This window comes from Scyliorhinus torazame, chromosome 2, assembly GCF_047496885.1.
Source record: "Scyliorhinus torazame isolate Kashiwa2021f chromosome 2, sScyTor2.1, whole genome shotgun sequence".
In the NCBI taxonomy this organism is placed as follows: Eukaryota; Metazoa; Chordata; class Chondrichthyes; order Carcharhiniformes; family Scyliorhinidae; genus Scyliorhinus; species Scyliorhinus torazame.
In genome coordinates, this window is record NC_092708.1 from 304,504,622 (window position 1) to 304,648,800 (window position 144,179).

The 144,179-nt window shown below is 48.5% G+C and overlaps 1 long non-coding RNA gene across 2 annotated transcripts; it reads right to left on the reverse strand.

Moving 5' to 3' along the window:
- Window positions 1–53,339: 53,339 nt before the first annotated feature.
- Window positions 53,340–116,870, reverse strand: LOC140407887 (uncharacterized). Of its 2 annotated transcripts, none has more exons than XR_011939861.1 (3): window positions 116,800–116,870; window positions 116,448–116,502; window positions 53,340–53,725 (listed from the first exon to the last, which is right to left on the reverse strand). It is a non-coding gene; the product is annotated as an uncharacterized lncRNA (long non-coding RNA). The 2 variants fall into 2 exon arrangements; XR_011939860.1 differs by lacking the exon at window positions 53,340–53,725 and adding an exon at window positions 107,069–109,336.
- Window positions 116,871–144,179: the final 27,309 nt, after the last annotated feature.

Sequence of the window (144,179 nt, forward strand, 5' to 3'; positions counted from 1 at the left end):
CTATTGTGAGGAAGGCTCCTAGGTAGAGACATTTTGCGGAGCAAGCTCTAGCCTATACAGCTGCTGTACAATTCTTATCAATAAATATCTTTTGTATTCATTAATGAAATCGGTGAAAGTGCATCTTTACATCTGGCGATGAGGAAAATAATCCTGACCCTGCCTCTGGCCCGATGTGCGAGTATCCTGTTTTAATTGAAGTCTGAAAAAAGGTACTCACCAGAATGCCTCTCTTTGGGTAAATGGACCCATTTGACTGCTTAACAGAGGACTGGATGCAATATGCCAAGCACCTTGGGTTTTTTTTCCAAACAAATTAAATAGGAGAGAAGGGGAAATGCAATCAATGCTCCTAAATGTTTGTGGAACTCATACCTCTCATCTTATTCACAGTTTTACTGCCCCAAGCACACCTGACTCCAAATCATTTAGTGAGCCTATGGATTTAGTAAATGCTCAATTACAACCTCAACCATCAGTAATACTCCAGAGATTCAGGGGGGCACGGTGGTGCAGTGGTTAGCACTGCTGTCTCATGACACCGAGGATCCGGGTTTGAGCCCGGCCACGAGTCACTGTCCATGTGGAGTTTGCACATTCTTCCCGCCTCTGCATGGGTCTCATTCCGACAATCCAAATATGTGCAGGGTTGGTGTATTGGCTATGCTAAATTGCCCCGTAATTGGAAATTTAAAAAAAACTCCAGAGATTCAAATTTAATTGGAGGGCAAGACCTCGGGAGAATCTGTGTTGCTAAACTGAAGCAATTATCGGAGTGTTGTGATTTTGGAGCAAGCCATGCTAAAGGACATGTTACGGGATAGATTAGTCTGTGGCATGAACAATGATGCTATTCAAACAGATTGCTTGCAGAGGTCGACATAAATAGTAGGCAAGCAATGGAGATAGTGCTGGCTATGGAAAGCACAGCAAAAGGTGCACAAGATCTGCAGAGCACAAAAAATGGAGCCTTTCACTAGTTAGGGCAGGAATCTAGTACCATGGTGACAAAACTAGTGAAGCAGCCGTGGAGTGGGAGGCAATTTCAGCCACCAACAGAACTAAAAAGTACAGAATAGGCAATTAGTCAGTAATACTTAAAGGGGAATGGTACATTAGGGAGGTATCCACACTACTGAATCATGTCAATTTAAGGAGGCTACGTGTTTTTATTCTCACAAAAGAGGGCATTTGATAAAGTAATGCAGAACTAAGTATATAATGTGGAATAGCCTGGCACCACTAATTGTAATATTCACTCTCATGTTCAATCTAAAAGCAGGCAAGAAAGACCTTGGGCTGGATTCTCCGCTGGGGCTATGTCCACACGCTGGCGTGGGAACGGTGTCGTTTTACTCCAGAACAAATGGCATTAAACGGCTACCGATTCCCTGTTTTTCTGGTGGCTAGTAGGAAAGCAGCGTAGAGCACCCATGTCTCGTGCCATCGGGAACGCGGCCGGTCGGGGGCGGAGCATCGGGGGGCGGGCCTCAGTCAATGTCCTCAGGCCGTTGATACGTGGCGCGGCGTACTTGGAGAGCATGCCGCTTTGGAGGGGGCGGAGCATCATGAAAGCGGCGCTACCCTCGATTCGGTTGGGAACCTTGACTCTCCGGTCGCTCGCCGAATGCAATTTCAGCTTCGGTGACCGGAGAATCCAGCTTCCTATTACTGTAACACTTCAATAAAATGGGATGCCTCTTAAAATGGAAGTGAATACAGTGAGTTCAGCCACTGTGATGAGCGAGCATACATTTCAGTCCCTAATAATAATGATAATAATCTTTATTAGTGTCCCAAGTAGGCTTACATTAACACTACAATGAAGTTACTGTGAAAATTCCCGAGTCGCTACACTCCAGCACCTGTTCAGGTACGCTGAGGGAGAGTTCACAACGTCCAATTTACCTAACAAGCATGTCTTCCGGGACATGTGAGAGGAAACCGGAGCACCAGAAGGAAACCCACGTAAACACGGGGAGAACGGGCAGACTCTGCACAGTCAATGACCCAAGCTGGGAATCGAACCTGGGACCCAGGCACCGTGAAGCAACAGTGCTAACCACTGTGCTACTGTGCCGAGTCAAACGTTGAACTTGAAGAGCACTTCTTGCAGGTTGAAGACCCATACGGTGAAAGCAATAGAAATAAAAGGCTCTACAATGATATGTGTAAGCTATGGAAAACAGTCTACCCAGCTCCCAATGATAATATTGATGGTTGTAGGACCAAGCCTTCTTGGCTGCGATTGGCTTAAAGAATTCAAGTTCAATTTGGCTGAGATTTTTCAAGTGTGTTGAAGGGCACTTCCCAAACTGATAAGAAAATACAAGAGCATCTTCTGTGATTGATAAGGCAAAATTAAAAGGCTACAAGTTAAGATTTATGTGACTCCAGAAGCGAATTCCCAACTCTTTAGGGAAAGATCGGTTCCATATGCCTTACGAGAGAAAGTGGATACTTGGTTAAACACATTGGAAGAACTAGGCATTATTCAGCCAGTTCAGCTCTGAGAATGGTCAGCACCTATAGTCCCCATATTGAAATTGGACAAGACCATTCACATTTGCGCTGAATATAAGCTAACAGTTAATATGGCTGCCAAGCTGTCCATCCTTTGAACAGCCGACTCATCCTAGACTTTGTGAGGTGCACCCTGTACATTACCTTCAGCTGTGTCAGCTCCAGTCTCGCGGACAAAGTTGAAGCATTTACCCTCCGCAGAGCCTCACATCACAGGTCCTCCTCCAGCATTATCCCCACCTCTTCCACCCACTTCTCCTTAACCCCCTCCTCCAAGATCCTCCCGTAAATTGACAATACAACATCCTCCCTCCAAACCCCTGCCAACAGCACCGCCTCCAACAGCGAGGAGGCAGGCGCTATCGGGATGGTTGGGGAAACCTTCCTCGTAAAGCCCTACACCTGCACAAAAAGCTTTTGCCCCATGCCACCCTAAGCCTCTCACCCAACTCCCCCAGACTTGCAAATTGCCCTCCCAGAAACAAATCCTCATTTCCTTAATCCCCCTTTCTTCCTATTCAAGAAATCTAGCATCCATCCTCCCCGGCTCAAATCCATGATTCCCCCTAATCGGCATCCCCCCCGACCCTACTGCCAACCTAACGTGCTGTCTAAACTGCCTCCAGGTCTTCAACATGGCCACCACCACCGGGCTCGCAGTATACTTCCTTGGGGTGACTGGGAGTGGTGCCATTACCCGTGCCCGCAACCCTGATCCCCTGCAAGAGCCACCTCCATCCTCACCCACATAGCTCCTATCACCCTGCTCCAACACCAAACCTTCTCTGCATTTGCTGCTCAATAATACAACAAATGTGGGAGGCCTAACTCCCCACCTGGCGTCCCCTCTGAGGTATCACCTTCCTAATCCTGGCCCTGTGGGAGGAAACCGGAGCACCCGGAGGAAACCCACACACACACGGGGAGAACGTGCAGACTCCGCACAGACAGCGACCCAAGCCGGAATCGAACCTGGGAGCTGTGAAGCAATTGTGCTATCCACAATGCTACCGTGCTGTGTTGCTGACAATAGCTCTTTCAGAGGCTCAGGCGTTTTTGGGGGTGGACACGGTAACACGCAATACCTTATGGACAGAGACTAAAGGCAGACTGTTAGATTTGGCAAAAGCATTGCAGTTAACATTACCTGGCAAAATGCGAAAAGTTGAGGTTCTTGCCGCGGTAGCTGAGCATTTAATTTTGCCTGAGATACATTCTGACTCATTAGAAATGGCAAAGCTCCAGTTGCAGATTAATCAATTTGAAAATGAAAAAGAATTAAAGCAGCTTGAGTATGCAGTGAGAGAAAAAGAAAAGGAGAGAGAAGAAAGAATCAAAGAAAGAGATAAGAGATAGAGAGGAAAAAGAAAAGGAGAGAGAAGAAAGAAACAAAGAAAAAGATAGAGAGGAAAGGGAAAAAGAGAGAGAGTTTGAACTTCAGAAAATGGCTATGAAACATGAAAATCAGTTAAAATTCGCAGACGCAAAGGGAAACATACAATTGGATGAGATTGATGAGGATAGTGAGACAAAGCATCATAGTCGAAGAAGTGGTGGGGATCTATTTAAATATGTCCAAGCATTGCCAAGGTTTGACGAGAAGGAGGTAGAAGCCTTTTTCATTTCATTTGTGAAGGTAGCTAAACAAATGAAATGACCACAGGACATGTAGGTATTACTGATTCAAACAAAGCTGGTAGGTAGAGCTAGTGAAGTCTTTGCATCACTACCGGAGGAGGTATCTGGAACGTATGAGAAGGTGAAAAAATCCATCTTAGGTGCATATGAGCTAGTGCCTGAAGCTTACAGACAAAGGTTTAGAAATTTAAGGAAAGTATTTGGTCAAACATACGTGGAGTTTGAAAGACTCAAACAGAGTACTTTTGATAGGTGATAAGGGCTTTGAAAATAGACCAAACGTTATGAAGCTCTCAGAGAAATTATACTTTTGGAGGATATTAAAAATTCAATTCCTGATGTAGTGAGAACTCATGTGGAAGAGCAGAGGGTTAAAACTGCGAGATTAGCAGCAGAAATGGCAGATGATTATGAATTAGTTCATAAATCAAGGCTTGGTTACCGACATCAGTTTCAGCCGGTGAGGGATAGAAACTGGGGACATGAGAAATACTCAAGTGGTAAAGGTAAAGGTGATCTGATGGGAGATAATAAGGAGAGTGTACCTCAGATTTAAAAAGAAATCCAGGAGGGTGGAAGAGAAATGAAAAGTTTCAAATGTTTTCACTGTAATACATTCGGCCATGTAAAGTCACAGTGTTGGTGGTTGAAGAAAAGCACTGGGAAGGCTGATGTGGTAAAATAGGATAAGACAGTGGGGTTTGTTAGAGTGGTAAAGGAAAGCCCAAGGGAAGCGAAGGAGTTGCAAATGATTGTACAGCCTGTTGAAGAAGTAATTGATCAGTAGGTGCCAGATGTCTTAAAAAAATGTACTTGTGTGGGTAAAGTTTACTCATGTGTATCAGGAGGAGGAGGTAAAGAAGTCACAATTTTAAGAGATACAGGAGCTAGTCAATCTTTAATGGTAAGAGATGAGGAATTAGGTAGTTTGGGAAGAATGTTGCCAGAAAAGGTGGTGATATGTGGAATTCAGGTTGAGAGGAGTAGCGTTCCATTAAATAAGGTAAGGTTGGAAAGTCCAGTGAAGAGTGGTGAAGTGGTAGTTGGAGTAACAGAGAAACTATCTTGTCCAGGAATACAGTTTATCTTGGGTAATGATATAGCTGGATCGCAGGTGGGAGTGATGCCTACTGTGGTTGATAAACCAGTGGAAAATCAGACAACTGAAGTGTTGAAGGATGAATATCCTGGGATTTTTCCGGATTGTGTACTAACAAGGTCGCAAAGTCACAGGTTAAGACAAGAGGAGAAATCAAAGAGTGAAGATGAAGTGGAAGTGCAATTATCAGAAACGATTTTTGATCAAATAGTTGAAAAAGAACAAGAACAGGTGGATGATGAGGCGGATAGTTTTAGTTCAGGAAAATTGGCGGAGTTACAACAGAAAGATGTAGAAATAAAACGGATATATCAGAAAGCATATACGGACAAGAAATCTGACAGTATACCAGAGTGTTATTACCGTAAAAGTGATATCTTGATGAGAAAATGGAGATCTGTACATATGCAGGCGGATGAAAAGTGGGCAGAGCTTCATCAAGTAATATTGCCGGTAAGGTATAGAAACGAGGTGTTGCAAGTGACACATGAAGTACCAGTGGGAGGTCATTTGGGGATAAGGAAAACTCAAGCTAAAATCCAGAAACATTTTTATTGGCCTGGACTACATAAAGATGTAGTTAAATTTTGTCAATCATGTCACACATGTCAAGTGATAGGGAAACCTCAAGCAGTGATAAAACCAGCACCCTTAATACCCATTCTAGTATTTGAGGAATCTTTTACAAGGGTCCTAATTGATTGTGTAGGACCGCTTTCTAAAACAAAAAGTTTGAATCAATATCTTTTGACTATAATGGATGTGTCTACTAGGTTTCCAGAGGCCATTCCAGTACATAATATCACAGCTAAAAATATTGTGGAGGAGTTACTTAAATTCTTTACTAGATATGGACTACCCACAGAAATTCAATCGGATCAAGGATCAAATTTTACCTCAACGTTATTCAAAGAAGTCATGGATAGCTTAGGAATAAAACAATGTAAATCAACTGCGTACCATCCAGAATCACAGGGAGCGTTCGAAAGGTGGCATCAGACATTAAAGACAATGTTGAGGGCTTATTGTCAAGATTATCCAGAGGATTGGGATAAAGGAATTCCATTCGTACTGTTTGCAATTAGGGATGCACCTAATGAGACAACCAAATTTAGTCCTTTTGAACTAATTTTTGGTCATGAGGTAAGAGGACCACTTAAATTGATTAAAGAAAAATTGGTGGGCGAGAAATAGGAAATTACACTATTGGATTACGTGTCAAATTTTAGGGAATGACTAAGTAGAGCAGGTGAATTGGCTAGACAACATTTGAAAGTTGCACAAAATGTTGCACAAATTGTGATGAAATGGGTAGCAAGAAATCCAAAGTTCGTAATTTTGCCAGTGGAGATAAAGTTTTAGTAATGTTACCAGTGGTAGGGGAGCCTTTAAAAGCTAGGTTTTGTGGACCGTATCAGATTGAAAGGAAATTAAGTGAGGTGAATTATGTGGAAAATACACCAGATAGAAGGAAGACTCACCGAGTGTGTCATGTGAATATGCTTAAAAGGTACTTTGAAAGGGAAGGGGAGAAAAAGGAGATTTTAGTGATTCTAACTGAAAGTGACGAACCAAATCCAGATGACTGTGAATTTGACATACCTCAAATTAAATTGGAAAATGGGGATGTTCTTAAAAATTGGGATGAATTGTTAAGTTACCTTCCAGAGGAAAAACAAACTGACCTGAAAGAGTTATTGATATCACATGGGCAAGTTTGTAGAGATAATTTGGGAAGGACTAAAATGGCTATACATGATGTAGATGAGGGAAATTCTGTTCCTATCAAACAACATCCATATAGACTTAATCCTTTAAAATTGATCTTCCTTTAAAATTGGCACACGTTAAGAGATTGAGAGTATGCTTAAAAATGGCATAATTGAAATGGGCTGCGGCCAATGGAACTCACCCATAGCGATGGTACCTAAACCAGACGGTACCCAACGGTTGTGTGTGGACTATAGAAAGGTGAATGCAGTAACAAGAATGGACTCTTATCCTATCCCAGTTTGGAGGATTGCATTGAGAACGTGGGACAATCCGCTTTTGTTTCCAAATTGGATTTACTTAAAGGTTACTGGCAGGTGCCTTTATTCGAAAGGGCGAAGGAGATTTCAGCTTTTGTGACTCCAGATGGTATATACCAATTCAAAGTTATTACATTTGGCATGAAAAACGCCCAAGCCACATTTCAACGGTTAACTAATACAGTCGTTTCAGGATTACCCAATCGTGCGGTATACATCGACGATCTGGTAGTTTTCAGCCAGACATGGAAAGAACATTTAAAACATCTTATGGAGTTATTCGATCGACTTCAGGAGGCGGGTTTGGTGATAAACCTAGCCAAAAGTGAATTTGGAAAAGCCCAAGTCACTTTCCTTGGCCATACAATCGGACAGGGTCGATTGATCCCACGGAATGTGAAAACGAAAGTTATTGGGGAGTTTCCGATACCCTTGACACAACGGGAAATAATTTGATTTCTTGGCAAGAGTGGATTTGATCGAACGTTTGTGCAAGAGTTTTGTAGCGTGATTGCTCCACTGATGGACATGCTGAAGAAACGTAAAAAAATTTCAATAGACAGTGGAGTTTCAACGTGCATTTGACTGCCTGAAAGCTGTGGTAACCGATGCTCCTGTATTGGAGAATTGCAAGGGACTCTGTGATCAGATTAAACTAAAGTATCTAACTTTAAAGAAAAATGCCAATGCGTAGAGGAATGGATGGATCGTGCAGAGACTTTCTTGTTCAAAGAGACTGTCAATCGAGAAGGATTTCGGTTGGAGGAAGAAGAACAAAAAAGAAAAATGGACTATATTATTGTGCCTGTTTACTTGTGTTGTTTTTTTTTAACTGGTTAAGTATTTTACTGTATGCATTTCTTAATTGATGGTGCAAAGGTGAAAAATGAAACCATCTTGAAGTTGATGGTTTATTTTTTTTTCTTGGGGGGAGGTGTCATGTGAGAGTACCTTTAAGAAATGAATGTTTAAGCAATGTACCTTTAAGAAATGGTGCTGATCATATTACTGAAGTGATGTCAGAGGGTGGGGGGAGCTGAGCTCTCTTCTGCTTTTTGAGTTTCAGTTTGAGAATGCAGCTGGGAGTGTCTGTGTGTTTTGCTGTGAGCTGCCTGAAGAAACACAGAGCTGGTCTGTTGATTTCTGCAATCCAAAGACTATAAATATATTGAATGTAACCTAATGTGCTCCTATTTTTTAAGGTTTGAAGTCTTTTTGGTTGTTTAAAGGAACAGTTTGAAGGATCATTTAGTGTTGTTGTCTTTTAGGGTTATCTTTGAAGTAATGGGTGTTAAGATTTTCAATGTTTGTTTTTAAAAGGTTAACTTGAGTTCATAGAATAAACATTGTTTTGTTTTAAAAACCACTTGTCCATTTCTGCTGTATCACACCTGGAGAGTACGCCGTGTGCTTCCCACACTACAATCTAGTAAACGTTGTGCGTCGGTTGAACTCCATGAAACACTTTAGGGTTCTGCAAACCGGGACCCATAACACCAGTGCCTCGATACTGGGGATATTGGCCTGGGAAGGGACACTCATGTTGGTACGCCTAACCTGTGGATTTGCAGGATTTTGCGGAGGCAATGTTGGTGATCTCTCTCCAGTGATTTGAGGTATCTGCTGTACATTGTCCATGTTTCTGATGCATACTGGAGGGCGGGGACCACGCCTGCTCTGTAGACCATGAGCTTGGCGCTGGGTTTGAGGTCGCGGTCTTCGAATGCTCTGGCTGGGATTCTTCAAAACGGCAGCTAAGTGTTGATGTCGGCCTAAACATCGGAGTGTTTCACACCAGCGTCAATGGGCCTATTGGCCCGGCGATTCCGTAGCCCACAGGGTGCCGGAGTGCTCCATGCAGCTCCGGCTGCCGATAATTGGCCCTGCACTTCCAGCCGCAGGTTCGCGCATGCGCGCAGCGGCCACTTCCTCGCCAGACCCACGCGACATGGCGGACCCACACAGCAGGCCGGCACGTAAGTAGATAAGCAGGTAGGCACCCCCCAAAGAGTCCACGCGCCTGCCGATCGGTAACCCGATCGTGGGCCTGGCCGTCATGATGCCGCCCCCAGAGACTGATCCCCTGCCCCCCATCAGGATGGCCACCGCAGCCGCGATGCCATGCTCCCACTGGGTGGAACCATACGTGAACCATGCCAGTGGGAATTCAGCCGGTCGACCGCGGAGAATCGGCGCTGGGACCTCTTTCCACGGCCCCCGACCGACTCCGCGTTGACCGCACGTGACTGCCACCGATTCTCCGGTCGCTGGAGGTTTGCGTCCCGTCGTCGGACCCGATTGTGGGTCTGCCACCGATTCTCCGGTCGCTGGAGGTTTGCGTCCCGGCGTCGGACCCGATTGTGGGTCTGACGCTCCATTCTCCGCCCCGCGCCGAGTGCGATTTCGTCGCAAAGGCTCGGAGAATCCCGGCCTCTGTTTCTCAGCCATACGAAGAATGCACTCGCGCATTAAAGTCAATGCTGGATTGCATCATTAATATCTGCTCACACTGATAGGAGCCTCCCCAGGTATTGGGAATTATCCACATTGTCCAAGGGCTCACCGTGGATCTTAATGGTCAGGGGGCAGTTTTGTGTGGCAGGAGCAGGCTGGTAGAGAACCTTTGATTTCCAGATGTTTAGTCTGAGGCCCATTCTCCAATATGCCTCGATTAATGTGCCAATGATGGTTTGTAGCTCGGCCTCTGAATGTGCACACACACAGGTGTCATCTGCATATTGCAGCTCGATGACAGAGATTTGGTTGGTCTTGGTTCTGGCCTGGAGGCGTAAGTGTTGAACAGTTTCCTGCTTGTCCATTAGATTAGCCCCACTCGGGGAGCTTTAAGATGGTGAGGTGGAGTGTTGCAGCCAAATGTGACTCCAGTTTGCACACATATTGGGTCCTTGGTGGTTCCATTGCTGAGGATCATGGCTTGCATGTCATCGTGGAGCAGGCAGAGAATGGTGACAAATTTCTGCGGCAGCCGAATTTGAGGAGGATATTTCACAATCCCACATGGTTGACAGAGTCGAAGGCCTTTGCAAAAGCGAAGAAGGCCATGTATAGAGGTTGATGCTGCTCCCTGCACTTTTCCTGGATTTGTTGCTTGCCGAAAATCATGTCCATTGAGCTCTTGATGGGCGGAAGCCGCACTGAGTATCAGGGATGAGCTCTTCTGCCACTGGGAGGAGGCTGTTGAGGAGGCACAAAAGCCTTGAGGGGTTGAATGGTCTAATCCTGCAACTATATTCCGAGTAGCAACTGGTATTGTGTGAGTCAAAGCAAAATTAAGAGCTGTTAAATGGTTTATTATGATTGGAGGAGAGGCTTGAGAAGCAGGTGAGGGAAGGATTGACAGTGCTGGGACTAAAATAGGATGGCACAAAGCTGGAGAGAGTAGAAGGGAGATGTGTAGGGGAGGCTGATCCTGTTACATTTCTTACCCTTATCGCTGCTCCTTATTTGCCTCATAAGCGACTGCATGGCTGCAGTCGGGGAACCAGACTGCCTGCTACTTCAGCAACTCACTATTTGCAGACCACTTTTGAAAAGAGTACCTCCCTTTTAAGAAGTCTCCGCTGGTTGGACTCATACCTGGCACAAAGGAAAATGGTTATCGTGGTTGATGGTCAATCATCTCAGCTCCAGGACATTACTGCAGGAGTTCCTCAGGGTAGTGTCCTCGGCCCAACAATTTTCAGCTGCTTCACCAATGACCTCCCTTTCATCATCAGCTCAGAAGTGGGGATGTTTGCGGATGACTGCACAATGTTCAGCACCATTCTCGATTCCTGAGATAATGAAGCAGTCCATGTCCAAATGCAGCAAGACCTGGACAACATCCAGGCTTGGGCTGGCAAGTGGCAAGTTACATTCGCGCCACACAAGTGCCAGGCAATGACCATCTCCGACAAGAGAAGATCTAACCATTGCACCTTGACATTCAATGGCATGACCATCGCTGATTCCCCCACAATCAACATCCTGGGGGTTACCATTGATCAGAAACTGAACTGGACTAGCCATGTTAATACTGTGGCTAACAGTGCAGGTCAAAGGCTAGGAATCCTACGGTGAGTAACTCACCTCCTGACCCTCCAAAGTTTGTCCATCATCTACAAGGCACAAGTCAGGAATGTAATGGAATACTCTCCACTTGTCTGGATGAGTGCAGCTCCAACAACACTCAACACCATCCAGGACAAAGCAGCCAGCTTGATAACTAACCCTTCCACAAACATTCAAACCCTCCACCTCCGACAAACAGTGGCTGCCGTGTGCACCATCTACAAGATGCACTGCAGGAACTCGCCAAGGTACCTTAGGCAGCACCTTCCAAACTCACAACCACTACCATCTAGAAGGACAAGAACAGCAGATACCTGGGAATCCCACCACCTGGAGGTTCCCCTCCAAGTCACTCACAACCCTGACTTGGAAATATAACGCCGTTTCTTCACTGTCGCTGTGTCAAAAATCCGGGGACTCCCTCCCTAACAGCACAGTGGGTGTATCTACACTGCAGTGGTTCAAGAAGGCAACTCACCACCACCTTCTGAAGGGCAACAAGGATGAGCAATAAATGCTGGCCTAACCAGCGACGCCCACATCCCGTAAATTAATTAAACCAATTTTTAAAAAAAGAACTGCCATCTGCCTTTTTCGGGGAGGCTGTCTTGCCTGATTTCTTGCCCTCCAAATAGGACAGTTGTTTACAAATAGCACACTTTGTGCTACTTTCCTGCCTGTTGTATTTAAAGCTTATGAAAGCTGACTGAACCTCTTCCAAATGTGTACCATACCAGATGTAGACACTGTACAAAAATCAATCTCACAGCTTCTCTCAGAATGAAGCACCAGTCACAAACACATTGAGGCTTGTTAAAGAGCAGCTGAAATGAATAAATTGCCAGACATTTATCCAGGCTTACACAGTGTGTGGTTTTTGATTGCACATGACACTCATTTAGGTAGTTATGTATTCATGCAACAAGGGGCGTCAATCTCCGACCCCCCAGCGGGTCGGAGAATGGCCGTTGGCCGCCGTGAATCCCGCCCCCGCCGGTTGCCGAAGTCTCCGAAGGGAGAAAAGTCGGCGGGGCGTTAATGGCGCCGCTGCCGCGGAGAATGTCACGGGTCTGCGCAAGGCAGCCGATTTTCGGTCTGCCGATATTCTCCCTTCCGGATGGGCCGAAGTCCCGTCGACGTGATGACCGTTCACGTCGACGTAAATTAAACCTCCTTTTCATCGGCGTGACCCGGGGCTCCAGGCTCACGCTGACCAGCGAGGAGGTGAGTGACGGCCTGGGGGGTTGGCTCTGGGCAGGCAATGGCGTGGCCGCAGTGAGGTTGGGGGGGGGGTCTGTGCTGGGGTGGAGGTTGGGGGGGGGTCCATGCCGGGGTGGAGGTTGGGGGGGGTCCGTGCTGGGGTGGAGGTTGGGGGGGGTTCGTGCCGGGGTGTAGGTTGGGGGGGGGGCCGTGCCGGGGTGGAGGTTGGGGGGGGGGTCCGTGCCGGGGTGGAGGTTGGGGGGGGTCCGTGCCGGGGTGGAGGTTGGGGGGGGTGTCCGTGCTGGGGTGGAGGTTGGGGGGGGGTCCGTGCCGGGGTGGAGGTTGGGGGGGGGTGGTCCGTGCCGGGGTGGAGGTTGGGGGGGGGTCCGTGCTGGGGTGGAGGTTGGGGGGGGTCCGTGCCGTGCCGGGGTGGAGGTTGGGGGGGGTCCGTGCTGGGGTGGAGGTTGGGGGGGGCGGTCCGTGCCGGGGTGAGGTTGGGGGGGGTCCGTGCCGTGCCGGGGTGGAGGTTGGGGGGGGGGGTCCGTGCTGGGGTGGAGATTGGGGGGGGGTCCGTGCTGGGGTGGAGGTTGGGGGTGGGGGGGTCCGTGCCGAGAAGGGGGATGGGAGGGCAAGTGAGTTGGTCCACCTGGCCAGGTGCCAGCCTCCAACAGTTGGACCCATGCGGTCCATGCCACCTGGCTGGGGGGAGGAGGGGATATGGGCAATGATGACATGTCGTCGTTCCCCTCCCCCCCACCAGGCCGTCATGTTTTCAGATCATCCAGCGATGTTGGCCGCCGTGGTGGCAGCCGCTCATGTCTATGTTGCCCTGGATGAGGAGGAGGAGGAGGAGGAGCGTGCCAGAGAGGCGGCGCAGGCTGCCGCAGAGGGGCAGGCGGCAGCCGCCCAGGCTGGAGGGACACCTGACCGACAGGACGAGGAGGGGGAGGAGGACGTCGCGGCCCCACGGCAACGGAGGCACCCGAGGGCGCCCCGTGTGTACCGGCCCCGGCAGTCATACCAGGACCTCACGGACCGGGAATGCAGGAGGAGACTCCGGAGGAGCCGGGAAACCATGGCACACATCTGCCACCTGCTGGGTCACCTGTCACCACGTGGCACTGGCGGGGGACACCCTCTCCCCGTGTCCGTCAAGGTTACAGTGGCCCTGAACTTTTATGCAACGGGGTCATTCCAGGCGACGAGTGGGGACCTGTCCGGCATATCGCAGACATCGGTGCACCGGTGCATCCGGGCAGTGACAGATGCCCTATATGCCATGGCGCACCGCTACATCCGCTTCCCCGTGGACCGGGCCAGCCAAGATGCTTGGGCCGTGGGCTTCTCTGCCGTGGCCGGGTTCCCCATGGTCCAGGGCGCGATCGATGGTATGCACGTCGCCGTGCGGCCACCTGCAGATAACAGGGACGTGTTCACTAATAGGAAGGGGACCTATTCGATGAACGTACAGGTGGTCTGCGACCACCGCATGATGATCCTGCACGTCTGCGCCCATCACCCAGGCAGTGTACACGACTCATTCGTGTTGTCGCGGTCATCCATCCCCGGCATGTACGAGGGACGCCATCCCCAGCTGAGGGGCTGGTTGCTGGGCGACAGGGGCTACCCATTGCGATCGTGGCTGATGACGCCTATACGAAGGCCACGCAATGAGGTGGAGAACCGCTACAATGATGCCCATGTAGCGACAAGGGGAGTGATAGAGAGGTGCTTTGGCGTGCTGAAGATGCGTTTCAGGTGCCTGGACCTCTCTGGGGGGCGCCCTCCAGTATCGGTCAGATAGGGTCGGCCGCATCATTGTGGTGTGCTGCGTCCTGCACAATATAGCCCAGCAGAGGGGCGAAGTGCCGCAGGCAGAGGAGGGCGGAGTGGAGGAGCAGCAGGAAGAGGCGCAGTCCTCCCCAGATGAGGGGGATGGGGGTAATGGTCAGGGCAGACGGGGTAGACACAGGCGGGTGGCTGTCCACCGTTACCGGCTGGCCCAGCGGGCACGGGACAGACTGATAGCCGCCCGCTTCACTGACTAGATGGGCGTGGGAATCGGGTAGTATGGCCACAGACCGCACACCATGGCAACAGCCGACCACCCACACCCCCCACCCATCCACCCACCCAGCACCCTCACCCCCCTCCCCAACCCCACCCACCCCACCCGCATGCACACCACCCCCCCCCCCATTGCCGATCCACCTGCGGCACAACGGGCCGGGCTCACACAGTTGCGGGTGGACGCGTGTCTATCGCAGGCCATGGAGGATGATGACAACCCGCCCTGCGATGAGCTCCTGGCTCTACATCGTTGTACTATGTCTGACCCATGGCCACAGTACCACCATCCACCCGGACCATCCCTGCATGCGGCTGTGACACTGCAGCGCACGGTCCCGTCCTCTGCCCGGGGGATGTTAATGGCGGCCCAGGGGGAAGGGGGCAGACTCACCTGGGGCTGAGGTAAGACCACCCCTCAAACACACACTTGCGTTCAACGTACATGACACCCCCGCACACTTTGGACAGAGCACAAAGGCAGCTTCGGTAGGTGTAACATTGACTTTAATAACCAAAGGAGTTCATTCACGTGCCCTAGCCCCTAAAACTCATCTGTGCCCTGCACCCATGCCAACTTACACAGTGTCTAATTGTTTGGCCTTACGGGCCCTTTGACTACGTCTACGTGGTTCCCCAGACGGTACAGCAGAACTGGAGGTGGACTCCTGTGATTCCTGCCCTCTGACACTGGATCCCTTTGGCGGCCGTTTCCTGGGGCGTCCTGGCCTAGATGGGCCAGGCTGCGGCCCGGGCGACTGGGATGGCGAGCTGCCAGCCTGTCCTGCCCGTTGCCCACCCGATGCACCTGGGACGGAAGGGGGGGAGTCCGAGGTGTCGCGGTGTACCGGGACCTCCCCTACAGAGGGAGCCGGGACGGACCACACCACCTCCTCCTCCCTCGGGGTGCCCGATGGCCCCCAGGCCTCTACATGGGTGGGGGATGCGAACGGACTGGCCATCCGACGCCCCCCCGACATCTTGCGCTGCCAGTCCTGGAGGCCCGTGCTGGTATCGACAGGGGTCTGCAGGTTTGCAGCCATGGAGCCCAGGGGGTTGGCAAACCCTGTCTGTGACAGTGCGACGCCGGCTCGCACATGGCCACTGGCGCCGATGCCCTCAGCGATGGCCTGCAGAGACTGGGCCATGGCCTGCTGAGACTGGGCCATGGCCTGCAGAGACTGGGCTATGGCGTTGAGCGCCTATGCCATCTGGCGCTGGCACTGGCTCATGGCCTCCTGTGAGAGGGCAGCCATTTCCTGGGCCACAGACGCCGCCTGCACGGAAGGCCCCAGGCCTCGCAAACCGTTCCCCATGTCTGACACCGTCGCGCCCATTGCCTCCACCGCGGACGCCACCCGTGCGGTGTCGACCTGGGTGGCACGCATGACCGGCACCACTCCCAGCTCCTGGACGCGGGTGGATTCCTCCACCTGCGACCGCAGCCGCCGCAAGCCGCCCGTCACCCTCTTCGCTCGTCTCAGGGTCGGTGGTTGCATCGGATCTATGTGTGGGTGTGGTAACTGCAGGAACCCGGGACCCATCTGGGCGGCAGATGTTCGCTTGGGCTGGGCTGCCCTCCGACCGCCCGGTCCCTCTGCTGCTCCTACCTCCACCTGCTGTACCGGGACGGCTGTGTTGTGCGCACCAGTGAGTGTACCAGACGCCTCATCACTAAAGTGCCCAACCGTGGTGAGTGTTTCTGCGATGGTGGAGGGTGTTGGTGACAGCAGTGGCGTTGTGTCGTGCTCTTCGTCCCACTCTGAGTCCATGGCACTTTGGGGTGGGGGTTCGTCTCCACCCATCCACTCTGAGTCACTGTCCGGTATTTCGTCTTCCTGGGTAGTGCTGTCCCGGGTAGGGGTGTCCTGGGTATTGGTGTCCTGGGTAGTGGTGTCCTGGGTAGTGGTGTCCTGGGTAGTGGTGTCCTGGGTAGTGGTGTCCTGGCTCGGATGTGACGGGGGCCTGTGGCTGCTCCCCTCGTCGCTGGGTGGTCGCTCCCGCACGTGACGGGGGTGTCGTCTCCCTGTTGCTCCAGGTCTCTCCGTCTCCCGTGGTGTCCGAGGGGCATCCTGCGGACGTCGCATGCTGGAGGGTCCGTGTCTCTCCGTCTCCCGTGGTCTCCGAGGGGCATCCTGCGGGCGTCGCATGCTGGAGGGTCCGGGTCTCTCCGTCTCCCGTGGTCTCCGAGGGGCATCCTGCGGGCGTCGCATGCTGGAGGGTCCAGGTCTCTCCGTCTCCCGTGGTCTCCGAGGGGCATCCTGCGGGCGTCGCATGCTGGAGGGTGCGGGTCTCTCCGTCTCCTGTGGTCTCCGAGGGGCATCCTGCGGGCGTCGCATGCTGGAGGGTGCGGGTCTCTCCGTCTCCTGTGGTCTCCGAGGGGCATCCTGCGGGCGTCGCATGCTGGAGGGTGCGGGTCTCTCCGTCTCCTGTGGTCTCCGAGGGGCATCCTGCGGGCCTTCTGCATCTGCGGGGATGGGTGCCTGGACGTTTGGTCCTGCGATACACAATGAAGCATGTATGGTTAGACATCAGGCAGTGATCAGGTGATACGGGGGAGGGGGATATAGGGGAGGGGGGATATGGGGACGGGCTGTCGGTGACTCACTTGCTAGTATGCTCCCGACCTCTGCATCAGCAACCTCCCGGTCCTCAGGTCCCCCAGCCAGTTCCAGGGCCCTTTCCTCGTGTACGTCAGTGGCCTCTCATCAGCGGGCCCTCCTCCAGTCCTCACATGCTCCCTATTGTTGTGTGCGCGCTTCTCCTGTGGGGGGGGGGGGCAGGGGTAAAAGGCAACAGTGTTAGGCAGGTATATGAATGCACGCCATCGGTTGCGCGTGCATTGCAGAGGTTAAGGTTAGGGCTGGATTCACTTGGGGGTATGGGGGAGGGGGGGATATGGGGGAGGTGGGATATGGGGGAGGGGGGGATATGGGGGAGGGGGGATATGGGGGAGGGGGATATGGAGGATATGGGGGAGGGGGGATATGGGGGATATGGGGGGATATGGGGGATGGGGGGATATGGGAGATATGGGGGAGGGGGGATATGGGGGAGGGGGTGAAATGGGGGATATGGGGGAGGGGGATATGGGGAGGGGGGATATGGGGGAGTGGGGACATGGGGGAGGGGGGATATGGGGAGGGGGGATATGGGGGAGGGGGGATATGGAGGAGGGGGGATATGGGGGATATGGGGAGGGGGATTTGGGGGAGGGGGGATATGGGGGAGGGGGGATATGGGGAGGGGGATATGGGGGATATGGGGGAGGGGGGATATGGGGGATATGGGGAGGGGGGATATGGGGGAGGGGGGATATGGGGAGGGGGGATATGGGGGAGGGGGGATATGGGGGATATGGGGGAGGGGGGATATGGGGGAGGGGGGATATGGGGGAGGGTGGGATATGGGGTAGGGGGGATATGGGGGATATGGGGGACTGGGGATATGGGGGATATGGGGGAGGGGGGGATATGGGGGATATGGGGAGGGGGGATATGGGGGAGGGGAGATATGGGGGAGTGGGGGATATGGGGGATATGGGGAGGGGGGATATGGGGAGGGGGGATATGGGGGAGGGGGGATATGGGGGATATGGGGGAGGGGGGATATGGGGGATATGGGTTAGGGGGATATGGGGGATATGGGGGAGGGGGGATATGGGGGAGGGGGGATATGGGGAGGCTCACCCTGCCTGCTCTGACGAGGTTGTTCACCTTCTTGTGGCACTGGGTGCTTGTCCGTAGTGTCAGGGCCACAGCAGTGACGGCCTCTGCCACTTCCCTCCACAGACGCCGGCTGTGGCGTGGGGCAACTCTGCGGCCGTGCCCGGGATACAGGGCGTCCCTCCTCTGCTCCACCGCGTCCAGGAGCGCCTCCACATCGCGTGACTCGAACCTCGGGGCTGAGCGACGGCCAGCCATCCAGTCGGGTGTTGCGGTCGGGTGTTCCGGTCGGGTGGGGGGGGAGCAGCGCGGCCTTATGAGCCGTCACGCCGTGCAGCGCGTATGACGCTGCACGGCGTGAACCACTGCGCAAGCGCGGATCCCGTTACGTCACTGCTAGCCCATTTCGGGCCGGAGACTATCGACCCATTTTTCCGACGAGACGCAAGTCGGATTTGCGCCGTTTTTTGCGCCGATCGGCGGACTTTCCGCCGATAACGGAGAATTTCGCCCCATATCTGTGTTGGGTAGTTATGTCGTGACTGGTTATGTATTCATCTTGAACCCATTACTGCAAAACGTAAATGACCAGATAGAGCCATTCTTGCTTGAATATTCCAGTTAGGAAAATGTGGGTTTTGTCTGATGACATTTACATTCCCATTTTTCATTTTGAATATTTTGGAGAATTTTGTGTAATCATCGACTGTCCCTCGCTTCAAGGATAATGCTTACTCTTGGTGCCGCGTTTCTGTCATGGGTCTTCATGTGGCTGAACAGGTCAAATCTCGAACCGCATCTTAAGCTCATGATCCATGACATAGTGGGATCCGGATGCAGGATTTCTCTCCTTTTCTTTCCCTGTCTGCTGCTGCTCTGCCTCATCATTGAGATGTTGTGATTCAAAGTGCAATTTGATGGGCATGTTGTGGCTGTTTTGATAAATTGGCAGCAAGCTCCTCCCAGCCATTGATGTCAATGCTACCCACTTCAAGGACAGCTTCAGAGTGCGTTTGACGTGCTTTCTTTGTCTTCCCCTGGAACTTGGCCATTTGAGAGTTGAAAAGAAAAGGACCTGTTAGGGGAGACACTTTTTGGCTATCCGGACACAGTGTCCAGTCCATCGAAGTTGATTTTTGCAGGGGTTTTGCCTGAATACTTGTGGATCTAGCTTCAAGATGGATGCTGGCATTTATTCAATGGTCCTCCCATTGAAACCGAAGGATGCAGCAGAGGCATTGCTGATGGAATTTCTCCAGCACACTTATAGATCGCTGATGTACAGTCCAGGTCTGACTGCAGTACAGAAGTGTGGTGACGGAAACTGCTCTGTAAACTAGGACTTCTGTTGGCTTACAGAGTCCTTTTTGTCAAGCACTTGCTGTCATATTTAATAGAAGCCTGAGCTGGTGTAGCTGATCTTCTGTTGGATCTGTAATGTAAAGGGTTAGCAGATGGGATATGTTATTGTATCACGTAAATGATGATGTTCAACTGACACTAGTCCGTTATGTGTTAGACCCTTAAGAGGGAGGTTAGAATCATGTCTAAGAGCTATCTGCCTATATTGTAACCTATTTAGATGCAGTACAAATAAACAAGTGCTAAGCATACACCAGAATATATTTCCAGTCAATCCAAGAACCAAATCCCAGGTTGAGAGGCTAAGACAGGACACAATCTCAGAACATGGTAGCCCCAATAGAGATTCTGGGTGGGATTTCCACCCACCCCCATGGCGTGTTTCACAGCAGAGGCGGCCCGTCATTGGCCAGTAGCAGGATCTTCTTATCCTGCCGCTGTCAACCGGATTTTCCATTCTATGCACGTCCACCGTCGGGAAACCCCTGAAAAACTCTGGCCATTAATCTAAAAGACATCAGTGTTATCAAAGGAACCACAGAATGAAGAAACCTTTGAAGGCAGCTTGAGAAATTTCAGTGGTAGAATGAGGCCTATTTAAAGAGGTAACAATGTTCATACCTGGTGAGCAGCCCCTGCCCAAGCCCCATCCATTTTGACAGAGAGTCCAGTAATAGGAGTTATGGAAATGCCATGTTCTCTAGTATCAAGCAGTGTCAGGACATCGATGAAAAATAACCAAAGTTAGTTTGCTTTTTTATGAAGTAGATCCAGTAGCAAACATCATTCTCTGAAGGTAGGCTGGGCAAGAGGCCATTGCAGTTTTGTCAAGATCTTTGAATGAAATGAAGATTTAAGAATTTAATAAAATAAAGGTTACAGAAGTTTTGATTAAAATGAAGTAAATAATTGGATAAAAGGGGAATTTATAAGACTTTAGCTGTCCCGAGGGATTTTGATTTGCAAGTTAACGTAGCAGCAGGGAAACAAGTGAATACTTAGTGGTCAGTGACTAGGGGCTGGTTTAGCACAGTGGGCTAAATAGCTGGCTTGTAAAGCAGACCAAGGCCAGCAGTTCAATTCCTGTACCAGCCTCCCTGAACAGGCGCCGGAATGTGGCGACTCGGGGCTTTTCACAGTAACTTCATTTGAAGCCTACTTGTGAAAATAAGCCATTTTCAAGTGACGTGGAGAATAACGGATTATAGAATTTTAGATGTCAATGCTGTAGAATAGATGAGTTCAAAGCGGAGGTATAAGAATACAATTCACACTTGTATGCTAAAAGCCTGGTTCAAGGTGAGTCATTTGAATAGAAGGAGATCAAAAGGGAAATATGATAAATTAGCTGGTTAGTTTTTCAGAGCTCAGGAAAAGATAACAGCTGGTAAGCAGTTACGACTAAAATCACGGCCAGCTGGAAAACAGCGGCTGGATTCTCCGCCCCTCCGCACCATGGGCGAAATTCTCTGGAAACGGCGCAATGTCCGCCGAATGGCGCCCAAAATGGCGCAAATCAGACGGGCATCGCGCCGCCCCAAAGGTACGGAATGCTCCGCATCTTTGGGGGCCGAGCCCCAACCTTGAGGGGCTAGGTCGGTGCCGGACGAATTTCCGCCCCGCCAGCTGGCGGAAAAGGCATTTGGTGCCCTGCCAGCTGGCGTGGAAATGACATCTCCGGGCGGCGCATGCGCGGGAGCGTCAGCGGCCGCTGACGACATTCCCGCGCATGCGCAGTGGAGGGAGTCTCTTCTGCCTCTGCCATGGTGGAGACCGTGGCGGAGGCGGAAGGGAAAGAGTGCCCCCACGGCACAGGCCCGCCCACGGATCAGTGGGCCCCGATCGCGGGCCAGGCCACCGTGGGGGCACCCCCCGGGGCCAGATCGCCCCGCGCCCCCCCCAGGACCCTGGAGCCCGCCCGCGCCGCCTTGTCCCGCCGGTAAGGTAGGTGGTTTAATTTATGTCGGCGGGACAGGCATTTTAGCGGCGGGTCTTCGGCCCATCCGGGCAGGAGAATCGAGCGGGGGGCCCCGCCAACCGGCGCGGCGCGATTCCCGCTCCCGCCAAATCTCCGGTGCCGGAGATTTCGGCAACCGGCGGGGGCGGGATTCACGCCAGCCCCCGGCGATTCTCCGACCTGGCGGGGGGGTCGGAGAATCTCGCCCCATATTTGCATTTCACCCCGCCGGCAGGATGCTCCGTTACGCCAGCAGTTCAATGGAGTTTCCCATTGTGGGGCAGCCCCACGCCATCGGAAAATCCCCGGGCGCCGGCAAAACGGAGCATCCCGCCGGTGGAGAATCCAGCCCCCAGAACTCTCGCAGAGCATGAATTCTAGGCTCCGAATGGCTGTTTGAAAACTGCATAGAAAGACTATATTGAACTGAAGAACTGTTTCCATGGGCGGCATGGTGGCACAGTGGTTAGCACTGCTGTTTCACAGCTCCAGGGTCCCAGGTTCAATTCTGGCCTCGGGTGACTGTGTGGAGTTTGCACTTCCTCCCCGTGTCTGCGAGGGTTTCCTCCGGGTGCTCTGTTTTCCTCCCACAGCCCAAAGATGTGCAGGTTAGGTGGATTGGCCTTGCTAAATTGCCCCTTAGTGTCCAAATAATGTACAGGTTCGTTGGGGTTACAGGGATAGGGTGGGAAAGTGGGTCTAGGTAGGGTGCCCTTTCAAAGGGTCAGTGGAGACTAAATGGGCCAAAAGGCTTCCTTCTGCACTGTAGGAATTCTATGATTCTATTCCTATTCTCAATTTCCTGTCTGTTCCCCATTTTTTAATCCATGCCAATATTTTACCCCCGTCCCATGCACTTGAATTTTGCACACTCTTATGCACATCTGTTTCAAAAGCTTTCTGAAAATCCAAATATACCGTATCCACTGGTTCATTCTTATCTATTCTATTAATTATATCCTCAAAAAACTCCACAGCATTTCTCAAACATGATTTCCCTTTCGTAAATCCATGTTGACTTTGTCTAATCCCGTTAATATTTTTGAAGTATCCTCTTCTCGCATCCTTTATAATAGACTCTCGCATTCCAATAGACTCTACTACCAATGTTAGGCTAACCAGCCACTAATTCCCTGCTTTCTCTCTCCTTTTTTGCCACCGTTCAGTCTGCCAGGACTGATCCAGAATCTACAGAGTGTTGGAAGGTGACAACCAATTCTTCCACAATTTCCATAGCCACCTCCTTTAGTGCCCTGGTATATAGATTATCAGGCTCTGGAGATTTATTGGTTTTTAGTCCCATTAATCTCTCCAGCACTATTTTTCTAGTGATACTAATTTCCTTCAATTCCTCCTTCTCACTAGACCCTTGGTTCCTTAGCATTTCTGGGAAGTTACTTGTGTCTTCCTCTGTGAACTAAAGTAGTTGTTGAATTGCTTTGCCAGTTCTTTGTTCTCTCTTACAAATTCTCCCATTTTGGATTGACATTTGTCTTCACTAATCCTTTTTTGTTTTTGCACTTCGAGCAACTTTTACAGTCCGCTTTTATGTTTTTCCCCTCTTAATCAATCTCTTGGTCCTCCTTTGCTGAATAATGAACTTCTCCCAATCCTCATGTTTCTTCCTTAGTGGTGGTTTCCCACCCACTGTTGCCGGCAGGGCTCTCAACGGTGTCCGATCCATTTCCCGCACCTCAGCCATCACTTCATCCCCTCCCTCCCAGAACCAGGATAGGATCCTCCTTGCCATCACTTTTCACCCCACCAGCCTCTGCAATCAAAGTATCATCCTCTGCCAGTTCTGCCAGCTCCAGCATGATGCCACTCTCCCATCAGCATTCTGCAGGGACCGTTGCCTCCAGGATACCCAACACCTCACCTCTTCCCATGGCACGTTTCCAAGCAATCGCAGAAGGTATAACACCTGCCCCTTTACCTCCTCCCTGCTCACCATCCAAGGGACTAAACACTCTTTTCCGGTGAGGCATGCTTCACCTGTGCCCCCTTCAATCTGATTTATTGCATTTGCTGCTCCCAATGTGGTCTACTCTACATTGGAGAGATTAAACGCAGACTGGGTGACCGCTTTGCAGAACACCTTTGATCCGTCCGCAAGCAGGAACCAGGCCTTCCTGTCACTTGTCATTTCAACTCACCATCCTGCTCTCACATCCACATGTCCGTCCTTGGCCTGCTCAATGTTCCAGTGAAGCCCAATACAAACTGGGGGAACAGCACCTCATCCTCCGATTAGGCACATTACAGCCTTCAAGACTTAACATTGAATTCAACTACTTCTGAGTATGAACTCCCTCCTCCACCTTCACCCCATGTTATTTCTATTAATTCATTTGCATTTCTACCATCGATCTGTTTCCCTCACCATTGGTGCCCCCCACCCACCCAAGCCCACGTGGGCAATCTGTTTCCTGCTCCAGGTTGTCCTTTGATACTGCTTTCTTTTGTTCAGTCATTAACACATTCTGATCTCTTAATGTGCCACCATCAGCACCCTTCTTAGCCTTGGTCACCGCTATTTACATTCCCTTTGTCTTTCTGTCCATGACATATTTGTCAGTCTCCACCTACTGCTGGCCATCCAGCCCCACTGCTCCACGCCACCATCCCCCCCCCCCCCCCCCCCCCCCCGCCCCCGCAGCGCCCCCCCCCCCCCCCCCCAAACATTATAAATCTGATCCTATTTCCAGTTCTCTCTAGCTTTGACTAAGACTCTTCCAGGCTCAGAACGTTAGCTCCTTTCTCACTCCACAGATGCTGTCAGACTTGATGAGTTTGTCCAGTATTTTCTGTTTTCACCTCAAGCTTCCTACTTTTTCCAGCAACTTTATATATGACTCCTCTTTGGATCCATTACTATCCTGCAGAGCTGGAAGTCAGCACAGAAGCTGCAACAGAATCTTTGCCACTTCTGAAGCTACGGAATTCTATTCTGAACTCTTGTCCCTGAGGTTATTGTCCATGAGAAATTTCTCTCCTTACAGAAGATGATGCTGTCTTGTCTCCTCATTCTCAGCAATTGTTCCCATTGATTTTATTGACGCAAGCTCACACAGAGAACCATGGCTCTCTTCCCACTGCCTATAGAAAGTAGACATCCTACCCCTGAAAAACCAATGGGAAATCATCTCTTGTTATTCTGACAGTCTTACAGGAAGTTTTACATTTTATCTTTTGTTGTCTAAGTTCATTGAAATCCCAATCCTTCACTGCCTTTTCAGTCTTCAATGCATCTGTGGATGATATCAGTATACGTCTACAACCTGCCTAGGGGTCAAGTGTCATGCCGAGAGTCTAAGACAGAAGGAGCCAATCTCAGAACAAGATCTCCTCATCAATGGTGGCTGCCAAGTGGTCAATTTATTCCAGAGTCTCTGTGCAATTAAAGTGAAAGAAAACAATATTGGAGAATAGTAAAAATTTTTCCATATCTACACAGTAATGGTATAAATTATGCTATAAGAGTAATAGACCTAAGGCTAAGCATAGTTCAGGGCTCAGTTGATTAACTTTATGTATTAAGGTGCTTTTCATGTTCTCTTAGTACTGATGAGTGGCTTGGCCTTTAAAGCATCTGAATTTTAAGTTGCTCTGAGATGCAAGAGTACATTTTAACGTAAATGTCAGTTATGTTATTGTAATTAATTTTGTATAACAATGTAAACTAAAATATTCTCCCTCCTCCGGGTGAAGAACCCAGCAAGGCCCAGGATGTTGAAGACTTTGTCATTAAGATCAATTAATCATTTGCAGTCTGCTACTTGACAGCTGATCAGATTGAGAGACTGGATAAAAGGCAGCAGTGGGATTTTGTCGCCTCTCAAACTGGTGGGTGCCTGAGATGCACTCCTTGTGGTTTAGATGTCTTATTTAAATGGGATGCCAGAAATCCCAACAGCATCTATAGCACAGCTTCCAGGTTGCACTGAGTCAATAACTGTAGATATTCAGCCTCATAATAACGACCAACGATTCACAATGTCCATACAGTTACGAGCATAATCATAGAACTTAAGGCTGAAAATATCATTGCAATTCATAGAACATTCATAAAAGTGCTACCTGACCTTGATAATATACTTTAAATAGCTACTCTGCACTCCCACACCCAAATGGAGCAATGTGACAGGAGATCCTCTTGTATTGTATAATAATGCATTGTCTGCAACATGATATGGTCTTGTCGTTATAAAATAGTGTTATCAGTCTGACTCTTTAGCTCTCAACTGTAGCTCAGGATATTGATAGTTCAGACCCTATCATGGATTTCAGCATATCATTTATTCCAGTCTAACACAGCAGTACTGAGGGAGGACTGCATTGTTGGAGGTATTTAAGATGAGTTGTATCCCAGCTTACTGTTCCAATAGTAGCAGTAACGTGGGGGCTAATGTGTTGGGTACTCTGGATCTGTGGAGACTGCGTTTACCTTAGCAGTAACATAAACAGGCTACCAACACTTGTAATAGTACAACACTATTTTATTAAGCTAGAAACTGTTGAACATACTTTCACTGTGGGTTAACACGATGTTAGATTAAACTAAAAGACCTATGCCTGTCCTAACCAATCTATGCACTCAACATATGGTGATGATCTGTGTTGTAAGCTGTAGGCTCTGTCCTTCTGAGAGGCTGCATCCCGAATGAACGGGAAAACTGATGCCCTCTGTCTTTATGGTGAGTGTGCTTTAACTGGTGATTGGCTGCGGTGTTGTGTGTGTTGATTGGTCTTGCTGTGTGTCCATCAGTGTGTGTGTCTGCACCATGATATACTGGTGTATATTATGACATCCCCCCTTTTATAAAAAAAAATGTATGTGTGTGGCAATTAATAATTTGTGGTGATAATGTTCCTAACTATGTGTGGTGTGCGAAGTCATATTTAAAGGACTATGTACATGAGAACTAAGCTATTTACATGGGAAGGTGCCTGGTGCAGAGAAGCAGTATGCACCAAGAGTAACGAGATCAACACTATATACAAACCAGGGAAACGATCAAACAAAGCAACAAAACAATTCAGAGAGTCCATAAATTCAAAAAGTTCATAAATTTAGTCTCTGAGGTGGGTGCCGATTTCTGGTTGACCGCCTCAAGGATGGGTCGAGAGCCGCCGGTTCAGGAGCGGGCAGGACTGCATCAAAGTCAGGGGGAGGCAGAGTGACAGGGAGCTCTGCATAGTCCGTGGCAGGGTCAGCAGGAGGGCGAGGCGACACTGGAGGATCACATGGCGAGCGGGCAACAAGACGAAGGGCGCGTCGTTTGCGGCACAGAATAGAGCCATCCGGTAGATGAACCAGGAACGAGCGGGGGGCCGCCTGCCGAAGGACAACAGCGGTTGCAGACCAGCTACCATCCAGAAGATGGACGCGGACGTTGTCATCTGGAGCCAGAGCAGGGAGATCAGCTGCACGGGAGTCATGAGCCGCTTGTGCTGTGCACGAGACATTTGCATCCGGCGAAGGACCGGAACGCGGTCGAGGTCTGGTACATGGATGGACGGCACCGTCGTCCTCAGGGTGCGATTCATGAGTAATTGGTCTGGCGAGAGGCCAGTAGACAGTGGGGCGGAGCGATAGGCCACCAAGGCAATGTAGAAATCACACCCAGCATCGGCCGCCTTGCATAGGAGCCGTTTGACGATATGTACTCCCTTCTCTGCTTTGCCGTTGGATTGGGGGTACAGGGGACTGGATGTCACATGGGCACAATTGTACCGCCTGGCAAAGTTGGACCATTCTTGGCTGGTGAAGCAGGGGCCATTGTCCAACATAACCGTGAGCGGGATGCCGTGTCGAGCAAAGGTTTCTTTACATGCACGAATGACTGCCGATGAGGTGAGGTTGTGCAACCGTATCACCTCCGGGTAATTCGAAAAGTAGGCCACGATCAGGACATAGGGCGCGATTCTCCGACCCCCCACCGGGTCAGAGAATCGCCGGGGGCTGGCGTGAATCCCGCCCCCGCCGGTTGCCGAATTCTCCGGCACCGGATATTCGGCGGGGGCGGGAATCGCGCCGCGCCGGTTGGCGGGCCCCCCCCCCGGCTATTCTCCGGCCCACATGGGCCGAAGTCCCGCTGCTAGAATGCTTGTCCCGCCGGCGTGGATTAAACCACCTCTCTTACTGGCGGGACAAGGCGGCGCGGGCGGGCTCCGGGGTCCTGGGGGGGGGGCGCGGTGCCACAGTGGCCTGGTCCGCGATCGGGGCCCACCGATCCGCGGGCGGGCCTGTGCCGTGGGGGCACTCTTTTCCTTCCGCCTTCGCCACGGTCTCCACCATGGCGGAGGCGGAAGAGACTCCCTCCACAGCGCATGCGCGGGGATGCCGTGTGCGGCCGCTGACGCTCCCGCGCATGTGCCGCCCGGCAATGTCATTTCCGCGCCAGCTGGCGGGGCACCAAAGGCCTTTCCCGCCAGCTGGCGGGGCGGAAATCAGTCCGGCGCGGGCCTAGCCCCTCAAGGTTAGGGCTCGGCTGCTCAAGGGGCGGAGGATTCCGCACGTTTGGGCCGGCTCGATGCCGGTTTGTTTGGCGCCGCTTTGGTCGCCGGTCGGCGGACATCGCGCCGATTGCGGAGAATCCCGCCCATAGTCTCTACCCAGCGCGTGGAACATGTCAATGCTCACCTTGATCCATGGTGACGTGACAAACCCATGGGGCTGCAGGGTCTCACGTGGTTGGGCCGGCTGGAAGCGCTGACAAGTGGGGCAGTTGAGCACTGTGTTGGCGATGTTCTCATTAATGCCGGGCCAGTACACTGTCTCTCGGGCCCGTCGGCGGCACTTTTCCACGCCAAGGTGGCCCTCGTGTAGTTGTTCCAGGACAAGCTGGCGCATGCTATGCGTGATAACAATGCGGTCCAGTTTTAGACGAACACCGTCTACTACCGCCAGATCATCTCTGACATTATAGAATTGAGGGCATTGGCCCTTGAGCCACCCGTCCGTTAGGTGGCGCATGACACGCTGTAGCAAGGGGTCAGCCGCCGGCGAATTTGGACGAGGCGTTCATCCGAGGCAGGTAGATTGGAGGCCGCGAATGCCATATGGGCGTCAACACGGCAGACAAATCCCGCTGGGCCACATGGAGTGTTGACTGCCCTGGAGAGAGCGTCAGCAATGATGAGGTCCTTGCCTGGGGTGTATACCAGCTGGAAGTCTTATCGCCGGAGCTTGAGAAGAATACGCTGGAGGCGAGGTGTCATGTCGTTCAAGTCTTTCTGTATTATATTGACCAGCGGGCGAAGGTCGGTCTCGACGGTGAATTGAGGAAGTCCGTAGACATAATCGTGAAATTTAACAACACCGGTCAGAAGGCCCAGGCACTCCTTTTCTATCTGTCCATAGCGCTGCTCCGTGGGGGTCATCGCACGTGATGCAAATGCAACGGGGGCCCATGATGAGTCCTCATCACGTTGAAGGAGCACTGCCCCAATGCCGGATTGACTGGCATCGGTCGAAATTTTGGTCTTCTTTGCTGGATCAAAGAAGGCTAAGACCGGGGCCGTGGTCAGTTTTGCCTTGAGTTCCCTCCATTCGCGCTCGTGGGCAGGGAGCCATTGGAAGTCTGTCGTCTTCCTGACCAGGTTCCTGAGAGCCGTGGTATGAGAGGCGAGGTTAGGGATGAATTTCCCTAAAAAATTGACCATGCCCAGAAATCGGAGGACCGCCTTCTTGTCCTCTGGTGTTTTCATAGCTGTGATGGCAGCTACCTTGTCCGCGTCCGGCTGCATGCCCAATTGGGAGATGTGGTCCCCGAGGAACTTAATTTCTGTCTGACCAAAAGAGCATATGGCCTGTTGAGGCGGAGGCCATGCTCATATATACGTCTGGAATATGCGTTGGAGGCGACTAACATGCTCCTGATGATTATGTCATCGACAGAGACGCGAACACCTTCAATACCTTCCATCATTTGTTCCATAATCCTATGGAACACTCCTGATGCAGAGATGATGCCAAACGGCATCCTGTTGTAACAATATTTTTCAAAAGGGGTGTTAAATGTGCAGAGTTTCCTGCTGGATTCATCGAGCTGGATTTGCTAGAATTCTTTTGAGGCGTCGAGTTTGGTAAAGAGCTTGGCGCGAGCCATCTCACATGTGAGCTCTTCGCGTTTGGGAATTGGATAGTGCTCTCTCATAATATTGCGATTGCAAAGTCTCAATTCGCCGGAAGGCTTTTTTTACACATACCATGGAACTGACCCAGTCGATCGGTTCCATGACTTTGGAAATCACTCCTTGGTCCTGGAGGTCCTGCAGCTGCTGCTTGAGGCAGTCCTTAAGGGGTGCTGGGACCCTGTGAGGTGCATGCACCACAGGCGTGGCATTCGGTTTTAATAAAATCCTGTAGGTGTATGGGAGCATGCCCATGCCCTCGAAGACGTCACGGTACTGGTTGATAATGGCGTTGAGCTGCGCTCTGAAGTCAGTGTCCTGAAAGGCAGATGCGTCAGCAGCAGAGAGAGAATGAACTCTCTGAACTAGGTTCAACAGCTTGCATGCCTGCGCGCCAAGCAGGGAGGATTTCGAGGAACCCACGATTTCAAAGGGAAGGGTGGCTTTGCGTGACCTGTGCATCACTTCAAGTTGGCATGAGCCGCTGGCAGCAATGGCATTGCCATTATAATCTAATAGCTGGCAGGCTGATGGCCATCAGTGTGGGTTCAATTCCTATACCGTCTGAGGTTATTCATGAAGGCCCCACCTTCTCAACCTTGCCCCTCACCTGAGGTGTGATGATCTTCAGGTTAAACCACCACCATTAATCTCTTCTCCTCAAAGAGGAAAGCAGCCTACAGTCATTTGGGACTATGGCGACTTCCAATAAACTTGAAAATTCCCATGATAGAAGTCCAAGGAAAATAAAGAGTTCTTGGGTGGGATTCTCCATTGGCGGGATCCTCCACTTTGCTGGCAGCGTACTCGCGCCGGCGGATTTCCCGGTGGCATGGGGGTGGCCACAATGGGAAATCCCATTGGCCGGCTGCCGGGAAAAGAGGATCCCGCTGCCGGCGGGGGAGCGCAGCACCAGAAAACGGGTCTGACAGGACGGTGAATACCGCCCCCCGGTATTTGCCTGGCCAAGTTTTATTCTTCAACAATCAAACACATGGAGGGGGGTTTTCTGACTAGTCTTGCCAGTGGCAACTTCCGTTCCCACCGACGACAAACTGGCCTTGAAACCCCATGACAGGGCGGGGCCTGTATCATGGGAAATCCCATTAGCAGCAGGGGACCAGAAACTCCTGTTGCTGGCCAATGGCGGGACAACTCCTGCTGCTGAGAAACACGTCGCGAGGGGTGTGGGAGGACACAGAAAATTCCCGCACCTGGTTATTTGTTCATTTCATCTTTGTGGAACCTGGGTGTGAATGAATTGTCTGCTGCATTTACCTACATAGTGACAATGACTGCAGTTCAAAAAATAAGCCATTGATTTGTTTATCCTGTAATTTACCATAAGCAACACCTCAGGAGGTCTAGTCGTGCTCTTGAAATACTTTTGTAACAAATTAATTTCACAAGCTTTAATCACTTCACAAGTGCTGAAGATAGACTGTCGCTCCTGATATACTGGGTGCATATAGTGGGTGCACATATTTATGTTCATGATATTGGCATGGATTTTGCATCGAAAATATCAGTGAGATTAACAGCACTCACCGTTATTTTGGAGTAAATTGACATCAACTTCTGGAGTCCGTATACATACAATTAAATACAGAATTCCAGATGTTGCAGTCTGAATGATCCTGCTCCTCCACAAAACGTGCTATACAAAGACCTTACCAATAGACTTAGGATTGAAATCAGTATAGGAATAGGAAGTTGCGTTGCTTATCCATTACTAACCCATTGAACATGGCCTAAAAATAGAGTTGATGTATTCAGATGCAAGTAATGTTTTAAAGGAATGCCTTATTTATTGTCAAACGACATCTCGGACACTGAAAATTTAAATTTTCAATTTTGGAGTCTCATTCCTTCAGAATTTAATTTATTTGGAGATATAAAGTGTTTTTTTTAAACTTGTCTCTGTCTCTTTTATCTTGCTCCCTTAATGCCATTGTTTGTTCCAAATCTTTACTTTAGTGTGTACACATCATTTGAATCTAATTTATCTTTCCTGGTTGGAATATCTTGGGTTAAGCTCTGCATGGCTTAGTGAGGATTCTTCAATTGGTTGAAGTGCCTTGCTTGTTGTTTTCCCTGCTCTCACCTGTCACAGATGTCCTGTACAGGGTGCCATGCTGGGTTTCCCTGCAAGACCCTGCAAGTGTTTCCTCGACAGCCCACAATAAGTCTCTGAGCAGCTGTCAGCCCAGTGAATGACATAGCCATTTTCTTTACCACTGTCTGCAAAATTTGGGCATGGCAATTGCATCTTGAAAGTTCTAGCCAGAGCTGCTGAAGCCAAAGTAGTTTCAATCACACCAATTCTTCTGAGGCATGTCCATTTGTGGAGTAATACATCAGCAACTTGATAATAGATAGAGCTAAGACAATGCTGTATATACCAAAACACATCATGAGGTTGTGATGTCGAGGTATGCCAACAAATGTTGCATGATGCTCTAGATTTTGGAGCAAGCCAAAGTTGTCTTCTTTGTGAGAATAGTAGGAAATGTGATCAATATGACCAAGATTTTGTGGTTTAGTTCTACTTCTTGTAATATTTTTAAAGTAACCATAACTATATAGAGCCTATATCCTGGGGTAGACCCTAGAAAACACCCATTCCAAGAGTAGAAAGTCACATCCATTTTACCAGGTCCACTGTTCCCTTATTTTATTGTCCTGGAAATTGAGGGGCTACACCTGTAATAGGAAGGGGGCTTCTATGGAAGCCCCCCCCCACTTACCGCCTAATATCTAAGCCCATTCTTTATGGACTCCCCCCACGCCAATTAAATCCTCCCACATGTTAAAAATTGAGGCTGGGCCTTGTCTGCCGCAACGTAAAATCACTGCAGTCAGGACAGACGGGAATAATAATAATAAGAATAATAATCACTTATTGTCACAAGTAGGTTTCAATGAAGTTACTGTGAAAAGCCCCTGGTTGCCACATTCCGGCGCCTATTCGGGGAGGCTGGTACGGGAATTGAACCCGCTCTGCTGCCTTGTTCTGCATTACAAGCCAGCTGTTTAGCCCACTGTGCTAAACCAGCCCTTATGGAACCTGCAAGGGTTTCCATTCCTTTAATTAGAAGCTCCACCCCCCCCCCCACCCTTCCAAACCCGCCAGTGGGGGAGCGTGATATTCAGGCCCGGGTGTCTCTGTGGTTGATCCCAAACTTTAACATGCAGACCAAATAATCCCATGAAACTTTAGATGAGTTCACTTCCAGCTTCCTACCTCTTCACCTGCCTATCAGATGCTCATTTTGAGAAACACCAAAAAATAAATCAGACATTCAGCTTCGTGCAACAATCCAGAGTAAAGAATCCCAGAGCAAAGGTTGAAGGCCACAGTTAAGAAGGTATTTCTCCTGGAATATAGTTAAGCCTGCAACAATGACCTTGTTTTTGTGCTTGGCTTTCTGGTGCAAGACCCAGGCAGATGGAAGACTTGCACAAGGGAACTCTCTTAATTAATGACCCAGAACAAAAACTGCAGATACTTCTGGGCTTGGATAGATGCCGTGCATTACAGGTGAAATAAGCAGACTATCTCGAGTAACAATTTTTCTCTGCCCCTCTCAAGCCTTCATGTTCTTTTGTTAGTCCCATTCACTTCCTCGTCTAAATGCTGCCCCATTGTGTCATCATCTGCAGACACATGGCACATATCTGTTAATGATATCCAACTCTGCCTCCCTATTATCTCACTGGACTGACTCTGTACTATTGGACTGACCTGATTAACACTACACTCCTGTATGCCTCACCCGATGCCAATATTATGTAGTTACATTGTGTACCTTGTGTTGCCCTATTATGTATTTTCCTTTATTTTATTTTATTTTCATGTACTTAATGATTTGTTGAGCTGTTCACAGAAAAATACTTATCACTCTACCTCGGTACACTTGATAACAAAATCAAATCAAATCAAAAGAATGCTGGTTCAACCACTAATCCTGGGTGGACTACAACTTCTTTCCACAAATGTTGAGAAAACAAAAGCCATTGTTACTGGTTACCATCACAATCTCCTGTCCTCACCACCAATTCTATGCCCCTTTTTGGTTGTAGTCTTAGGCTGATTCAGATTATTTGCACCCTCAGCACCTTGTCCAACCCCAATCTGAGTTTCCAACCCTTAGAGTCTCTCCACACCAACTTCCAACTCTGTAACATTGTCCACCTCCACCCCTGCCTCAATCTGTCTGAGAACCTAACCCATGCGGTTGTCACCTCCTAGCTCGATTCCTTCAATGTTGATCAGCCCGAGTCTCTCACAGTCAAGTGAGTGGCAGACTGTGGCAGGAGAGGCCCAAGCTTTTCTTCCATGGCCAGGAGAATATTCCTGCATCTCCTGGACCATCAGGAAATTAAAAAGATATTTTTAAAAGCATATCCTTAGAGCTCTTCCAACCCTGGATTAATTTTGTGTCAGCTCTCCCCATCATGGCCAGCACTTTGCTTAATTCTGGCAGCCTGACAGGAAATTTACATTGAGGTTCTGTGATGTGTCACCCAAAACCCAGGGATAGAAATGACAACCGTGGAGAGGTGAAAGAAGGACCGTGCCTTGATTCAAACCCCTTGTATATGCCATATATGTCAGGCGAGGGGATTTAAATAGTAGTAAATTGTCACAAGTAGGCTTCAATGACGTTACTGTGAAAAGCCCCTAGTCGCCACATTCTGGCGCCTGTTCGGGGAGGCCGGTACGGGAATTGAACCCTCGCTGCTGGCCTTGTTCTGCATTACAAGCCAGCTGTTTAGCCCACTGTGCTAAACCAGCCCCTCAATTGGAGCTGAAAGCTCAATGCGCTTACTGTTCTTTTGCTAGTGCACCTGGTATTTACGCTGCACAATCTGCAAAATTTTACAAAATGAGAAATAAGTCTATTTGTCACCAAATAACCAGTTATTTAAATCTTTGAACACTGCTCTGCTGAGATTGACAATGCACAATATGTTGAGCACAGATTTGGCAAAGGCATTTTATATTGGTTCTTTGTTAGGATAATTTCTATGCTTTTATTAAAATAAATCCAGTCTGTGTATGTATGAGTGTGTATGAGTCTAATTGCTAAACTGTATTATTTTCCAAAAGAGCTACTTTTCATCTGTCCCTGAGAGAGAAATGATGAATAATGTCTGCACGAGAGGGAATGCAGGAATGCTTCACTTTTTACAGCGCAGTTGTTGCCAGGTATTTCCTTCTGTATATTTGCTGTGCACCTGGTTCAACATAGAAGAGATTCCCCATGTGCTATTTTTAACAAAATGCTTGCTCCTGTAACAAGATGAAAATCCCTTGTTATTGGTGTAAATAACCACTAGGATGTTGAAGGAAAAATTGGTCCCAGAATTCTGACAAGAATATCAATTGGAATCATTTGAAAATCACTTAGTGCCAGCTAACATTTGATATGCTAGTAAATACTTTCGTGATCATTTATCTAATCAAATAAACCATATTTAATACATTTCAAAAGCTTAATGTTTAAAGAAATAAAAGCAACTGGTTTTCAAAAGCAGTTCAAATGCAGCAACAAAATTTGCACTTGTACACATCATGCAGGTGGTAAAAGATGGCTAGCGATTGATACCAAAAGCAACATCAAATAAATAGATTTGAAAGACGGTTTAGAAGGAAGAGCGACACCAAAGATGTGGGACAGTGTTCAAGGATGTGGGACAAAAACAGTAAAAGCCTCTGTGGATGGAAGTTCAGCAGTAAAAGGAGGAATATAATAAAGACCCAAGTCCTGAAGCTGAGCAGGCATAGTTGTACATTTCTCTCTCACAATGGGGGCGGTTTTCAGACCATATTTGCCCGTCAGAATGGCAACATGAGTGCAAAATCTAGAGAGAATTGAGAAACACGATTCTCTCCGGAGAGATGGCGTTTCCTGATTTTTCGCACCCTTTGCCGGTAACGGAACGAGGTTCCCGCCTCCAAAGGGCGAGAACCTCATTGTCGTACATTTGAATACATTTTAATATTATTACCACAGCCCTGGCACATGATCCCACAACCATCACTGAATATTCATACCTTGTTGACGTGGCGTCTCATGGGCGAGGTTTCGCACAACGAGATTCAATCGAGGGAATCCCTCAGGAGGCGCAAAGGTAAGCATAGCCTCCAGGGGAGAGGGACATACCTTGGCAGTGTCCTGGCACTGCCCACTGGCACAGATTGGTATTGTCAGGTTGTCATTGTGCCAACCCAGCACTGTGTCAACCTGGCTCTGTGCTGGGGCACTGCCCGGGTGCAATGCCATGGGTGGGACCTCCAGGGAGCCCCATACAGGGGGAAGGGTTTCTAGTTATGTGTGGTGGTGGGGCGGGGGGGGGGGGGGGGGTGATTGGAGGGGGTTGAGAGCGGGCAGTGAGGGGGGTCCCCCCGATTCTGCTACAGTGGGTGTTGGGGCCATTCAGTTTTGTTTGGGCTGCCTTTTAAAGGTGACAAATGGAACTCTATGGACCAGACTCACAAAACCCATTCACTTTTGTCTTGAAAGCAGCTCAAAATCTGAAGCGATAAATGGTTTGTCCAGCTGGGGGGCTATATGTCATTTTCAATCTGAGTCTTTGACAAAGTATGGCAAGATTCCACTTATAATTTCACTCCATGCTCTATCAATATTTTTAATATAATCAATCAAGAATGAAGGGAACACTGGCTGTACTCCTGCAGCGTCATAACAAACTGTTGGCACCAATTTTGCATGGTTCCCATGCCCTAGTGAACATGCTTATAAAGTGCAATCACCCAAATCCTGCACACTTGTTTGCAGGCGTGACTACATTTTTCGGCCTACATTTTTTCACGTGCAATTTTTCATTTTGAACTTGAAATAAAACTCTGTTAGCTACCTCCGAAAGGAATAAAGGGGCCTTGAGTTGAAACAATAATGTTTAGATAAAATATGCTGAGTCGCTGTTTGCATTATTGCTCACAAACAAATGAAACCAGGTCCAGGTCTCCACTACCTCAGCTTTGTGAACTAATAATGTCATAGTTTGTCACTCGGAGAGCAACTCTGTGAGTACTTTGGTGACTAGGAGGACTGGCAGGTTTCAAAAGCTTTTCTTTCAGGTCTGATCTAGTGAACATCTATTTAGGCGGCATGCAAATGCTATTCATATTCTCATCCACTGAGATAATAGGATAATTAATGTTACAATTACCACCCTGTTGGGAAAGAATGGCAGGATTCATCAGAGGAACAGGCATGTGTGAAAGGCTCCACACTTCTCTGGCTAAATTGCCAGCACTATGCTCAGAGGAATTCTTTGTCCAGAATATATTCTGTAGGACATCTACGCAGTTTGCTTTTGTTTTCAGCTAAGCAGAGGTATAGCAGGAATGTTGTGACTGGCATGCTCAAACATAATCTCCCCCCAGAAATGAGACACCTGGCTGGAAGGCAGCGAGCAGTCCAGTCAAGGGCTATGGAAAGCATTCTAGCTGCACTACTTCCCCAAGGTTAGGAGTGGGAGGAGTGGGGGGTCAGAAATGGCTGTAGGGTGAAATTGGGGCAGGCAGACAAAATGGCACCCGGATCTGTGAGGAGCCTTTCCTGCCGGGCTCGTCAGCAGAGAGAACAATGCCCACAATCTCAATCCTGGCAGCTTCCTCTGCGGTTTGGCATGACAATTACGAGAAATAATGAGATAACACTCAAAGCTCAAATTGAACATGATGGGCTTGATTTTCATCCTCGAGGCAAGTAGCGGGAGTTGGGAAACTGGCAGCTGGGACCCAATTCTCTGGGCACTTCCAAGCTCTGTCACTTCCATGCCCATTCACCATCTCTCGGTTCTGGGTTGCCAGACAAGACTCATTATGAATTCTTAACTAAGAGCCCAGGCATTCATTGGAATATTGAAATACTTCAGCCTCATTGCTTAATTGAAAGCTCTGTATCTTTGATCCCTTCGCTAAATTGTACAATGTTTATTTACGCAAGATACAGAGATTTCAAGTGCTTGCAGTTTCTGCTATTGATATTTCAATGAATCTGGATGATTGACATATTTATTGACCTGTAGTAAAAAGGGGGTTTTATTATAAAAGTGAAAAGCCATCAATAAATGACCAGTTTTATCATAGTGTTTAATATATCCTCTTTTTGCTATAGGGTTCATGGAATCTATATATTATACAGTGGGTGAATCGGCATGGTGTGTCATAGCATGGCATGGGAGGGCTTGAGGGACCATGGGGGTATGTGAGGAGGCATGAGGTGACATGGTTGGGGTATGGGGAGTGTATGGGATGTGAGGGGTGAGAGATAGAGGGGTTTATTTTCTCATTATAACTTGGACAATATTCCTCAGCGTCGAGATGGGCCTTTTAATCAGCTTATTCAGCATCTGACAACCCCAGTGATTGCCTCTGAGCCTTTCCTTCGATGGCGGGTCGAACTGCAGCCCAACTTGCCTCCCCACAATTAAAATCCCTTCTTTCCTGGCACTTTTTTCTGAGGCAGCCGTGCCAAACCAGGAATTTCCCCAACTCCTGTTACCCGTTTCAAAGGCATAAATCCAGCCCATTATGTTCAGTTTGAGTTTGGAGGGTTGTCGCATTATTTCTTGTAATTCTCATGGCTGAAAGGTAACCTGTCAGGATCGACAGGCTGATCATATAGCAAATCTTTATGATGAAGAGCATTCTGTGCTGACATTTATATTGAGGAGGATCTCAGATCCCACCTGGTGTCAACCCGGACCCTTTTTGGCTGGCTCGCCAGCAGCCATTTAATGGTTGTTGAGCGATTAATTCATTTGAGGCAGGCTTTCGACCTACATCAGGGCTGAAGCCACGCCTCCACGAACTGATGACCAGTCAAATGGCCAGCAGCTCTCTGGTTCCAGCGGCACCATCTAGAGTGATGGCAGCAACTCCCAGAGGGAAGTGAGCAGCAATGGTGTTGGACTTGAAGGTGAGTCTGGGATCCTGCTGAGATCCTGTGGGGCCTGAGGTGAGGGGTGTGAGCGGCTGGGGTAGGCAGGGCAGGGGTGGAGGGGAAACACGGGAGAGTTCACAACCTGGGAGAGGGACGTACTCCGATTTCCACCACACTTGCCTGGTTACCAGTATGTAAGCTTTCAACGGGTGATCCAGACACTGATGACAGCCTTCACCAGGAAAAGTCCCACCTGCAACTGGCCTTATAGGTTGATGTGGATGATTGGACACAACCAATATGAAGTGAGTGAGTGCGGTCTGAGGTGTTCCTTGCCTTCCTGAGGCACCTGCTCTCTCCACACTTATGCTCTCCCTATGTCCGTCTATCTCTGTGCTCCTGCTCTCTCAATGTTGCCGCTCTCTCCAGGATTTTTCTATCAGTTTCCTTGGCCTAATGCTCTCTCTAAGAGTTCTTGCGCTCAGTCTCACTGGGCTCCTGCTCTCTCAAGATTCCAGCTCTCTCTGGGCTCTGTTCTCTCCAAACTCATACTCTCTACAAGCTCCTCTGTGTATGAGCTCTTGCCAAGGAAAATCAAATGTTGCAGAGAGAAGCAGGAATACCTATCTCTCTGATATCTATAAGTAAATGTCTGCTTTCTGAAAACAGTCTCAAAAATCTCTTTGAGTGCAGCGCTTCCATATGAATATTATATTATTGGGTGGTAGATGAATATTTTAATTCTAATCCATTTTGCAAAGGGTTTAAAAAGTTTAAGGGCAACTGCCCTAGAAGAATGTAACTTCCTCATGCACTGCTCCTCAGAGAACTGCAAACGTACTTTACTGAGTCTCAAATCTATTAGAAGGTAAAAATTCCTATGAGCACATGCACTCCTCTTATTTGGTCTCCCTCCAGATGCAGATGTGTTTTTCCTTTCTTTTGGGAAAAACCTGAAATCTATTTTTAAGGGAGTCTTAACAAACACTTAAAAAAAAATCATAGAATAATCAGATAGAGTCAACATAGTTTTAAGAAAGGGAAACCATGTTTGGCAGCTTTATTCATTTTTGAGGATGTAACATGGAGGGTAGAAAAAAGGGAACCACTAGATGTAGTATACCTAGATTTCCAAAAGGCTTGTGTAATTGGCAATGATACATTAGCATGGATGGGAAGCAGAGAGTAGGGATAAACAGGGCTTCTCAAATTGGCAGACTGTAACTGGTGATGTATTATAAGGACCAGTTTTGGAACCTCAGTTACTTAAAATATGTATTGATGACTTAGATAAAGAAACGGGGAGTAATGTATCTACGTTTTCTGGTATTACAAAGCTAAGTGAATGGACAACGATGTGGCAGGTGGAGTATGATGTGGGGAACTGTGAGGTTATTCGCTTTGCCAGTAAGAATAGAGAAGCAAAATATTTTTTTAAAGCGCATGGAACTTGCAAATGTAGAGGTTCAGAGGGACTTGGTACAAGGAATACAGAAAGCTGGCATGCAGGTACAGCAAAAAATTAGAAAGGTAAATAGCACATAGCAAGGATGAGGATTGCAGTACAATAACACGGAAGGTTTGCTACAATTGTACAGGGATTTGGCAAGACCACATTTAGAGTAATGTGTACAATTTTGGTCTTCATGTTTATTGAAGGATAGACTTACATTGGAGGTGGTAGAGAAAAGGTTCATTGGATTGGTTCATGGAAAAGCTGTCTTCTGATGATGAGGCTGATTACATTGGACCTGTGCCCTCTGGAGCTTAGAAGAATGAGAGGTAAGATTTTGAAGGTTTTTGACAGGTTTGACACTGAGAGATTGTTCCCTGTGGCTGACGATACTGGGACACCATTTGGAATGATCATTTAAGAATGAGATCCAGATAAATTTTGTCACTCAAAGGGCTGTGAGTCTTCGGAATTCTCAACCCAATGGTGTTGTGAATGCTCCATTGTTGAGTGTATTCTGGACTGAGATGGACAAATGTTTTGCTCTCTTGTGGAATCGAGGGATATGGGGAGTGGGCGGGAAGGTGGTTGTGAGGCCAAAGGTCAACCATGATTACATTGAATCATTCAGTAGGCTGAAGAGGCAGGGTGGCATAATCCTGTTCCTATTCCTTATGATCTTATGACTGCCCCTCTTCCTCTTGCCAGAGGGTGATTCCGAGACTGACCAGCACGATGAAGAATTCAGTACATGATGTAAATTGTCCGGTGGTATCTACAAGAGCTTTACAGTAATTTGAGGTTGTGTTTGAGGCCCTCAGTTTTCATCACACCACCACCCACAAACCCCCATTCTCATCGCCACCCCATCCTCAACTCTCTGGAAATAGTAGGAAAGCGGTAGGGAGAATTTCTAATTTTCCATTGGTAACATGACACAGATGCAGGACAGCCATCACAATGGTTTGGTACAGTGTCAGAGTGGCAGGCAATAGTTCCGCCCTGCCACAAATCTGTAGTCTTGCCTATGATATCTTTGACGAGTAGTGTGGTCACATCTGTCTTGTTAAGTACAGGACACGATATGAGTATCTATAAATTATGCAATTGTTCTGGAAGTCTGCACACAGCTGTCGAACGTAATCATTTTCTGGGATAAATTATTGGTCTTGTTTTCCCACCAGACTGAGTTATCACTCACCTGGGTTGCGAACATCACCTTAACTTGTACAGGATAAGCAGTAGTTACTCAGTCTGCAAATAAAGGAAACCACACTGGGGACCATAATTCAAGATTTTATTTATCCCATCATAAGCCAGAACATAAACTGAACTATTGAAAGAGGCCTCATAAACCAAGCTCTATCGGTAAGCAGCATCATTCAACCAGAAAGCACTGTAATTTCTGCCAATGTATTTGAAATGTTAGTTCCTATTATTATTATTTTTATTTCCATTAAAGTTATTTTTTCAATGCAATCAGTCCCGTCAATAAGAAATTGTACTGTCGTAGTCCAATTACAATGTTAATTTTTTTTTTCCTCTCTCCAACTTTCTATATCGTTGCTCAAAGAATCCAATCCAATCCATCCTTATTGGGGTATTACAAGTCCAATAATGTGCGTTCCATTAAATTGATTTTACCGAATAAGAATTGCTTCTTTTAGTATTACTATTTTGGTTTTGACCTTGTACCCATGTAAAAGGGCAACATTATGCGAGGGCCAACATTTTCCCAAGTAACTCTGGCAATATGGTGTCACTGTGCCTACCCCATGTGGACTGCAGAAGTTCAAGAAAGGAGCTCAAGCAATCTCGTCAAGGACAATTAGGGATGGTCAATAAGCGCTGGCCCTTTCAGCAATACCCACATCCCAAGAACAAATAATTAAACGTGTGCCTGAAATGTTGCACCAGTGTCACAATGTGAGAAAAGTTTGGGCCTAAATCTTCATCTGCTTGTTATGACCAGGTGAAAAAGGGGTGAACTGGCTTATCTATTATGAGGCTATGCCTGTAATATCCCGCTCGGAACCTACAGGGTGGGAATGCTTGTCTTCCCCATGCACTTGCGGAGAACATGCTTCCCCACCAGGGGCAAGGTATCTCAATCAAACAAGGTATAAAAGGACGGCACCTACCAGGGAGGAACCCCAGTAGGGATCTACCGGGGAGTGAATATATCGTTTGTGTAAATAAAACTTTGTTTCTTATTTTACTCAGTGTGGACTTCCCGTGACCTTACTAAGCTGGCGACGAGGAATAAGCTAGTTTGCGGTCGACACTGCGGCTTACTCAGCTCAGCTGAGTATCACCCTGATTTGCTGGGCCCAGGTTTGGATTTCTTTGATTTGCCATGCTCTGTTTGGGCGGTTAGATGCATTTGACTCTGGTGTTGAAGACTGGAACCAAATACACTGAACGAATGCGTTATTTCTTCCCGGCCCTCATTATCACGGAGAATGAGCGACAGACGGTCATACTGTTGATGGCCTGTGGACCGGACACATTCGGGATGATCCGGAGTCTCATGTATCCGGCGATGCCAGGCACGCAATCATTGGATCATCTCGTGACACTTGTGGCACAAAACCTTAACCCAACTTGTCGAAAGTTGTGCAAAGATATTGGTTTACTAAGGCACAGAGGTCCACCGGTGAGTCCGTCACTGAGTTTGTATCTCGGTTACGGAAGATAGCCGAGTTTTGTGAGTATGGAACTGGTTTGTCTGATATGCCCCGTTATGGTTTGGCTGCAGTATTAATAAAATGGAAACTCAGAAAAAGCGTTTGAGTGAAGATTCCCTAACTTTTCAGCAGGCGCTGCAGACCTCCCTGTCCAAAGAAAGTGCAGAACATGGAGATGCAAGAGATGGAGGTGAATGTTTTGGGGCATCGTCCCTTACATGGTATTCCCTCGACCTGGACCTAAATGTCATAACGAATCTGGCCCCTGAATGAAGAACTGGCCGCTGATCGTGCAGCATCCCCGGGCTCAGCTGAAGGCGGTTCCTGCCTGTGTGTGATGGTTGGATGCTGGTCACGGCGTACCTACAGGCAGCAAGTGGGCCAGCACTCCAAGCATTCCAGTCAAGGTAGGTGGCAGCCCCGGGGGGCCCGGCCTTGCATCTGGATGATGCATAGGAGGCAGAGGATGAGGCTGAGATGCAGATTAACTGTTTGCCTCACCCTGAATAGCCCGGGTTCATGTTCTAATATTAGTGAATGGTCATATGTTCCAAATGGAGCTAGATACGGGAGCGGCCATTTCTGTGGTAGCATAGAGCATTTTTGATCTTATCAAACAAAAGTGCATACTTTGTCTTTGGCTGACACGCGGTCCGTTTGGCTACTTATACAGGGGAACAACTAAATATTGTGGGGTCCACCCTCACTCCAGTGGTTTATGGGTGCCTGTCAGTGCATCTTCCCCTCATTGTTGTGCAAGGAAACAGCCCTAACCTTTTGGGCTGCGATTGTCTGCACCAACCACAGTTGGATTGGCAGCATATGCTCCAACTGGGATCTGGCAGTCTGTGTATGGTTCTGAGCAAATTCTGGGAGGTTTCCCAGCCTGGTTTGGGTACCATTAAAGGGGCCGTGGCCAAAATCCAAGTGGACCCGGAACACCAGCCCCGATATTTTTGTGCCCACCTGGTTCCCTGCACTATACTGGAGAAGGTCAAGACCAAAGTTTGGCGTTTAGAATGTTGGGCTTCATTCGGACTGTGCACTTCGCTGATTCAGTGGTGCTGGTGGTCCCTATAACTAACCCGGATAAGACAGTCCGCCTCTGCGGAGACTATAACTTGACTGTGATCACGGCTTCGAGATTGGACCATTACCCTGTATGCAACATTAACCGGTGGCTGTACATTAACAAAATTGGACATGAGCAACGCTGGAGCTTGATAAATGTCACGGACGTAGGTCACGATTAATACACACAAGGGGTTTTATGAGTACATCCGACTTCGAGTATCCTCGGCGTGTACATTTTTCCAGAGCGTCATGGAGAACAGCCTGCGTGGTTTACCATTTGTTATCGTTCACTTAGAGAACGTATTATTCACAGGAACCACAGACCAAGAACATTTTGTGCGGCATGGCGGCACCGTGATTAGCACTGCTGCCTCAAAGCGCTAGGGACCCGGGTTCAATTCCGGCCACTGTCTGTGTGGCATTTGCACGTTCTCCCAGTGTCTGCGTGGGTTTACTCCGGGTGCTCTGGTTTCCTCCCACAGTCCAAAGATGTGCAGGTTAGGTGGATTGGCCATGCTAAATTGCCCCTTGGTGTCCATAGATGTGCAGGTTAGGTTATGGGGTTCCAGGGATAGGGTTGGGTGGACAGGGGAGTGTAAATGGGTAGATCATTTGAAGGGTCGGTGTAGACACGATGGGACGAATGGCCTCCTTCTGCACTGTAGGAACTCCATGATTTTTCAGAACCTCGAGGGGGTGTGAAGTGGTTTTCTGAGTATGTGGTCTGCCTGTGCCGTGCGAAGTGTGTGTTTTACACGACAAAAGTGGTATATTTGGTATTTTGGGAGGATTGAAGTGGCCTACAGCTGGTCGCTCAGAAGGTATGGGCAATCAAAATAGCCCCTGCTCATCGAGACCCCATAGAACTTTGCTCTTTTCTTGGACAAGTTCATTATTATGAGCGGCTTATTCCACATGTGGCTACTCTCCTAGTGCCTTCCACCTGCTCTTGAAGAATCGCCAGCCTTGTGCTTGGGGCCAGACCCAGGATGCGACATTTAAAAGGTGAAGCAACGATTGTCCTCCTGGGGGGTGCTGACGCATTTTGACTCTTCGTAATCATGGTGCGTCACCTGCAATCCTTCACCGTATGGCATTGTGCCAATTCTGTCCCATCGGATGAACAATGGTCATGACCACCCGATTGCTTTTGCCTCCCGGACAGTGGCTGAGGTTGAGGGAAAATATGCCCAGATCGGAAAATAAGGTCTTGCGGTCGTAAAGCAGTTTTATCAATACGTCTATGCCACCATTTTCTATCAGCACTGATCACAAGCCATTACTAGGCCTCTTGCGTGACAACGAGCGATTCCAACAATAAAGTCTGCGTTGATCCAACGTGGGCTTTGTTATTGGCGGCTTATGAATACTCTTTTGAGCACTGCTCAGGGACCCAGATTGCGTATGGTGATGCATTGAGCCATCTTCCCCAGCAGATCAAATCCATGAACAGTGGACAAAGTAATTGCTGTCCTGAATTTCATGGATTCGTTGCCGATCACTGCCTCATGTGTTCGTGACTGGACACAACCGCCCCTGTACTTGCCAAGATACGACAACCGGTGTTATACGGTGGGCAGCAGTGGTAGCTGATGAGCCATCAATTAACAGAAGACGAGTAGTGAACGAAACTGTGGCTTTAATAAGCGAAACAGAAAGGCTCCTGGCCACTGATCCCGAACTGGGGCAGGGCTGGAGGTCAGCCACCTTTATACTGAGCCCAAGGGGAGGCAGAGCCATCAGGCAGTGGTTTACCACAATACATGTAGTACAGTAACAGTTTACCACAATACATATAATACACTAACAGTGGTTTACCACATTCACCCCCTGTTTAAAAAAAAAGAGTCCAGCGGGGGTGCAGTGGACTTAAAGGTCGAGTCTGTCAGGGGCTTTCACCTTCCGCCGTGATCGCCTCAGTCCTGACTGTGGTGTGTGCACTGGTGTCGAGACCTGCGCGTCCGGGAGCATGTTGTCTTCTTCTTCGCCCAGTAGTTGAGTCAGTGGAGGGGGGGGGGCGGTGTAGGGGCGGGAGTGGTGGTGATGGTCGCCGGTGGGCCTGCAGGTGCCAAATCTTGAAGTAGCTGGGTAGTGGTGGAGGGAGACGGTGTAGGGTTGGGGGTGGTGGTGATGGTTGCTGGGGAACCTGCAGGTGCCAAATCCCGGAGGGAGACTGTGTCCTGCTGCCCCTCATGATGTGCCACGTAGGCATATTGTGGGTTGGCATGGAGGAGCAGGACCTTCTCAACGAGGGGATCCGATTTATGACTCCTCGCATGCTTCCGGAGGAGGACGGTCCCCGGGCCTGTCAGCCAGGACGGGAGCAAGACCCCTGAGGTGGACTTCCTAGGGAAGGCAAACATACGTTCGTGAGGGGTATCATTGGTGGCAGTGCACAGGAGCAACTGGATGGAGTGGAGTGCATCGGGAAAGACCTCCTGCCAGCGGGAGACTTCTAGACCATAGGGCCAGAAGGACAGCCTTCCAGACCGTCGCATTCTCCCTCTCCACCTGTCCGTTTCCCGGGGGATTTTAGCTGGTCGTCCTGCTTGAGGCGATGCCCTTGCTAAGCAGGAACTGACGCAACTCGTCGCTCATGAAGGAGGAACCCCGATCGCTATGGATGTGGGTGGGGAAACCGAACAAGGTGAAGAAATTGTGCAGGGCCTTGATGACGGTGGCAGAGGTCATGTCAGGGCATGGGATGGCAAAGGGGAATTGTGAGTACCCGTCAACAACGTTGAAGAAGTACACGTTACGGTCAATGGAGGGGAGGGGCCCTTTGAAGTCGATGCTGAGGCACTCAAAGGGGCAGGAGGCCTTTACCAGGGATGCTCTGTTGGGCCGATAGAAGACCTGGCAGTCCCTGGTCATGGTCCTGACCTCCTCGATGGAGTGAGGCAGGTTGCAAGCCTTGATAAAATGAAAAAAACAGATGACCCCCGGGTGACAGAGGTCATTGTGGAGGGCCCAAAGTCGGTCTACTTGTGCGCTGGCACGGGATAGGGCATCTGGGGACTCATTGAGCTCCCCAGGTCGGTACAAGATATCGTAGTTGTAGGTGGAGAGTTCGATCCTCCATCTCAGAATCTTGTCGTTCTTGATTTTGCCCCACTGTGTATTGTTAAACATGTTGGTCAGTGAGGAGAGTGAATCACCTGCCGGCCAGGTAAGCCTCCAATGTCGCACAGCTTCTACAATGACTTGGGCTTCCTTTTCAACGGAGGACTGTTGAATTTCGGAGGCATGGAGGGTACGGGAGAAGAAAGCCACGGGCCTGCCCGCCTGGTTGAGGGTAGCGGCCAGCGCAAAGTCCGACGCATCGCTTGCCACCTGGAACGGAATGGACTCGTCCACAGCGTGCATTGCGGCTTTGGCAATGTCTGCCTAGGTGCGGTTGAAGGCCAGGCGGGCTTCAGTCGTCAGGGGAAAAATGGTGGATTTAATGAGTGGACGGGCCTTGTCCGCATAATTGGGGGCCCACTGGGCATAATAAGAGAAGAACCCCAGGCATCTCTTCAGGGCCTTGGGGCAGTGGGGGAGGAGAAGTTCCTTGGCTCCGTTTTCCACAACGTAGCCAAGGATGGCTAGGCGGGTTGTGTGGAAAACGCATTTCTCCTTATTGTATGTGAGGTTAAGGAGCTTAGCGGTGTGGAGGAAATGCCGGAGGTTTGCGTCATGGTCCTGCTGGTCATGGCCGCAGATGGTGACAGGGAAGACCGCTGGAAGACCGAGACCCCATTGGTGACGCCGAAGGGAACCCTGAGGAAGTGGTAGAGGCGGCTATCTGCCTTGAAAGCAGTGTATTGGCGGTCCACCGGGCGGATAGGGAGCTGGTGGTACGCGGACATCAAGTCAACTGTGGAGAAGACTCGATGCTGTGCAATCTGATTGACCATGTCAGATATGCGGGGAGGGAGTACGCATCGAGCTGCATGTACCGGTTGATCGTCTGACTGTAGTCGATGGCCATCCAGTGCTTCTCCCCAGTCTTGACGACCACCACTTGGGCTCTCCAGGGGCTGGTACTAGCCTCAATGATCCCCTCTCGTAAGAGTTGCTGGACCTCCGACCGAATAAAGGTCCTGTCCTGGGCACTGTATCATCTGCTCCTAGTGGCGACGGGCTTATACAGTCCGGGGTGAGGTTAGCGAAGAGTGAGGGTGGGGCGATCTTAAGGGTCGCGAGGCTACAGACGGTGAGTGGGGGCAGGGGTCCACCGAACTTTAAGGTAAGGCTTTGGAGGTGGCACTGAAAGTCGTGCCCCAGTAATAGGGCAGCGCAGATATGGGGGAGGACGTAGAGCTTAAAGTTAGTGTACTCTACGCCTTGCACAGAAAAAGTCGCGACACAGTACCCCCGTATTTCGATGGAATGTGATCTGGAAGCCAGGGAGATTTTCTGGGTCGCAGGTAAAATTGGGAGGGAGCAGCGCCTTACCGTATCTGGGTGGATAAAGCTGTCTGTGCTCCCGGAGTCGAAGAGGCAGGCTGTCTCGTGCCCATTGATCCGGACGGTCATCGTAGATTTTGTGAGATAATGAGGTCGAGACTGGTCGAATGTGATGGAGACGAGCTTCGGAAAGTGGTGGGTGGGCCGGTCAGAGGTAGCGGTGGCCCGCGTACGACCAGGTGAGCAGGGGTCCCGGGAAGCGGCGGAGGGGTTCCAAAATGGCGGCCCCCATGGGTCGCATGTGGCAGGTGGCATCGAAGGTGGCATCAAAGATGGTGGCCCCTGTGGCGTGGCGGGTGGAATCAAAGATGGCAGTGAAGATGGCGGCCCCCACAGGTCGCACATGGCGGGTGGCAGCGAATATGGCGCCGCCCACAGGTCGCACATGGCTGGTGGTGCGGCAGATGGGGGCGATTCCGACAGACAACAGGCAGCGCTGCTGGGCCTAGGAACTTTAGGGACAGGCCAGGCCTGGCAGACTTTGGCAAAGTGGCCCTCCCTCCCACACCCGTTGCAAATCGCGTTCCGTGCAGGGCAGCATTGTCTGGAGTGCTTACCCTGGCCGCAAAGGTCGCATTTTGGGCTTCCAGCGTTGGCGGGCTGCTGCGCGGCACAGGCTAGCACTGCACTCAAGTCGGGTGATGGCGGCGCCCATGATGTCCACGAGGGTGCCACGTGGTCGGAGATGTAGACCTCCATGTTCTGGAAAGCCACTTGCAGTGAGTTTAGAGCTGCACTGTCTCTGGGAGGCCGAGTGTACCCCCTTCTAGCAAGCGCTGGCGGATGTAATTGGATTTAATGCCCGCGACATAGGCGTCCCTGATCAGCAGCTCCGTGTGTTGGTCAGCCGATACCACCTGGCAAGCACACTTCCCGCCGAGTGCCCGCAAGGCACGCAGGAATTCGGTTTGTGATTCTCCGGAGCGTTGTCGCCTCGTGGCAAGGAGGTGCCTGGCGTACACCTCGATTACTGCCTTTACGTACTGTCCCTTCAGCAGCATTATCGCCTCCGTACACGAGGGGGCGTCTCTGATGAGAAGGAAAACTTGCGGGCTCACCCGTGCGTAGAGCATTTGAAGCTTTTGGAGGTCGATGACGTCATCGGTGGGGGATCCGAGGTAAGCTTCGAAGCAGCTTAGCCAGTGCTCGAATGTTGCAGTGGCGTCGGCTGCTTGTGGGTCCAGCTCCAGGTGATTAGGCTTGAGTGATGAATTCATCTTAAAAGTTTAGCTTATTAAATTGATATGCCATCAATTAACACAAGACCAGTAGTGAACAAAACTCTGGCTTTAATAAGCTAAACAGAAAGCCTCCTGGCCACTGATCCCGAACTGGGGCAGGCCCGGAGATCAGCCACCTTTATACCGAGCCCGAGGGGAGGCGGAGCCATCAGGCAGTGGTTTACCACAATACATGTAGTACAGTAACAGTTTATTACAATACATATAATACATTAACAGTGGTTTACCACAATAACTACCATGGGAGTTGAAGGCTTCCTCCACAAAATTGTCGGAACTGACTGTGAAAGATGATATCTTCCTGTAGGGCAAGAGGGTTGTTGTCCTGGCAAAGGGACAGGCTATCATGTTGAAAGACCTTCACAACAGATATCTCAAAGTGTGCAAAATGAAGATGCTGGCAAGAAGCTACGTCTGGTGACTGGGGTTGGACAAGGATATTAAGACCTTGGCCCAGCTGTGCTCCATCTGTCAAGGGCACCAGCAGATCCCCATGGCGGCACCCCTAGATCCTTTGGAGTGGACAGGGAGCCCTTATCGACTATAGAATTTACAGTGCAGACGGAGGCCATTCGGCCAATCGTGTCTGCACCTGCCCTTGGAAAGGACACCCTCCTTAAGCCCTTGCCTGCATCCTATCCCCGTAACCCAGTAACCTTGCCTAATCTTTTTGGACACTGAGGGCAATTTAGCATGGTCATTCCACCCAACCTGCACATCTTTGGACTGTGGAAGGAAACCGGAGCACCCGGAGGAAACCCACGCAGATGCGGGGAGAAAGTGCAAACTCCACACAGATAGTGACCCAAGCCAGGAATCGAACATGGGACCCAGGAGTTGTGAAACAACTGTGCTAACCATTATACTACCATGCTGCCCTACGGACTTGGACTCTCATAATCACAAATTTCACTGGTCCCTTCTTGGGTTCTGTTGTAACCTGCCTGACTCCGATTGGCTGGGGACAATTAGTTACCTCATAAAATATTTCAAGTTTATTGACAACTCAAGAATACAAAAGAATCAACAACATGCTAAAAACCATCACGAGAATCAGTAATGTGCCCGAAGCATTTACAAGACACCAAAAAAATACAAAATCACCAGCTATTTCCCTGCCCTAATGGCAGCCCCACATTGGTGGAAAGGCATCTAAAGGGGCAGCGCAGATCACTGGAAAAGGACACACCAATACGGGCCATGGCAGAAGAGAGGAGAGAACTCACCTCACAAACAAAAAGATAAAATACAGAGCAAATACAAGAAACTCAACAGACAATTAAGTACAAGGCCAAGCCGCCAGCACTCAAGCCAGCGCATGCTCCCCTCCCCTACCCTTCCCCGGCTCCAGCAACAGCCCCACATCAGTGAAAAGGACAGGCAGCACGCGGTTGAGGAGAGAGAAAGAGAACGCCTCTCCCCCTCACTATCGCGGGAAGGCCCCCTCAACCCCCGGTGCACAAAAGCAGCAGGGCCACAATTGGCGAGCACCTAGCTGCTTGGTCCAAAATAACAATACACAACAGAAATGCAATAATAACCGTACAATTATCCAACAATCACACAATACCAACATCGGTACAAACAGTCAATTGGGCCACTGCCCTGCTGCTCTCACAGTTCCGGCATCCGGTCTCCAGACACCATGCAGTCCAAAGCTGCAAAGGCGAGTCCATTCCACTCCACTTTCAGTCCAGAAGCAGGCCAACCAAAATTTGCCCCAAACTCCACTCCCAGCCGGTAAGCAGAAAGGCAGCCAGTAACAAGTACGAGTCCCAGCATGGCAACTGTAGTCAGGCAACTCCATCCTCTCGTTCCCCTGCAAGCAACTTCTCCTCCATCCAACTGGTTGCAGCACTGTTCACCTTTGCCGCAGTCCAGGCTTCAAAGTCCAGAAAAGGCAGTCAGCATACAGAATAACACACCAGGTCAGGGAGCAGGGTTACAGCCAGAAGCAGCTAGAGCTCAGAGACAGATTCCCCTCCAACACCTCAGCGTGTGAGCTACTCAGGTGGAGTGTGAACTCTTCCAATGTGCAATCATTAATAGTTGCAGCTGTATAAGTAGAGCTGGTCAGTGTGGTACTGGCTAGAGAAGGAAGCAGTGGTGAACTACTGCTGCTGTGTACATACTGTTGTAAATAAAGTTACTTTCTGTGGATTCTTCATGACCCTCACAAACGGTTTGATGTTACTCATCCTAGTGGACGTCCATTCAAAGTGGCTGGAGGTCCAAAAAATGGTGTTGATCACTTCCCGGGTGACCGTCGGAATCCGTGAGATGCCCGTGACCGATAATGGTGCCTTTTTCACGAGTGAAGAATTTGTTGCTTTCGCAAAAGCAACGGGATTTGCCATGTCCGCACCACTCCATACCATTTGGCACCGGATGGTTTGGCAGAGAGACTATGCAGATGGTCCACATCGAGTAAAATAAAAACAAACTTTTATTTATATAAACGATTAGTGCACTACCCGGCAGACTCCTAAAGGGTTACTCCCTGTTTGGTGCCTTACTGTTATTTAATTGAGATATCTTTGCCGAGCGAGAGAGAGAGGGCAGAACACAGGTTGTTGACTTTCTGGACACTACCTGTGTCACATGCAATCTCTCTCTAGTGGCTGACAGCCTTGACTTGAAATACTTCAACCATTGTGTACTTCCAAGAGCTTTCTTGTGGCAGCCATTGTTTCAATAGCCAATATTTTTAATGTTTGTTCCTCAGACAGTTACGGGTTTCGATGGGTGTGTGGATTATAGGAAGAATCACACTCCCCTGAGGGTAATTTGTTGGATTCTTATCTTCACCATGGAACGTGACCGTGCATTTTTAAACAGAGTTAAAATTGCAAAATCTCAAATCTCTGAGTTCAAATTGCAAATGTTCCAGTCAGTTAAAAGTTGAAAAATCATATTTTCAAAAACAAAGCGCATAGCCTCGTAACAATGCTCAATAAGAATTTATTGGATTGTGGCACTGGTGTATATTCTCTCTTCCTGCTTATGTATGCACAGGGTTGAATTGCTCCTGGAAGGTGTTATGTATGTATTGATGGATGTTCCTGTTCAACAAAAGGCAGCTTAATATGTCAGTGCATGTTGAGTGCCATATCAATGGTTTTATTCTGTCCAGTAGTATACCTGGCAATGCGCTGAATAAAAGAGATTGTTTTCCAGAAACCAAATGATCCCCAGGTTGCAGACTGAAATGAAATGAATCAGAATAATTAATAACACAAGTGGAAGATCAACTCATCCGGTTACAAGGGATACAGTTTTTAAGGACTTTTACCTTCAATTAATTTTGTGTTGTATAGTTAACGTTGATTTTCGACTCGTGCACAGTTAGTCCCAAGCCACAGCAGACATTTGTAATCACTCTGAAGATATAAATAATAGAGCTGATAGCTGAGTCACCGAGAACCATGCTGTTTCCTAGTACAGTAGTCAAACATCACTCTTTGAGATATCATAGGGGCAGTGTAGAATGAATTTTGGCTTGCTGGGCCCAGAAGCAGATGCTAACAGTACACAGGGGCAAGCGGGTGCCTAGATGGGCTGGTTAGAAGGCCCACCTCTGTTCTTTGGAACTTGATTCCTGCTGCTTTAGTAGATTTTAGACCAGTGATGGGCAACCTAGCCCAGTGAGTGAGCCACATGAGTGGTCCTCCTTCATCTCAGTGGGCTGCAAGATTGAAATCAGGCTGTTCACTAACCATGACTCCATAAATAAAATTAAATATATTTAATACACGTCAAATATTTCATAACGAATTATAGAAAACGCTTGATCATTTCTGTATGAATACAACTCTCATTAACTTCAAATAGGGGTGGCATAGTGGCACAGTGGTTAGCACTGCTGCCTCACAGCACCAGGGACCTGGGTTAAATTCTGGCCTTGGATGACTGGGTGATAGTGTGGAATTTGCATATTCTCTTCGTATCTGCGTGGGTTTCCTTTGGGTGCCCCGGTTTCCTCTCACAGTCCAACGATGTGCAGGTTAGGTGGATTGGCCATTTCAAAATTGCCCCTTAGTTTCCAAAGATGTGCACGTTAGCTGATGGAGAGTACTCTTTCAGAAGGCCGGTGAAGACTTGATGGGCCGAATGGCCTCCTTCTGCACTGTAGCCATTCTATGGATTCTATGGTAAAAACAAATATTTACACTTTGGAAACAGAGCTCTCACAGCCAATGTTGTGTGCAATCGACATGCACCTCACTTCACTTGGCCTTGCTTTATGCGCATTTCACCTCAGTCAGACCAGGAAAAAAACTAGAGATGGAAATCAGCAGAATGGGGTGACTCTCCGCATGGGCAACGGTCAGCAAAATGTCTTGTGGGCCTCTCTGAGAGGCTGGATGGGCTGCATAGGGCCCCCAGGCAGCAGGTTGCCAACCACTGTTTTAGACCCTCTAGCCCTCACCCCTCATCCTTACCTCCACCCCCACCAACCCATAATGGCCCCTCATACCTTCTATGTCAATTCAATGCCAACTCACCCAGTATCTACCATATTAGGAGCTATGTAGAGATGAAATAAATAAACTTCTAAACATCTAATACAGCTCTCACTGCAAAAAACCTTCCATTCATTAAAGCATCAAATCTTTAAATATCTTCAAGTAGATAATCTATTATAAAAACAAACATCTGTTCTTACCCCTATTACTTTAATAGCCTTTCATTTATAAAAAAATTATTTTTTTGAAACACCTGTTTACAATTAAGGGGCAATTTAGTGTGGCCAATCCACCTACCCTGCACATCTTTGGGTTGTGGGGGTGAGACCCACGCAGACACGAGGAGAATGTGCAAACTCCACACAGTGATCCGGGGCTGGGGTCGAACCTATTAATAGCCTTTTAAGCTGTCAATCAAACTGTGAAGTCAGAGACCCTGCTGGGATAATTTTAGTTTTAGGAACTCAGTCAAGAATTTGTAATGAATAGGCCGTAGACAAGTGTCAACAAAAATCTCTATTGAAACTGCTGGAACTGATGTTACACCAGTTGGCCTGTTAATCAAATCCGTCCAGTAGAGTTTTTTTAAACAATCAATGACAGCTGTAGCCAGTTTTGCTCATAGCTTAACAGGTGAGGAATTCCAAAAAACTTCTAATTGTGATTGTTCAATAGGCTTTATCTATCCTTCAAGAGTCTTTATGAATAGGCCATCAACTTGAGACTCTCACATTATAAGATGTGGGGCGCGATTCTCCCCTACCCGGCGGGGCGGGGGTTCTGGCGTAATGGAGTGGCGGGAACCACTCTGGCGTCGGGCCGCCCCAAAGGTGCGGAAGTCTCTGCACCTTTAGGGGCCAAGCCCTCACCTTGAGGGGCTAGGCCCGCGTCGGAGTGGTTTCCGCTCCGCCGGCTGGCGAGAAAGGCCTTTGGCGCGACGCTAGCCGGCGCCAGGTCTTCGCCAGGCGACGCATGCGCGGGAGCGTTAGCGGCTGCTGACGTCATCCCCGCGCATGCGCAGGGGAGGGGGTCTCTTCTGCCTCTGCCATAGTGAAGACCATGGCGAAGGCGGAAGAAAAAGAGTGCCCCCACGGCACAGGCCCGCCCGCAGATCGGTGGGCCCCGATCGCGGGCCAGGCCACCGTAGGGGCACCCCCCCGGGGCCAGATCGCCCCGCGCCCCCCCCAGGACCCCGGAGCCTGCCCGTGCCGCCTTGTCCCCCCATTCAAAAGGTGGTTTAATCCACGCTGGCGGGAGAGGGTTGACAGCGGCGGGACTTCGGCCCATCGCGGGCCGGAGAATCGCCGGGGGTGGGCCCACTGACCGGCGCGGCGCATTTCCCGCCCCCGCCGACCAGCACGCCGCGATTCCCCCCCCCCCGCCGAATCTCTAGTGGCGGAGAATTCGGGACACGGCGGGGGCAGGATTCACGCCAGCCCGCGGCGATTCTCCGACCCGGTCGGGGGTCAGAGAATCGCTCCCAAGGTTTTTGTAACTGCCAAAATTGTGTCTGCTTGAACTCAGTACAAAGTTCAAATGGCCCTACTATGTTTGAGTATCCTGCCTGTGAGATTCATGATCCCCTCCCCCCACTCCCATCTCCTAGCTCAACTCTTTCCCTGGCAAAAAAGGGACTTGTTGGAAATGGAGGCAGGACTTACACATCCGGATCCCACCTTCTATTTTTAATGGTTTGGGGTGTCTTCCCAAAGTCGTGAATATCCAACCCTTTGCATCTCTGTGCCCTCATGAAAACATATACCCTTATTATTTCATGCATTTTTCAATCTTTGAACCAGTTACCACTTCCTCCATGTGTGTGGCTGATTGAGATAGAATGTTGCTCAAACAGACCACAGTTAGCAGAACTGCTTTTTGCCTCCAATGGCTAAAACCAGAATGCAGCTGAAAAGATTACTGAAACACAAAACCTTGCAGCCTTTTTTACCTCTGGCAACACTGGTGACCACTCACTCACATCAGCCTTCATTCAGTTCCTTACCCTAAATAGCAAAGAAACACAAATACAGCGAGAGAATGCAAATAGTGCAGATGTAGAATGGACAAGTATAAGTTAAGGAAGTCAATGGCTGCAGATGTGCAAGTATATAGGGCGACAGTTCTAAAGGGCTAATGATCATTTGATTGACAATGTCAAGGATATTCAGATTCAATGAAGTCCGTTCCCCTAATTGATCACTGGCAGTCAGAACCCTGGGCGAAATTCTCCTACCCGCCCCGCCACATTTCTGCCCCGACCCGACGGCGGGAGTCTCCGTAACACCGGCCGGTCAATGGGGTTTCCCATTGTGGGGCAGCCCCACGCCGTCGGGAAACCCCGCAGCGCCGGCAAAACGGAGACTCCCGCCGGCGGAGAATGACGCCCCCTGTTTCCAGTGCCAGTGGAGTGGCTGTTAAGTGTCTGTCTCAGAGGTTGCATCCCTTTATAGAGGCAGCACAGAGAAACATACCATCCTCTCCTCGCAGAAGCTTCATCTTTGCAGGAACAGGCTGCAAAGTCAGACTAACTTGTGTGCATCCAAAGACTATTGGGACTGAATCAATGTTCTCTCTAAACTGTGCGGCTGTGCAGTCACCCAAGAATCCATATGCAGACCGCACTCAAGTTGACCCTTTTACATGTGTGCGCATCACTCGAGAAAACTAAAAATGGATGTATACTTAAATAAATCACTCCACAATAAAATTTGAGGAAACACTGACCCTGAGAGAAGAACCATCGCCATACCAGCTTATTCATAATAAATTGCAATATATTTCTCAGATTATGATGCCCCACAGAGGGAGAAATTCTCCCAACTGACCTGAGGCAGATTTCCTTTTCTAAAGGGCATTAGTGAACCAGATGGGGGTTTTTACAACAATGGTTTTATGGTCTTCATTAATTCCAGATTTAAAAAAAAAATTGGATTGTGATTTTACCATCTGCCATGGTGGTGTTCAAACCCAGGTCCCCAGAGCATTATGCTGGGTCTCTGGATTGCTAGTCTAATGACAATACCACCATGTCACAACTTCCCCACTGGGGCAGAGAGTGGGGGAAGGGCCTCCTCCCCCCAGTGCCACACACAAGTACTTATCTGGACAGAACTGTGCTGCAGGACTCATATAGCCACCACAGCAAAGGTTTGAAGTTCAACCGGGGGCGGCGTGCGAGGTGAGGACAAGGGGTGGGTTGAACAGACAAAGACAAGGGGGGGGAAATTTGGAAGGAGGACTGTGCAAGGAGTGGGGTGGGGGAAGGGCAAGGAGTCACACTCAGTGAGGTACCCTCAATAATGATGCTTAGAGATTAAACTGTAAAGAAGGCTTTATTAGGCTAATAACTATGCTACAGATTGGGACGAGAGCTGACTGCTATACAGACCATGAGGCAGGCCTTTATGTATGGCTCCCAGATGGGCGGAGCCAGAGGCGGAGTCCCCAGGGTTCCAAGCCTGGTCTTAAAGGGGACATCACCTTACATGATGATAAGGCAGTAACCGTTCATCACATTCACCCCCTGTTTAAAAAGGAGGCCGGCGGGGGTGAAGTGCCATCATAGGTCCATCCGTCTCGGCGGCCGGATCGTCCTCCTCGATCTCCTCAGTTCGGGCAGTGGTGCGGCGGGCACGGACGTCCCGGTTGAGGGCACATCCGGGAGCACAGCAGTCGGAGCTTCGGTCCGGGTCGGGGCAGAGGAACTAGGCAGGGCTGGGGGTAGTGGAGCCGGGGCAGAGGAACTAGGCAGGGCCGGGGGTAGCGGAGCCGGCGCCGGCGGGGTGTGTAAAGGGGGGGTGCAAGGGGGGGCGCACGGTAGGAGCTCACCAACGGGTGGTAGGGCCGGAAGGGAGTGTGTTGTAGGGGGCGACGGGTCCTGCAGGGGAGCGGCGTGGGAAGGGGCGCCTGTGGTGGAGGATCCAGCGGGCGCCAGATCCCGGAGGGAAACCGTATCTTGCCTGCCGTCGGAGTACTCCACGTAGGCGTAACTGGGGTTGGCGTGGAGCAGTCGGACCTTTTCAACAAGGGGGTCCGTTTTATGGCTCCTCGCGTGCCTCCGGAGAAAAACAGGTCCCGGAGCCGTCAGCCAAGGTGGAAGCGAGACCCCGGAGGTAGACTTCCTGGGGAAGCGAAACAATCGCTCATGAGGGGTCTCATTTATGGCCGTGCAGAGGAGTGACCTAATGGAGTGTAGGGCATCGAGTAGGACCTCCTGCCAGCGGGTGGTTGGGAGATTTCTCGACCGCAGGGCCAGAAGGACAGCCTTCCACACGGTCGCGTTCTCCCTGTCCACCTGCCCGTTTCCCCGTGGGTTATAGCTGGTCGTTCTGCTCAAGGCGATGCCTTTGCTGAGCAGATACTGACGCAGTTCATCGCTCATGACCGATGTACCCCGGTCGCTGTGGATATAAGCAGGGAAACCGAACAGGGTGAAGATGCTGTGCAGTGCCTTAATCACCGTGGCTGAGGTCATGTCGGTGCAGGGAATGGCGAATGGGAAACGGGAGAACTCATCGATCACGGTGGGGAAATAGGCATAACGGTTGGTGGACGGGAGGGGCCCCTTGAAGTCCACGCTCAGTCGCTCAAAGGGGCCCGAGGCCTTCACGAGCCGAACCTTGTCTGGCCGATAGAAGTGCGGTTTGCACTCTGCACAGACCTGGCAGGCCCTGACCATGGCCTTGACCTCCTTGGTTGAGTAAGGTAGGTTGCGGGACTTGATGAAATGGACGAGCCGGGTAATGCCCGGGTGCCAGAGGTCATTGTGGATGGCTTGCAGGCGGTCCTCCTGCGCGTTGGCGCATGTGCCGCGGGACAGGGCATCTGGGGGCTCGTTGAGCTCCCCTGGACGATACTTGATATCGTACGAGTAGGTGGAGAGTTCGATCCTCCACCTCAAAATTTTATCGTTCTTTATTTTGCCCCGTTGCGTGTTATCGAACATATTGGCGACCGACCGTTGGTCGGTGACGAGGGTAAACCTCCTACCGGCGAGGTAGTGTCTCCAGCGCCGCACAGCCTCCACAATGGCTTGTGCCTCCTTTTCGACTGCAGAGTGTCGAATCTCGGAGGCGGTGAGGGTTCGGGAGAAGAACGCTACTAGTCTGCCTCCTTGATTGAGGGTAGCAGCCAGGGCGATGTCTGATGCATCGCTCTCTACCTGGAAAGGGATGGTTTCATCCACCGCGTGCATGGCGGCCTTGATGATGTCAGCCTTGATGCGGTTGAAGGCCAATTGGGCCTCAGCCGAGAGGGGAAAAGTGGTGGTCTTTAGGAGTGGGCGGGCTTTGTCCGCATACTTGGGGACCCACTGGGCGTAATAGGAGAAAAGCCCCAAGCACCGTTTGAGGGCCTTGAGGCTGCGGGGGAGAGGGAGTTCCTTAAGGGGGCGCATGCGGTCGGGGTCGGGACCTAGGACCCCGTCTTCCACAACATAACCGAGGATGGCCAGCCGGGTGGTGTGGAAAACGCATTTGCCCTCGTTATAGGTCAGGTTAAGGGCTCGGGCGGTCTGGAGGAACTTTTTGAGGTTAGCGTCATGGTCCTGCTGATCATGGCCGCAGATGGTGACATTGTCCAAGTACGGGTATGTAGCCCGCAAACCGTACTGGTCCACCATTTGGTCCATCGCCCTTTGAAAGACGGAGACCCCATTTGTGACACCAAAGGGGACCCTGAGGAAGTGGAAGAGCCGGCCGGCTGCTTCGAAGGCAGTATAGGGGCGGTCTTTTGGTCGGATGGGGAGCTGGTGGTAGGCAGATTTGAGATCGACCGTGGAAAAGACTCGGTATTGGGCGATCCGATTTACCATTTCCGCGATGCGAGGAAGGGGGTACGCATCAAGCTGCGTGAATCGGTTTATGGTCTGGCTATAATCCACGACCATCCGTTTCTTCTCCCCGGACCGGACTACCACCACTTGCGCTCTCCAAGGGCTGTTGCTAGCCTCGATGACCCCCTCTCCCAGTAAACGCTGGACCTCTGACTTGATAAAAGCCATATCTTGGGCACTGTAGCGCCGGCTCCTGGTGGCGACGGGCTTACAGTCAGGAGTGAGGTTAGCGAATAGCGAGGGGGGTGCGACTTTCAGTGTCGCAAGGCAGCACACCGTAAGGGGGGGCAAGGGTCCGCCGAACTTCAGTGTCAGGCTTCGGTGGCTGCACTGGAAATCCAGTCCGAGCAGCAGGGGGGCACAGAGGTGAGGGAGGATATAAAATTTGAAACGGGTGTATTTGGCACCCTGGATCGAGAGATCCGCAATACAGTACCCCGTGATTTGTACCGAGTGGGACCCAGATGCGAGGGCTATGGTTTGGGATGTGGGATGGGTGCGTAGGGAGCAGCACCTTACCGTTTCAGGGTGGATAAAGCTCTCCGTGCTCCCGGAGTCAAAGAGGCATGCAGTGTCGTGCCCGTTGACCTGGACCTGCATCATGGAGTTCTGCAGGTGTTTTGGCCGAGTTTGATCGAGGGTGATCGCACCCAGTCGCGGGTAGTCGGAGTCGTAAAATGGCCGCTGCCGTTGGTCGCACGTGTCGGGTCGAGAAGATGGCCGCTCCCATGATTCGCACGAGGCTGATGACGCGTCAGAAGAGGACGTGTCGGGTCGGTGCGCAGCAGCATTGCGAGGCCTGCGGGCCTGGGAGCCCGATTTTCGGGCCGGCTGTTCTTTGTTTTTCTGGCCCCTGGGTCTGGCCAGGCAGACCCTCGCAAAGTGCCCTTTCTTCCCGCAGTCGCTGCAGATCGCGGAGCGGGCTGGGCAGCGTGGGCGTGGGTGCTGGCCCTGCCCGCAGAAATAGCAAGGTGTGCCCGCATGGTGAGCGGGTCGCCGCGTGGCGCAGGCCTGTAATACGGGCGAGTCTGAGGAAGTCCGGGGGGGCTGGCAGAGTCCGCGGGGTACGTACCCAAGTTGTGTCGGGCCACCTCCAGCGAGGAGGCGAGCGTTAGCGTCTCCTGGAGGTCTTTTGCCCCGTTTTCGAGCAGTCGCTGCCGGATGTAGGTCGAGCGGATGCCGGACACGAAAGAATCTCTGATGTGCAGGTTCATATGGACTTCCCCTGTCACATCCTGATGGTTACAGTCCCTGGCCAGCGCGGTGAGTTTCTCAACAAACTCGTCGAGCGATTCCCCCGAGCGCTGCCGGCAGGTAGAGAGCAGATGCCGGGCGTGCACCTCATTGACGGGTTTGACAAACCGCTTGCGGAGCAACTCAATCGCTTCCTCATAAATCGTCGCCTTTTCGAGCGTGGCGGAGGTTCTGTGACTCACCCGGGCGTGGAGTAGGCGCAGCTTGCGTGGCCCCAGGATGGGAGTCTCTGAGGAGTCCAGGTAGGCCACGAAGCACCGCAGCCAGTATTTAAAAATTTCCTTTGCCTCCGGTGTCCGTGCTTCCAGATTGAGCTTCTCTGGTTTTAGGCCTGCGTCCATCCTGAATCTAGTTTAGCCTAATAAATTGAGGTACCCTCAATAATCATAGAATTTACAGTGCAGAAGGAGGCCATTCGGCCCATCGAGTTTGCACCGGCTCTTGGAAAGAGCACCCTACCCAAGGTCAACACCGCCACCCTATCCCCATAACCCAGTAACCCCACCCAACACTAAGGGCAATTTTGGACACTAAGGTCAATTTATCATGGCCAATCCACCTAACCTGCACATCTTTGGACTGTGGGAGGAAACCGGAGCACCCGGAGGAAACCCACGCACACACGGGGAGGATGTGCAGACTCCGCACAGACAGTGACCCAAGCCGGAATCAAACCTGGGACCCTGGAGCTGTGAAGCAATTGTGCTATCCACAAGGCTACCGTGCTGCCTTGATGCTTAGAGATTAAACTGTAAAGAAGGCTTTATTAGGCTAATAACTATGCTACAGATTTGGACGAGAGCTGACTGCTATACAGACCATGAGGCAGGCCTTTATGTATGGCTCCCAGATGGGCGGAGCCAGAGGCGGAGTCCCCAGGGTTCCAAGCCTGGTCTTAAAGGGGACATCACCTTACATGATGATAAGGCAGTAACCGTTCATCACACTCAGGTAAATCGGCATCCTTCATAAATCGAAAGTAAGGCTGATTCTGACTGGGAGAGGTGTGCTGAAGTGTGGGAAGACTGCACAACTGGTCTCTGTGGCTCCTCCTAGCAACGCATACTCAACCTGTTGGTGCCTCTCAGTACCCACAGCCCATCGCTCAGGAAGCAAGAGCTGGCCAAATTTCTCATTTTGCCCTTTGAAAGCCATCAGCACAACTCAGTAGGCTCATGTTAAATTTTGAAAAGCTACATCGTGAACGACAAGAATGGAACCTTGGAGAGTGAAGGCTATGTTGGAGGCAGCACAACTGCATCAACTCTGCCATCTCATCAGTGAAGGGGAGTCACGGGTTGACAATTAATGTCATTCATCAGTGCCCAAATAGATTCCATTCATTCTCCATGAGCAGCTGAATGCTCATTGTTATGCCAAATCACTGGCCAGGAATTTCCGGCCCCCAAGCAGCGGGTTCACTGGCGGTGCGCCCGATGTGCCATGGAAAACACCATTGCCGTCGGTGGGACTGGAATATCATGGTCATTGAGTGGAGTTCAGAGCCACATGTTCAATGAGGTAATTCACAAGTTCTCACCCCCCACAGAGCGCCAGATGTTACACCTGTGGAGTTGAATGCTGCTCATCTCTCTGTGTGTGCTTGAATCCCAGGGGTAAGGCAGCATGAGGAACAATGCAATCTAAGGTGCAAAAGCTCAGCTACCCAACTTTTCCCATAGCTCTCTCATTCACACCTTTGTGCACAACACATGACACCTTTTACCCATTCTGGTCTTCAACATCTATTTTCGTTGAGGAACCAAGAAGTGAAAGTCGATCCAGTGGTCCAGGGAGCGTTCCTATGAATCCTCAGTCAAGGCAGGAGCCAAAGGAGGGAAAGGCATCTGTGTGCACAGCTCCAACAGGAGGCACTGTATGTGGCACAAGGCACCGGGGGAGCAAAAGCATCAACAGAAGGCTGGGTCTGGAGGCTTCCCCCTGCCAGAGGCCCTGAAGGTGATGACAGCTCTCAATTTCCTTGACTCTGGGTCTTTCCAGAGAGAAACTGGGGACCTGTGAAGAATTTCACAGACGACAACACATCGTTGCATTCAGTAGGTGCCCAATGACCTTTACAATAGGGCCCACCATTATATGAACTTTGCTCTGGACAAGGATAGCCAGACTCAGAGATTCACAGCTTCGCAGCCATCTCTGGGTCCCGAGACTGCATGGAGCAGTAGACTACATCCATGTGGCTGTATGGGATTCCTGGCAACTGCCCTTCCTTTCATCAACCACAAGGGCTTCCATTCCGTCAACGAGCAGTTGGTGTGTGATCATCGAAAGCACATCCTGCACGTTTATGCATGGTTTTCCTGGGAGTTGCCATGACTCCTATATCCTTAGTCGCTCCCAGTTTCCTTGGACCTTTGAGGGGTCAGAAAGTTTGCAGAGATGGTTGCTGGTGGATAAAGGCTATCCACTTAAACATTGGCTCATGACTCCAGTGTGTCGCCCTCACACTCCAGACAAGGAATGGTACAACACTGCTCACGCCATCACATGCTGCCTTATAGAGCAGACAAGAGGACTGTTGGAAGATGCGATTCAGATGTCTAGACGGCTTAGGTGACTCTGCAATATGCTCCAGAGAGGATTCCCAACATGACTGCATGACTGTTCATTTCACAATCTGGTTGCACAGAGAGATGAGGCCTGCCAGTGCTGGAGCAGGAGAAGTCTTCCTCGGAAGATGAAGATGAGGAGGTGCAGGAAGTCCATGGGGATGCTGATGAATAACATCAGCGCACTGTTGTCATGGAGGAAGGGAGACATGGGAGGTATTCCCATGATACCCTCATAGCTTAAAGGTTTCTGTCATGATATTCAAACACACACATCATGATAGACACACCAACAGACAAATCAGAACACACAACACCACAACCAATGACAGAAAGATATAAAAGCACAGACACGACCCCCGGTGGTCAGTATTAGCTGCAGAGGAGAACCAGGACACATCTATTGCCAAACACACTCAGGGAGACAGCACGTGCAGAGTATCCAGAACGAACTGTATTATAAGAGTTATAATAAAATAGAGTTGTACCACATACAACTGTGTTGGCTCATCTGTGCACCAGAGCACCCAACACCACATGGTACAGGAGTGGATCGATACCTGCCGGCATACCTCAGTGTACACAGACAACCAGCAGTGCCCAGGCATGATGTACGAGCTCCCGGTTCCGCAGGCGCTCCAGTGCCACGGCGACCTCCACGAAAACTGGCGGCGATTCCGGCAAAATTTCGAATTGTTCCTGGTGGCAGCTGAACTCAAAGACCTGGATGATAAGGAAAAAATTGAATTTCTCCTCACCGTCGCCGGTGCAAGGGCAAGAGAAATATTCAGAAGGTTCAGGTTCTTCAGGAGGCAGCAAAGGTACGATTACCAGGCAGTCCTGGGCAAATTCTCCAAGTACTGTGAAGAATACGCAATCCAATGGGCACATAAAGGTAAGAAAAGCTGCAGTACTCACCTCGTGGCTGGGATCCCGGAGCCCGAATTCCCAGAGGCCGAAATCCCGGGCCTGAGAGAAGGCTGGGTCGAGGTCGGCGGCCATCTTGCTAAAGGTATAACGCTAGCACAGTTGCGCGAGAAGTGCGCAGAACCGGAAGTTTCGTTTGCGCATGCGCGAGATGCTGCGCATGCGCAGTCAAGAAAACGGCCATCGGTAAAGGAACAGCGATCTGAGCATGCGCAGTCGCTTCCTACGTGCTACATACCGAGCGTCAGGATGTCAGAGGCCCCAGACTGCACCAATTTAAAAGGGAAATGTCCCAAATCCAATTTAAAAGGGAAACGTCCCAAATCAAAAAAACAAAAATCTGTTAAAGCTGTAAAACAACCTTCCCTCACCTGGAATGACAGCACAGTGCCGCAAATTGACCCAGGAGTTGAATTTGACCTCCGAAGAACCCTCCGACAAGCAGATACCTACGCACAAGCCGATGATTCCGACCTTGAATACTTCGATGACGATTTTTACAGTGTTTCCGGACCTCGCGAGCCCAATGATAGCTCCGTGGTCCTATATGACTATGACTCGGACGAACCTTTCGTGTTGCACATTGGCGGCCCCCACATTGAATCCGACGCAGATGCGGATTCATTTTTCGGATTTGAGGATCTTCAATCCAGCAGATATGACGTTCCAACTTATCAGTACCGGATGATGCTGCAGCCTGACATTAACAGACAGGGAGCGGTGCAAGCACACAGAGAGTGCCCTGCTGCCACACAGAGCGTGGTCCACGTCCCGCTCAACGTTCCCGACTCTATGAAAGAAGACATGCAAGACTCCAGAGTGCAGTCCTCGCATGAACCAGAAGTGACTCCAGTGTCACAAGCTTCCACAGCAAGCTCGTGGACAGACTCCACAATTGCAGAAATGCAAGACTCCAGAGCGCAGTCCTTGCACGGACAAGAAGTGACTCCAGTGTCACAAGCCTCCACAGAGAGCTCGTGGACAGCCTCCACGATAGAAGCAACGCAAGACTCCAGAGCGCAGTCCTTGCACGAACAAGAAGTGACTCCAGTGTCACAAGCCTCCACAGAGAGCTCGTGGACGGACTCCACGATGGAAGGAACGCAAGACTCCAGAGCGCAGTCCTTGCAGGAACAAGACCATGAGGGTCTAGCAACCTCTCCTGACCAACCAGCGGCAGACGATGCAAGTCTGCCATGCTCACGTGAACAGCAAGAAGGCTATAACAGCCTACCATGCTCCACTACACAGCAGCATGACCATGACGGTCTCTCATGCTACAATGAAGGGCACAGCGCTGAAGACTGTTCAAGCCCAACTGAAGACAAGCCAAAGGAATCGCCTCGTCCAAGCCCGAAGAAAAAAGGTTTATGCGCTGACCTTCAGGATCATTGTAGCCGAACAGAGATTAATAATGCTGCACGGCCACAGAAGGATGCTGAGGATTTGCTAACGAAATTAATTGAATGTTTAACTTGCAAGGAGCAGACTGAGAATTGCCAGTGTTTTAGTACGGATCGAAAAAATGGACAAGACATTGATCCTCAGGTAATGGAAATAACACAACCTGAATCATATCTACAGCAGGGACAAATGTCTCCCTTCAACACAATGCCGCAAAATCCCAACTTCGGAGACCAGCAGTTAGTCAGTAATGACTCTTCAAACCTTGAGGGGAACATTAATTGCATTGAACCTATACACACTCCACTGATTATTGAGCAGAACATTGGAGCAAGAATCCTGAGGACACCGACATCGAGTAGCCAGATAACGAATTTAAAACCCACAGCAGTTTCAAGTGAACCAAGTGTGCTTTCCACTAATGGTGAAGATGCAGATAAGGTCGACCCGATTATCCATTGTACCACACTAACCCCCGTGATTAAGCAGTTATGTATGGGGAGTATAATGTGGGCAATTGAGAACAGTAAAAGAGAGACTGTGACCATGCCAGTCCCAGCAAAATCAGACCCAGAGACCATGAAGGCATGTACATTAAACAAAGTTACATATGAGGTACCTGAGAAGAAAAGTGAAACGGAATGTTCTTTGGAAAATGGTACAATGTCGATAGAAACAGTGGATCCTATATTCGAGACCATACATATGGGAGAATTTGGGGGTAATAAACAAGGTTCTGCAATGTCTGGGGGAAGATTTAAAGTTCCAAAGAAGAAAAGCCCAAATGAAGGACAATGGCAAGACAATGACAGTCCACCGACATGGTGTGCACCACCAGATGAAAACTCTGACAATTTACCCAACCCTAGTGAACAGCAAGCTGCTAATGACGATCTATCCACGGGATGTGAGACGAGTGATGACAGCATCCCACTTCCCATGCAAAAGGTGCAAGGTGACAGACCTCGCCTAGTGCGTACCGAGGCACTCGACGATCACGGTGGGACCACTGACGACTGCGGTGGCGGCGCACCGCTTCCACCCTCGATGGCTCGAGCCTCTCCACTGGTTGGTGCATTCCTGCATGTTCCGACTCCAGAAGTGCAGCTTCAGGGAATCTCGGCTGCCTCCAGTGAACCTGTTGGGACTCCGGACGGGGGGCATCGACGGAAGGCAGACCGGACTCCAGATGGGGAGCAGCCAAGCGCCGACTCTGATTTGCGCACGCCAGGCCTTGCTCCGGACGGGCGGTGTCGCGGCCTCGGTGATGGCACGCTCAGGGTGACGGCAGATGCCACGGCGACAGGGAATGGATCGCGTGGCAGTCCCACTGGGTCGGCAGTGGCAACCAGCACCGGCGGTCCAAGATGGACACACCAATTCGCGCCATCGCCAGACGTTGATGCGAGCAACAATTCTCTCTCCAAGGCGACATGCTTCGACGTTTCTCTGCGGAGTCGCCCTTCCGGCACAGCAGGTGGCCGGAACCAGCGTACACGGTCTCGGCCAACTTCCACATCTGGCACAGTCATCGCCTTGCATGATATTAGTGATGGTGCTACTTCGATGGCAACGACCCATCGGCTACAAGATGCCGTCCACCACAAACATAAAAAGAAAACAGACTCCACCTTGTTCCTGGCATGCAGGGCGGATGGATTGGTGCGTAGGCGCAATCAGCGGGCTTTGTGCCGCCTTCCACGCTCGCAACTGCACCGTACGCACACGCCGGATCCTCCACTGGTTCCCAAGGATGACTTCGTGGAGATGCCACGGATCATGCCCCTTCCATCGCCACCAGAACCAAACCACAGCCAGGGCACCACTAACAAAGATGTTGAATGTTATATTTGCACGAATGAAAAAACCAAGCACTGCACGAAGTACAACAAATGGTAAAGTAGAGACTTCGGCAACAGCATCACCTCCAACAGTCCAAGGTGAACCAGTGTGACCCCAAATCTCCACAGCTGAACCGGCTTGAGGACCAGCCCATTCTTGAGGCGGTCACCCATTAGACTGGACTTATAACGCTGTTCATACGTTCAAAAAGTCAAACACTTCTGTATTATAACCTGTTGTTGTTTATTGTTCCAGATATCGTCTGACCGGACCAATGTTCAAGTTTTTTTTTTTCTCTCGCATCCAAGTTTTGTTATGGTACAACCTTGTTAGTGTGACGCACCCGACATCGCCCCATGTAAATAGTTACGTCATAAACACACGCTGTACACAACACACACACACACTCTTAGATGCACTCACGACACAATTATATTTATAACCACGTAGGCACTTATCTTTGTAAAAAGGGGGGATGTCATGATATTCAAACACACACATCATGATAGACACACCAACAGACAAATCAGAACACACAACACCACAACCAATGACAGAAAGATATAAAAGCACAGACACGACCCCCGGTGGTCAGTATTAGCTGCAGAGGAGAACCAGGACACATCTATTGCCAAACACACTCAGGGAGACAGCACGTGCAGAGTATCCAGAACGAACTGTATTATAAGAGTTATAATAAAATAGAGTTGTACCACATACAACTGTGTTGGCTCATCTGTGCACCAGAGCACCCAACACCACAGTTTCAAGCGGAGTAAATCTTTAAGTGTGATCATCAGGAGACATCTCCTCCAGCCTTCCAAGCCATTTAGTGACTTCTGAAGGAATAGTCGAACTATCGCTGAGAGGACAGGTCCTGCATTCACACTTGGGCCTTAAGCGCTCACGACTCACTAGGGTCAGATCTTAGCTGTGGTCATCGGTGACCTGATAATGCACTCACTCTGTCAACTTAGAGTGAGGAAGAACAGTGATGTGAGTTGATGTTGGACACTTCCCACGCTATGTAAGGATATAAATACTGTCGCGAAGGAAGTGTGGACAGTGCAGGGGTCTCAGCCGAAAGTGCACATATCCTGATTTAGGACATTACCAGATAGGAAAGCCAGATGCACAGAGTGTTACATATCTGATGAGCCCTCATGAACCATTGTTCTCCCTTGAGGACTAATGATTGAGACCTCACCATCAAACATTCTGAATAAATAATTTCACACAACTCCCTTACAACACACAAGGGTCTGGTACCAAGTGAGACGGAGGTTAGAATCACATGAATGTTAATCATAAAAGAGGACATTCTGAGTGTGAGGAAGGTTGAACCTTGAAAGAAGAGAATCGCAAAGATCTAAATTAAACTGCTTTCATCTGACCAATACGTTCACATACCTAGCGAATGGTTTTCTAAAAATGCAGATGTGATGGCTTATTTGGAACAAAGAGCGGTTAGTGAGAGAAAACAGCTGAACTGAAACTTCTAAATGATGGTGCTCTATTCATGTGTGAAGAGGTGTCACATAGGCCTGTCCATAAGTTGCCCAGCAGCCAGTGACATCATGCCTATTTTTCATGGGCTGGATCTTCCGACGCTTATGAAGATAATGAGCCTAAAAATCTAATGGGCTCACTCTGTCTTGATGGACCTTGGCTTTGCTTTGATGGCTCCAACGGAACAGGGTGTTGAATGGTAGATGTTCCACCCAGGGGCAGTAGAAATGGTTTAGGGCCATTGCTATGGAATATGATCCTTATTATCAGGCTGCTGCATGTGAACATGAGAAAATCAGAACTATTTAGCAGTTCAAACCTACCCCATCATTCAATATGATCATGGATGATCTGATTATAGGCCTCACTCTAGTTTCCTGCCCACCTCCCATAACCGAGGACTCCTTTATGGTTCAAACATATGTCAGCTTTGAATATACTCAAAGACTCAGTGCCCAGTCCTCTCTGGGGTAAAGAATTCCAAAGATAAATGACTACCTGATAGAGGTCTGCAAGATTATGAGGGACATGGATAGAGTGGATGGGCAGGCACTCTTTCCCAGGGTGGAGGAGTCAGTCACCATGGGGCATAGGTTTAAGGTCTGTGGGGCAAAGTATAGAGGAAATGTGCTGGGCAGGTTTTTTAACAGATGGTGGTGAGTGCCTGGAACGCGTCGCCAGGGGAGGTTGTGGAAGCAGATACATTGACGGCATTCAAACGGCATCTCGACAAACACAGTGATAGGATGGGTACAGGTGACATGCACTAGGAAGCGCTGAGGGTTTTGGCCAAGGGTGATATGACAGGTATAGGCTTGGAGGGCTGAAGGGCCTGTTCCTGTGCTGTATTGTTCTTTGTTCTTCAATTCCATCTTAACTAAGGGAGACCAATTATTTTCAGAACTGTGTCCCCTACTTTCAGCTTGCCTCACAAGTGGAAACATCCCCTCAGCGCCAACCCTTTCAAGTCCCCGCAGAATCTTATGAACAGAATTTTTATGCTGCTCGGGTGAATGTTCGCCCTGCCCGGAAGCAAATGAAATTGCGTGAGAAGATATAGGGCGTGCTTCCCAGTGTCAGCGTGCACCCGTGCAATATTTAGATTGGTGGGCGCACGCGGGAGTTGGAAGTTATTTCAAGTGGCCCATCGGCCTTTACGGTTGTCGGGCGGGCCAATTGACCAGGCAGCCTTCCTGTTTTAGCTCCAACCTTGAACAAGGGCAGGAATTAAATGTCAGGGCTGAAATAAAAGTTTAAAAGACGCCTCGTGACTGAGGGTGTGTGAGTTCTGCTGTGAGGTGCCTGAATGTGTGACTCTGGCATAAGTTTGCTGCATTTTTCATCACATTTAATTCGCAGATGTCTGCAACTTCCTGGGAACAGCTCCGCAAGCAACTATTCCCCTCGAGGGAGTCCATTAGAAGTGCCAGCCTACACCCTCCCTCTTCACACCCCTCTCAGCCTTTCTCAGCACATGTTTCATGCTGGCTGCCCGTTAATTGACCAGCCAGCATGGAATCGTGCTCCGGGGCTGATCGCGGTTGGAGACGCATTTCATGTCGGCTTTCGGGCCCACCGAGTACGCGAGCCCAATGGGCACAAAGTTCAGGCCGAAACGTTTCAAGAAAATTACATCTCATTCTCTAAACTCCAATAAATATAGGCCTAACCGACTCATCCTTTCTTCATAAGACAGCCCCTTCGTCCCAGTAATCAGCCTCGTAAACCTTTTCTGAACTGCAGGTGGAAACCTCAGTTCCCCGGCTTTGAGGTGACCCTGAAAAAGAGCAACTTAGAATTTAACTTCCACTTATTATCCACTTTCCTCTGAGTGGAGAATTCTACAAAATGGCTCTCTGCTATTCCCTACTCCCTTTCTAAGACATAATATCTTATTTTGTTGCATTGTGACGAAAACAGGTGAAATGTTTTAACAATACATTATTCAGAGTTGGTCCATGCTTACAGCAGTGTACATTCACATTACATTTGCTTTCTTAATTGCCACCTAACAGAGGCACTTTCATCGGCAACTACATAAGTGGTCTTCAATGCTTTTTCTGCGCCAAAATTGTCAAAGTAAAATCATCTAGTTTTCACTCCGATGAATTACCTCAATTTATCCACATTAAACAGACATCTGCCAACCCTTATCTCAAGAGCTAAGTTTCACCAAAACCCTTTCAACAATCTCTAATTGTATTCACTTCCCGGACATTTTGTTTCCTGAACAAATTAACCAGTGGGTGGAATTTCCCCTAATTGTCAGTGGATGAGAGGAATGGAAGATCATTAACTTCTTCTTTTACAGCCATTTATAAAAACGATGATAAGGACCGACATGTGCAGAGATGCGTCAGTCATTAATCCCCCACCTCAGTAATGCCTGACTACAACTATCTCTTTAACGATTGCTTAATAAATTTGTGCATAATTTTCACGACTTCTCTCAGTCTATTAGTTTATACATTGACTATCGATCTGCTAATTAATCAAATATTATCTACATCGCCTCAGATAGCATCATCCATGAAAGTAGCATTACACACAAAGATCTATAATAGCCCGTTCAAAAATCCATATAGGCTTCTGTCAATCAATTTTAATTTTCATAGCTATCACTGAAGGTAATCCTTTTATTATAATACTCAATTGTTTTTGCTAACTCCACATGGCAGGAGCTTCAAGAAATTTCCATCTTCCTTGACCTCTCAGTTTTTCAATTCTAGCCCACGCACTAACGCACCAAACAATACGTTACCATTAAAGCAACAAAGAAAACAAAGCATGGGAAGAAGCTGTTGTGTTAGGTACACTGGTCTAACACTGGCTGCAACTGGATGCAGCTTAGATCAGAAAGATGCTCCAGACCTTGAAGTTAGTTCAATCAGGTTTATTGAACTAATAGCACAGTTAGCACAGTTCTCTACGAGTTCGACTCTCTGCTAACTTAAGTGTGGTTACTCTGTCTGACTGAACCAGACTAGCTCTTAGCCACGTGGTGGAGGTGTGAGATTGTAACAACACCCTTGACTGACTCTCTCGATGTTCATCAGTGGAAAGAGGCGGAGTGTGAGTGCCTCGTGTCTTTTATAGTCAGATCCCACCCCTGAGTGTCCTATCTGCTTATTGGTCATGTCCTGTTCTCTGTGTCCATTAGCTGCTTGTCTGTATATCATTATGCGTGTGTCTGCATATCATGACGTCGCCCATTTTTAATGTTTGGATGACATATGTGAACGTATTGACAAGAATAGTCCAATATTAACATATATACATGCAGTGGATGTGACCATATGTACATGTGAAAACAGCTGTCTAATGCGAGAACACAGAACATAGCAAACAGAACAAATGTTCATAAGTCCAGACTCTGTGGCTTGCGTCTGATCCTGGTCGACCGCTGGAGAGGTGGTGATGGGGACGACAGCGCCTTGATGGGCGGGATTGAAGCCTGACTGGTGGCCTCGTGAGTCGAGGTATCAGGAGGTGGCAAAACAACAGAAGGAAATGGAGAAGAATGTGGTTGTGGGCAGGCAACTTTGTGCAGTGCTCGTCTGTTTCGTTGCGCAACAGAACCATCAGCCAGATGCACAACATACGAGCGGGGGGCAGCCTGTCGAACAACAACAACTGGAGCTGACCAGCCTACATCAGGGATCTTGAACCGAACAGTGTCTGACGGGGATAACACGGGCAAATCAGTGGCATGAGCATCATAGCCCTGCTTTTGCCGGTCTCGGAGTTGCTGCATCTTCAGCAGCACCAGGAGGTGATCCAGGTTGGGCACGTGTCTGGCTGGAAGTGTCGTTCGCAGGTCCCTGTTCATCAGGAGTTGAGCCGGCGACATGCCAGTGGACAGTGGGGTCGCCCTGTACGCAAGCAGCACAAGGTGAATATCAGACGCAGAATCCGCGGCCTTGCAAATGAGCTGCTTCACTATGTGCACCCCTTTCTCAACTATTCCGTTTGACTGCGGATAGTGTGGGCTGGAAGTGACGTGTTTGAACTGATACGACTGGGCAAACAGAGACCATTCATGGCTGCTGAAGCACAGGCCATTGTCACTCATGACAGTGAGTGGGATACCATGCCTGGAGAACGTCTCCTTACAGGCCTTGATGACGGTCCGAGATGTGAGGTCTGAGAGCTGAATGACTTCAGGGTAATTGGAAAAGTAATCAATGATTAACACGTAATCATGACCATTTGCATGAAAGAGGTCGATGCTAACCTTGGACTACGGAGAGGTTTTGATTTCATGCTGCTGAAGTGTCTCCTTACTCTGCGCTGGCTGGAAGCATTGACAGGTCGCACAGTTAAGGACCATGTTCGTGATGTCCTGGCTGATCCCGGGCCAGTAGACAGCCTGCCTGGCTCTGCGTCTGCACTTTTCCACTCCCAGGTGGCCCTCATGGATTTGACGGAGCACCAAGCTCTGGAGACTGTGTGGAATTACAATCCGGTCCAATTTGAGGAGGATACCATCAACCACCGTCAGGTCGTCCTTTACATTAAAAAGTTGAGGGCACTGCCCTTTTTGCCAGCCATTGGCGAGGTGTTGCATAACAAGCTGCAAGAGGGGGTCTTTGGCTGTCTCCTCACGGATACGAATCACCTTCTCATCAGATGCCGGGAGGGTGCTAGCACACAGCTGCACCTGTGACTCAACCTGTGACTCAATTTGCCGGATGACGTTCAGTGGTTCACTCGGCATGGTGATGGATCGGGACATGTATCGGCAATGATGAGCTCCTTGCCAGGCGTGTAGACCAGGTCAAAGTCATACCATCTGAGTTTGAGGAGGATGCGCTGCAACCGAGGCGTCATGTCATTCAGGTCCACGTGGATAATGTCGACCAGGGGCCTGTGATCCGTCTCGACTGTGAATGTCGGCAGGCAGTAAGTAGACATAGTCGTGAAACTTGAGAATGCCAGTGCGAAGGCCCAGGCATTCCTTCTCGATTTGTGCATACATTTGTTCAGTGGGCGTCATTGCCCTTGATGCGTAGGCAACCGGTGCCCAGGATGAAGTGTCATCGCGTTGACCGCACCGAAGCCATCCTGGCTCCCATCTGTCGAAATTTTCGTTTCCCTGTCTGGGTCGAAAAATGGCAATACGGGTGCAGTGGTGAGCTTGGCTTTCAGCTCCAACCACTCTGCCTGATGGGCCGCCTTCCACTCGAAGGCAGTGGACTTCTTCACCATGTTTCGTAGGGCCGTGGTGTGTGAGGCCATGTTTGGGATGAACTTGCCCAGAAAATTGACCATGCCCAGGAAGCGCAATACCGCCTTCTTGTCATCCAGGACCTTCATGGCTGCGATGGCCTTGACCTTGTCTGTGTCGGGGCATACGCCCTGCTGAGAGATCTGGGGCGGGATTCTGCGGGAATCGGCGGGGTGGGCAATTCTGGCGCAAAGGAGTGGAGTGAACCACTCCGGTGTTGAGCCGCCCCAAAGGTGCGGAATCCTCCACACCTTCAGGGGCTAGGCTGGTGCCGGAGTGGTTTGCACCGTGCCGGCGGGGAAGGGACGTGGCGCCACGCCAACCGGCGCCGAAGGGCCTCAGCTGGCCGGCACGAGTTGGCGCATGCGCGGGAGTACCAGCGTGTGCTGGCGTCATCCCAGCGCATGCGCAGGGGGCTCATCTCCGCGTCGGCCATCGTGGAGGACCACAGCAGCCGACGCAGAGGAATAGAGTGCCCCCACGGCACAGGCCCACCCGCGGATTGGTGGTTCCTGATCGCGGGCCAGGCCACCATGGGTGCACCTCCCGGGGCCAGATCCCCCCGCACCTCTCCTGAGGACCCCGGACGTTGCCCGCGCAGCCAGGTCCCGCCGGTAAGTACCGGCCTAAAACGGGCGGCCACTCGGCCCATTGCGGGCCGGAGAATCGCTGGGGGGGCCGCTGCCAGCTTTAGGCCATTGGCGTGGACACGGCGGAATACCTGCTGGAGACGGGAAACATGCTCCTCAGGGGTCGTGGACCATATGATGACGTCGTCCACGTACACACGAACCCCTTCGATGCCCTCCATCATCTACTCCATGATGCAATGAAATATCTCCGATGCCGAGGCGATGCCGAACGGCATACGGTTATAGCAGTAGCTGCCAAATGGTATGTTGAAGGTGCAGAGCCTTCTGCTGGACTCATCCAGCTGGATTTGCCAGAATCCATGGGATGCATCTAACTTCGTGAAAAACCTTGGATGTGCCATCTCACTGGTGAGTTCCTCCCGCTTCGGGAGGGGGTAGTGTTCACGTATTATATTGTGGTTGAGATCCTTGGGATCAATGCAGATGTGCAGGTCTCCAGAGGGTTTTTTAACCATCACCATCGAGCTGACCCAGTCAGTCAGTCCGGTTACCCAGGAAATGATCCCCTGCTGCTGCAGCTCCTTGAGCTGTTCCTTCAGGCGCTCCTTTAGCGGAGCCGGCACCCGGCGTGATGCATGGACCACTGGCTTGGTATCAGGTCGCAGTAGGATCTTGTACCGATATGACAAAGTGCCCATCCCGTCAAACACATCTGGATACTGAGCGAGGATGCCGTCAATGCCAGCTTGAAGATCCACGTTGGAGGATGTTGTTGAATAAACCCGCTGCACCAGGTTTAGCTTTTTGCAGGCATGCGCGCCCAGTAGGGATGCCCTGTCCGGCTTGTCAATTTCAAACCTTAGCCGTGCATGGATGCTCCGGTTGGAGACGAGTAGATGGCAGGACCCCAGTGCCGTGATGGCATTATTGTTATAGTCCAGGAGCTGGCAGGGTGCTGGAAGGACTTTGGGGGGCTTCTTGATGCGTTTAAAGTCTGCCTGTGAGAGGAAGTTGGCAGAAGCACCTGTGTCCAGCTTGAACTGGATGGAGCAGCGGTTGACCTGCATCACCGCACGCCATTCGTCTTCTGAATCCACAGCGAGGATGGACTGAATGCGAAATGAGTTAGGTGTGGCATGTTCACGTGTGGTAATGATGCCCACTCGGTAGTTCGGGCACGTCATGACGTCGGCGTCGTGACGCGGTGTACATCGTCGCACATGCGCAGTGCGGTTGGTAGACGTCTGCACCTGTGCAGTGTGGGTGTCGACCGCTTTGTTATCCCGTTCGCATCGCGCATGCCTGGGGCTCCGGGAAAAGCGTGCGAGATGGCCACTGTCTTCAATGCTGAGGCACTACATCCAGGAGGTGGCCTGCACACTCACTGCCTCGTGGGAGGCAGGTTTCTCATTTTCAGCCGATTTGTATTGGAAATACCAATTTTTTGCATGCTCATGCACTGTACATGTTTCAATCGCAACTGGCAGGGTCATATGCTTGATTTTTAAGAGCTGCTCTCTCAGAGGATCAGAGTGAACTCCAAACACGATTTGGTCTCTGATCATGGAGTCAGCAATATCACCAAAGTTGCAGGACAGCGCCAGCAGGCAGAGGCTAGTTGAGAAAGCATTGAAAGATTCATCTTTACCTTGAAGACGTTGTTTGAATATGTAGCGCTTGAAGATTTCATTGGTATCCACTTCACAGTGACTATCGAACTTGTCCAGGATGGTCTGAAACTTTGTCTTGTCCTGGCCTTCGGTGAAGTTAAATGAGTTGAAGAGTTCGATGGCTTGATCGCCCGCTGTTGAGAGGAGAAGCACGATCTTTCTTGCATCAGACTCACCCTCGAGGTCTGAGGCTTCGATGTACAGCAGAATCTTTTGCTTCAATATCCACCAGTTGGCACTGAGATTGCCGGAGGTCCTGAGCTGGTGAGGAGCCTGAATCTACTCCATGGTGCCGGGATACATTTGCTGGTCGTCATGGAACGGACTGAGTGAGGTAAACCACCATAAATTAGTAGTCTCCTGGTATCATGTCGTGTTAAGTACACTGGTCTACCACTGGTTGCAACTGGTTGCAGCTTAGATCAGAAAGATACTCCAGACCTTGAAGTTAGTTCAATCAGGTTTATTGAACTAATAGCACAGTTAGCACAGTGCTCTGTGAGTTCGACTCTCTGCTAACTTAAGTGTGGTTACTCTGTCTGACTGAACCAGACTAGCTCTTAGCCACGTGGTGGCAGTGTGAGATTGTAACAATACCCTTGACTGACTCTCTAGATGTTCATCAGTGGAAAGAGGTGGAGTGTGAGTGCCTTGTGTCTTTTATAGTCAGATCCCACCCCTGAGTGTCCTGCCTGCTTATTGGTCATGTCCTGTTCTCTCTGTCCATTAGCTGCTTGTCTGTATATCATTATGTGTGTGTCTGCATATCATGACAGTAGCATTATTATTGTAATATTAACCAAGTTTTCCAGGATTTGTACTCTCCTGTACTGAATTGTCTTCGGGAAAGTGAACACTGGTCAAAATTAAGCACTTTGGAGTTGAGAGAAACACTTCCAATTTTCTCTTATCGGTTTAAATAGAGTAAAGTCACATGGGTTCTTTTATAGTTGTGCATTTGGATATTCCAGATTTTACTCACACACACTATGTCCATGCAATCCAGTGGAAATTAGTTTATTCGAAATGAATCAGTTAATACTGTAGCCACCTCGCAAAAAAGGTAGCAAATGCAAATCGATCAGTAGCAACATTACTAATCCCACATCTGAAAGTACCATCATTCTGCCCCGTCAAAAACTTGTCAACGAACATATTTTGTATTTGTATTCCAAAAAAATTCACAAGAAGCTTTACATAAGCGGCTTCCTCCTGTGAGAATCTTTACATGAGAAATTATTTCTTAATGGAGTTTTGTTGCTGCTGTTTTAAAAATCTTTTGATACACTGTGTATGTAGGACCATTCGAACAATTTGGGAGATGATGGCTATTTCCAACAACTTACTCTTTGGAAAAAAACATCATGAGAAGAAAATAATGGTGACAGATCTGAGCCCTAAAATAACACTTGCCCTTTCTCGCAATATTTCTTTAGTGTTGCACAGTGCGTTTATGAGCCATTGAAATCCGCTATGATTTATGTATGTGGCTCCCTGCAGAGAAACTGTTTACCTCTGAAATATTATCTTTCAAAGTTACAGTGTTGATGCCATTTTAAGCATGTTTTGACATATTAGCCTGTGTGAGATATTAGAATAGTTCTTGTTCAACAATTCTTCAGTCTGAGTTCAAGAGAAGGAGCACAAAAACTGGAAAGCTAAGGCCATGACTGTACGGCCTCATCGCGCCTGACTTGGTCACGCGCCGAGGCCATTGGCGAGATCTGCGACGCTCAGGACACCTTGCGAGATCTAATGAGGTCTCACGAGACGTCACAATCTGGACCTTGCTCTGATTGGGTGGGATCCAGATTTGCATATTCATATGAGCAGTTAGGCTTACTTGAATACGTCTGCGCTTGAGTTACCCAAGGCCCAGGATCGGACACGCGCACCTGAATGACCTCGCCGTGGGAGACCAAACATGGACCAGGCGTAACAGCAACCGGGATGCTTGGGTGGCAAGTTGCCCTTGCTGGGGATTAGGCCCGGGGGTGCCCTGCCCTTATGAGGTGGGATGAGTGAGGGCTCGAGGACCGCCTAACAAGTCAGCTGGTGTTTTTTGGGAAGGGGGGGGCGTGTCTGGAGGCCGCGGTGGGGGGTTGAGAGATCGGTGCAGCATTTAAAAATGCACTGCTGAGCTCAAGGTAAGTGCGGCCTCAGTGGGGTATTCCTCACCGAGGCCAGGAAAAATACAGAGTCCCACTTAATAGGGTCATTATCGCGCTGCAGGCTCTGAGAAACACCCTGCTAAATGTGCCCAAAACGGGACTCTGTATTTTTCCCATTAGATCGCGCCCTAAATTAATGGAAGGACATTGGTTTTTTGGGTTATTAGGTGGACAACTTTTTAGTTTTAAACTGTTTTGAGTTTAAAGTAATAGTTTCCACAATTTGTATGCCCGAGTTGATAGAATATCAGAGAAACATTGGAAAACCAAATTAATTTTTATACTCTACTTGCTTTGTAGTTAATCTGTAATTTTTTTGTGAATAAGAGCAATGAAAAGTGATGTATAGAAGGTGTCCCTGTGGTTACTGCATTGATGAAGTCACAAGCATTTGATGTCCCATTGGGTCCATAATTGCATCTTGCACCAGCAAGGCGGATGTTGTGCTACTTATATTTGAAAGGAATAATATGCATTTAAATTTGTTCTCAATATATCTGAAGTTTCATTGTGAGAGCTTGCCTCATGGAACTGATGAAATACCTGACACGGTCTAATGATACACTTCATATTCTGTCGCTATGGAGATACTAACACATTTGGAGGTTCTGTGGTTCACGGTATTATCTCAGCTGTGGGCCTCCTTAATTATACCAATGTACAAATGCATTCAAGCTCTGAACTGCCCATCAAAGTACAACTTACCTCGAACAAAAGCAAAATATTGCGGATGGTGGAAATCTAACATGAGAACAGAAAATGTTGGAAATGCTCAGTGGATCTGGAGCACCAGCACTAAGAGAAGCAGGGTGATTGCTTCAGGTCAAGTTTGGTGGACTTGAAGCACTGAGTTCAATTTTAATGAGCAATCTAAGAATGATATTCCGCTGCAGGTGGCCTTAACAAGTAGAGACAAACGGTTGGATTCTCTGTATGGGAGACACCGGCGTGGTAACTGTGGTGTTTTACGCCCGAAAAATGGCGCAAGAATGCCACCAATTCTCCATCTGGTGGGGGCTAGCAGGCACGCAGCGTAGAACTCCCGGCTCTAGCTGTGAATACGGCCAGAGGATTGCCCGGTCTGTGGCCTCGCATGCGCAGGGTGGCGGCCTGCAGAGGCCGCGCGCGCCGTGCAACATGGCGCTGCTTGCGCGTTGACCTGGCCTGCCAAATAGTGCCCACCTTTGGCCAGGCTCGCCCCCCCCCCCCCCCCCGGTGCCCCCAGCCCCTGCCAAAGCTCCCCTGCCCGTGGATCGGCTCCTCCACCCCCGCCGACTGTGGCGGATTGGCTCCTTCCCCCCCCCCCTTCCCCAACTCAGTCCGCAGCCGCCACGCCGGGTTCCCGAAGCAAAACACCACACGCACCCTACGGAGTTGGGAACTTGGCCCATCGGGGGCGGATCATCGGGGGGAAGGCCTCAGGTAACTCTGTGAGCACGCTGTTTTGGAGGGGCGGAGCATCGCAAAAGCACCGCCACCCCCGATTTTGACGCCAAAGAGGATTCTCCGGCTAATCGCTGAATGCGATTTCGGTGTAGGAGAATGGAAAATCCCACCCATAGACTCGCACCCTTGCAGTGGTAGGAAGTCCTACTCTTCAGAGCTGCTGGACAGTTGACAGGCTGGCGCCAGTAGGTGCTGCTGGGACTGCAAGCAGTCCCACGAAGAAGATAGCATGGATCCTGGGAGAAGTAATTTGGGCCTAGGGAGGTGGTAAGGAGGGGGGCACATTTTGGAGGCCTGGCAGGGAGGCAAAAAGGGGCCGATACAACCTTATGGGGGGTCCCCCAATGAGCACAGGGCACCCCCAAAGGATGTACCCCACTTCTTTTCCACCCTTTCACGAATGTCAGTGAAAACACAGCCTTCCCACGCTCGCCTGCCTTCCACTGCCCAGTGTACAATGATATTGGAGGTGGATTGAAGTCCTTAAGTGGCCATTTAGTAGCCACAAAAAGGTGTCAATAGGCCAAAGGACGAGCAGGTTAGTGTGCGTCTTAAACACCTCCTTTCTTTGGAGACCTGGTCAGGGGTGGGCAGGAAGTTGGTAGGCTACCGGCTGGTCTAATTTTAAAAAGCCCCTGCCAAAAGCATGCCTGGCGGGTGGCCATAAAATCCAACCTGTTAATTCTACTTCTCTCTTTTTATTATGAGTTACTGTGTTTGCATTTCTTGATATGTTGTCACTTCAATTCGGGGAAAAAGAAACAGTCAGTGTTCTCTCTCCTGATCGATTGAGGAGGTAAGAATCTAAGTGGACTGTGGAGAACCCAACACTGTCACACACCTAGGGCAGGATTCTCTGGAAAGATTACTAAGTGTGGCAGCGAGCGGGAACTGTAGCGAGCTTCCTGGTGCTTGTCCCAGCGAGGCCGGCAATGCGATTCAACATTAATTGGTCCACTTAACGAGGCCCCACAGGCGTCGCGCGCAAATGAAGGCTCGCCAGCCCATTCGCCGGCCCCACGCTCGCCAGCCCCCCCCCGCTAATAAGATCGAGCAGCACTTAAGCAGCCCTTGCTCAGCCAATCCCAGCCAGCCCGCAACAATGGTGCTCAGGAAACTGGCCCCAAGATTCGGGCATGCAGATCTGGGGAGGCTGCTAGACACAGGACTTCAGGAGGGGTGTCCAGTTCCCCCGAGGGTCCCGGAGGGTCAGCCACAGGGCATCCAGTGCTGCCTGGGACGAGGTGGCAGTGGCTCTGAGCACCGGGGGTGTGATCAGGAGGACTGCCCTCCAGTGCAGGAAATAGGTCAACGACCTACACAAGGCAGCATGAGCGGGTCGGCACCCACGCCTCCCGTTACCCCTATCCCCCCCCCGTGCACTTTTTGCCCCCACGCGAGCAACCATCCCCAACTCCCCCTGCGACCTCCAACCCCCTCTCCAACCCATGTCCACTCCTCCTCCCCCTCCAACACCCCCAACCCTTTTCACCACTGTGAACCATGAGTGTGACTAATGATACCCTCTCTGTGTCTTCTCAGGAAAAGCTGTCCCACAATCGCTGGGAGAGGGGCCAGGCTGGTGATGGTGTGCCAGACTAAGAATCCCCGAGTGTGCCCTGGAGGTGACTGGTGTGGCCGAGGACTGGACGGTCACCAATGTGGAGGCTGGCGGATGTCGCAGAGGTGAGGAACCACTGGGCCTCAGCCAAAGTACCTGTCAAATTGTGGGTTCCTTACTGACTGACTGACCCATTCGTCCTACTGACCACATGCTCCTTCACCTGCAGGTCCTCGGGTGTCTTCCTCTCCAGCCTCCAAGGAAAACACTTCAGAAGAGAGCTCTGTGGATGCCACCATAATATCGAGTCACAGCTGTCATCCCCAACCTCCACCAGCTCAGATGCACACACCTCGGTGGGAAATGTAGGCGGTCAGGCATCTGGGGCACAATCTGGTGAGAACCACACCCTCCACCAGCACAGATGCACATCAGTTGGAGGCAGGAACTCCCAGGCAAGACAGCAGTTCGAGGTCTGCTGGATCTCAGTCTGATGCTGAGCCTGTGGAAGAGGTATACCGGAGCTGATGGAGACATTAGGAAGCGGCCGGGACATTCAAAGGGAGATTTCAGCGACACTCCAGCAAATCCATGGTCAATTGGAGGAGCCCCAGAGGCTACGGGCGCAGAGGTGTCACTAGCAATGTGTGGCACCGAGGCTAACACTGCTAGGCTGGAGACCGCAGTGGAGAGCCTGGTGCACAATGTCAGCACCATTAGTGGAGGTGTGCAGGCATCGCGCAGTCGATGATGGCCATAGCTGAAGGTCTCAACAGAATGTCCGCCTCGCTGGGGGATGTGTCATGGGAGTGTATCTTTAAGAAATGTTTGGCTTCAGTGATGTCATTGGGCTGTAGCTCTGGCTTTTACTTTCGTTTTGAGCTGGGAGCTCGCTGTGGCTCTGAGTTTTACTTTTGGCTGACACAATTGGAAGCTGTATTCAGAGAACGAAGGCTTGTCCTCTCTCTCTCTGTATGTTAAAAGGTGTCCAGATCACTTGACAATTTAAAAGTGATAACTGTTTTCTGTAAAGAATTCCTATGGGCACTGAGTGGGAGGAGAGGGTGCCGGGTGCAATTCTGGAACTTTCCTATGGAGTGGCGATGGTGGCACCAACTCCCCCGAGTTCCATCCATCTGATGAGGCTGCATCTCACAGCCAGCACACGGGACAGAGCAGCACCGGTGTCCGTGTGCCACCAACAAGTGAGACTGGGCCCTCTGGCTTCAGAACCCCCAGAGGACGCCCACCAGGGGCATCGAAGGCCTCGGGATGAGGTAAGGCGCAGGCTGCCTCCACTTCAGATGTGCATCCGGGGGACACACCTAGACGTAACGGTAGAGCTAGGAAGGTAAAGCACATCGAGGATCACTGAGGGCACCGGGGAGGGGGGACAGGGTGGGAGTGAGGGGGGCAAGGGTTGGGGGCGGGGGCAGCACCATCAGGACAGTGGGGAATTGTAAAACACAATAAACACCCTTCACCACAACCAGTATGACGCCTCTGTCACTTTCTTCCACAATGCGGCCCGAACTCTCCAGGCATCTCCCCCTCCCCATGGCACCCAATCAGCCTCCCGCCATGGATATGTCCTCGGAGTTGTCCCCCATCCCCTGGGTGTTCGGATGTTGGCTGCTGCATTTGTGTTGTTGCCTCCTGCAGTGTTCAGGCATCAAGGTGTTTTTGGGATGCTAGGCAATTACTCTCACATGTTCCATGGCCCGCCTACCCATGAGAATTCCCTTGGGTGTGTGAAGTGCTCACATAACTACGATTGCCAATTCCCTAATCACAATAGCATTTGGCCGCATGGCCAGGGACCTCGGCAGTCGATGGGGGTTATGGGTGGTCAATGGGGCAGACGGGCAGAGCAAGGGTTGCCCCTGAAATGGGTACACACGATCCGGGGTTGGCATGGTGGTGCCTGGTTGTTTGGCCCCCGGTTGCTCTCCCAGTGCTCCCCTCCACCCTTCCATGGCAGCCCACCTCTGCAGAGGGTCCCCCTCCCCATGCCGTGCACTGGGGTGCAAGCCCAGCACCCCCGGGCTCTTTGTCTATGAGCAAAGTTGGCTATTCACCTCCTCGAGGCCCCCATAGAAGCCCTTCCGGTAGGTTCACTTTTTCAAAAGGAGTACTAACTGGCGCCAGCATGACCACTTGCTGGGGAGACCAATGAATGATGGGAGGCCACTGGATATGGAATGGTTTCCATTAATTGTATGTAAATAGGGCTTAAGTGGTAATAATTGGTTTCTCACCATGCTCTGGCGAGATCCCGATTTCGCCTACAGAAGTGGGCCGGTTGCATCGCAAACTATTTGGCGCCTGGTGCGATTCTCGTTTTTTGCCTCTCTCGCTATTCACCATCCTCGTTTTGTAGCCACCTGGGATGGCCACTTCCAGAATACGAAATGGACGCTCATAAAGAATGTAGGGAAATGTGGACAATACTAGACAACAAGCAGGCACAGTGCCTGAATGTATATTTGGGAAGCAGTTACCAGACGGAATCGAAACTCTGGGTCGATTAGCATCTTGATGGACCATCTCCAAGGAACAAAGGACTAACACTCAGATAGTTAATACTGTTACAGACATCCCGGCGCCAGAAAGACACAAACAAAGCAAGGCCAACGGCCACCTAAGACATGCCCAGCCATCAGGGCCGCAGCGACCAGTAGAGTAGGACAGTGTCCCGTATGGGAAGAGGAAATCAGAAAATATCTCAAAGGGAAAGGATGGCCTCTTTGGAGTGAAGTTTGTGCATGATGAAACAGGTCCCGGAAGTATGCGGCATACTTGGTGGGGGAACCTGACAGAGATCCATAAGAAGAGCTTAGGGAAAGCTCGTAAGCTGATGGCAATCGTGTCCTGCTTGGCACAATTGCGAGGCACAGAGGAGGTCGTGAGGACGCTCCGCAGAGAGATTGAGAGAGAGATAAGAATAGCGAGGGAGACGTGAGTAAGTTAGAGAAAGTTGAAATGAAATGAAATGAAATGAAAAGTTAACAGGGAACTGAGAGAGCAGTTAGCGGCGCAGGACAAGGAGATGGCAGATGTCAAACGGGCATACCAATCTTGTCTCACCAATTTAAGCAGCTTTCAGTCTCAATATGATAAGGCCTACCAAGACACGCAATGCGCATGTTGGTAAGAGAAGAAACAGAACATCATGTCGAGCAGTTACAGAAACAATGTAACAATTTAAAAGATGCCCTACGAGCACTCCACAGTTCCACGACAGAACAAAGGCAGAGCTCGGTAGATCACGCCAAATGCCGAAAGCAAATTGCAGACCTGCAATCTGTGCTTTCTGTACAAAATGGATTCCAGAACACGTTTGGACCACAATTAGATCAAGAAAATGGCCCCGATTGGCAGGAGTTAAATGAGACTGCCCATAGATATGTACATGGCACATGTACTCAGGACAAACCACAGACAAGAAAAGCATCCCCACCCCCAGCCGCACAGGTAGAGCACAACCCCATGAACCCTGTCACCACACAGCGCAGGGCCACAACAGACGGAGACCCCGATTTTCTGTACACCACCCCATTCACCGTCACTCAATTAAGGGACGCGGACGATAAAATAACACCGTTTCTACCCATATCGGACCCACACCATTATTTCGCAAGAGTAAAACTACAGGCGACCATGTACAGCCTGGATGAAAAAGAGCAAGTGAAGCTCCCAGTTTTGAGCCTCGACCCTTCAGTCGCGGCAGCCCTTCCCGACCCACAAAATGCAGGAGGAGGCACCCTCCAAGAAATGCATGCAGCGATCCTAGATGCGATCGGCTACAACAAAGGAGACCCCGTAGAAGGCCTAAACAAATGTAGGCAGAAAAAGACAGAGCACCCCGCAGCGTTTGCTGGATGCCTGTGGATTCATTTCACAGCGGTATTTGGAGAGTTAGCCCGTGCCCATTTGACCCCAGATAATATGGCCAAATGGACTCGAATCGTAGTCTCTCATGCGACAGAAGCAGGACAGAGAGCTTGCGCAAATTACAACCCTTCAGACGAGGCCCACAATGAGAAATGGGTACTACAGAGATTGGCCCGAGCTTGGGAACAGTCCGTTAAGGGAAAATCAGCTTACAGTAAAGTAGAGGACGAGCAGGTGGATGCTAACATGCATCCAGTTAGGACACACCAGAACCCCGCATGGGTAAATGAGGGAAGAAACAGCCCACAGCAGCCTAAATCCCAAGAATGTTACAATTGCAGACAATTAGGACACTACGCATGAGAGTGTAATGCGCCCCAGAAACAGTAGCGAAACCAGCAGGCAGGCACCCTGAATAAGAATAGGGCCAAGCCAGTCCATAGTATTAGCACCCGTTCCGATAACGCAGATATGAACGGCACCGATTGACGGTGTTCGGACTCCCCAACTTGGGCCTGCGACACCCTTTGGGACAAGTCCGGAAGACCGGTAGTGGCAGGCACAGTCCGGGGACACCCCATAGAATTTCTTTGGGACACAGGAGGGTCCTGCACCACGCTCAACTCCTCCACAATGTTTCAACGAGACACATGGTCCACCACAGACACCATTACTCTCAACGGTTTTACAGGGCACTTGCAGCAGGGACACATCACAGGCCCTGTAGCGATTCAGATAGGGAACATTAAAACTAAACACCCCGTAGTTCTAGTCGATCTACCCCAGAGAGCCGAACACATTTTAGGTATAGATTTTATGCGCTCCCACAATCTATCGTTCGACCCCGTAAACAAATGTGTGTGGAGAATGGCAAAGGCAGCTCGAGCCCCCGCCACGCTCACAGTTGGAGACTACAAAAACAGAATTAGTGCAGTAGGAGACTTCTGGTTCGACCCTCGAGCCATTAGTCAGGACAGAGAGGTTAGAGACGTTTTGCAGCGACACAAAGCAGCTTTTGCCCAGCACAAGCAGGACTGTGGCAAGATCGCTGGCTTAGTGAACATTACAGGTCCCGACCCCAAACCCCAAAAGCAGTACGGTTTTCCCCAAGAAGCAGAGGGAGAAATCTCAAAGGTTATCCAGAGTTTACTTGACCAAGACATACTCCGTTCAGTAGTCACAACGAACAATGCCCCAATTTGGCCTGTCAGAAAACCCGATGGATCATGGTGATTGACCATCGATTACCAGGAACTAAACAAAGTAACCCTAGTAGCAGCCCCCATCGTAGCCACGAGTCCCGAGACAATGCTTATACAGGGACTCCAGTCAAAAGATTTTTCGGTTTTGCACATTAGCAATGGCTTTTGGTCCATTCCATTGGATAAAGCGTGCCAATATAACTTTGCTTCCACCTTCCATGGGCATCAATACACATGGACGTGCCTTCCACAACTCCCCCTCCATTTTCCACCGACAACTGGCGAATGGATTAGCCAAATTTTCCCGACCCAATTGGCTCATCCAGTATGTAGACGACTTACTTCTACAGACCGACACTAAGGGAGAGCACATTTCGCTTCTCACCGAATTATTAAGACTCCTTCAACAAATTGGATGTAAAGTGAACCCCCAAAAGGCCCAAATTCTACAAGAAAAAGTAATTTATTTAGGAGCAGTCATCACCCATGGCAAACGCGAGATCGAGCAGAAACGCATCAACTCCATTGTCAAATTACCCCTGCCCCATAATGTCACAGCCCTCCGGTCATTTCTAGGACTGATTGGCTACTGTAGGAATCACATTGACGGTTTTGCCACAAACCCCTCTCCGAACTCCTAAAGAAGCAAGCACCATGGGAATGGCTTCCACAGCACACGGATGCCGTGGATGCATTAAAACGCGCCCTCAGCCCAGCCCCCGCGTTGCATGTCCCAGATCCACTCTCCCCGCACGCAATTGAGGTTGCAACCACCGACTGAACCCTTTCGGCCGCGCCCCTCCAAGAAAGACACGATCGTTTAGGCCCCGTAGCATACGCCTCACGAGTACTTGATCCAGTCGAGCAAGGATTTTCTGCCTGCGAAAGGCACCTGCTCGCAGTTTTTTGGGCAGTTCAATACTTCGCCTACATAACAGGACTCAACCCCATCACCATTTTAACTGAGTACACCCCAACACAACTTCTCCTGGATGGTAGACTAAAGGACGGCACAGTCAGCCAAATTCGCGCAGGGAAGGGGCATAACAGTGCAGAGGCCAAAAACACACACTTTCGTCGCAGACAATTTACATTATGCCGGCACCCCACGTGAATGTGAAATCATCTCCACCAAACAAAACACAGGACCCTTTGTACCAAAGTCATCTCCCCCATAACCAGGTACTACACCCCAGAGACCCCAGCCCACAGACATAGGCGCACCCTTAAAGATTTATGCGGATGGCTCCTCCACAGTTTTGAATGGTAAAAGGATTACGGGTTGCAGTATATATGTAGAGGATGCGCAGGGATGCGCGTTAGAATAGATGTCTCTGAAATTGCCCAAACATTTAGGCTCACAGGCAGCAGAACTAGCAGCCGTAGTGCATATTGTAGACCACCCTGACTCGTTCCCAACCCCAGCCGACATATATTCCGACAGTCTATATGTCTGTAATAGAGTAACAGAATTCTACCCCTGTGGGAATCTAGAGGTTTCGTTTCTGCAGATGGAAAACCCCTACCCTCAGCCCCATTACTCCAGCAGATTCTAAGGACAGCTAAAGATCGGAAATATCGTATTATTAAAGTTCGTAGCCACCATCGTTCTTCCCCCCCATGTAACGTTGAGGAAGACGCCCTAGCAAAGGCAGGTTCCAGACACGGTCACTTTTGGAACCCTCCCCGAGAGCGCCCCAGTACACGTGGTTTAGGTCTCACAGATCAACATTCAGGATTTAGCGCAGGCCCAAAAAGAAGACGAACAGCTCAGGGAAGTTTTAAAAGGCAACTTCCCAGCCCCTTACGATAAACACAAGAACACGTTGACGACATATGATGGTATAATTTTAAAAGAAGGTATTGATGTGGTCCCCATTCAGAACAGAAACCAAATTATTTGTCAATTCCATGACAACCAAGGACATCAAGGCATAGAAGCAACCCTCGCCCACCTCAGACCTCTCTGCTGGTGGCCGATTTAAAATCCAATGTAACGCACTACATTGAAAACTGTTTAATCTGCACCCAGAATAATCTGGACAGATATGCAAGGAAAGGTCAGCTTAGTCACACCCACCCCGTTAGTGACCCCTGGACGAATTTGCAGATTGATTATATAGGACCCCTACCCCCTACAAGAATGGTTTTAAGTATGTGTTGGTGGTCATCGACACCTTCACAAAATGGGTGGAAGCTTTTCCATCCAGAACGAACACGGCTAAAGCGACAGCCAAGATCCTCACTCAGCACATCTTTACAAGATGGGGTCTTCCCTGCAGCATTGAGTCCGACCAAGGCTCACATTTTACAGGACGAATGATGAAAAACGTGCTCACAATTTTCGTAATCAAACAAAAATTCCACATTTCATATCACCCCAAACAAGCGGAATAGTTGAGAGAATGAATAGGACTCTCAAAGCAACCCTAAGGAAAATGGTGCAACAGCACAATAGCACCTGGGACACAATTCTCCCCTTTGCACTAATGTTCATAAGGAACACGGTATCCACGTCGACAGGATACACCCCCCACACCCTCATGACCGGACGACATGAAGGGGACAGAATACTTGTTAAGACTCGATTTGGCCAGCCCCACAGTCACCGCCCTCACCCATGAGAAAGCAGTTCAGCAGATTGTCGAGAATGTAAAAGCAGCCCAGCTCGCAGGAGCTGTTAAGCTTGGGACATGGAAGAAGCAAAGTAAAGTTTGCTTTGACAAAACAGTACACGCCACAGAATTTGTAGTAGGGCAGCAGGTCATGCTATCCCGATACAACCCCAGCTCATTCCTCTTCCCCAAATTTGCAGGACCGTACTCCATTTCTGATAAAGTCAGCCCCTCCGCATATAAAATTACTTATCCCAATGGCAAGTCAGGATGGTTTCACATAAACCAGCTGAAGGCTTATGGCACACAGAACAACCATTCACACCACATCTCACTTGCAGCAGCAGATGAACACGCCCCGCCCACAGACAACCTATTCCTACCCTCCCCCAACCAGTCCAGCCCATCCTCAGACACTACTTTGACTCCACCCCCAGAGGCATGACCCCGCCTCTCCCTTCATTCAACCAGCAGCGACAGTGACAGCGATCGTGACAGCCCCATAGCACCGCAACACGATTACACACCTGCACCAGGCCCCACTCCCGGCAACTCCGAACAAGATTCCAGCGATCCCTTTGAGACCACGTACATTAAAGCCCCTGATCCAGACCCACCGGCCGACGACTATGGATTGCCCCTTACCACCTCCAACCTCGACACGAAACACTGGCACTGAGACAATTTGTACAGACTCACCCGGAATGATGAGATGGACCCCAATTCGCCCCAAGCAGCTTTGGCACAACTACTCCAGTCATGAGTATGGCAACCGGGAGGAGATGATGACTTAGAGTCTGACTCACACCAGACGAACCCCTTTGCGACTCTGTTCGCTATAGAGCAATGAGGTGTCCAGATGATGGTAAAAAGGAACCGATGGAGATTTACAATGTCCTTTCTAACGGAACCTGCACGATTTTTGTTATGTTAGTTTGTTGCTTTAAATGTTTGTTACTGTACATGTTGAATGTTGTTTGTTCACTTAAAGTTTTCATGGTCCCACGCCACCACTCTTTTAACCATCACTGGCAGTTAAAGGAATTAGTTTGTCGGCAGACAACCGACCATAGCTACTCTTCTGATTCGAAGGTAATCACAAGAGGCAACATCCACGGCGAACGCAAATTCTTTCTGTTTTTGTCCGGTCGCTCAGGCAGTGGAGAAACAGCACTGGTCCCCGCCCTGCCTGAGGACCCCCATCTGGCCAGCCACGCTCGGATAGTGCACATACGGCACTGGTCACCATCCTACCTGGGGATTCCACCCATTCTTACCCTCCGCGGCCCATATGCACCCCATTCGGAACTTTTGGTTCTAGACTCTTTTGTTTGTTTTCCAGAAACCCTTAGGTTGCTCTCCATATGCTATTTACATCCTCAAACACTGGGATGGTACACTCACCGCATCGATCGCACAGGCTGCGAGACTGCTCGCGCTGAGACAGTATTTTCTTCTCGGATGTCTTGTCCCAAAATATTTGGTTTAAAATTTTTTTTAAATGAGGGAATCACAGATGGTGACCAATTATAATGGGTAATTGGTAATAAAGGGACAGACAAACAGACATACGAGATCTTAAGCAAGATAATAACAGATATTATGCTTGTGCCCACAGAAATCCAGAACCACAGAAGCCACAGGAAGACCACGGAAGGAAGAAGAGAACATGAAGACAGACATCATGGTCTACATTTAGATCTTCGCGGGATCCCTCAGTTGTGCGCGGATGCGACCCCCCTGACCCCCACCTCACAGGCCGTGAATGTTTCCCATCCCTGCCACACATTACACCCAGAGACAGCAACTGACACACCAACCTCGTGTGACAGGTTCATCACCTGGTATTCCCTGTCCTACATTGTAGAAGCACTGTTAGCCATGACAATACTCTGTAGTGTCATCCAGACACTGAGACTTAGGAAATGGCGAAGGAAAGCCTCCCGCACTCCGGTATATACATTCAGACCCACTATTTTCGTACTTCAGCAAACCCCCCATGCCTTTAAGTGAATTAAAGTGCATCGACTTTTTAAAAATTTGTTTGTTCTAATAGAAAGATGTAAAATTCTGTACTTGACCGCCAAGATACAGAGACATGTATTGCTGCTGTTGTATAGTTTATACTGTTGTAAATTCTTTTAAGTGACTAAGGATAGTTTAGAAAAGAATAGTTAGAGGTTCCCGTGTTTTAATTGTAATGCATGCCTGAATGTCATAGCGCCCCGTAGAATTTTATAATAACGTGTGCATATAAAACAATTTAGGTAAAGTTTCCAATCCATAGGAGAGAGTAGAGTAGAGCCTGTCCTTGATTGTGGGTGCTCGACTTGGGCAGAGAACAAAGAAGATGCAGTAATATGATCCTTCACGCTTCGCGTTGAGGATCACAAGGAGGGCGTGTAGCCATCTGGGACGGCCACTTCCAGAATACAAAATGGACGCTCACAAAGAATGTAGGGAAATGTGGACCATACTAGACAACAAGCAGGCACAGTGCCTGAATGTATATTTGGGAAGCAGTTACCAGACGGAATCAAAATTCTGGGCCGATTAGCATATTGATGGCCCATCTCCGAGGAACAAAGGACTAACACTCAGGTAGTTGATACTGTTACAGGCATCCTGATGCCAGAAAGACACAAACAAAGCAAGGCCAACGGCCACCTAAGACACGCCCAGCCATCAGGGCACCCACCCCTATTATTGGTTAACATCAATAACAATGATCGAGAAGCGGTCCAATGAATTGGGACCACATTTAAGGCCCGCCTAAAAGCGCGTGAAGCCCCTCCAAGTATAAGAAGGAACCTCCATGAGAGATTTGTCCTCTTGGATTTGGCTCTCAGGCGAGAGACCCATCCACCAGCATCACCAGAAGCAAGTAAGTTCAAGGTCAACGCTCGCTACCAGACGGTCGGCCTTAGCTGTTCTCCTGTATCTCTTCGTACCCAACAGCCTCAGATCCGAACAACGGCCACTGGTCCTCTGACTAAGTGGGCACCCGAAGTTAATTGTAGTCATTAGCGTTGGAGATAGTTTAATTTGTAGTACTGTTGTGCAGGAGTAGTTCTTACTGTGTGTGTAAATAAATAGTATTGACTTTGAACTAACTAACTGGTGTATTGGCTCTTTGATCGGTATTCGGGTTGAACCTTGTGGCGGTATCGAGAGATACCTGGCGACTCTGAAACTAGAAATATAATTAGGATTAAGAAAGGCGACCATATTGACCGCCATATTTATAACCAGATAAACAGAGCAACAGTTTCGCCCGAGCGAGAGCGCAACAAGGCTGGAGAATCATGCCTTCGACTTACAAAAGGCTATATGAGGCCAAAGTTGTGGGAATGCAAAACAGTTTGGGGAGTCGGTATGAAATTGGCTGAAGGATATTCAACAACAAGGGTGCAAGGGAATATCGTCAATGGGATGGCCAGCACTCAGCAGTGGAATATCTGCAGTTTTGGATTAATCATAATTAATGATGTAGATTGAGAAACTTGATGTGAAATGGTCAAATCTGAAGATGATGACAAAGTATGAGGGCCAGTGGATAGAGAAGCAGAGATTTTACAAAGGGAGCATACCGAATACTTATGCAGGTAGAACAATAGAAGATGTACTTTATTTCAGGCAAGATAATTTAATTCAAGCATAGATTGAAAACGAGACAACGAACATACTCAGTGACTGGTATTAATTAAAACCCGAATTTCCATCTCGTCTTTGATCAATTTCAATCAATCCAATTGTTTGGCAGAAAGCTATTTATGTTAAATCATTCCGCCTGTGGTTCTTTCTACTTTTGGGCTTTCTATGACTCCTCTGCTGAGCTCCAAATGAGACGAGTTAAGTATATTGTAATGAGAGTTAGTGGTGCTCCAGATTCAAGTTCCCTGTTGTGCATCTTAAAAACAATTGGGGTAAGTTAAGTGGAAGTTCCGTAAGGTACAGCTGTTGCCATGACCAAAGGTGACAAGTGGGAGTGTGGAAGTTTGGGAGCCCGGGGATTTTCTGTGGTGCTTTGTTAAAGTTCAAAATGATTTGTTGTACGAATACTTGATTTCCAATTCACTGATTCTCACTTCTGTCTGTGACCTCCGGGAGACTTTGTGTTGGATTCTCCTGTTCCTTAGCCGCGTGTTTCTCGGCGGGGCGGCGCTCGCTGGTGGTGAGATTTTCCACTCCCGCTGGAGTGCACTGCCGGCGGGAACAGAGAATCCCGACAGCAGGAGAATTCCTGCCCTTACCTCACATCTCATTCAGAGTGACGGTTTCTCAGGTTTAGGGATGGCATTCTTTGGTATGTCATTATCATGGAGGAGGAAGTAAAGCAGCAGCACAGGATGGACTGACCAATTAAAGAGGATTAAGCCCACCAGATATTATCCCCACGTAAAATAAATTGATGACATGGGGTCATATGAGGAGGTGTGTACAACGATAAAGTGCTCTTTGCTAAAGAGGCAATTTGGCAGCCATGCCATTTTCTTATCGAGCTTCCAAGATATGGGCATCACTCCCTGCGTCTGTCAAGGTGTTGGCCATGCTCAACTTTAAAGTTTCATTTCAGGAAGCTGTGTGGGATTTCATGGGAACACATCTGAAAAAAGAGTATGTTCCAGGGACATCATGGGCTGGATTCTCCGATCGCCGAAATCACGTTCGGCGATTGGCTGCAGAATTCACGTTTACGCCGGAATCGGGGGCGGTGCCATTTTTGTGATGCTCCCCCCCCCCCTCAAAAACAGCACACTCGGGGAGTATGCCGCATGGACAGCCTCAGAACGTCACCTGAGGCCCTCCCCCGATGCTCCGCCCCCGATGGGCCGAGTCCCCCAACGGCGTGGGACACGTGTGCTCACACCGTTCGGGGACCTCGCGTGGCGGCTGTGGACCCGGCCATTCCCCGGCCGTATCCGCAGGTTAAGCCTGGGGCTTTACGCTGCACGCTGCTAGCCCACGACCGGACGGGGGATTGGTGCGGGGCGGCACCAACTTTCTGGTCGTAAGACCAGATGGATCCCGCGGACATAGCCGCAGGATCGGAGAATCCAGCCCCAAACCTGTGTGCAGGCACTAAGGTCAATCTCAAAACCAGAGTACAGAGTATTGTGAGGTGACTTGAATCCTCTGTGAGTTCTATAAAGTCAATCACCTTTGGCACCACAACAAAACAGCAGGGATATGGGGCTGTCCAGTTTCTATAGGGTTGTTGGCTTTCCCAAGTTCCATGGTGCAATCCACCGCATCCACATTGCTTTGAGAACTTTTTAAAAATTCATTTACGAGATGTGGGAGTTGCTGGTTAGGCCAACATTTATTGCTAATCCCTAGTATCCATTCAGAAGGTGGTGGTATGCTGCCTTCTTGAACCGCTGCAGGCCCTGAGGTGCAGGTACACCCACTGTGCTGTTAGGGAGGGAGGGAGTTCCGGGATTTTGACCCAGCACCAGTGAAGGAACGGCGAATTATTTCTAAGTCGGGCTGATGAGTGACTTGGAGGGGATCGTCCAGTTGGTGGGGTTCCCCGATATCTGCTGTTCTTGTCCTTCTAGATGGTAGTGGCTGTGAGTTTGGAAGATACTGCCTAAGGAATCTTGGTGAGTAGTTCCTGCAGTGCATCTTGTAGATGGTACACACGGCTGCCACTGTTTGTCAGTGGTGGTGTGTTTGAATGTTTGTGGAAGGGGTAGCAATCAAGCGGGCTGCTTTGTCCTGGATGGTGTCGAATGTTGTAGGTGCTGTACTTATCCAGACAAGTGGAGAGTATTCCACTACACTCCTGACTTGCGCCTTGTAGATGGTGGACAGATTTTGGGGGGGTCAGGAAGGTAAGTTACGCGCCGTAGGATTCCTAGCCTTTGCCCTTCTCTGGTAGCCACAGTGTTAATATGGCTAGTCCAGTTCAGTTTCTGAGCAATGATAACCCCCAGGATGTTGATTGTGGGGATTCAGCGATGGCAATGCAATGCGATAGTTAGATCTTCTCTTGTAGGAGATAGTCATTGCCTGGCACTTCTGTGGCACAAATGTAACTTTTCACTTGTCAGCCCAAGGCTGGATATTGTTCAGGTCTTGCAGCATTTGGGCATGGACTGCTTCAGTATTAGTCGCGAATAGTACTGAACATTGTGCAGTCATCTGCACACAGCCCAACTTCTGACTTTATGATGGAAGGGAAGTCATTGATGAAGCAGCTGAAGATGGTTGGGCCTAGAATACTACCCTGAGGAACCCCTGCAGTGATGTCCTGGAACTGAGATGATTGCCATCCAACCACTGCACCCATCTTCTTTTGTGCCGGGTATGTTCCCAACCAGCGGAGAATTTTCCCCCTGATTTGCATTGACTCCAGTTTAGCTAGGGCTCGTCGATGCCATATTGGGTCAAATGCTGCCTTGATGTCAATGGCAGTCACTCTCACCTCACCTCTGGAATTCAGCTCCTTTGCCCATGTTTGAACCAAGACTGTAATGGGGTCAGGAGTTATGTGACCTGGTGGAACCCAAACTGAGCATCCCTGAGCAAGTTATTGCCGAGTAAGTGCCACCTGATAGCACTGTTGATTGATGACTTCTTCCACCACTTTGTTGATGATGATGAAGAAGAGTGGACTGATGGGGTGCTAATTGGCTGGGTTGGATTTGTCCTCTTTCTTGTGCACAGGACACATGTGGGAAATCCACATTGCTGGGTAGATGTCAGTGTTGTAGCTGTACTGGAACAGCTTGGCTAGGAGTGTGGCAAGTTCTGGAGCACAGATCTTCAGTACTAATGCCAGAATATAGTCATGGCCCATAGCCTTTGCAGTATCCAGTGCCTTCAGCTGTTTCTTGATTATCACGTGGAGTGAATCGTATTGGCTGAAGACTAACATCTGTGATGCTGGGGACCTCCAGAGTAGACCGAGATGGATCATCCACTCAGCACTTCTGTCTGAACATTGTTGCAAATGCTTCAGCCTTGTCTTTAGCACAGATCTGCTGAGCTCCTCCATCATTGAGGATGGGGATATTTGTGGAGCCTTCTCCTCCAGTGAGTTGTTTAATTTTCCACCACTATTCACGGCTGGATGTGGCAGGACTGCAGAGCTTAGATCTGATATGTTTGTTACGGATTCGCTTAGCTCTATTACTTGCTGCTCATGCTGTTTGACACGCAGATAGTCCTGTGTTGTAGCTTCATCAGGTTGACACCCCATTTTTTGATATGCCTGGTGTTGCTGCTGGCACGCTCTCCTGCTCTCTTCATTGAACCAGGGTTGATCCCCTGGCTTGGTACTAATGGTAGAGTGGGGGATATGCCGGGCCATTAGGTTGCCAATTGTGGTTGAAACAGTTCTGCTGCTACTGATGTCCCACAGTGCCTCATGCATGCCCAATCTTGTGTTGCTAGATTGGTTTGAAGTCTATCGCATTTAGCACGGTGATAGTGCCACACAACATGATGGAGGGTATCCTCAATGTGAAGACAGGATTTTGTCTCCACAAGGACTGTGAGGTGGTCACTTCTACCAATACTGTCAAGACAGATGCATCTGCAACAGGCAGGGGTTGGTGAGGATGAGGTCAAGTATGTTTTCCCCTCTTGTTGGTTCCCTCACCACCTGCTGCAGTCCCAGTGCAGCAGCTATGTCCTTTAGGACCTGACCAGCTCAGTCTGTGGTGGTACTACCGAGCAACTCTTGGTGATGGACATTGAAGTCCCGCCCCCCAGAGCATATTTTGCTTCCTCCAAGTGGTGCTCAACATGGAGGAGTACTGATTCATCAGCTGATGGTGGCCAGTATGCGGTAATCAGCAGGAGGTTTCCTGGCCCATGTTTAACCTGAAGCCATGAGACATCATTGGGTCCAGCGTCGATGTTGAGGACTCCCAGAACAACTCCCTCCCGACTGTATACCACTGTGCCGCCACCTCTGCTGGGTCTGTCCTACCGGTGAGACAGGACATACCCAGGAATGGTGATAGTGCTGTCTGGGACATTGTCTGTGAGGTATGATTCTGTGAGTATGACTATGTCAGGCTTTTGCGTAACGAGTCTGTGAGGCAGCTCTCCCAACTTTGGCACAAGTTCCCAGATGTTAGTAAGGAAGAACATAGAACATAGAGTGCAGAAGGAGGCCATTTGGCCCATCGAGTCTGCACCGACCCACTTAAGCCCTCACTTCCACCCTATCCCCGTAACCCAATAACCCCACCTAACCTTTTTGGATACTAAGGGCAATTTATCATGGCCAATCCACCTAACCTGCACATCTTTGGACTGTGGGAGGAAATCGGAGCACGCAGAGGAAACCCACGCAGACACGGGGAGAACGTGCAGACTCCTCACAGACAGACAGTGACCCAGCGGGGTATCAAACCTGGCACCTTGGCGCTGTGAAGCCACAGTGCTAGCCACTTGTGCTACCGTGCTGCTCCTACTTTGCAGCCATGATGTGGAGATGCCGGCGTTGGACTGGGGTGAGCACAGTACGAAGTCTTACAACACCAGGTTAAAGTCCAACAGGTATGTTTCGATGTCACTAGCTTTCGGAGCTAGTTTTCAATTTATTTTCAAGTTGTGTGGGGGGGGGAAACTGAAGTGACATCACAGTAAAGCTGTGACCTGATTGGCTGGTTGGGAATCTACACTAGCGCTCCGAAAGCTAGTGACATCGAAACAAACCTGTTGAACTTTAACCTGGTGTTGTAAGACTTCGTACCCTACTTTGCAGAGTTGACACGGCTGGATTAGCCGGTCAATTCTGGTGCCTGGGTTGATGCCGAGTGGTCTGTCCATTTTCATTCCTTTTTCATGTTTTTGCAGCGGTTGAATACAACTGAGTGATTGCTAGATCATTTCAAAGGATACTTCAGAGTCAACCACATTGCTGTGGGTCTGGAGTCACATGTAGGCCAGATCACATTAGGATGGGAGATTTCCTTCCATAAAATATATTAGTGAACCAAATGGATTTTTATGATAATTGACAATGGTTTCATGGTCATCATTAGACTTTTAATCCCAGATAGTTCATTGATTTTAAATTCCACCACCTGGCTTTGTGGGATTCAAAATCGTTGCCCCATATAATTACGCTGAGTCTTTGGATTACTAATCCAGCGCCAATTCCAAGAGAACCACTCTACAATACAAATCTGTTAGAGTTCTTTGAGGCGGTAACAAGGAAGTTAGACAAAGGAGAACCAGTGGACTTTGCGCAGGTGAAGGAGACACATCTTGAGTGAGTGAGACACATCCAGAGTGGGAATTGGAACTTGGTAATTTGGTGCAGTGAGGTAATTCGGTGCAGAGTGGGAGAAGTTGCTTTTTCCCGACTGTTTTGTTCTCTTTCTTCTGGCCTGTAACTTTTAATCTGCCGGGAGAGAACCAGAGAGCATCCTGGGAAGCTAAGTGATTTTTATTTTTATTTTTATTCCTTTTCAAATTGTGTGGGGGGGAAAAACTGAAGTGACATCACAGTAAAGCTGTGACCTGATTGGCTGGTTGGGAATCTACACTAAATTTAAAAATTAAACATTGTTAAACTAATTAAACATAATTACTTAATTTTAATTCAGAGGGATATCTAAGCCAGAGATCGGAGAGTACTGTATTTAGCTTTAACATTTATAGTAGAAATCAAGTGCCAGGAAACATATAATTAACAGTAACTTTAAAAAAAAAAATTCTTGAATTGAATTTACCAACTAATTAACGTAATATCAATTAGAGGGGTGCAGTGCTCTGACTGTGAGCTGTGGCAGGTCCTGGAGGCTTCCAGCGTCCCGGATGGTTTCATCTGCAGAAAGTGCACCCAACTAGTGCTCCTCACAGACCGCATGGTTCGGTTGGAGCAGCAGTTGGATGCACTTAGGAGCATGCAGGTGGCAGAAAGCGTCATAGATAGCAGTTATATAAATGTGGTCACACCCAAGGTGCAGGCAGAGAAATGGGTGACCACCAGACGGGGCAGGCAGTCAGTGCAGGAATCCCCTGTGGTTGTCCCCCTCTCAAACAGGTATACCCCTTTGGATACTGTCGGGGGGGATAGCCTATCAGGGGAAAACAGCAGCAGCCAGAGCAGTGGCACCACGGTTGGCTCTGATGTTCAGCAGGGAGGGTCAAAACGCAGAAGAGCAATAGTCATAGGGGACTCTATAGTCAGGGGCCCAGATGGGTGCTTTTGTGGATGTGAAAGAGACTCCAGGATGGTATGTTGCCTCCCTGGTGCCAGGGTCCAGGATGTCTCAGGATGGGTAGCGGGCATCCTGAAGGGGGAGGGCAAACAGGTAGAGGTCGTTCTACATATTGGTACTAACGACATAGGCAGGAAGGGGCATGAGGTCATGTAGCAGGAGTTCAGGGAGCTAGGCATAAAGTTAAAGACAGGACCTCGAGGGTTGTAATCTCGGGATTACTCCCTGTGCCACGTGCCAGTGAGGCTGGAAATAGGAAAATAGAGTGGCTAAACAGCTGGTGTAGAAGGGAGGATTTCTGTTATCTGGACCACTGGGAGTTCCTCCGGGGCAGGTGTGACCTGTATAAGAAGAACGGGTTGCATCTAAACCGGAGAGGCATAAATATCCTGGCCGCGAGGTTTGCTAGTGTCACACGGGAGGGTTTAAACTAGTATGGCAGGGGGTTGGGTACCAGTGCAATAGGTCAGAAGGTGAAAAGATTGAGGGAGAACTAGGGAATAGGGCCAGTATGCCTCTGGGGAAGAGCAGACAGGGAGATGTTGCTGAAAACAGCGGGTCTGGTGGCCTGAAGTGCATATGCTTTAATGCAAGACATATTATGGGTAAGGCAGATGAACTTAGAGCTTGGATTAGTACTTAGAACTATGATGTTGTTGCCATTACAGAGACCTGGTTGAGGGAAGGATAGGATTGGCAGCTAAACGTTCCAGGATTTAGATGTTTCAGGCGGGATAAAGGGGGATGTAAAAGGGGTGGCGGAGTTGCGCTACTGGTTAGGGAGAATATCACAGCTGTACTATGGGAGGGCACCTCAGAGGGCAGCAAGGCTATGTGGGTAGGGATCAGGAATAAGTAGGGTGCAGTCACAATGTTGGGGGTTTACTACAGGCCTCCCAACAACTAGCGGGAGATAGAGGAGCAGATAGGTAGACAGATTTTGGAAATGAGTAAAAACAACAGAGTTGTTGTGATGGGAGACTTCAACTTCCCCAATATTGACTGGGACTCACTTAGTGCTAGGGGTTTAGACGGGGCAGAGTTTGTAAGGAGCATCTGGGAGGGCTTCTTAAAACAATATGTAGATAGTCCAACTAAGGAATGGGCTGTACTGGACCTGGTATAGGGGAATGAGCCCGGCCAGTTGGTAGAAGTTTCAGTAGGGGAGCATTTCGGGAACAGTGACCACAATTCAGTAAGTTTTAAAGTGCTGGTGGACAAGGATAAGTGTGGTCCTAGGGTGAATGCGCTAAATTGGGGGAAGGCTAATTATAACAATATTAGGCGGGAACTGAAGAACCTAGATTGGGGGCGGATGTTTGAGGGTAAATCAACATCTGACTTGTGGGAGGCTTTCAAATGTCAGTTGAAAGGAATTCAGGACCGGCAAGGTCATGTGCGTAAGAAGGATAAATATGGCAAATTTAGGGAACCTTGGATAACGAGAGATATTGTAGGCCTCGTCAAAAAGAAAAAGGAGGCATTTGTCAGGGCTAGAAGGCTGGGAACAGACAAAGCATGTGTGGAATATAAGGAACGTAGGAAGGAATTTAAGCAAGGAGTCAGGAGGGCTATAAGGGGTCACAAAAAGTCATTGGCAAAAAGCGTTAAGGAAAATCCCAAGGCTTTATACACATACATAGGCAGCACGGTAGCATTGTGGATAGCACAATTGCTTCACAGCTCCAGGGTCCCAGGTTCGATTCCCGGTTTGGGTCACTGTCTGTGCGGAGTCTGCACATCCTCCCCGTGTGTGCGTGGGTTTCCTCCGGGTGCTCCGGTTTCCTCCCACAGTCCAAAGATGTGCAGGTTAGGTGGATTGGCCATGCTAAATTCCCCTTAATGTTGGGTGGGGTTACTGGGTTATGGGGATAGGGTAGAGGTGTTGACCTTGGGTAGGGTGCTCTTTCCAAGAGCCGGTGCAGACTCGATGGGCCGAATGGCCTCCTTCTGCACTGTAAATTCTATGATAATTCTATGATAATCTATGATACATAAAAAGGAAGAGGGTAGCCAGTGAAAGGTTGGCCCACTGAAGGATAGGCAAGGGAATCTATGTGTGGAGCCAGAGGAAATGGGTGAGGTACTAAATGAATACTTTGCATCAGTATTCACTAAAGAGAAGGAATTGATGGATGTTGAGTCTGGAGAAGGGTGTGTAGGTAGCCTGGGTCACATTGAGATCCAAAAAGAATAGGTGTTGGGCGTCTTGAAAAATATTAAGGTAGATAAGTCCACAGAGCCTGATGGGATCTACCCCAGAATACTGAAGGAGGCTAGAGAGGAAATTGCTGAGGCCTTGACAGAAATCTTTGGATCCTCACTGTCTTTAGGTGATGTCCCGGAGGACTGGAGAATAGCCAATGTTGTTCCTTTGTTTAAGAAGGGTAGCAAGGGTAATCCAGGGAACTACAGGCCGGTGAGCCTTACCTCAGTGGTAGGGAAATTATTGGAGAGAATTCTCTGAGACAGGATCTACTCCCATTTGGAAGCAAATGGACGTATTAGCAAGAGGCAGCATGGATTTGTGAAGGGGAGGTTGTGTCTCACTAACTTGATTGAGTTTTTCGAAGAGGTCACAAAGATGATTGATGCAGGTAGGGCAGTGGATGTTGTCTCTATGGACTTCAGTAAGGCTTTTGACAAGGTCCCTCATGGTAGACTGGTACAAAAGGTGAAGTCACACGGGATCAGGGATGAGCTGGCAAGATGGATATAGAACTGGCTAGGTCATAGAAGGCAGAGAATAGCAATGGAAGGGTGTTTTTCTAATTGGAGGGCTGTGACCAGTGGTGTCCCGCAGGGATCATTGCTGGGACCTTTGCTGTTCGTAGTATATATAAATGATTTGCAGGAAAACGTAACTGGTCTGATTAGTAAGTTTGCAGACGACAAAGGTTGGTGGAATTGCGGATAGCGATGAGGACTGTCAGAGGATATAGCAGGATTTAGATTGTTTGGAGACTTGGGCGGAGAGATGGCAGATGGAGTTAATCCAGACAAATGTGAGGTAACGCATTTTGGAAGGTCTAATGCAGGTAGGGAATATACAGTGAATGGTAGAACCTTCAAGAGTATTGAAAGTCAGAGAGATCTAGGTGTACAGGTCCACAGGCCACTGAAAGGGGCAACACAGGTGGAGAAGGTAGTCAAGAAGGCATGCTTGCCTTCATTGGCCGGGGAATTGAGTATAAGAATTGGCAAGTCATGTTGCAGCTGTATAGTACCTTAGTTAGGCCACACTTGGAGTATAATGTTCAATTCTGGTCGCCACACGACCAGAAGGATGTGGAGGCTTTAGAGAGGGTGCAGAAGAGATTTACCAGGATGTTGCCTGGTATGGAGGGCATTAGCTATGAGGAGCGGTTGAATAAACTCAGTTTGTTCTCACTGGAACGACGGAGGTTGAGGGGTGACCTGATAGAGGTGTACAAAATTATGAGGGGCATAGACAGAGTGGATAGTCAGAGGCTTTTCCCCAGGGTAGAGGGGTTAATTACTCGGGGGCGTAGGTTTAAGGTGCGAGGGGCAAGGTTTAGAGGAGATGTACGAGGCAAGTTTTTTTACACAGAGGATAGAGGGTGCCTGGAACTCGCTGCCGGAGGTGGTGGAAGCAGGGACGATAGTGACATTTAAGGGGCATCTTGACAAATACATGAATAGGATGGGAATAGAGGGATACGGACCAGGAAGTGTAGAAGATTTTAGTTTAGTCAGGCAGCCTGGTTGGCACAGGCTTGTAGGGCCGAAGGGCCTGTTCCTGTGCTATACTTTTCTTTGTTCTTTGTTTGTTCTTTGGACGTGATTTATTTCGAAGGCCTTTGACAATGTACCGTATGGGAGATTGTTAAATACGTTAAGAGCCCATGGTGTTAAGGATAAGACCCTGGCATGGATAGAGGATTGGCTGACTGGCAGAAGGCAGAGAGTGGGGATAAAGGGGTCTTTTCAGGATGGCAGCCGGTGACTAGTGGTATGCCTCAGGGGTCTGTGCTGGGACTACAACTTTTCACAATATACACTAATGATCTGGAAGAAGGAACTGAAGGCACTGTTGCTAAGTTTGCAGATGATGCAAAGGTCTATAGAGGGAGAGGTAATATTGAGGAAGCAAGGGGGCTGCAGAAGGATTTGGACAAGCTAGGAGGGTAGACAATGAAGTGGCAAATTAAATACAATGTGGAAAAGTGTGAGGCTAATCGCTTTGGAAGAAGGAATTTAGACATAGACTATTTTCTAAATGGGGAAATGCTTAGGAAATCAGAACCACAAAGGGACTTGGGAGTCCTTGTTCACGATTCACTTAAGGTTAATGTGCAGGTTCAGTCGGCACTTAAGAAGGCAAATGCAATGTTAGCATTCATGTTAAGAGGGCTAGAATACAAGACCAGGGATGTACTTCGGAGGCTGTATAAGGCACTGGTCAGACCCCATTTGGAGTATTGTGAGCAGTTTTGGGCCCCGTATCTAAGGAAGGATGTGCTGGTCTTGGAAAGGGACCAGAAGAGGTTCACAAGAATGATCCCTGGAATGAACAGCTTTTCGTATGAGGAATGGTTGAGGACTCTGGGTCTGTACTCGTTGGAGTTTAGAAGGATGAGGGGGGATCTTATTGAAACTTACAGGATACTATGATGCCTGGATAGAGTGGACATGGAGAGGATGTTTCCACTTATAGGAAAAACTAGAACCAGAGGACACCATCTCAGACTAAAGGGACGATCCTTTAAAACAGAGATGAGGAGGAATTTCTTCAGCCAGAGTATTGAATCTGTGGAACTCTTTGCCGCAGAAGGCTGTGGAGGCCAAATCACTGAGTGTCTTTAAGACAGAGATAGATAGGTTCTTGATTAGGGGATCAGGGGTTATAGGGAGAAGGCAGGAGAATGGGGAGAAGAAAAATATCAGCCATGATTGAATGGCGGAGCAGACTCGATGGGCCGAGTGGCCTATTTCTGCTCCTATGTCTTATTGTCTTCTGGTCTTAAAACTCCCTCAAATACCTGAACAGGGAGGGCTTCAATACTCTTAATGCACAGATTGTGTGTGACATCATGCACAAGATTACTTACACAAATGCAAGATATGGTGAAAGTTACCAAGATACATTGAGCCTTCAACACCTATCCCTTCCTGACTTAATCAGTGACTAATCAGGGGCGGCACAGGGTCACAGTGGCTAGCAGTATGGCTTCACAGCGCAGGGTCCCAGGTTCAATACCCAGTTGGGTCACCGTCAGTGCGGAGTCTGCACGTTCTCCCCGTGTCTGCGTGGATTTCCTCCGGGTGCTCCGTTTTCCTCCCACAGTCCAAAGACATGCAAGTTAGGTGGATTGGCCATGCTAAATTGCCCTTAGTGTCCAAAAACGTTAGTGAGGGATTAAGTGGGTCGGGGCAAACCCGATAGGCCGAAAGGCCTCCTTCTTCACTGTATGTTCTATGTTCTAAATTGATTGACAAATAGTTTGCAAGTGACAGAACCTGGTTCCTGCTTCCGTAGATAATCATCTCACCAAGCAGGAACAATGGGCATAATTGTTCCATCTGGGACTAAGTGCTGTGGCAGCGGGGGGGACGACAAGTAGTGTTTCCCGCAGCTGAGGCTGACGAGAAAACATAATGCCCGGCCCTCACCTCGTTAATTTTGTATCCAGGGTTTAACACTGTGTTCCATGCCAGGCCTAGCTTGATTGCATGCGTCCTCATCGTCATATCTGGGTGCCATATTGTAAAAATGCCCAATATCACTGACCCACCATTGAACAAAGAAGACGGATCTCCAGGAACACGCTGCGGCTGGAAGATGGGCCTCCTTGATGACACGGAAGCTGGAAGTTCCACCTCTTCGATGCTCCTCCCACCCACTAATCTGGTATTCCAAAGTCCAGAGTTTCTGCCGATCTCCACTCTGAAATCTGGAGGCATCCCCAGGCATTGTTCAGGTAAGTCCCAACTTCTGCATGCCATGTTGTTGCGGTATGGTCTCGACTGGCGAGTTTTTCCAATGTCATCACGGAGAATCAGGTGTTGGGAGCAGATTACGGTCAGGCTTTCTTCTGCATCCAATTCGGAAGGTGAAAAACAGTTTCATACTGGCCACCAGAAGGTTTCTTGATCTGCCATGGTGGACACCAGTGGAAGATCCCATGGGAAATTCACGCCAGTGTAAAACTGATTTTTGGCCCACCCCTCAAATTATTCCCCAAGCCTGTCATTGAGCCCACCATGGAAGAATTCTGTTCACAGTAGCACTTCAACCAGGTACAGGCCTCTACAAGAAGCAGTCCTTCAGAGAACGCTTAAAATGACCTGTTTAGTGACTGAACATGTCGGGATAAACTCTGAAGGAAGCTGCAGCTTGTATGCCAAGTATATTTATGGCCACATGCACAACTTTACCAAGGGGAAAGGGAACATAAGAATACTTTAAAAATAAATGTTTTTTGTGGCAGTCACTGGTCGAGCAACTTGTTCACATTTACATCCATGAAGAATGGCCCATGGTTTCAGGTACAGAAATAATGCATCTTTGTAGAAGCATACTTGCATGAGGAATTGGTGGCTTCAGGAAAGTATGTGATAAAACTAGCAGAGAAAATTGATGAGAATAAAACAACGCAGCTACAAATAAAAATGAGTTTTTATCTTCAACATGTGAGTGGGGCTTTCCAATAATTAAAAACCCATTTTACTACTTTGCAGAACAAAGTTCAAAATGGTCTTTCCAGATCCTATTGGACATGTTCAAATTAATTCTACATCTTGTGTCAGCTCTTTTGTTCATGGTCTTTTTACTGTAGCGCTGCGCTATATATGACTTACCCTGTGGGCAGAGCTAGGCTATTTCTGGAGATGCCGATGCAGTCGAAAGTTAATAATGTGCCAACATTTTTGTCCTGGATAATTGCCTGTTCATTTTTGTCCTCTTTCTTACCATGGGAAAAGAAGATTGCTTATTGACACTGGAGCGTGATAGAGCCTTAAGATTTCTGGTTTAAGGATTCCTCAATACCTAAATGTTCACACAAAGGGTCTGTTTTCAACTTTAAAAATCTGTGCTTTCGCACTTCAAGCAATAATTTTCAACCACACATTGTGCAATTTTCAAAGGCCACACACGGTTATTTATTTGTTATCCTGAAGACTCACAATTGCAGGGGGAGGGGCGGGCATGGTGATTTTCAACAGCCAGTGTCCCAGTTTACAAGTTGTCCAGCTGTTAACAATGGTAAGGTAACAGCAGCAGCTCCCTAGATGCCCAAAGTTTGCCTGCTGCTATTTTCAGACCAACATGTAAATGACTGCGCATCAGCTCAGCCTTAACAAGGCAGGAGGCAGATTACATCTGTAATTAAATGTCTCACACAAATTGTAGGACCCCACTTGCAATTTTCAGGTGCCGCATTGGCCTTATCCACCTGTGACAGAGGATAAGTGGCCAAATCAGTGGAACACTTTTTTTCAGGAATTTCCTGTGGGGCTGGGAGGAACCATCCTGGTTCATTAATGAAACTCTTGGGTTTTTGACATCCAGCTTTGCTGAGCTTGCCTTTCAGTGATCCTGGAACCTGCCGACTGGCTGTATTCTAAAGAGGCTTGAACTTGAAAATAATAGTCTTCCTGTTGATTCCTGCAGTAAGGTCAGACCTGAAACGTCTCTGCTTCTCCCTCTGGAGACGTTGCCTGGCATGCTGAATATTTGCAGCATTTTGTGCTTTTCATTCAGATTTCCAGCATCTGCAGTACTTTACATTTAGGTGGGATTTTCCAGGCCCCACCCCTGATGTGTTTTCCGATGACGGAGGGGGCTGAAGGGAATGCGGGGGTTGCCTTCAGTGGGATCCAAAGATCCTGCCAGTGGGGAGGGCTGGACGTTCCCTCCATTTGTGCTCCTGCTGATACTCTTGAGCAGGAATAATTGACTCAAAATTGTTGAAGCGTGTTTTGGACTAATTGTAAGTTTAGTATTTAATCACCACAATCTTTTAAAATAACTTATGGTGAAAATCTGTTCTCCCTTTAGTCTCGCAAACTTTCAAATAGCAGTTAATGATTTCATCGCTGTGATTCAAATCCACTTGTGTCCTTCAGAAGAATCAAACTCCATCTGAAAGCTTGAGACACTAAGAGAACAGATTTTCACTGCAACTGATTACTGCAAGTTCAGTGCTTAATCAATAATGGCATCCCGAGAGAAAACACTACCAAGTCATAAATATAACTGGTGAATTGGGGAAGATAATATTTTAATCTCCAGAATCTTTTTAGATGGAAGTAGAGTTATTTACTTTATTCTTAAGGCAAATGAGGATTGTTGTAGTATCTTTAGGAAATAAAAGTCATATTTCAGCATGCTTGCATCTTCCAAAGATATCCAATCCAAAGATGTGCAGGTTAGGCAGATTGGCCATAATAAATTGCCCTTAGTGTCCAGGGATTTGGCAGGTTAGGTAGGGTTAAAGGGATGGGGTGGGGGAGTAGGCTTAGGTGGGTGCTCTTTCAGAGGGTCGATGCAGACTCGATGGGCTGAATGGCCTCTTTCTCACTGTAGGGATTCTGTGATTATATCATAGAAATTGAGTGTTGGTTGTGACCAAAATTGATTAATTTATTTTTGAGTGTTCAAATGCAGTATATTTGGTTTGAAAAGAATACCACAGCAAGGCCAAGTAATATAACATTTGCATTGCTGGCACGATGAGCAGAAATTCCTAAGTGTACTCAGCCTCACTTGTCTCCAGCATCCTTCTGTCTACTAAAGATGTTGGAAACGCAGCAAATCGATTTGGCTGGGGATGAGGTTGCTTCATATCATACATTTTGGCTGATGGGTGAAGAGACCATTCGGTGAGAGACAGGTTGTGCTACAAGTGCCACATATGAAGTGCTTACCAGGTGTTGTTGTGGGTTGTTTTCTGTTGGCACCTGTGGCCACTGATCATCGTGTTGCCGCTGGCCAGCCCACAGGAGGTATCACTGTTTTCCTGTGCTGTTAGTTAGTGTCTCCCCAGTGCAGAAAGAGGGCTTTCAAGTCACACTTGCAAGAATCCTTGAAGTGGATCTTTGGCCATCCTATTGGTCTTTTGGTGCTGGCCGACTCACCATGTAGAATACCTTTGATTAAATGTCTCTCTTCCATCCTCCGAACATTGCTGAGCTTTCAAAATCGCCTCTGCTCGATGTGTGCCAAAATACTTAGATGTGCTTTCAAGATGACTGCTGCATTTGTGATTTTGTCCTTCCATGGGATGCCCAGAATGCACTGCAAACCATGATGATGAAAGTTGTTGTGCTTCCTTTCTTGATAGCTGCATTATTTCACAATTATGCAAGGCTCTGAGAATGTTGGCCTCATAAACCAGCTGCTTGGTCCTAAGAGTCATCTGGGTGTTATAGAATATAGAACATAGAACATTACAGCGGAGTACAGGCCCTTCGGCCCTCGATGTTGCGCCGACCTGTGAAACCACTCTAAAGCCCATCTACACTATTCCCTTATCGTCCATATGTCTATCCAATGACCATTTGAATGCCCTTAGTGTTGGCGAGTCCACGACTGTTGCAGGCAGGGCATTCCACGCCCTTACTACTCTCTGAGTAAAGAACCTACCTCTGACATCTGTCCTATATCTAATGTCCCCTCGTGCTAGACATCACCATCCGAGGAAAAAGGCTCTCACTGTCCACCCTATCTAATCCTCTGATCATCTTGTATGCCTCAATTAAGTCACATCTTAACCTTCTTCTCTCTAACGAAAACAGCCTCAAGTCCCTCAGCCTTCCCTCATAAGATCTTCCCCCCCATACCAGGCAACATTCTGGTAAATCTCCTCTGCACCCTTTCCAATGCTTCCACACCCTGCCTATAATGCGGTGACCAGAATTACACGTAATACTCTAAATGCGGCTGCACTAGAGTTTTGTACAGCTGCAACATTACTTCATGGCTCCGAAACTCAATCCCTCTACCAATAAAACCGAACACACCGTACGCCTTCTTAACAACCCTCTCAACCTGGGTGGCAACTTTCAGGGATCTCTGTACATGGACACCGAGGTCTCTCTGCTCATCCACACTACCAAGGATCTTACCATTAGCCCAGTATTCTGTCTTCCAGTTATTCCTTCCAAAATGAATCACCTCACACTTTTCTGCATCAAACTCCATTTGCCACCTCTCAGCCCAGCTCTGCAGCTTATCTATGTCCCTCTGTAACTTGTAACATCCTTCCGCACTGTCCACAACTCCACCGACTTTAGTGTCATCTGCAAATTTACTCACCCATCCTTCTACGCCCTCCTCCAGGTCATTTATAAAAATGACAAACAGCAGTGGCCCCAAAACAGATCCTTGTGGTACACCACTAGTAACTGGACTCCAGGCTGAACATTTCCCATTAACCACCACCCTTTGTCTTCTTCCAGCTAGCCAATTTCTGATCCAAACTGCTAAATCACCCTGAATCCCTTGCCTCCGTATTTTCTGCAATAGCCTTCTGTGGGGAACCTTATCAAACGCTTTACTGAAATCCATATACACCACATCAACAGCTTTACCCTCATCCACCTGTTTGGTCACCTTCTCAAAGAACTCAATAAGGTTTGTGAGGCACGACCTACCCTTCACAAAACCGTGTTGACTATCTCTAATCAAATTATTCCTTTCCAGATGATTATAGATCCTATCTCTTATAAACCTTTCCAAGGCTTTGCCCACAACAGAAGCAAGGCTCACTGGTCTATAGTTACCGGGGTTGTCTCTACTCCCCTTCTTGAACAAGGGGACAACATTTGCTATCCTCCAGTCTTCTGGCACTATTCCTGTAGACAAAGATGACTTAAAGATCAAAGCCAAAGGCTCAGCAATCTCCTCCCTAGCTTCCCAGAGAATCCTAGGATAAATCCCATCCGGCCCAGGGGACTTATCTATTTTCACACTTTCCAGAATTACTAACACCTCCTCCTTATGAACCTCAAGCCCTTCTAGTCTAGTAGCCTGTATCTCAGTATTCTCCTCGACAACACTATCTTTTTCCTGTGTGAATACTGACAAAAAATATTCATTTAGCACCTCTCTTATCTCCTTGGGCTCCACGCACAACTTCCCACTACTAGAACAAAGAACAAAGAAATGTACAGCACAGGAACAGGCCCTTCGGCCCTCCAAGCCCGTGCCGACCATGCGGCCCGACTAAACTACAATCTTCTACACTTCCTGGGTCCGTATCCCTCTATTCCCATCCTATTTATGTATTTGTCAAGATGCCCCTTAAATGTCACTATCGTCCCTGCTTCCACCACCTCCTCCGGTCGCGAGTTCCAGGCACCCACTACCCTCTGCGTAAAAAACTTGTCTCGTACATCTACTCTAAACCTTGCCCCTCTCACCTTAAACCTATGCCCCCTAGTAATTGACCCCTCTACCCTGGGGAAAAGCCTCTGACTATCCACTCTGTCTATGCCCCTCATAATTTTGTAGACCTCTATCAGGTCTCCCCTCAACCTCCTTCGTTCCAGTGAGAACAAACCGAGTTTATTCAACCGCTCCTCATAGCTAATGCCCTCCATACCAGGCAACATTCTGGTAAATCTCTTCTGCACCCTCTCTAAAGCCTCCACATCCTTCTGGTAGTGTGGCGGCCAGAATTGAACACTATACTCCAAGTGTGGCCTAACTAAGGTTCTATACAGCTGCAACATGACTTGCCAATTCTTATACTCAATGCCCCGGCCAATGAAGGCAAGCATGCCGTATGCCTTCTTGACTACCTTCTCCACCTGTGTTGCCCCTTTCAATGACCTGTGGACCTGTACTCCTAGATCTCTTTGACTTTCAATACTCTTGAGGGTTCTACCATTCACTGTATATTCCCTACCTGCATTCGACCTTCCAAAATGCATTACCTCACATTTGTCCGGATTAAACTCCATCTGCCATCTCTCCGCCCAAGTCTCCAAACAATCTAAATCCTGCTGTATCCTCTGACAGTCCTCATCGCTATCCGCAATTCCACCAACCTTTGTGTCGTCTGCAAACTTACTAATCAGACCAGTTACATTTTCCTCCAAATCATTTATATATACTACAAAGAGCAAAGGTCCCAGCACGGATCCCTGTGGAACACCACTGGTCACAGCCCTCCAATTAGAAAAGCATCCTTCCATTGCTACTCTCTACCTTCTATGACCTAGCCAGTTCTGTATCCACCTTGCCAGCTCACCCCTGATCCCGTGTGACTTCACCTTTTGTACTAGTCTACCATGAGGGACCTTGTCAAAGGCCTTACTGAAGTCCATATAGACAACATCCACTGCCCTACCTGCATCAATCATCTTAGTGACCTCCTCGAAAAACTCTATCAAGTTAATGAGACACGACCTCCCCTTCACAAAACCATGCTGCCTCTCACTAATACGTCCATTTGCTTCCAAATGGGAGTAGATCCTGTCTCGAAGAAATCTCTCCAGTAATTTCCCTACCACTGAAGTAAGGCTCACCGGCCTATAGTTCCCTGGATTATCCTTGCTATCCTTCTTAAACAGAGGAACAACATTGGCTATTCTCCAGTCCTCCGGGACATCCCCTGAAGACAGTGAGGATCCAAAGATTTCTGTCAAGGCCTCAGCAATTTCCTCTCCAGCTCCTTCAGTATTCTGGGGTAGATCCCATCAGGCCCTGGGGACTTATCTACCGTAATATTTTTTAAGACACACAACACCTCGTCTTTTTGGATCTCAATGCGACCCAGGCTATCTACACACCCTTCTCCAGTCTCAACATCTACCAATTTCTTCTCTTTGGTGAATACTGATGCAAAGTATTCATTTAGTACCTCGCCCATTTCCTCTGGCTCCACACATAGATTCCCTTGCCTATCCTTCAGTGGGCCAACCCTTTCTCTGGCCACCCTCTTGCTTTTTATGTACGTGTAAAAAGCCTTGGGATTTTCCTTAACCGTATTGCCAATGACTTTTCGTGACCCCTTCTAGCCCTCCTGACTCCTTGCTTAAGTTCCTTCCTACGTCCTTATATTCCACGCAGGCTTCGTCTGTTCCCAGCCTTTTAGCCCTGACAAATGCCTCCTTTTTCTTTTTAACGAGGTCTACAATATCTCTCGTTATCCAAGGTTCCCGAAAATTGCCGTATTTATCCTTCTTCCTCACAGGAACATGCCGGTCCTGAATTCCTTTCAACTGACACTTGAAAGCCTCCCACATGTCAGATGTTAATTTGCCCTCAAACATCCGCCCCCAATCTATGTTCTTCAGTTCCCGCCTAATATTGTTATAATTAGCCTTCCCCCAATTTAGCACATTCATCCTAGGACCACTCTTATCCTTGTCCAACAGTACTTTAAAACTTACTGAATTGTGGTCACTGTTACCGAAATGCTCCCCTACTGAAACATCTACCACCTGGCCGGGCTCTTTCCCCAATACCAGGTCCAGTACCGCCCCTTCCCTAGTTGGACTGTCTACATATTGTTTTAAGAAGCACTCCTGGATGCTCCTTACAAACTCCGCCCCGTCTAAGCCCCTGGCACTAAGTGAGTCCCAGTCAATATTGGGGAAGTTGAAGTCTCCCATCACCACAACCCTGTTGTTTTTACTCTTTTCCAAAATCTGTCTAACTATCTGCTCCTCTATCTCCCGCTGGCTGTTGGGAGGCCTGTAGTAAACCCCCAACATTGTGACTGCACCCTTCTTATTCCTGATCTCTACCCATATAGCCTCATTGCCCTCTGAGGTGTCCTCCCGCAGTACAGCTGTGATATTCTCCCGAACCAGTAGCGCAACTCCGCCTCCCCTTTTACATCCCCCTCTATCCCGCCTGAAACATCTAAATCCTGGAACGTTTAGCTGCCAATCCTGCCCTTCCCTCAACCAGGTCTCTGTAATGGCAACAACATCATAGTTCCAAGTACTAATCCAAGCTCTAAGTTCATCTGCCTTACCCGTAATACTTCTTGCATTAGAACATATGCACTTCAGGCCACCAGACCCGCTGTGTTCAGCAACTTCTCCCTGTCTGCTCTGCCTCAGAGCCCCACTGTCCCTATTCCCTAGTTCTCCCTCAATGCTCCCACCTTCTGACCTATTGCTCCCGTGCCCACCCCCCTTGACTGGCCCTACTCTTACCCTAGTCATTCTTTTATTCCTGACATATCTATAGAAAGCTTTAGGGTTAACCTTGATCCTACCTGCCAAAGACTTCTCATGTCCCCTCCTGGCTCTTCTTAGCTCTCTCTTTAGGTCCTTCCTAGCTAACTTGTAGCTCTCGAGCGCCCTAACTGAACCTTCACGTCTCATCTTTACATAAGCCTCCTTCTTCCTCTTGACAAGTGTTTCAACTGCTTTAGTAAACCACGGTTCCCTCGCTCGACCACTTCCTCCCTGCCTGACAGGTACATACTTATCAAGGACACGCAGTAGCTGTTCCTTGAACAAGCTCCACATTTCCATTGTGCCCATCCCCTGCAGTTTTCCTCTCCATCCGATGCATCCTAAGTCTTGCCACATCGCATCATAATTGTCTTTCCCCCAGATATAACTCTTGCCCTGCGGTATATACCTATCCCTTTCCATCACTAAAGTAAACGTAATTGAATTGTGGTCACTATCACCAAAGTGCTCACCTACCTCCAAATCTAACACCTGTCCTGGTTCATTACCCAGTACCAAATCCAATATGGCCTCGCCTCTCGTTGGCCTATCTACATACTGTGTCAGGAAACCCTCCTGCACACATTGGACAAAAACGGACCCATCTAAAGTACTCGAGCTATAGCGTTTCCAGTCAATATTTGGAAAGTTAAAGTCCCCCATAACAACTACCCTGTTACTTTCGCTCCTATCCAGAATCATCTTTGCAATCCTTTCCTCTACATCTCTGGAACTTTTCAGAGGCCTATAGAAAACCCCGAACAGGGTGACCTCTCCTTTCCTGTTTCTAACCTCAGCCCATACTACCTCAGTAGACGAGTCCTCACCAAACATCCTTTCTGCCACCGTAATATTGTCCTTGACTAACAATGTCACGCCTCCCCCTCTTTTACCACCTTCCCTGAGCTTACGGAAATATCTAAACCACGGCACCTGCAACAACCATTCCTGTCCCTGTTCTATGCATGTCTCCGAAATGGCCACAACGTCGAAGTCACAGGTACCAACCCATGCCGCAAGTTCACCCACCTTATTCCGGATGCTCCTGGCATTGAAGTAGACACACTTTAAACCACCTTCCTGCCTGCCGGTACACTCCTGCAACTTTGAAACCTTACTCATGGCCTCACTACTCTCAACCTCCTGTATACAGGAGCTACAATTCAGGTTCCCAATCCCCTGCTGAACTAGTTTAAACCCTCCCGAAGAGCATTAGCAAATTTCCCCCCCCCCCCCCCCCGCAGGATATTGGTACCCCTCTGGTCCAGGTGTACACCATCCCGTTTGTAGAGGTCCCACCTACCCCAGAATTAGCCCCAATTATCCAGGAATCTGAAACCCTCCCTCCTGCACCATCCCTGTAGCCACGTGTTCAACTGCTCTCTCTCCCTATTCCTCGTCTCGCTAGCACGTGGCACGGGTAACAACCCAGAGATAATAACTGTCCTAGATCTAAGTTTCCACCCTAGCTCCTGAATTCCTGCCTTACATCCCTATCCCCTTTCCTACCTATGTCGTTGGTACCTATGTGGACCACGACTTGGGGCTGCTCCCCCTCCCCCTTAAGGATCCCGAAAACACGACCCGAGACGTCGCGGAACCTGGCACCTGGGAGGCAACACACCAACCGCGAGTCTCTCTCATTCTCACAGAATCTCCTATCTATCCCCCCAACTATGGAGTCTCCAATGACTAATGTTCTACTCCTCTCCCCCCTTCCCTTCTGAGCAACAGGGACAGATTCTGTGCCAGAGACCTGTACCCCATGGCTTACCCCTGGTAAATCGTCCCCCCCAACAGTATTCAAAGCGGTATACTTGTTACTAAGGGGAACGACCACAGGGGATCCCTGTACTGACTGCTTCTCCCAGCCTCTCTCACCATCACCCATCTATCTTTATTCTCCGGAGTAACTACATCCCTGAAGCTTCTATCTATAACCAACTCTGCCTCCAGAATGATCCGAAGTTCATCCAACTCCAGCTCCAGTTCCCTAACGTGGTTTCTGAGGAGCTGGAGATGGGTGCACTTCCCACAGATGAAATCAGCAGGGACACAGGCGGCGACGCTCACCTCAAACATTCTGCAGGAAGAACATTGTTCTGCCTTTCCTGCCATCCCTTCTAGATAAAACAAGAAAAAGGAAGAGCTTACCTGATATTCACTCAACCCCTTAGGTTAGAGGAGGTGGAAGGGTGGGCGACACTGCAAGTGTAGTGTCTCGGGTTTAGCAACCGCCCAACTTATATACAGGTACTAACAAATCTTCCCAGAAATCCCCACGGCCGACTTCCTGCAGCTGTAAAGATAAGTTTTTTAAGTTACGCTTACCTTTCCGACAGGCCCCTAGACACTGCTCCCGCCGAAAATCTGAAGGCTGCTTCTCCTGCAAGGTAAGTTTTTAAAGTTAGTCCATGCACGTTTTGTGAGTTGGCTAAAGCTGGTAGCCATTTTCTATACATGTGCACCAATTTTTCGTCAACAAATAGATAGTCCTCATAGACCCAAGGTAGCAGTATTTGCTAACCATTTTCAAACATGCAGTGTTATTTAGTGTGATGAAGGGCACAGCTGTGACACCCTGGGCGGATTCTCTGAAAATGGGGCTATGTCCCCACGCCGGCGGGAAAACCGGCACCAACGACTCCGGCATCAATGACCCCCCAAAGTGAGGAATTCTCACCTTTCTAGGGGGTTAGGTTGCCGCCGGAGTCATACCGGCTGTTCCAGCCGGCGCCGAAGGGCCGGCATGAGTTCGCGCATGTGCGGAACGGCCGATGTGATCTCGCGCATGCACGGAACGGCCATTGTATTTCTGCGCATGCGCAGACCGGCCGGCGTATTTCCGCGCATGCGTGGGGGTTCTCTTCTCCGCGCCGGCCCCCAGGCAATATGGCGGAGCCCCACAGGGACCCGGCATGGAGGAAAGAAGTCCTCCTACGGAACAAGCCCGCCCGCAGATCGGTAGGCCCCAACCGCGGGCCAGGCCACTGTGCCCCCCCCCCCCCCCCCCGCCCCCGCCCCCGTGGGCCAGGCCACTGTGGCCCCCCCCGGGTCGGATCCACCCGCATCCCTCCTGAGGACCGCCCCCGTACACTCACCTGCCAGGTCAGCCGGCGTTGGGGCGGGATTTGTGCCTCCCCCGGGGATTCTCCGACCCGGCGGGGTGTCGGAGAATCCCGGCCCCTATCCCTCAGCACTGTTTTCCTGGCATTTAGAGTAAGGGAGAATAAGTTACTGGTTTGGGGAAAACAATCTGGAGATCTTTGTAGCTGAGTTTCTGTATGAATGACCAGTGTGGCATTATCAGTGTAGAGGAGTTTTCTGATCAGGACGTGAGGCATTATTGTTTTCACTTTCAGTTTAGTAAGATTGTAGAGCTTGCACTCTGTACACAGGTAAAGTCCTTGCATATCTGTAGGGAAAGCTGGGGTCAGGAAGATGGAAAAGAAAATATCCAACAAAGTGAAACCTAGGACAGAGCCCTCTTTCACTCCATTATTCGCCCAGAAGTTTTAAAAATAGCACTGTCAGAATATACAGTATTGTGCATGTTGTCTTGAAAGGTGGGTATGAGGCTGAGTAGTTTTGGTAGACAGCCAACCTTCTCCAAAATCTTGTAGAGTCCATCCCTACTGACAGTTTCAATGAGAACTGTAGTGTATTGAAAAATCCATTGTGCATTTTTTCCATTTAAGACTACCATACACACATGTATGAGCAGCAGGGGTCGAGAGAGAAATAAAAGAGATCTAGGGTTAAAATTTATCAGTGGCATACCATTCCTGACAATCAGACTGCTCACTTGCTTTTTCACATTTCCCATGCAACTAAAATTAAAATGTTTCACCCCGGCAGTGTGCATGGGAGACACATGCATTTCCACAGTGGCAGAAGCTTTTCAGTGCTGCAACCTGCATTAGCTGACAATGTTGTAGTTACAGGTCATCTATAAAAGAGTTTACTGGTCAAATAGGGACGCTCTACATCATGGCCACAACTTTCCTGCCTAACTGCAAGAAAGTTCACACTGTGCCAACCTGGCAGTGTCAACCTGTGCCATTGGGCAGTATCAGAGGCATGATATAGTGAGAGCTCCATTGGGAGGGGCTTTGATGTGTGTTCTGGGGGGAGTGCCGGCTATACTTCTGTGGTGTTGGTGGGGGCGTTCAATACCATCAGTGAATGTGTTGGTGGGACGGGAGGTGGGGGGGGGGGGGCGGGAGCAGAGCGTTGTCCAGGATTGTTGGGGGGGAAGCGAGAGGAATGCCGGAGAAGATTGTTGGCGGGGGAACCCCCGATACGATTGTAATGAGGGCTGAGGGCTGTTCAACTGCGGTTCAACTGCTGGTTAAAGATGCCACCCCGACCCTTTTGGAGCTGGTTGTCGGCACTATGAGGCCCTGCCCCACCAGAGTGACAGCATAAACCATGCCTACTCATTTTCTTCTGTCGATTAGGCTCAAGATTTGGCGAGCAAACTGGTCGATGCAACTGGAGAGTTACATGGCAGGTTTCAGTGTGACCCTGACACATTGCCAAATTCTGGGAAGATTCCGCCCCATTGTCTGACATCACTGTCAGTGGGAATAATTGAAATGTTGCAGGTCAACTCAAAACCTAACATGGATCGATATGTGGACGATACTGACACTGCCCTTTCGGCTCTTCATTTCTTTACTTTGCCTGACTGTTCTTCCACGCCACCTTCACCACATCCAGGAGAACAGGCCCTTCCCACCTCGCACCTCCATGCCCCGATCCCATTCTCTGTCCTCCTTTGGATCTATCTTCCACTCCTCCATGCATCCAAACACCAACCTTCCAACCACCATTACCAAACCCCCTCATCCCTGACTTGCCCTTGCCTGCATGCATGCACACACATGTACACTTGTGCATTCAAGTACCGCATGTATGCACACTCATGCGCACACATGTGCGCACATTCAAGCACCGCATGCATGCACACACACACAAATGCAAGCACTGCATGCATGCACATACACACACATGTATTCAAGCACTGTGTACATGAATACACACATGAGCACATTCAAGCACTGCATGCACACACACACACGCATTCAAGCACCACATGCATGCACAGACACATCACATGCACACAGGCGCATTCAGGCACCACATGCATACACACACATTCAGGCACCGCATGCATACATAATCTCAAGCATGCACACACGCTCATGCACACACACACACGCGCACACACATGAACAAACCCATGCATGCAAACACTGATGAACACACACTCATGCACACACACTGCATGCATGCACAAATCCATGCATGCACACACACATATGCACACGCACACCACACGCATGCACAAACCCATGCATGCACACACAAGCACAGACATACACACATTCAAGCCCTCATGCATACACTCACACACACTTCGCCAAAATACCCATCCAATAAAAAGAATAATAATCTCAGATCATTACAGAAAAGTGTTTCTTTGAAAGAAATGCAATCCCAGATCCTTGATCATGCACGACCGTAGCATTGCAGCTCAGTATGGCATTATCAAACAACCTTTTTATCTGCATTTGGAGCCATTGGCTGAAATTTTCCGTTGTCATTCATGGCTGGGACTTTCTGATGCCACTCAAAGTGAATGGAGTTTTGGCTGTATCATCAAATTTTCCATTCTCACTCGCAATGGGTCGTGAGACCAAAGGATCCTGCCCACCATCTGGATTCCCACATTAGCAGAAATTGTCAGGGCTTTTCAAAGGTGCAAGGCAGGTTTTGCAATCTTGGATGACCAAAGAGGAAATGCCTTACCTCTCCACAATGGAGGTGAAGAATTGGAAGATATTTCTGAGACTCTTACACCTAGGCAAAATGGCTACAATTCAGCAAAAAACACATTCACAAAGTATTTCGCACCTGAGAAAATTAAAAATATACTAAACAATTGTCTTCCATCACACAAAGCAATATGTAAATAAAATGATTGATCAATATTGCACGGGATTGATGGTTTTGACAATGGGGAAATCTAAACACACAGAATGGAACGTTGTCTCTCTCGTCAAGTACATTGCATAACATTCAAGATAAAGACAAAATCTGTCAAAGCTCTCAAACACCAGTGTTGAAAAATGTAAAATTAGATCTTGGAGCAAGCAAACAACAGGGTTGCTAAAGTTACTATGTGCACAGTCAGATGGTTCATTTAAAATTAAATGTGTCTCTCTGCTCACGTTGTCAAAAATTTAAATTTTAGAAGATAATTTTTGAAAGAAGCTTGGTATCCAGATGACAATATGCAATCCAATTCTGAGATTAAAGATATTTCCATGCTTCAGACTGTGCTAAAATCATTTACATTCCCAACATGTCCAGACATTCCTGTTGTTCAGTTTCTAATTTAAGCACCACGGTGATTGTGCAGTTGTGATATTGGTCCAAAGTCATTGTAAAATACTGACATATTCGCTCTGTTGGTGGGATTTATGGCCCTTCACGTTCCGCCAAAGGTGATCCCCCCCTGGTGCGTTCCCTGATGGCGGGGCGGGTGAGCCATGCACACGCCGCAGACATTGGCGGGACCTGTCGATCCCGCCAGTGGCCAATGGCGTGCTGCCTCCTCCATCGGAAAACACACCCTGTGTGTTCATTTTCTATTTGTCTTTCTATGCCTTCCATTTTGATGCTGCTGTGACTGTGCTTATGATGTGTCAACATCATGGTTATTCATTGCTCCTCCCCCAGGTAGCATCCTCCACTATTTGACGATCACTGAACCATGACTTAATTATGGGGCAGGGCAAGGAGGCAGGCCCCAAGTCTACCTAATTCAGAACAGGGATTGAATCTTGCGCTGTTACCGTTATTCTGAACCACACCCAAGACATTTGGCCAATTGAACTAATAGCTCCCTGATGGCTATTCATTTACTTAAAAACATGAATCGGGTTGAAAATTTTGAAACCAATATTCTGGTCTTAAAAGGAACTATTGGAAGTTGTCATGTGAGAGTACCTTTAAGAAATGGATGTTTATGCAATGTACCTTTAAGAAATGGAGCTGATCAAATTACTGAAGTGATGTCAGAGGGTGGGAGGAGCTGAGCTCACTTCTGCTTTTTTGAGTTTCAGTTTGAGAAGGCAGCTGGGAGTGTCTGTGTGTTTTGCTGAGAGCTGCAGGAAGAAACACAGAGCTGGTCTGTTGATTTCTGCAATCCAAAGACTATAAATATTTTGAATGTAACCTGGTGTGTTCTTATTTTTGAAGGTTTGAAGTCTTTTGGATGTTTAAAGGAACAGTTTGAAGGATTATTTAGTGTTGTAGTCTTTTGGGGTTATCTTTGAAGTAATGGGTGTTAAGATATTCAATGTTTGTTTTTAAAAGGTTAACTTGTCTGGGGATGTTTATCACAGGGCTAAATCGCTGGCTTTGAAAGCAGACCAAGGCAGGCCAGCAGCACGGTTCAATTCCCGTAACAGCCTCCCCGAACAGGCGCCGGACTGTGGCGACCAGGGGCTTTTCACAGTAACTTCATTTGAAGCCTATTTGTGACAATAAGCGATTTTCAATTTTCAATTGAGTTCATAGAATAAACATTATTTTGCTTTAAAAACCATTTGTCCATCTCTGCTGTATCACACCTGGCGAGCACGCTGTGTGCTTCCCACACCACAATCTATTAAAAGATGTGGGTCGGTTGAACTCCATGAAACACTTTGGGGTTCTATAAACACTGGCCCATAACAATTGGGGACTCGTCCGGGATAAAAGTCTATCAATTGGATTGGCTTAACAAACTTAAAGACAGTGAGGGGTGACCATATTGTGGTTGCTTTTCAGGTGTGGTATTTTAGTTTAAGTGGGGAGTGTGTTGTGGACAATGGCTCTTTCAGGGGCTCAGGAGTTTTTGGGGGTGGACATGGTAACACGCAATGCCTTATGGACAGAGACTAAAAGCAGACTTTGGCAAAAGCATTGCAGTTAACATTGCCTGGCAAAATGTGAAAAGATGAGGTACTTACCGCGGTAGCTGAGCATTTAATTTTGCCTGAGATACATTCTGACTCATTAGAAATGGCAAAGGTCCAGTTGCAGATTAAGTAATTTGAACATGAAAAAGAATTAAAGCAGCTTGAATATGCAATGAGAGAAAAAGAAAAGGGGAGAGAAGAAAGAAGCAAAGAAAGAGATAGAGATAGAAAGGAAAAAGAAAAGGAGAGAGAAGAAACAAACAAAGAAAAAGAAATAGATAGAGAGGAAAGGGAAAAATAGAGAGAGTTTGAACTTCATAAAATGGCAATGAAACATGAAAATCAGTTAAAATTGGCAGACGCAAAGGGAAACATACAGTTGGATGAGATTGGTGAGGATAGTGAGACAGAGCATCATAGTCGAAGACATGGTGGGGATCTATTTAAATATGTCCAAGCATTGCCAAGGTTTGACGAGAAGGAGGTAGAAGCCTTTTTCATTTCATTTGAGAAGGTAGCTAAACACATGAAATGGCCACAGGACATGTGGGTATTACTTATTCAAACAAAGCTGGTAGGTAGAGCTAGTGAAGTGTTTGCAGCACTACTGGAGGACGTATCTGGAACGTATGAGGAGGTGAAAAAATCCATCTTAGGTGCATTTGAGGTCGTGCCTGAAGCTTACAGACAAAGGTTTAGAAATTTAAGGAAGCAATTTGGTTAAACATACATGGAGTTTGAAAGGCTCAAACAGTGTAATTTTGATAGGTGGATAAGGGCTTTGAAAATAGACCAAACGTATGAAGCTCTCAGAGAAATTATACTTTTGGAGGAGTTTAAAAATTCAATTCCTGATGTAGTGAGAACTCATGTGGAAGAGCAGAGGGTTAAAACTGTGAGAGTTTCAGCAGAAATGGCAGATGATTATGAATTATTTCGTAAATCAAGGCTTGGTTTCTAACATCAGTTTCAGCCGGTGAGGGATAGAAACTGGGGACATGAGAAATACTCAAGTGGTAAAGGTAAAGGTGATCTGATGGGAGATAATAAAGCGAGTGTACCTCAGATTAAAAAAGAAATCCAGGAGGGTGGAAGAGAAATGAAAAGTTTCAAATGTTTTCACTGTAATAAACTAGGCCACGTAAAGTCACAGCGTTGGTGGTTGAAGAAAAGCACTGGGAAGGCTGATGTGGTAAAACAGGATAAGACAGTGGGGTTTGTTGGAGTGGTAAAGGAAAGCCCAAGGGAAGCGAAGGAGGTGCAAACGATTGTACAGCCTGTTCAACAAGTAATTGATAAGAAGGTGCCAGATGTCTTTAAAGAATTTACTTGTGTGGGTAAAGTTTACTCATGTGTATCAGGAGGAGCAGTTAAAGAAGTCACAATTTTAAGAGATACAGGAGCTAGTCAATCTTTAATGGTTAGAGATGAGGAATTATGTAGTTTGGGAAGAATGTTGCCGGAAAAGGTGGTAATATGTGGAATTCAGGGTGAGAGTAGTGTTCCATTATATAAGGTAAGGTTGGAAAGTCCAGTGAAGAGTGGTGAAGTGGTAGTAGGAGTAATAGAGAAATGATCTTGTCCAGGAATACAGTTTATCTTGGGTAATGATATATCTGGATCGCAAGTGGGAGTGATGCCTACTGTGGTTGATAAACCAGTGGAAAATCAGACAACTGAAGTGTTGAAGGACGAATATCCTGGGATTTTCCGGATTGTGTAGTAACAAGGTCGCAAAGTCACAGGTTACGACAAGAGGAGAAATCAAAGAGTGAAGATGAAGTTGAAGTGCAATTATCAGAGACGATTTTTGATCAGATGGTTGAAAAAGAACGAGAACAGGTGGAGGTTGAGGTGGATATTTTTAGTTCAGGGAAATTGGTGGAGTTACAACAGAAAGATGTAGAAATAAAACGGATATATCAGAAAGCATATACGGAAGAGGAATCTGAGAGTATACCAGAGTGTTATTATCATAAAAGTGATGTCTTGATGAGAAAATGGAGACCTGTACATATGCAGGCGGATGAAAAGTGGGCAGAAGTTCATCAAGTTGTATTGCCGGTAGGGTATAGAAAGGAGGTGTTGTGAGTGGCACCTGAGGTACCAGTGGGAGGTCATTTGGGGATAAGGAAAACTCAAGCTAAAATCCAGAAACATTTTTATTGGCCTGGACTACATAAAGATGCAGTTAAATTTTGTCAATCATGTCACACATGTCAAGTGATAGGGAAACCTCAAGCAGTGATAAAACCAGCATCCTTAATACCCATTCCAGCTTTGAGAAACCTTTTACAAGGGTCCTAATTGATTGTGTAGGACCGTTTCCTAAAACAAAAAAGTGGGAATCAATATCTTTTGACTATAATGGATGTGTCTACTAGGTTTCCAGAGACCATTCCAGAACGTAATATTACAGCTAAAAAGATTGTGGAGGAGTTACTTAAATTCTTTACTAGATATGGACTACCCACAGAAATTCAATCGGATCAAGGATCAAATTTTACCTCAAAGTTCTTCAAAGAAGTTACGGATAGTTTAGGAATAAAATAATTTAAACCAACTGTGCACCCCCCAGAATCGCAGGGAGCATTAGAAAGGTGGCATCAGACATTAAAGACAATGTTGACGGCTTATTGTCAAGATTATCCAGAGGATTGGGATAAAGGAATTCCATTCGTACTGTTTGCAATTAGGGATGCACCGAATGAGTCTTCCAAATTTAGTCCTTTTGAACTAATTTTTGGTCATGAGGTAAGAGGACCACATAAATTGATTAAAGAAAAAATGGTGGGTGCAAAATCGGAAATTACATTGTTGGATTATGTGTCAAATTTTAGGGAATGATTAAATGGAGCAGGTGAATTGGCGAGACAACATTTGAAAGTTGCACAAAATGTGATGAAACGGGTAGCGGACAAGAAATCGAAAGTTCGTAGTTTTGCCAGTGGAGATAAAGTTTTAGTGTTATTACCAGTGGTAGGGGAGCCTTTAAAAGCTAGGTTTTGTGGACCGTATCAGATTGAAAGGAAATTAAGTGAGGTGAATTATGTGGTAAAAACACCAGATAGAAGGAAGACTCACCGAATGTGTCATATGTATATGCTTAAAAGGTCCTTTGAAAGGGAAGGAGAGAACAAGGAGGTTTTAATGATTCTAACTCAAAGTGACGAACCAAATCCAGATGACTGTGAATTTGACATACCTCAAATTAAATTGGAAAATGAGGATGTTCTTAAAAATTGGGATGAATTGTTAAGTTACCTTCCAGAGGAAAAACAAATTGACCTGAAAGAGTTATTGATATCACATGGGCAAGTTTGTAGAGATAAATTGGGAAGTACTAAAATGGCTATACATGATGTAGATATGGGAAATGCTGTTCCTATCAAACAACCTTCATATAGACTTAATCCTTTAAAATTGGCACAGGTTAACAAAGAGATTGAGAGTATGCTTAAAAATGGCACAATTGAAGTGGGTTGCAGCCAATGGAGCTCACCCATAGTGATGGTACCTAAACCAGACGGTACCCAATGGTTGTGTGTGGACTATAGAAAGGTGAATGCAGTTACAAGAACGGACTCTTATCCTATCCCACGTTTGGAGAATTGCGTTGAGAAAGTGGGACAATCCGCTTTTATTTCCAAATCGGATTTGCTTTAAGGTTACTGGCAGGTACCTTCATCCGAAAGGGTGAAGGAGATTTCAGCTTTTGTGACTCCAGATGGTATATACCAATTCAAAGTTATGCCATTTGGCATGAAAAACGCCCAGCAACATTTCAACGGTTAACTAATACAGTTGTTTCAGGATTACCCAATTGGGCGGTATATATCGATGATCTGGTAGTTTTCAGCCAGACATGGAAAGAACATTTACATCATCTGATGTAGTTATTCGATCGACTTCAGGGAACCAAGCCAGAAGTGAAGTTGGAAAAGCCCAAATCATTTTCCTTGAGGAGTTTCCGATACCCTCAAGACGAAGGGAAATAATGCGATTTCTTGGCATGAGTGGATTTGATTGAACCTTTGTGCAAAAGATTTGTAGTGTGGTTGCTCAACTGATGGACTTGCTGATGAAACGTCGAAAAGCTCAATGGACAGCGGACTTTCAACAGGCATTTGACTGCCTGAAAACTGTGGTAACCGATGCTCCTGTATTGGAGAATTGCAGGGGACTCTGTGATCAGATTGAACTGAAGTATCTAACTTTAAAGAGAAATGCTGATGTGCAGAGGAATGGATGGATCATGCAGAGACTTTCTTGTTCAAAGTGACTGTCAATCGAGAAGGATTTTGGTTGGAGGAAGAAGAACGAAAAAAAAAAAATTGACTATTTATTATACCTGTTTGCGTGTGTTGTTTATTTTTGAACCGGTAAAGTGCTTTTACCGTGTGCATTTCTTAATTGATGGTGCAAAGGTGAAAAATGAAACCATCTTGAAGTTGATGGTTTATTTTTTTTTCTTGGGGGCAGGTGTCATGTGAGAGTACCTTTAAGAAATTGATGTTTAAGCAATGTACCTTTAAGAGATGGAGCTGATCATATTACTGAAGTGATGTCAGAGGGTGGGGGGAGCTGAGCTCACTTCTGCTTCTTTGAGTTTCAGTTTGAGAAGGCAGCTGGGAGTGCCTGTGTGTTTTGCTGAGAGCTGCAGGAAGAAACACAGAGCTGGTCTGTTGATGTCTGCAATCCAAGGACTATAAATATAGTGAATGTAACCTAATGTGTTCTTATTTTTGAAGGTTTGAAGTCTTTTGGATGTTTAAAGGAACAGTTTGAAGGATTATTTAGTGTTGTCGTCTTTTGGGATTATCTTTGAAGTAATGGGTGTTAAGATATTCAATGTTTGTTTTTAAAAGGTTAACTTGAGTTCATAGAATAAACATTGTTTTGCATTAAAAACCATTTGTCCATCTCTGCTGTATCACGCTGTGTGCTTCCCACACCACAATCTATTAAAGGTTGTGGGTCGGTTGAACTCCATGAAACACTTTGGGGTTCTGTAAACCCGGACCCATAGCAAAGTCAACAAGGAAAGGATGAAAAAAAACCTGATACAGGATAGGATACAAGCCACAGCATTTTGGATGAATTGGAATTTGTGCAGGATGAACCATAACAGCAAAATGAAGATCAACCTGAATGCAACTGTGAACAACAATACTTTTCCTTTTATTCTTCACGGGGCTTCTCCCATGCTTGGTATCTTGGATGAGGTAAGTGATTCAAACAAGTTGGAAATTTTATTCACATTCATAATTCCCTGTTGCTCTCTGCCGATGCATTGTAGCTTTGGAATCATTTGTGGCTCTTCTATATTGACGGTTAGCAGACGTGGGACGGAATTTTCCGATTATTTTTTCCGAAGTGCTGTCTTAGGCGGGAAAAATGGAGGGCAGCCCACCGGTTGCCTTGCCGGGTTTCCCTTGTATTTTCAGACACTTCTGTGAAAAAGAATGGAAATGACTGGTCCCACAACGTCACGATGGTGGGACAGGCTTTTAAAAGGCAATTGGCCCAATCTAAAATAAAAGATAAAAGAAACATCCCCCACGGAACTTCCCCACCCCACCCTCACCACGGATTTCCCCCCCCCCCCCCCCCCATGACCATTCCCCCCTCCATCACCAGGGAACCCCGGGCACCTACCCCGTGGAACCACGCCCCCCCCCCATTGTTCCCTGGAACTGCCCCCAGCACTTAACCCTGACATTGCATGGGCATAACCCTCTCCCCCCTGGAGGCTGTACTCACCTGTGCGACTCCGGCGAGATATGCTCACCAGTTGCACTGCATGAGAGACCTTTCGTGGTTCATGGCAATGCGCCCTCAGGCCGACGTGAGTAGGCAGTTTAACATGCGGGTACGATCAGGTGTAAAGGTCTGATAATAAGATTCAAAATACTATAATTGGGGGTCCCTGACTTTTAAAGTCAGGATTCCTGTTCTGTCACTGGACAATCGAGCAGGGAAACCCACCAGCGTTAAAGGCATTTTTTTAATGAACACCTGCTTGAGTCTCCACCCCTTCTGATGTTCCCACCCCTTGGCCATTGGCATATCTTTATTCAGATAACATCATCTAATTGGCATGAGTCTGCTCTCATCAAATTTTGACTGTTTGGTTCCAAATTATAGTTAACCCCATAACATGCAATTCTATGTCAACATTACATGGAACGAAGGGTGGCACGGTGGTGCAGTGGTTAGCATTGCTGCCTCACGGCGCCAAGGACCCAATTTCGATTCCAGCTCTGGGTCACTATCCGTGTGCAGTTTGCATATTCTCCTCGTGTCAGCGTGGGCCTCACCCCCACAATCCAAAAGATCTGCAGGCTACGCGGGTTGGCCACGTTAAATAGCCCTTAATCGAAAAAAATAATAATTGGGCACTTTAAATTTAAAAAACAACATTACGTGGAATGTACTAAAAAGCAAAGCAAAGTAGCCGTAGACCTAGATGACCATAGACTGCTTTCCCCTGTGAGGGGGAGAATTGACTGGTGGTGATTTAACCCAAGGATCACTACACCTCAGGTGAGGGGCAAGGTTGCAAAGGCCTTCATGAATACCCTCAGCCTGTACAGGAATGGAACCTGCGCTGCTTCCCTCGTTCTGCATCACGAATCAGCTGTCCAGCCAGCGGTTCATGACCTTAATCAGAGATAACACATCAAATAGTTCGACTTAAGATCCTGGAAATCAGCCCTTTGTGAGGCAACTCCTGCCTGTATTTCACCATGGTGTCGAGAGCTAATCAACGGCCTTACACTGATTTCTTACTCTGTCGAGCTAAAACCTACTTATCATTCATTGAATAAAACCATCAACGTGTTCATTTATTCAATCAATTTATTCACTCTTTCTATCCAATGTAGAAGAACCAATCATTTCAGTCAGCTTCCTTGTCATAATAAATTGTTGAATAATTAATTTAATCAATTTCTTCTATTGACTGTAACCAACAGCTAGTTCAAGTGATTATCCTTTTGTCACAGACTCGCTCACAAATAATTCATTTAAGTCATCTCCTCCATGCCTTGTTTATAAATAATAATCAATTAATTTTAAATATGCTGGACCACTCTGACAAAATTAAGCCAGTACATAATTTAATGGATTGCCTCGAGATCAATAAGTAACAATTCATTTATTTTCTATCTTTTGGTTTGATTAATTAATCTTTTTCACTACACCTCTTTTTGGCACGAACAAATCTGTTCTAATTCTGATGATAAAGAAATTAACCATTCCGTGTTTGATTTTGGATCTACTGAGCGTGATTTTCTCACCGTTTTGTGTCGGACGCAGATCCCTTTGTGTTGGGTGAGGCCCAAAACAGGTTTTGTCCCAGGCACCCAGCCAATCGCAAGTGACTCGACTTGCTATGCATAGCGTGATCTGGATCACGCCCTCATTGGGCGTGATGCAGATAACCATATTTAAATGAGCCATTAGGCTCATCGGAATATGCGTGCCCCGTTTGAGGCCGCATTCTCCCAGTTCCCGGAAGTCACCGGCCGCGCGGCAAGGCCTCAATCAGGAAACAATTAGTACTGGCCTCTAGGCATGATTGCCACATTGGGAGGCTCGGACTTGTTGAGGACAGGGCAGGGTTGTGCAATGCGAGGCACTTTCTTCCACAAAGCGGACCGAGCACCAATCCCATGCCCCATCTCCCCGGTCACGGAGGTCCTGGATGCCTCTTCACCCCCCTCCACAACACATTCAGATGATGGGTATGTCGAGCATTCAGCAGACAGGCAGGGGTCAGACTAAGGCAATGATTGAGGAGCACTGGCACTCAGCTCACAGCAGGTTATCATCACCCCACCCTGTCCTCGACAGTGACCCACTGACAGTGCCGGCAGAGTCCCATCACCCTGGAGTGATGTTACACAGACATTGGGAGGGTGGGAAATGGTGGGGATGGGTGACCTTGTCCGGCCCTATGTGAAGCTGGCAAGGATGCGGGCCCCCCGGCCCTCTTCGCTTGCCCGACCATTGCTGTTGCCTGTGCTTCATCATCCGGCGGTCCTGCGGGTCCTCTCTGGGCTTCTCCTCCTGGTCCAGCACCTCCTCATCCTCCTTCTCAGACATGGACACATATTCCTCCACCTCCAGCATGTCATCCTGCTGCTGTGCCAGGTTGTGTAGGACACAGCAGACCACCCCAAAACGGGCGACTCTCTGGGAGGTGTACACCAGCAGAGCGATCGAGACATTGGAATCGCATCTTGAAGAGTCCGATGCACCGCTCAATGACAGTCCAGATGGCTGTATGCGCCTCGTTATATTGGGTCTCTGCATCGGTCACCAGCCCCTTTACTGGCTTCATTTGCCTGGTCATTAGTGGGTACCCCGCGCCGGGTCGGAGAATCGCCGGCGGGCCACGCCAATCGTGCCACCCCGCCCCGATGGCCGCATGCGATTCTCCGCAGAGCGGACAGTCGGCGCCATAGGCGCTGGCGTGGTTGGTGCGGCGCCAGTCACGGGCTGCTCTGCGTGGCCGACCCACCGATTGTGCTAAACCCCCTGGAGGGGCCAGAATTAGTCGTGGGAGCGGCCCGTTGACGCCGTCGTAAAGTGCGATGGCGTTTACGATGGCGTGGTTACTCTGCCGCGGGATTGGCGAATCCCGCCCCCCTTATCTGCCAAGGGCCAACTGGCTTTTTTGGGGTGGTCCTTGAGGAGGAATGGGAAGTCCGATTGCCCCAGGATGCAGCTGTCGTGCACACTCCCTGAGAAGCGTGCACACACGTGCATGATCTTCATCTGGTGGTCACACACGAGCTGGATGTTCAGGGAGTGAAATCCCTTCCTGTTGATGTAGTGCTCACCCTGATGGCCCGGTGACCGCAAGGTGACATGCGTGCCATTTATTAGCCCCTGGACCTCGGGCACTCGTCGATGGCAGAGAATCCTGCTGCCTGGGCATCTTGTTAGGCTTGGTCCATGTCACAGTTTATATAGTACGAAGGCTTACAACACCAGGTTAAAGTCCAACAGATTTGTTTCGATGTCACTAGCTTTCGGAGCGCAGCTCCTTCCTCATTCACCTGAGGAAGGAGCAGCGCTCCGAAAGCTAGTGACATCGAAACAAACCTGTTGGACTTTAACCTGGTGTTGTAAGACTTCGTACTGTGCTCACCCCAGTCCAACGCCGGCATCTCCACATCACAGTTTATATAGTCCACTGCCCGGGCAAACAAGGCATTTGTGACTTCATGGATGTACTTGAAATGAAAATGAAAATCGCTTATTGTCACAAGTAGGCTTTAATGAAATTACTGTGAAAAGCCCCTAGTCGCCACATTCCGGTGCCTGTTCGGGGAGACTGGTACGGGAATTGAACCGTGCTGCTGGCCTCCTTGGTCTGCTTTAAAAGCCAGCGATTTAGCCCATTGTGCTAAACCAGCCCAGCTTGTGGGCTGTAACTTGTGTGATGTCACATAATTGCTCCCTCGAGCTCTGGAATGATCCCGAGGCGAAAAGGTTCAGGGCTGCGGTGACTTTGACGGCCATCGGGAGCGGGTATCCTTTTTCTCCATGTCGTGCCAAGACCACGAGCATAGGGCACTGGTACCGCACTATCCCCTTGTTGAGGCAGAGGCTCCTGCGGCACACACTGTCATCTGTTCAAAAAACCAACTATGCCTGTACACCTTGATCCGTTGGCGGCATCCCCCTCTGGGTCCTTACCTGTCCTGATGATCAGCCGAGTCTTCAGGGTGTGGGGTCCGGCACATGGGCCGTTGCCTCGATCCTCTGTCGACACTGCTGTTGTCGCTTCCTCTCGCGCCTGCGCACCACTAGGGCAGCTTCCGCTGGGCCCAAGATATCGTCCATACTGCGTAAAATCTGAAAAGAATTGGGAGAGGTTGTGAGACTGACAACCAGCGGCGTCATCCACCCCTGGACCCTCCAGTCCCCGCATTGCTCCTCCTCCACACCCACCTCACGGCACGCCCTGTCCACACACCCCCAGCCACAATGGGGATCTCGGTCGCTGGACCTGAGACCCTGTACGCCAGACACCCCCATGTACGGTTACCTGGACCAGGTGCTCATAGGAGCAGGCCGATTAGATCACAAATAGATCGGCTCCTGTTGTGGTTCTCGATTTTGGTCTCGCCCGTGATTTAACAGCCTCATCGCACTCTCGCTAAAATTAGAGCCCATCCTGCGCAGGATTATCAGGATCGTTGCTGACTTTTATACAGCCGGGAACAACCCCGCTATCTAACAACACTCTGTTGCTATTTCCGGCCCCAGCAGGGAGCTCCCCGCCCCCCCCCCCCCCCCCACACGCCCCAAGGACGCACTTCGCATAATTTCCTACACCGAGGAGCTCCGACAAGCAGAGCTGCTCAGTGCAGGAAGAGATTGTGGCATCATTTCTAAATGGAGCCCCGATTTCTCGACCCCCCCCCCCCCAACGTGACACCCAAACCCCCCAATACCCCAACACACCTGTTGGGGGGCCTTTGAGCCCCCCGCACCCCACACATACCAGCAGGGCATCCCTGGAACCGATTCCTGGCCCAGTCAAAATGTCAGATTGGCACCTTGGCACTGGCAACCTGGCACCCTGGAAGTGCATTTGCCACTCTGTCAATACCACCTGGGAATCCTGGCAGTGTCAGGGTGGCAGCCAGGTGACACTTCAAGGGTGCCAAGCTGGCAGTGCCAAGGTGCCCAGATGGCACTGTATCTGCACCAGGCACAACGTGATTGCTGAATCATGGCCCTCACTTAAAAAGCTGGCGTGAATTACCCCGCCAAACCCAACCAAAATGACATCTGGGAGAATCGTACCCTTTCTGTATCAGTGTGCATTCACCTTTTGTTGCTGTCCTTCATATATTTCATTATTTATTTTGTTTCTATTCTTTTCATTTCCATATATCATCAAGCTATCAACTTTGTCCCGTGAAACCGTTTCTAACTGAACTCACTTTTCACAATGGGCTTTTCTGAAGTTCTGCTGTTGCAACTTTTTCCTGATCTAGTTTGATTTCTGTCTTTGAATGCTGTTAATTTGATGTTGTCATCAAATCTATCGATTAAATGCCATTTCTTCCTCTGTTTGTCTATGATCTCTGTTGTGATGGCAAGATCGACATATTGACCAGGACTTTTCTCGGAGTTGCTCCTGCTCTGTCACTGTAACTTGAACAGAAATGTAGTTGAAACCTGATTTAAACATGTAAAAAACCCAAAGCATTCCCCTTTTATGAACTAATTTTGCATGCTCTTTCCCAATTAAAATCTGGTCTCTTTGAATGTACCCAGTAGGAATAAAAGTTAAAATTATTTCCTTGAGTTAATGTTGCTCATTCTGCTCTTTCCTTACTGTCAAGAATTCCACGCTGTATATACTGCTTTTCATTAAAGCCTTTGTGTTGCTTTTATTTCAATGCTGTATAAGTTAACATAGTGAACATGACTTTGTCTGCCATATAAATCGGACTTTTATAAGGAGATTGTTCAGTAATTATAGCCTTGCCTAAGATTAGATAACTATTCACAGTTTTGGCATCAAACCTAGCACCTGTTTCATGCAACATGTGGGTATATTTGCACCATCATGAATTGTGTCAAATAAAGATATTTTATTAGCATTCATTTGGAGGCAATTGGCTCCTCGTGGTTGGGGTTTTCAATTGTACCAATCAGGCATTATAGGATTTAATTTCCACCTTGTTTGTTAAAAAAGGACCGACCATCTTGTCAGAGTGAGTGGGTAATCGGAACAGGAAGAAACAAATAGTCACTTTGTTAAGAATCTTTATCTCCAAGCTTTACATGGTTTTAAAAACAAAAATTGAAGGACATCTGGACATTCTCCTGAGTGTGTTTTTTTAAAAAAGGTTACAAGTTCACTTTGGTCTGTGAGCAAGCTGTTTTTACCTAAGAAAGCACATCACTTCAGCTAAATGACCAGAAAGACACCTGGGATGATAAATACTTGGCCTGGGAGAAATTCTGGCTGAATTTTCTGTTTGAACAAATGTGTTTCTTGGGAGAAAACTGTGAAGGAAGGTTGCTGCTTTCTCTCTCTCTCTCTTTCTCTCTCTCTCTCTCCTTGCTTTGCATGCAACCCACAATTGTTCAGCCAGCAAATTTTCATCTCAAAATAGCTGGCTGGTACTTGAAGCCTGCAAAGCTGAGACATGCAAGAGTGAACAAAGACAGTTCACATAAGATCCTTTGGATAGGACTTTCACACAACTATTGTGACCAAGGCATCGTCTTGAATGCAGGAACACAGAATAAACAGCTTCAAGACTTTTTTAAACTTTACACTTTTTTGTAAAGTATTCCCTTATGCCAACCTTTGCAGAGAACTTATTTGTTTCATCCTTTGTTTTGTTTTGTTGTGTGTGTGTGTGTGGTTGGGATTTTAAAAGGGTAAATTGTTACAGTTCTGGATTGCAAATTGTATGTTAACCAGTTTTGCAGCTTGTTTTAATGAAGAAGTTTCATTTCATAATAAATTAATTCTTGAGGTTATTGAAAGAAGGTTGGCTAAAGTTTATTTTATTCTAGGACTAGCAGCAGTGAAGGTAAACAGTGGCCTTTTGGTGAGTGAATGAAACATTTACACATTTAGTGCAACCTGTGGAGCAGTGAGGTGGGAGAAACTGCGTGATCCTCCCATCCTGGTGGTAAAAACGCGATAGCATGAAACTTGAATATTGTCGAAGCTTTTCATCTTGCACTCACACAGGGAAAATGCAGGATTGCCAAATTTCAAACAATCACAACAATTTATTCTACAGGAGCAATGAGTGCTGATTTATTGGCAAGTGATAAGATCATTTTTCATTGGGTATTCTGCAAAAGGGTCAAATGCTCTCACCTTCAGACTCAAAAAGTGCCCGACTACCTGAAAATACCCTGGAAAAGCAAAGTATCTAAAAACATTTAACAATAGGTTAAGCAAGCCATTTCACGTTGCTACTATGGGAGTGGCATTTTCCACTAACAGGAAAATAGTCCAAAAAGACACTCTGCCTACCACACAACTGAGTGATTATGAATTTCAGGGCTCGGTGATGCCAGGTAAGTGTGCCAAACATCCCAATGATTGGCTGACTGAATCAAACAACATGTCACTTTGATGGTTCATAATAAGCAGAGTACAGATCATATTCAACCAGCATGTTCTTGCAAAACCCAAAGCAAAATATCCACTGTTAGGTCTGATTCTGTGATTGGGCAGCACTCGCTGAACAATCTTGAGTGTGCTGATACCTACACCAACAACCAATTTCAGGTAACTAGTCGAGCCCATAACGTGTCTCATTTACATTTGCCAGATTGACATAAATTCATACGCAGAGATCCGTTCTCTGCAAGCAAAAGGCATATGTTCAAGCCTTGCACCTTTTTTGAATCACCCAGGAGCCTGGGGAGCCTATAGTTTCCCATTGCTTTCTTCTTGGCAATGCCTCAGCTAATCAGAGTCAACTTGCCAACCAATCAGCCCCTTTTTCTGTTGTGGTATAAATTGTGATCATTTGAAATTTTGAATTCCTGCGTTTGTCCTGAAGAATGGAAGATGAAAGGAATTGGCAACACATCGCTCCTTTTAGCAATACATGCATTTATCTCATGCCTTTCTTGAGCATGCGACCTGGCAAAGTGCTGTACAGCCCATGAAATAGTTTTGAAGTATATTGTTGTTCTAATGCAGTAAATGTAGCTCAGTATTCGATTATATTTTTCATTGTTTTGGCTAATTGAGTAGTTGAAGGTCTTACCACTGTAAACATTTAATTATAATTTGTCATTGTTAGATTATTCACATCTTCATAGTTTGTTTAATACATTCATTTGCTACATTAAACTCAAGGGATGTGATTCATTAATAATTTTGAGGATTGAAGTGAGAACTGATGGAAGCATAAGAGAAGTCACTATCTAACACCTTTGGGTTATTTCACTTCACAAATTCTAATGGTCACTTTTGGAAACTAATGGCATACTAAGAAATCGCCAATTTTCTTCCATTATTTAACACATATCATTAAAGTTGTTTGACCAAAGTGCCTTTTCTTGTTCCATGTTTATCTGTGCTAGTACGTCAACCATTTGCTGAACCTCTGCTACAGGCCAGAATTCTCCGGCCGTTGCAATTAACTTGTCCTGCCGGCAGCACAGCCCCCCCATCTGCGGGTTTCCCGGTGGCGTGGGGTCGTTATAATGGGGAATACCAGTGAAAAGCGCGGCTGAGAAACACGCGGTTAGGGGAACGGAGAATCCAGCCGACAGCCTCACCATGGTTTATTTTTGTTTGCAAAATGGTTCCAGTTTTAAGAAAATAGTACAGGGGAAAGAAAGGTGGTTGCTTGACTTGTAATCAATAAATAGGCAACTTGAACTGTGAACTAAATTACATTGATGATGAATAGATCTCTGATGGCAGTGCTTATGGTGAGTTAGAGGATTTGTTGTTTTATAACAAATGGGATGTTTATGCCATGCAGAGCATAACATCAGGGCAACTGATTTACAATTATTAATCAATCAAAGTATCCAAGATTCATACTGGTGCTTTGGAGAATGAATTCTACAATTATTTCTATTATTCTGTGGAAAATGTAACAGCCTTTATATTTTATACATATTGGGCTCGATTCAACGGAAAATTTTCAAAGTGTGATTTTTGGCAGATTTGGCGGGGTGTTTCACAAGGGCTGCAATGTTGAGATGGAGATCACGATTCAACAGCACTTAGCCATATTTTTGGGGCCTTGGGGAATTTCTCCCTGGTCCAGGTCACACTTTGAATGTTTTCTGACACTGGGGAGCTGAATTCGCCAGCAGGACCGGCTCCTCAGAGATCGGGGCACCATTTTGAAAGGTTTTCTGAACCGCACTTTTCAGGGCCCCCTTCAGCCCCCCCAACATTTCTGCGGCCCCATCATAGCCCCCTCATCCCCGACCCTTTCATGGGTAAGGCACCCTTCAGGCTCTGACGCAGGGTGTCTAGTTGGCACTGCTAGGGTTCCCTGGTGTGAGGGGGCATGCCAGGGTACTACCCTGCCCTGTCCCAGATAACCCAGTGGGCTCTAATGGCTTCCAAGGCGTCATCACGCTTGGTCCATTTTTGTGGAAACCAGTACTAATTGGTGTCCGGTTGATGCCTCTCAGGTGTACTTGTTGATTCCTGGGCAACGGGTGAATACGACTTCAGGATATTATTAGGCTCATTTAAATATTATCTGAATTGCGCCCAATGAAAAGTGTCGGCTGCAGCACAGAGTTAGAGCACTGACCTTCACAATCATCTTGCTGTCTGACATGTTAATTCCCCGATGAAAGATGGTCCAGCTGAAGGGAACATAGACAAAATAGTCAAACCATTGCAGACTCCCTGAAGCCTTTTTTCTTGCTGGGATTGAGCAGTTCAGATGTTGCTATCCGCACACATCCCTGAAGTGAGGTGCCTCTCCCAGTAACTCTATCTGACCACCCTTCAGACATGAGGACACCAACTGCAATGCTCTGGGCACTCCCCAACTTCACAACATCCCAGTGGAAGTCAACACAGCAAGGAAGTGTCCCTCCCAAGAACATCACCACACAGCAGGATCCAATTCCATGATGACCTACACACATGAACAGTGAGGCACAAAGCCTTCAGACAAGTCGTTGGTAAGGAACCCAGAATTCACTCACCCTCACATTCATGTAAACCTATTCAGCTGATGCTACACTCACCATAAAGCAAACACACAAACTGATTCCTATCCTTCCTGTGCTCCAGTGCCAGAATGTCGCAGGGGCAGCCAGGTGAGCACTGCACATATCACCACTATTGCAAACGGATCCACAACATTTTACATCGAGGGAAGGTGATTCCAATCTCCAACAAGTCCCCACGTTCTTGACCTCACAATCTGCAACACACTCAGCAGTTGAGGGGACACAGGACACATGTTTTCATAGATTTCATAGAATTTACAGTGCAGAAGGAGGCCATTCGGCCCATCGAGTCTGCACCGGCCCTTGGAAAGAGCAACCTACCCAAGGTCCACACCTCCACCCTATCCCCATAACCCAGCAACCCCACCCAACACTATGGGCAATTTTGGACACTAAGGGCAATTTAGCATAGCCAATGTTGCTCCTGGTCCTTGGAGAAGTCTGTGCCCAGGACACCACCAAGCCTGGGGTAACTCTGAGATATAGTGCTTAAGGAGACAAGTAGTGGCACCAACATGTTACCTCAATCCATCTGGAGGAACTGCTTTTCTCCATGTTGGACTGCAGGGCCTTTTCTCCATTTCCTTCTTGACCTTACAGCAGAAAAATGCTCACAGCCCTTGGGAGAAGGCCCAGACTGGGATTGGCTCTCCAGTGATGAAAACCACCAGGACAATTGAGGAGGTGGCCAGTGAGATAGCCAGGGCCGTGTAGAAGAAGCAAATTGGTGATGGTGAGACCATCATCCTGGGCAGATTTGACTGTGTTCAAGAGGCCCATGTGTGAGTTGTATGGTTAGTGAGGGTGGCGGTGGGTAGGGTGGTGCCACTGTGTCACTCCTTGTCCTAATGTACCCGAGCACGGGGTGGTGTGAAAGGCCCCAGCGCTGCAGAGCCTTCAGTGTCTTCAGGGCTAACTCTCATCAATTCCTCTTGTGGTTCACATAGGCCCAAGTGATCTCAGGCCACTCCACCACTCCGGGAAATAACTCAGACAATAACAGGAGGAGGAGTTGTCTGAGGATGCATTGTCACAGCAGGCTGGAGCACTATCCACCAGCGAAGACACTGACACTGTGGTGGGTCTAAACGCATGTGTGGATACGATGACTCTGGAAGAAGAGCACAGCATTCAAGTACAGAGGAGGTGTTTGAGGCCGAGGTCTCTGTTGACGGCTCTTTTGGGGTGAGGATCGGGGCACCATCACAGTGATTCTCCACTTGTAAATCACTCCTCAGGAGTCACAATCTGGGACTCGGTATTTGGAGCCACAGGAGCAGATGTGTGACCATCGGTCAGTGTTCCCTGAAATTGTTTGGCTCATGGACTGTGAATGGAGAAGCCCTTGGAACAGACAAGCTTGGCAATGTCTCTGAGCTTCGTGCATAAACTCCTGCCATCAGAGAATGGTTAACCTCACGGAGAGCCAAAGGTAGGAGCACCTGGAGCTCATGCAAGAACAGTGTGATGTCGTGCACACAATGGAGAAAGCTTTATGTAGCCTGTGGACCAGTCAGTTCAGAACCTGAGCACTGAAATACAATGAAGGTTCTTGTCACCAGACATCTGTCATTGTAATGCATTTGGGGTGCAGTTCATATTGCACCTCAGGGGTGAGGATCTATTGCTTCAGAGGGTAGCCCTTGTCCTCTCCAATCCATACATGGATCTGTCGGGGGGAGCAGTGGGGGCTGGGGGTTTGGGGGGGAGGGTTGAGTGAGATGGCAGAAACTCCTCCGGCCAGCGGCATAACTGTCAGCACACTATGGCGATGTTGGACACTTGCCGTGCCCCCTATCTCCACGTCAGCAGCCACGGCGCCCGTCTCAAAACTTTTGAAAGCACAAGTGAACCTCGCCATCGGGAATTCCCCCCCCTCTCCTCCCCCACTCTTGGAGGCCGAGGATCGCAGAGGCCTCGGAGAATACCGGGCCAGGCCCGCTACTGATATGCTAATGGTGTTTACTGTACGTGCGGATTGGAACAAATTGACGTTGCTGTTGAGGCAACGGAGAATTGCGATTTGGCGTGAACCCGGTGCCGGGCACTATTTTGACGTCAAAAACGGCTCTCCGCCCAATCGCGATTCTGGCGTCAGTCGGTAGAGAATCATGCCCAGGCTCTTTAGCCACAGAGCTCAGTGGCCATTTTGCTGTCCATCTCACTTCTATTGTGTCTCAATTTGGGACAAGAGAATTCAGGCCTTGGTGTCTGCCACGAATGAGGAGAGGGACAGCCTGAAAGTACTGAGTGAAAGAATCCCATATGTGACGGAATGGTTTATGACTTTGTGTGGGCTATCCTCTCTGTTAACATTTAGAAAATGATTAGTTCCCACCATATTGTTCTCTCACACATCTGAACTGACCACCCACACACCACCACCCCAAAGCATTTTCACAGTTTAAGAAAACACATAGGAGCAGAGATTTGTCTTGTGCAATATACTAAGTAAAGTCACTGTAATCATGGATAATCATAGGCTGCTTTCCCCTTCCCACCTTGCCTGAGGTGTGGTGATCCTCAGGGTAAACCACCACCAGTCAGCTCTCCCCCCTCAAAGGGGAAGGCAGCCTATGGTCATCTGGGACTGTGGCAACTTTACATTATGGCAAATCTTCCTAAGTTCATTCCGTATTCCAGTGAAGATACTGGACATCTTCATCAGATCCTTCTGCAGGATGTCAAATAATGCTGGCAAGAGCACCTCGCAGCAGTCTTCAACAGACTCAAACACACGCTCTCAGCCCCGCCACTGCAAGAACACTTTGACATTCAAGCACACATACTCATACGAGCTAATGACTTGGCACAGTCGGCATCCAGACTGGCAGACCAACAGCCTTTTCATCAAGGGCCCTCACTGACACTGAGACTTGTTATGCACAGATCGAAAACAAACCCCTTGCTCTAGTCTTTGCCTAGCAACAGTTTCATTGCTTCATATATGGTCGTCCTGCAACTGTTGAAACAGATCCCCAACTACACATAACCATTTCTTCACACTGCGTCTGCATGACTGCAACACACGATGCTAAAGCTGCAATGTTACAATCTCAGAGACATTGGTAAATGGGGTAAGGAATTGTACTTAGCTGATGCCCTCTCCAGTGTCTTACTATCCACTACAGACCTGGCAGATATTGATGAAGACATAGACACCATGACAATAGAGGTGCTATCTTCTCATAGAATCCAGGAACTCAAAATGCCCGCCAGGCAGACATCACATGCAGACAAATTCACAACATCACCATAAAAGGCTGGCCTGAGTCCCCAAGGGAGCTTCCCCACGAGCTCCGGACATTCTTCACTATCAGAGATGAACTATCAGTACAGGATGGACTGATACCACATGAGCGCCGTTCCACAGGGGGGGGGGGCGGTTTGGCAGGGGCTGGGGACACTGGAGGGGGGTGGTCCGGGGGTGGCGGCCTGGTCAAAGGGGGGCAGTTTTTGGCAGGCCAGATCCATGTGCAGCCGGTGCCATGTTGTACGGCGTGGCCAAGGGCTTTACGCTGCGTGCCCGTTAGCCCCCCACCAGACAGAGGATTGGTGCATCTTTGGCGCCGTTTTTTCGGGCATAAAACGCCACTGTTTCCACGCCGGCGTCAGCACTTAGTCTTCAAATCGGAGAATCTAGCCCAAGGAATCACTGTACCGGCCCTCCATGTGTGCCGACGTGGAGAGGGAAGTCTCCAGACGTTCACCATGCAATGCACGCAAGCCGCATCAAGCCAAAGAACCATTCCACTTACATGAGGTCCCGGATCTCCCATGGTTACACAGCAGTTGACATCTTTGAATGGAATAGTAAACAATATTCAGCCTTAGTCAATTCATATTCCGGGTGGTTTGAACTCAACTGCCAAATATGACGAGTAACACAGCTACTGAGTGGTCACGTGACGACATGATGACATGCCAACAAAAAAAGGTTGTGTCTGGACCATGGGAGTTCTCCCCAGAGTCCGGGCAGAGAGCAAGCAAGGAGCACCTGCTCAGCTAGTGAATAAAATATTGTCTGTTATAAGTCCTTGTTGTCAGTGTTTGGAAACTCAAGACTTCTACAATCATTCTCTCCAACCCCCTTCTCAAGTCTCTGTCCATGACTATTTTTGTCCCTGCCTACTTCTCGATGACCATTTTTCAGTCATTTAAAAAAAAACTTTGCAATTACTTCATCTCTGGGAATTTCTTTGGGACATTTTCCCCAGCAATGTAAGGGGAAGATATAGGGGGGATGTCAGAGGTAGGTTCTTTACCCAGAGAGTAGTGGGGGCATGGAATGCACTGCCTGTGGAAGTAGTTGTGTCGGAAACATTAGGGACCTTCAAACAGCTATTGGATCGGTACATGGATTACGGTAAAATGATATAGTGTAGATTTATTTGTTCTTAAGGGCAGCACGGGAGCATTGTGGATAGCACAATTGCTTCACAGCTCCAGGGTCCCAGGTTCGATTCCGGCTTGGGTCACTGTCTGTGCGGAGTCTGCACATCCTCCCCCGTGTCTGAGTGGGTTTCCTCCTGGTGCTCCGGTTTCCTCCCACAGTCCAAAGATGTGCAGGTTAGGTGGATTGGCCATGATAAATTGCCCTTAGTGTCCAAAATTGCCCTTAGTGTTGGGTGGAGGTCTAGACTTTGGGTAGGGTGCTCTTTCCAAGAGCCGGTGCAGACTCAATGGGCCGAATGGCCTCCTTCTGCACTGTAAATTCAATGATATTCTATGATTAATCTAGGACAAAGGTTCAGCACAACATCGTGGACCGAAGGGCCTGTTCTGTGCTGTATTTTTCTATGTTCTATGTTCTAATGTCTCTTTATCCAAATCTAAATTCTTGCTGTTTTTATGTTTCCACCAACATATTCTTCTAAAAATTCAGATCAGAGGCACTTGTGCTTGAAAATCTGACATCCAATCTTCACAGAACTTATCTTTGGATAATGTGAAGAGCAAGCTGCCCAGATAGATACAACACTGCCAAGTGGTGAGTTTTGTTTGATCCATCTTCCAGCAGATTTCTCATCAAAGTACTGTGTGACCATTCAGCAGTAACATTGCCAGCTGAAAACCTCCAATCTAGCTTCTCTGGATGGTTTGACTCCTCCACTGGGGGATTTTCAACAGCTGGTGTGTCAGCATCCTGCAGACGTGATCAATTACTGCTCAGCTAAGCTTCAACTCCTATAAGCTGCCTGAAATCACATCTAACCTAAGTGTTTCTCCGCTGCACTGTACTTACGTTGGCTCTTGAGAGCTAATATTATGTTTTCTGTAGGTTTATCAAGTCACAGCTGAACAATTCATTAGAGCTGCAGATTAATTACTGCAGAGCTTCAGATTTACTTTAAAAAATCCACAGATAAATTTGCTGCTGGTGAGACAGCTTGTAATATTTAACCCGTTTCTGAATATGGATTCTGCAATTAACTGTTTTTCGGTTACTGTCTGAAAGCAAAATTGCTTGAGTCCTTTTTTCCAGATTGCTGCCAAGTTGTGGGGGAACCTCTTTACATCCATCGATGCTGAGTTTGCCTAAAGGAGAGCAGATGAAATGTGTAACACAAATTAGTTCAGCATCAGTCATAATAAATCAGCGGTTGCGCGACTTCTATTGAAGAGAAAGAACGGGACAGGAATGAATTATGCTGACAACTTTGTTTTAAAGTCAAGGTGAAAAATAAAAACACTGAGCGAATGCTATTGGGAGCTGACATTTAAAATAATTCATGGTTGAGCACCTAACCATTGCAAAAATATTTTAACATGAAACTCTCAGTTTCATTACAGACTCATAATAATGAAAGAACTGTCAGCAATTTTAAATTTACGGGTAAAGGACTAGGCACTATGAGCGTGCATAAGTGCTTCTCTACTCTAATTCCTTGTTCGGTTTATAGGTTTTTATTCCAGTGACTGTAAGGGGAGAAGTTGATCTTTGTTACGCTTGTTTCCCGGATAGAATAAAAAGAAGCAAAGAGATCCCATTTCAAGGTGCAGGGTTACGATCCGTGCCCACTCGATAAAGGGCAGCTTTCTAGGTATTCCCGGTGAATAACTAAAGCAGGTGTTAGACCTGTGACAAGTGCAGCCAACAGGCCTGTTCTGCTGAGGATTACTCGATCTACATGAGGGATAACCAATGATTTGGAACGGGCCTCATCAGAGATGTGAGGTTTTTCTTACATGGTTTTTTTGACAGAAAAATAAGTATTTCCTCCCAGCACTGCAGCATTATTGTTAGGCACTGTTAGTCTCACATCTCTTCTCCTACCTGTGACATTATCATAAATGTAAAGAAAGGCAAGGGTTAATGTAATGTCTAAATCAACCACTAGAGGAAGCTAGATGTCCATCTTTA